The 144179-nt window shown below is 38.4% G+C and overlaps 2 protein-coding genes across 3 annotated transcripts; one reads left to right on the top strand and one right to left on the bottom strand.

The window, feature by feature from the left end:
- Positions 1 to 47454: 47454 nt before the first annotated feature.
- LOC148673799 (ras GTPase-activating protein 1-like) lies at positions 47455 to 97427 on the top strand. The gene is made up of 25 exons (XM_088630645.1): positions 47455 to 48877; positions 78363 to 78515; positions 80118 to 80253; positions 80838 to 80908; positions 82242 to 82359; positions 82859 to 82890; positions 83723 to 83775; positions 85730 to 85880; positions 86737 to 86815; positions 87419 to 87542; positions 87728 to 87884; positions 88630 to 88717; positions 88912 to 88992; positions 89614 to 89771; positions 90095 to 90171; positions 91090 to 91262; positions 91511 to 91670; positions 92222 to 92364; positions 92723 to 92838; positions 93505 to 93591; positions 93887 to 93954; positions 94833 to 94921; positions 95057 to 95134; positions 95469 to 95603; positions 96545 to 97427. Exons 1-25 carry the CDS (start codon positions 48381 to 48383, stop codon positions 96626 to 96628), a joined length of 3108 nt encoding a protein of 1035 aa, XP_088486771.1. The 5' UTR covers positions 47455 to 48380; the 3' UTR covers positions 96629 to 97427.
- A 549-nt stretch (positions 97428 to 97976) lies between these two features.
- On the bottom strand, positions 97977 to 111450 carry ccnh (cyclin H). 2 transcript variants are annotated; one of them, XM_088630647.1, is made up of 11 exons: positions 111278 to 111450; positions 110451 to 110570; positions 109179 to 109301; positions 108761 to 108834; positions 106730 to 106940; positions 106124 to 106287; positions 104688 to 104758; positions 103510 to 103618; positions 102884 to 102944; positions 101372 to 101444; positions 97977 to 99381 (listed from the first exon to the last, which is right to left on the bottom strand). In XM_088630647.1, the coding sequence occupies exons 2-10, from the start codon at positions 110565 to 110567 to the stop codon at positions 101406 to 101408; spliced, it is 969 nt and encodes a 322-aa protein (XP_088486773.1). In that variant the 5' UTR covers positions 110568 to 110570; positions 111278 to 111450; the 3' UTR covers positions 97977 to 99381; positions 101372 to 101405. The 2 variants fall into 2 exon arrangements, with proteins under 2 accessions (XP_088486773.1, XP_088486772.1); XM_088630646.1 differs by lacking the exon at positions 97977 to 99381 and having other exon boundaries at positions 101139 to 101444; positions 111278 to 111449.
- Between the last annotated feature and the right edge of the window lie 32729 nt (positions 111451 to 144179).

The following is a 144179-nucleotide window of genomic DNA, read 5'->3' on the forward strand; positions in this document are numbered from 1 at the left end:
ATCTAGCACCTCCTCTTCCCCTGCCAGGCCACTTCTCTGGTGACTGCTTTCACAGGTGGTATGTACAAAAAGATGAAATGAGTTTTCAGTTTAACCATTTATTTAAAGGGGAACTGCAATGCTATTTTCATATTTTGGGGTTAGAAAGAATCAGCATTGAGGAGTGCATTTCAAATGGCAATGATGTCAAATGTACACAGTTACCTGTAAAACACCACTTTTACATCACAAAATAGACACCATTTCCAGGTATGTGCAGCACCACATCCTGTGATTCTGAACAAGGCAACAAACCTTCTGGTGATGTGATGCAGCCCTATGACATTGTAAACAAGCAGGCTTCTGAATACACCTCTTTTAATCCAATAGAAATATTGATTTTGATTTCGACACAGTTTTGCAGATCACATTGGAACATTTCTGAAGTGAAATGGGTGCTGCACAATGTGTATGTATTTGATCGTACATCTCATTACATTAGTCATTATGGTGACTATTGAGCAGGAAGGGCTGCCTCTTGTCTCAATTCGTGGGAACTCGAATGCCAGTTTGCAACCACATGGCGACTTACAGTACTTTCACAAAGTTCACGATTTTGTGCTTAATTCGAAATTCGTAAATTGTTTCTGTAAGGTCAATGAATTAATTTTTTTACCAAGCTTAAATAACCGGTCTGGGAACTGCAGTTCCCCTTTAAGACAAAGCATCCTATATCATTGCAAATCTTAGAAACATGTTGCCCCATAGACTGACTCAGGTTTTGGCAAATCTTATTTGACACGATGGCAAACTCCCTAAAATATACGGTATAATTAACACTTTGTCGTAAATAATATGGCAATTGCTGAAACCATAGAACACCAAGAATATAACGACTAGCTTCAAGAGAGTTTCCACCATAAAGAGCTGTGCTCTTTATGAGAGTTCAATAGGACATTAAAATAAGGATCACAGCTGCTACCCATTAAGGCAACAACTCATAGCAGCTGTGAACTCCCCAACGAGGACCAGCTGATGGCCTTTCTCACCCACATCCTACACTCCACAGCCCACTATCTTCCATAATCCCTTTGTGCAAAAAAGTGCTTCCTGTTCTCAGTTTTAAATTATGCATTATGTCAAAAAAGCTGATGGCAGGTGTCCACAAAGTACGAGCAAGAAGGGCCTACTTAAAAAAAAACACCATCATCATCGAATTTGTGATTGGTGGGTGAGTTCAATTTCTGATTTAATCTGGGCTTGGTGCAAAGAGGTCAAAAAAGAATTGGAACACATACTGTATAACAACCATGATATCCATGATCCTCAGCTCAGACCGTCAAATGCATTAATAATTCAAAGTTAACTTTGGTTCTCATTTAGAACACAACTTCGTACACTGTACAGCTGAAGGCAGCTTGTGTAAAGTCCATAATAAATACACAGCCTATTTTAAGGTTTATTAGGCATAAGGCAATGGCAGCAGTGATAGTCAGAGCTCTGTCAAGCCAACTGCATCACAGATGGCTTGCTGTCATAAGAGTTCAGCTTCAGCAGATCACTTTATCGTATCTTTACCTTCGAGACAGCATTCATATGCTTACCTGAGACTAGGCTGTCAGTACTAGTGAGGATTTCAAAACCTTTTTGTATGTGTGTGCGCCCCTTATAACACCACATCCAGTTTTAAAACTGTAAGGAGAAGATCGATGACTCCAGAGTTTTATTTTTACAATCCCTATTCTGTATTGGTATGATTTGCATAGTTGTAAAACATTTGGGTGTAACTTCATTAAGAACCAGCTTGAATAAATATTTTAAATTATAAAATCAAAGACAGCCCTTTAAATTAACTTTGGTTGAATTTAATTTCAACCAGATTTAATTCTTTTGTACTTTAATTACATCATATACCTATTTACAATTAACCGACATTTGATTCAAATTCTGTTTTATTAATTATTAATCACAACACGCTGTTTTAAAATAGTGTATTATATGTATAAAACACTGCAGGTTTGTTGTATAAAAAACATCTACAGCATCTTATCCACAGTTACTGTACTTATGGGGACCCCACAGGGAGACAGAGAATGCTGTCTCAGTAAAAGTTTGTAAAACATTTGAGTGGAGGCTCTGTTAGTAGTACATGTTTTATACATCTGTTATAAAATTATAATATTTTTCTGTCACATGAAATGCTTGTGTCTGAAAGACTTTTTGTTAGATTAAAGGCTCATTCCCCTTAACCCAGAGTGTAGGGGAGTGTTTTCATTCTTAGACCAAAACTGGAGAATTCACTGGGGCAATATGGAGGTATTTTCCTTCATATATTGTAATTTAGTAGTGCAAACCCTCGGTTTGACGGACAATTATACGAAAAGTGGTGTTAGTTATTTCCGGAATTTCCATTAAATCACGATTGACGGTTTTCAGCCTCAAAACACACTATTAGACTGTATAACAAGATGCATACTATAGATTGTATATTTCCTCTAGATCTTTTGACGTATTTTTAACAACTTTCAACACAGATAATTATTTTATTTTTTTCTGCCTTCTTTTATCATAAATATCCCAGGTCTTTTCTTCCTGTTTCGTAAATATACTGTATAAAATTTGCTGAAGCATTCGAAACACCAACGCCCATCGTAAGCAACGAACATACCCCTTAAGGGCATCGTTATTGTTACTGAATTTTAAACTTGTTATAGCGATGCGCTCTTTCCCTGTAATGGACTGCCCGGTTACTTTTCACTTTTCATAAAAAAGGTGGGGTAAATGCGCCCGGTTTCTCTTTCCGTATTTTGATTCCGGAAAGACAGCGCGTTTCTTTCTCTCTGTGCTCCTCCCCTGCCTTTGCTAAAACCTTTGTTTTAGAAAATAAGACAGTAAACCTCCCCTAGTATGAGCGAGGAAAACAGTCTCCTTGGCTCCTTGTTTCCACATACTGCTTGAAGAGACGTTACACTGTAGTATTTATTTTTACATTGTTTTATTATTTTTGAATTTGACACAGCCTTTTTTTACTTATGGTTAGCATTTTAAGTATATGTTTTAATATTAATAAATTATTGTTTTTTTAATCTGGTATTTTTGATTTTACAGACAAAATTCTTTATCAATGTATATCTGATAAAACGACTGTATTCAATTAATTGTATGTCACAACTGTATGTTTTCAATTTCACCACTGCTGTTCTATGATAACAAGTGATGCTGAGGAGTATCACTGAGCTCCAAACTTCAAAGGATTTCTGGCAGCTCTAATTGAAACCTTTGATATTAAACACTTTTTAAAACTGATTATTTGGAGATGAAAGTAAAAACTATGTCCTATTACTATAGAGAACAGCATTTCTTCATTAATGGATCATGAGCTTCAGTGTAACCTCTGATGGCAAATTCAACCCTTAGTCCATTCTCCCTCTTCCTGCTAGTGAGTCTACAAAGATGCACTTGTGGATGAACTAACAAAAATACACAGTAAGCTCTGTTTGAAAACTTTGTTACACCCCTGCAGGGCAGGTAATACAACATTGATAACATTGGTAACAGAATGACCAGCGAAATGGAGGTATGGAGAGCCAGCCTGAAGTCTGTGAAACTGCAAGTCCCAGGGAACTGTGGGATTTTGTGAAAGAGTAAGCAGTCAAGGGAAATGGACCCGTTTGGGAAACACCTGCTTTGGGTAGGAAACATACTTGTCCTGCATCTTTAGACCAGCTAGCAGGGGAGGGTGGAAGAGGTTGTAAAGAACATTGTGCGAGCGAAGAGTAAAAGCACACTGCCTGTTTTATTTCTGTGGGGGGATTTGTGATTGTTGTCACCGTTGTGTTCGTCGCCTGGAGTTCCCCCGCTCTATGTATTCCTCACTCGTTCACTCCTTTCTAAAGGCAAACCTCTCTCATGAACCTTTCGATGTCTCCTCTCTCCTCCATTTCTGTGGAAACCTTTCATACCCAGATGACTGAAACCCCTTCTAATAAAGCTTTAATTAATCCTGAAGATTAATGATAAATTCACCTAAAGAAAATGGCATTCTTAATCATTCTTAATCTGCTCCCTCTGTATATACAGTAATCTGCCTCTATTGCAGGTTAAATTGATAGCTGAACAAACGTTACTAATAGAATTACACTTAATAAATGTTTTAATTGATCCACAGATGCTCTACTTTGTGTCTCAAGGACACTTTACACGTAGTTTATCAAGATTCTGCAATTGTTCCACTGTGGTGCAAAAAAAGTAATGGTTTACTGGAAAATACATGAATTGTGGTTTTGAGATCTTTAAAAATGGTGTTTCGTGGTGTGCAGAATAATAAAAGTTTTACAGGCTTCACGTGTTATTTGTAATTTACCCATTAAGATTTTTAGGTATTTTTACAGAAAATTCACAATGTAAGAGTGAGAAAAAAATGAAAAAAACAGGTATCAAGGTCAGATGCTGAACCTCACAATCAAATATAACAACAGCCAAGCTCAATCAGCCTCAGCTGTCGTAAATCTAATCACTCTTGACGTCATTTCAGATAAGGTAAAATAAGATCACTTTATTGGCCATATACAATTTCTTGTAGTAGGAATTTGTCTTTTCACATACCCCAACTTGCACTCCATGAGACACACAGACAGGGAGAGAATCTTAGGGTCAGAGCGCAGGGTCAGCCATTTATACAGCACTCCTGGAGCAGTTGGGGTTAAGGGCCTGTCTCAGGGGCCCAACGGAGTAGGATTCTTCTGCCGGCTGCAGGATTTGTTCACTTAAAACATTATACTGTAAATACTATATGCAATCCCCTTCTTTCCCTCACATGCCTTTTTGAATCCCACGTCCACCCCATGTCCACCTCTGCAGCTGCCCCTTGGTCACACCTCAACTTGCAGGGGGTCTGCCTCTTCATCCTGTGGCCAGGAGGTTAGCCCTCATCAAAGGCCAGCAGCCATTTCACCCTGCAACTTACAACTGGCAGCCCCACTGAAGCTCAGCAGGTGTGAGCCTGGTCAGTACCTGGAGGAGAGACCTCCTGGAAAAAACTAAGGTTGCTGCTGGAAGAGGTGTTAGCGGGGCCAGCAGGGGGTGCTCACCCTACAGTCTATGTGGGTCCTAATGCCCCAGTATAGTGACGGGGACAGTATACTGTAAACAGGCGCCGTCCTTCAGATGAGACGCAAGACCAAGGTCATTAAAAATCCAAGAGTGTTCTTGAAAAGAGTAGGGATGTAACCCCTGCATCCTGGCCAAATTTCCCCCTGGCCTTTACCAATCATGGCCTCCTAATAATCCCCATCTATGAATCTCTGCTCTCCTCCCCACTGATAGCTGATGTGTGGGGAGTGTACTGGTGCACTGTAGTATATTATACTATAAAATATTCCTCTATTTTCAGCATGGAACAAAATGTGTTCCTTTGCTGCCTACGCACGCTGACAAAGCTACCTACTTGAACTACTTCAACCTTTCAATATACTCAATTCCTGGGTGTTGTAATTCCAAGTGAGATAAAGAATGTAGCCATCTTTCTTATACCTGTGATTTACTCAACTCAGCATTTTGTGTGATCACATCCAAAAGTCGCAGCAATGTTTTTTTTTCAAAAGACCATTTTCTCTTTCATTGACAGGAATGAAACATTTTAGTCAAAATAGCACTATAAATGTAATACATTAATGATAATATTCATAATAAATTAATACATTATATTTAAATTTGTGAACAGAATGATATTCAATATTCTTGATGTTTCAAAGCAGTGAATTGTGAAAACATAAGCACAGCAGGCTAGGAGCAGCTACAACACAATAATACAGATGTGGGCATCACTGTGCTGGAGTATCCAGATGTTGGCTTACTTTAGTAAACCTTGCAATTATTTACATTTTTGTATTTTTCCTGCTTTATCTACTTCAATGATAGAAGCTCTAGAGTATATTAAAGCAGATGGTATGATAAAGAACAATAAAGATTTGATGCAGGTGTGCACACCTGAAGAAGGCTCCACGGCCGAAATGTTGTGTTTTCTTTCTTCTCTTTTCAGCATGGAATAAACCTATTACTTGTTCCTTTGCAGCCTATGCATGCTGACACAGCTCCTCACCTGAACTAATAAAGATTTGATTGTTACTAGTGATTTTATTGTATGCAACATAATCAGTCATAACACTGTCACCTCCAAGAGCCCTGTCAGTTCAGCCAAAGTGAACTCTCCCAAATGAGGGCAAATATCTAGAAATTATTTATTGTTTGCTAGAATGACAGTACGTCACTTCTGTATTTCCTAAAGCATAAAACACCAAAAATTAATTTCAGGAAGCCAAACTAAACATAACACATGAAAAAATTCCTTTATGGACAATATACATTGATTAAGGTGTATTGACACAACCAAGACTGAGCTTTGTGTCGTCATGGGTGTTTTCTGCAGTTGGACCAGACTCAGCTTATATGTAATAGATGCTCACCGTGGTATGAAGATAACATATGCATTTTAATTAGGATCTGTGATTCTCTGTTACAATTTTACAATGTAAAACCATCAAGTAATAATCTACAAAATAAACATTTTAGGCTTCACCTCAATATAATGCATGACCTTTGACTCTTTAAAATAGGGTGGGGGAGAGTGACAGCAATCCCATCAATCACTCTAGGGAGTCACAGCACATGTCATGCCATATGCCCATTTCTTTCTTTAGGTCTCTTTCTGAAAATGTTCTGTATATCTGACCGTCCAAGTTTATTTCTGAAAACGTCTCATTGATGTATGTACGCAGTGTATAACGTATTCATATATCAAACACCAGCCTGTCATCTCCCATTTTTGTTCCGTGCGTTTGAGGAGCTGGGTGTGGAAAAGCTACGGTGTCACCGATGCGCTTTCGTGCTGTGGATGCTGTTCAGAATTAACTTCTACGTGAAAGTGGGCATCTGGGAACAGTTAAAGACAGAGATGAAGAGCAGCATGCTTGATGTTGATGACAAGCAACATCCCCCAAAATCTGGAGAAAATATGTAGTTTAACTACATCTACACTCTCTATAGTTAGATAATACATAGTATTATAACTCTTATAACAGTGAATTGAAGCTGCCTCACACTGTGTTTCATGCATTAAAAGGGGAAACTAAGATGAAAGTACCCCATGAATGGGAAAGGTTTTAACTTTTCTTTGAGGTCATTATTATCCTCACTAATATATAATTTAAATTCAAGGGCATTTATAATTTTAACAAGGGCACTCAAAAATAGTACACCACCTAAAATATTGTCTGTCCCTACAAATACATTCCAGCAAGAGCTTGGAACCAATTTGATCATTTATAATGACCTAATTGCGGTCCATTCTTATGAAACAATTACAGCCTTACACGTGTGAAGAGGTAATAAATGCACTGATATGTGTGAGCAGGTCCAAGTGTAATGCCAAATACCAGAGTCACAGAGATCCGTTCGTTGTTGTTGGCAGAGGGGGAGGTAACAGACAGTAAAAAGTGCATCTAGTATTTATCGAGAGCAACATAACCTAGCAGATCAGCTGCCAGATAAAGCTGCAACAGGTGAAGATTCCCTCCTTCGTCTGTTTGGTGGGGTTGAATTTGTCATTAACACATACTGTAACATCTTGGAGCTGCCCTGACATCGGGAATGTGAAGAGAAGGAAAAGGCCCAAGTGAATTCCTCATACCAGGGGCTTTGAAGACCTTGCTCCTGCAGCAGCTACAGTTGCAGAAGGATGAGTGACCGTAAGTGAGCAGAAAGCCCCTGACCTGGAGGACAAGAGTGAAAAAAGAGCACGAGTGAAGTTGGAGAGGTCTGTACCATCGTTGGTTGTTTTCATTTTAAAGACATCCAACGAAAGTCTGACACAGTAGCATGTACCTCTGCTTAACCAATGAATATCCTTGAGGAGGAATATCACTACTATGACAGCATATTTGAAAAGGTCAGTTTGTAATGGAATTGCATAAGGGTATGTTTTAAAATAAAATCCAGCTAGATTTAGTTGCAAATTGTGTGCAAACTAGATTTTATTGCAACATGTACATTTCTTAAGAAATAGTTTTTAAAAAAATCCTCGGTGCTCTGAATTCTGTTACAGAGTTCGGACCACATGTCATCTGTTTCTGGCACTGCCAGCTGGGTTGTGTTTTGCACTGAAGACATTTCAGGACCCGTGACAGTGAAGAGCTGTGGACTACCATGTGGACACCAAAAGTCCCCCGGGCAAGAGAATGAGGAACTGAAGAGCGCCTTGAACTTGCCTTGAAGATGGGCACTCGGATATGTTAGAAATATGGTATAACATGCCAGGAGAAAGCTCAGCTGAAACGGGCAAACAGATTTCAGAGTGACCCTAATGCATAATTATTGATGGGCAGCCCAGAATGGCAACTGTACAAGAGAGCTTCTGTTAGGCTTATTGTTGGAGTGTCTCACGAACAGATTGTATATACAGTATACCTATACTGTGTATACCTGAGTTAATATATACACTATACTGTAGACACTATACTGTAAACAGGCGCTAACTCTCTTTGGACATTAAAAATCCCAGGGCGTTTCTCAAAAAGAATAGGGGTGTAACCCCGGTGTCCTGGCCAAATTTCCCATTGGCCCTTACCAATCATGGCCTCCTAATAATCCCCATGTATGAATTGGCTTCATTACTCTCCTCTCCTCCCCACTGAGAGCTGATGTGTGGTGAGCGTTCTGGCGCACTATGGTTGCCGTCGCATCATCCAGGTGGGGTTATACACTGGTGGTGGTGGAGGGGATCCCCATTACCTGTAAAGCGCTTTGAGTGGAGTGTCCAGAAAAGCACTATATAAGTGTAAGCAATTATTATTATTATTATTATTATTATTATTATTATTATTATTATTATTATTATTATTATTATTATTAAGAAGAAGAAGAGGAAGAAGAAGAAGAAGAAGAAGAAGAAGAAGAAGACCCATTTAAAGGCAATTTTTTGGCTGTTTTATTCTGCCGGGTAAAGGAGAAGTTGACAATGTATTTAATTTTTGACATGTTTGGTGCTGAAAATCATACGATGGTTATAATGAGGATGTTGTCTCTATCACTTACGATATTAAATTCCATATGTTTGCACATGATGGGCAGAACAGTGGTGCAGTGGTTACAGTGCTGAGGCCCCTGCATTCAATTCCTGTCCTGGGGTCTGTCTGCATCTGTGTGCAACTGTGTGCAAGAAAGAAAAAGGCAAAAGAAGGCATTTGATATGCTTGAGACAGAATACATATGTCCTATTCTGGATTAATCAGTGAAGATCCTACCCTCAAGCTGCGTGGTCCCAAAGTTCTTTATACACACAAACTCATGACGGCTTTATTGCAGGCCTTTTCAGGTTGTACAGCAAAGAAAAGCAATCAAAACCCTAAACACCACTTGCACTTAGCACACTCTTTATATAACAAATAAATACGTATCGTAAAAATCCACACAAGCATCCATTACCACTGTGCCTATATAATAATAATAATAAAAATTCATTACACTTATATAGTGCTTTTTCTGGACACTCCACTCAAAGTGTTTTACAGGTAATGTGGACTTCCCTCCACCACCAATGTACTGTATAGGACCCAAAATGTTAATTTTGTGCACTAACCCTACAGGAGATGGTGTAAGAGATGTTAGACATGGTTTTCTACATCCAAATGAACTAAAAAAAGGGATGCAGTTATGCATTATTTAGAAATGTATTTATAAAAGTAAATAATCACATGATAGTAAACCCAAGGACTTACTATAATACATTTGGCATGGCAGAGAGAAATACTTTTCTAATGCTAATCCTATTTCAATGTGCAGTGTTGTTAAAAATTCCTTTAAATTTATGCTTTAACTTAGTTCTACAAATAGCCTCTAGCTCAACTTTCATGCTGATATTACCACGGTGTCTCTCACATGGCCAACAGAGACTGGAATGGACTTTTTAATGTTCTGTAACCTCAAGTTTGTCAAGGCAGCAATCGTCCAAGAGCTGAGCTTCTACTGTAATTGTTCAATCTCCTTCCTCTCAGTCTTCCTTAAATGGTCTTCGAGTTTCCAGCAGGGTCCAAAGCATGCAATTCTGTAAGTGGTGGTGGACCAGTAGGTGGTGCTCTTCACTTTCAAACAGAATTCGTTAACCAATGATTAAGTATGGTGCTAGGGGACACTGAGACACTGGACATAGGAAGTGCTGTGCTTTTAAATATTAAATTGAGTGCTTGCTCATTCATGATTCTATGGATCTTTTCTTCAATTCATAACTTCTGTTCTGACTCTACAAATGTGTTAAACCTAGTGTCCTGGTTAATTTAAAGTTTGAATTTGGACAATCAGGACAATCCCACTACCATAATTAGTAAAGTAATTTCTCATTGCTCCTCCTGAAGGGGCAGCTGCTGTGCATCCTCCAAGTGGCTGTTGTAGTTCAAAGGTGGATGAATGTACTGTATTTAAAGGTTTTAGGATTATTCAGAATAAAAAGTCCAATATACATTCAAGGAATAGTTGTTATTATCATCAACATCTTTGGAGATGATGACCCCTGTTTGATTCCCCTTACATTGTGCTGGTCACATCCTAAACTGCTAAGTTCTTGCATTGGGTATCTGAAACACAAGGATAAACTCAACAACAGGTTCCCACTCTGCAAGCGTTTAATGTGAGTAAAGTCGACTGCAGTCCTTCAGCTGTATATCATACTATTTCCACACCAGTAAACCACCATTAGTTGTCATGAGACCCAGGATAAGAAGCTTTAAGTTTCCTTTAAGATGTCCTCTTTTCCCAATTTAGAGTTGAGCATGATATATTAATCATGATATCCCAAATGAAAGGTTGTAGGGTTTGCCTTTAAAATGGAAACAGAACAGTTAGTGTTCAGGCAGTAATACATTAGCTTTACCCACCACATGCCCTAAAGTAGTGTTTCCTACAGAAGGATGTATATTTTCAGTACATTATAATTAAAAGCTGTATCCATACTAACTGAAGAATAGATTTATTAAAATATGTCCTACAAATTGGAATTATGCCTGTTTTACAAAGTCAAGTTTTCAATAATTTGACATTAATTAACATACATAAACCCTTAAATATATTTTAAGCCATTTTCTGTTTCAGAATTATGAGCAATATACAGTATACAGCAGCTGTAAGCTGAAAATAGTTTAGTCAAATACGGTATGTAGTGCTGATTGGATTGCAGGCTTTTACCAGAGGGATAAACAGATGAAGAAAGGCCCAAGCTGGGTAAGTCTTTAGGGATTTTTTATTATTTACACTGTGCCTTCCTGAGGATTGAATGCAAGTTGACAGGAACCATTGGAAGCTCATGAATTAAACAAGAGTGCTTAAAAGCAGGAGACACACAGACTTTGTGGTACATGTCACCACAATCTCAAAGCAACATGAACTGCCAGTGTGGGAGCATTTCCGCCTCTAAAGAAGGGAGATGAAACTCGTGCCAATATTAGGAGAGATCACCTCATTCCCTTATTGCAGTGGGTGATGACTTAATCAACATACTGTGTCTCTACAGTGTTCACTTTCCTAATTGGTGCAGTGATGAGCAACCATTGTTAACCAGAGCTGCTGAATTGTATCCCACACTTTTTCATGCAGGGATCGTTGTGATGGCAGCTGTCTGATTTGTAATTGATCCCCTTTGGAAAGCCACGTAATGCAATTAAAAGGTCAAAATGTGTTTGAGATGTTTCAGCATTTGTTTCAGAGTTCCCTTGTTTGCTTTCAGGGATTTGGTTTCCTGACAAAATTGACTTTATCACTGGGCTTTAGAGAGTAATTAGCAGATGCTTTACAATTAATAGCTCCAGATTAAACTCAGAACTATTTATGTATAGTAGCAACTAAGTCTGAGTAAACAGAAAATTAAAGATGCTTAATAAATATACATCATAGCAATGTAAAAACACATTTTTGCCACACAATCACATACTGTATATAGTGCTAACAAACAGTCCTGAGAAAATGGCACTTTGTGAATCCCCAAGTATTTTCTGACATACTTCAGACACAATTAGATCTTCATGAAAGTTTTAATAAAAGAAGTTAATCTCATTAAATGTATATCACAAAGACAGATGATAATTTAGGATTATTTAATTAAAAAAATATGTTAAAATATTAGTGGCTTATTATAGTGTTAATGTTAATATTAGCCACAGCATGTTCTCTGTTAATGTATATGCATGTGGTCATTCCAGATAATCAAAAATGATTTGTATTTAAAAAACAAATTACCGCACTGCCCCAATAATAAGAACAATCTCATGCAATTAATGGACAACATACTTCACAAATCTTGTTTTAAATTGAACAGTCATCAATAAAAATATAGTAAAAATTAAAAATAAAAGTAAGCCAATAAAAAGTAAAAAACTACTTTTAATTTAATTTTCCAGCAGTTCTGTTCAGATTTGAAACAAAGTTAATACTAATTTGTTAGTTCCATCTCTGCCATTCAAACTGATTGTTCCTTAAAGCTTACCTTCTCTTTTACTATTAATGTCACATGTGACTTCTGACTTGATAGGAACATTTTGTATTTAAGTCATACTAGAGATAGGACAAAGATTGTTGTTCAATTTTAATCTCTATTTTCATGCGAGAGCTCACACGAAAATGTGTCGCATGTGAAATTTAGTAAGATTTTCTGGGATAAATGGTCGTGTCCTCACTGACGAATGAAACTCTGTCATCAAGCAAACACATGCCTTGGTGCCTAATTAACAAGAGTGTGTTGTTTTAGTATCAACCCAGATCACTATGCTGTACCCCACAGGGGTTACTTAATTGAGACAAACATGCACAGATTGCCTAACAAAGCAGACAGCACAGTTTAGTAGATTAGTAAGCACTATACAGTTGAGATGTTATTTGGCCTGGGTGTAATTATGGCCTCCCTAGCTTCCTGTCTGGCAATAATGAGGAACTTGCAGGTTATGAAAGGGAAATAATGTAAATGAATGTATTAAATGAACATTTCATCAGTCGTTCACCAAGGAAGAAGACAACAACACACCCCGGGCAGAGGGAGGACAAATATTATTATTAATAAATCTCCGGGGCCAGTACTTCAGGGCAAAAAATCTCTACCAGCAGAAGTTAAGGAAATGAGATGTTGTTCTTCAGACAGTGATACAACTCTTCCAACATTCGCTCAAGACAGGGGTGGTACCATGGGGCTGGGGAATGGCTAATCTAGTGCCCATTCACAAGAAGGGTGAGAGAACTGAACCAAGGCCAATGAGTCTAACTTCTATTACATGTAAGGTTATGCAAAAAATATTTGACTGTATTAATATATTACTGTACATCTACTGTAAATCCTAAGGGACAGTCAACATGTATTTAGAAAATATGCAGTAGGTTTTGCTTGTAAGTGTTTTTGCAACAACAGTAATGGATGCACAGAGAGCACACACTATACTACTATGTATTTAGATTTTCAGAAGGCTCTTGATAAAGTTCCTCAAGAACACTGATTCTCAAATTACAGGCGGTAGGCAGTTGGGGAAATGTGAGTGTTTTGTAATTGAGAGCCGGTTAATGGATGGAAAACAAAGGTTCAGATAAGGGGTGAAATACAAAGAACCCGAGGGCACTAATGGAAACTTCGTGAAAGTGAATTTAAAAACAAGAACAGGAAGCACTTCTTTACCCAAAGGGTTGCAGGCGACTGGAACAATCTGCTCAGTCATGTTGTTGAAGCCGATGCCCTGCCTTGGATCAATCAACTACTAACTACTAAGAGGAGTAGACAGGCCAAATGGCCACCTCTCATTTGTAACTGTTGTTATTACTCTGTGTCGACCTACGCAAGGCTGTAAGAGACCTGCAGGGAGGGCTGAACAATGTTCTGGGCACAGGAACCACAGAGCTCCGAAAAACACACACCTCAGAGAAGGCGTCAAGGGATCCTGGGAGAAGCAGCGAGCTGATGCTAATTCACTAGTGGGAAAAAGCCAAGCAGTGTGACAGGAAATAAGAGCATGCCGCTCATGCTGTTGATATGTTAGACTGTTCTCCCCTGTATGACGTCTGTACAAAACTCCCCGACCCTCCCCCCTTTTATTTGTAGGTACAACCAATAGCGATATTTATGTAATTGAAAAAAAGAGTGATTTAAGACAAGGAATCCATTTAATTGCTTATAAACTGTTCAGAATTCTTCATAAGGAAAAGTGATGTATAACCTTCATACTGACACCTGCAACACAGTCACGCACATACTGCAATTTTGCTTTGGAGTAATATTTTCCCTCATGCTGCAGTCTTTCTCTGAAGATGACTTCAGAATTTAAAAACACTAACTCACATCACTCTGGGTGATATCATCTCATAATGTGATCAGTGTCGGGGTGCGGAGCCATTCGATGAATTTTTAGACACTGACCAAGCTGCATATTCTTATTGATTCTCCTGCTGAAATGAAGTTGGCATGACATGGGATATCAGCAAGGGGAAGTAATGATAATGCCATTTAACTCTGTAGAAACTGCTCGGTTTAAATGGATTCGCTTCTGAGTCACCTTCACAATAGCGGGCGGTTGTGAACTGAACATAAAAACATGACAAAGGTTACAAAAGAGAGGAAGCCATTCTGTCCATCTAGAATGTTTGGCGGCTCGTAATGTATATGGTACATTCTGTACTAAAGATACATCCCATTTTATAACAGGCCAAAAAGGAGGAAGAGCATAAAGAATTCGCAAGAATCAGGATGTGATTAACAATTCAGTTTACGGCTACTTTAAGCTAACATACAGTATTGTGGCCTCAAACTAAATTGTTACTGTAAATTGAATTTAGTATATATTTAGTACCAAGCCTTAAACTGAATTGTTAAAGAGTTACTATAGTTAATTATTTATTCACAATAAATGTATTTCTTAATTACTTATATTCAAGATTTATTTTCCACATTTCATCACCAATGAAACAAAGAATGGGAGGACCGGAATACAGCTCTACATGTTGCTCTAATGTGATTACTGTAATTAAGACTATCATTAAGCTATTACCATGCTAGTACTGTACATTGCCTTTTCAATTCTCATATTGTTTCATTGCATCCCCTTGCTGGAGCAAGAAAATGTTGCACTACAAGACAGTGTCAAATACAGACATATTGCATACTTTGAAAATAATACCGCTGCCAAAGACGACTTTGCCTAACACTGGCTAAGGGTCTCAAAGGGCCAGAAAGAGACATACATTAGCTAGTGTTTTCCCATGAGTCCAATTACAGAGTATCATCAGTGTCACACTAACCATCTTTCTGCCAGCCGATAAAGCCTCTGAGGTCTGTGCACATGCCCGGTTTATTTATATCAACTCCTCACATTATGATTTTGTATTTTGCTTCACAGAAAGCCTGTTTGTAAATTAACAGAAAATTCACAGTTTTTAGGCATGGTACATCTGGACACTTGTAAAAGAGCACAGCCTTGAAGTCCACCTGACAAAGATATTCAGTGTCCCCATGGTGTGTGAGAAGTGGCTATAAGTGATGTCTACATGCAGAAGTGGCAGAGTGCCTTCGTTTGAAATGTATTTAAATTGAGAGTAGATAGAAATTTGGTTTTGGTCTCGTCCTGTGTCAGTCCTTCTGTATTTTAACATTGTTGTACAGTATGTTGTATGAAAGAAATTGGTAGGAACAATGAACTCTGATTTGGTAAAATAGTTCCTTCTGTATATTCTTATGTATGTCATAGCTTTGAGGAGAACTGAACTGACAAAAATGTGACAGCCATTTGAAGTAAATCTGCAGAAAAGGAGTGAAATAAAGATAATGCAAATGAACAAATAATATCTAAACCTCTTCCATACAGAGGTATTACTATACTACAGATATGAGTATTGCGGACACATGTCAGTTTCAAGGATATGGTTTACCAAAAGAACAATGTTCACAGAGGTTTGCCAACACAAGGTTTACCAAGGTGAGTGAATGTGGAAATATATATTAGTTTCTAGCAGTGGTTTCCTGGATGGACACAGTATCTGCTGGTTTTCATTCCAGCACAGCTCTTAATCTCCAGTGCCGATTGCTGACTGATTTGATCTGTTTGCAACGCAGCAACCAGGAAGAGCTAGTTTTTGCTCCACCAACTTATCTCTCAGTGCCGGTTGCCATGGACCCCAACAGGCAGGAGACCTGGATCACCTGCATCTCGCTGCTCCAGGTGATTCAGGGAAACCTAAGTGTTGCTCAGATTCTGCTCTGTGCACTGATGTGTTTGGACTATGAAGCATTGAGTTCTCATGCTTGTTCCCTCCATGCTTTGAAGATGCCCGTGTTTTGTCCTTTTCCTGGTTCGACTTTGGCTTGTTCCCTCGACCACAATTCCTGGATCTCCCTCTTGCTTCGTTCGTTTTCCTGTGCACTAACCGGATCACCCGAACTACCCAAATCCTGTCCAATACCTCAACCTCTCATCTGTTTGACCACCCCACTTAAGTTTTCCCCCGGTGCCTCTGCCTGTTTCCTACACTCCAGCAGCATGACTGCAGCTCTGCGACTGCTGCCTGACTGCATGGCTTCACAGCTGCATCCCAGCCTGTCTGCCTGACTGCACAGCTGCATCCCAGCCTGTCTGCCTGACTGCACAGCTGCATCCCAGCCTGTCTGCCTGACTGCACAGCTGCCTGCCTATGACTTCAGTATGGAAACCCTGCCTGAGCGTACTGTAGCATTGCACTGTAGCACTGTACTCACTGCCCACAGTTTCCCTGGATCTCATCTGCCTCTCCCACAGCAAATGGGTTCTTCCTACATCTCCCGACCACTGCTAATTCCATCAAGCAGGGGAATCGTTGCATTTGCTCGTTTAGACTTTTATTTCATTTGTTTCTTCGGCCAGTCCTTAGTATAAAAAAAACCCAACACGATACAGTACATATACAGTATATCATATGGCTAATTCTGACCTGCAGGAAGCTGCACACTAAAGGGATCTGGTTGTCAGTGTATCCTTTTGCAGCAATTGCAACTGTGAGTCACTTAATATTAGTTACTGTATGAGTGAGGTTCCAAAAGAAATGTACTCAATATCCAGCCAGTCATTCTCTGACTGCTCCCATTTGGGGTAGCGGGGGAGGCCGGAGCCTATCACAGCAAGCAACTGGCGCCAGGCAAGATACGCCTTTGATGGGACACCAGTCCATCACAGGGCATGTGCTCAATCTGTACTAAAATATTCCAGTCTTTTATACCATTCAGTGTGGGAAGTGGATCGAATGGGTTTTATATTCTGGCCATATAATGCTTTGGATACAGGTCCAAAATATGTCAAAGTATTTTCAGCTTTAAACTAAGATGACGGTTTTGCAACAAAAATAAAACCTTATTGCTGGAAATGTTCAAGGTTGTTGATATGTTTAGATACATTTATCCATGTACAGCTTAATGAACTTCAAGAAATTGTTACAACACAACAGTGTTATAATTTCAGTTGCCTTAATGTTTGTACTTTAATTTATTAAACAAAAATATCTGGTGTTCAAGTGGGTTTACTGTGCAGTTACTACTGAGGATGGAAAGACTTTGATCATTTGTGCCTGTGTAAACTTCTTTTCTATTGCTTTAAACAGGACAGACAACCCTCAGGTATAACACATTAGAAGGCCAATGAAAATTATTGAGATGTCTGACAAAGCCATGATCAGCTGGTACTGTATATACAGTTCCCAAAGCTAGATTTCTGTACTCCAAGAAAGATTTTCAATAAGGTTTTAAAATCCTGTTTCAGGCTATTTTTTCACTAATGATTGAGTGATTTTACAGGTTCAATAAGCAATGTTTTAATAAAAGAGAAGAACATGGAAACTACAATTGAAGCCACAATATTAGATTATTTTTAAAAAGGCAGTCAAAGGGGTTGAAATATATTTAGACTAAACAGAGGAGTACCATACAGATTTTTCCTTGCTTGATTGTGGTGATCGTGTACTGTATACTGTGTATTCTCTCATTAGGTATTCTCTACTGTCTGTTCCAATTTTGACTTAAGGCAAGGGGTGTTACCCATTGACTAAAATATTGTTAATGTAGTACGCATTGATAAAAAGAATGATCCAGCTAAGCCAATTATAAAATTATATATAGGGATATACAAACAATAATTGCAAATAAAGCAAAGGATCCTCTAGTTAACACGGAGTTAAATTGTATGAACAAACAACAGCGCTAATGGATACTGACTGAGCACTGTACATCTCTGTTATTCTTTTTTCATTAAAGATGATCAAAATACATGTGGCATGTATTCAATGAAAAGCATGTACTGTACTTGAACATAGAACTGGTTATTGGATAGGAAACAGTGAAGATAAGGAATGAATAAAAACAGAGGTGATGTACAATAGTTAGTGAAGTACCATAGAAATTTGAGTATCAGTTTTTTCAACACTACCTGTACATATTAAGCATTTATTAAAGTGTAACTGGAATGGATATAGGGACTTCTGTTTTTATTTATATTAATGATCTAGATTCTGGTAAAAGGAGTAATCAAGTCCAATGTACAGATGATATCAAATTCATCTGGCACATACAGTAACAGTGCTGCATGCAGGTGTCAAATCATGAACTACAAAAACGAAATAAGAAGCACTGAGCTTCAAGACCCAACTTCAGAGAAAAACCAGGTGTTTGTGTTGACACACCATTCACATCTTCTAGACAATATGGAAAAGCAATAAAAAGGCAAGCAAACTGTTAGGAAAAATAGTTAAAAGCATAGCATTAAAATCAAGGGATGTTATGTTAAAACTGTACAATGCACTAGGAAGACCTGAGAATATTGCATAAAATTGTGGCCACAGTACAGAAACAACATTCCTGCTCTGGAACCTATCCGAAGAAGAACGTCTACATATATTCTTGCGCTCCAAGGAATGTTATTCATTTTGGTCTTGAACAGACTACAGAAGGACCAGGTCTATGGATTAAAAATCTTCAAAATCATTAAAGAATCAACAGTGAAACATGAACCAGAAGAACACAGATCTAATTTATGTGGCAATTCACATCATTAAAATTGAGGGCAGGAAGCTGAATCAGGGAACAGGGAATATAGAACAGATTGCCCAGCAATGTTCCCGATAATGTACCTCTTTGAAGAAAAGTTTGGAAGAGATCTTTGGATAAATTAGCGGATAGCAGAAAGACAACTTTGTTGGGGTGATGGGCATCTTGTCATTGCAGATGTTTCATCCTTATTCTGTCTGGGGAGGGGGAATATGTAGCTCTAACGTTAGAGGTGTCAGGTTTGAATCCCATTTTAATAGAAGAAAGGCTTCCTTGCAAAAAGGGCTCAGCTGTGAATAATATAGGATTGAATGTTTTTCTTGTCCAAGATATTACCTGACAAGCCATCAGTTTTGGCATTTAAACAACATTAAAAATATGTTATCCTGTATTGCTACAGTATTCTTTATTGATAGCAAATGAATAACGCTTGGCCTTTTTCAACAGTGATGAGTCAGAAAGTTCATGTCAAGCTTGTTTTACATAATATCAAAATAGAACAAAAAGGTATTTTCAGAGAAACCAGCATTTTCCATGAAAAATGAACTCAACTGAACTAACTGGTAAGTCGTCAGATCAACCCAAGCAGTAATTCTTTCTCAGAAAACAGAGTGTGAGTCAGGATTCTGTAATGTACTGTTGCTGAAATCACATCCTTATAAATATCTGTAAAATAAGTCTAAAAATGCAGATACCAATTGCTTCTGGAAACCTTAATATTTAGTTAGCTCCACTATAGATTTATAACAATATGGTTTGCCTTTATTTTAGAATTTCATGTATCATTATTTCAATAGACTCAAATGAATACTTAATTAGGGGTGAAAAGTTGGGTGATACAATTTGTGAAGAACTGTTGGAATGGCTGCTATTCTTATTCTATATTCTAGTACAGTTAGTAAACTAGTAGGTTTGCAGTAACCTATACCGATTTAGGAGGATTTACAATCACTACAGAAACAGCTAATTAATTTCCAAAAGATTCAGATAAAATTCCAGACTGGACAAACGCCTAAAAGACAACGTTTAATGCAGACAAGTGCAGGGCTTTGCGTACAGGTTTTAAAAACAGAAGCCGACCTATGAAAAAGACTTTGTTGTTTATGTTGGTGCATCATTGACATCTTCTAAAAATGGTCTGGAAGCAATTATACAGGCAAAAACCGGCTAGAGGATACACTGTCGCTAATTAATTAAAGTAATTAAGTCAAGGGATGTTATGTTAACACATATAAATCACTAGTAAGGGCTTATTGAGAATATTATAATGTAATGAACTGGGGAAGGGGGGTGTGGTTTGCAGTTCACATTTTGATTTCACTATTCAAGCCCTCAGTCTGAAACAGTAACAAACTGGGTATCCTTTTTGTGTGTTGCAGGTGAGCTGAAACACAAACTTTCAGGTTAAAGGACTATAACACCTTTTTTCCTGTTCTGTAAAACAAAGGCCTGTGGAGCACATACTGTACAGTAGATTTGTACATAACTGTTACGTTACTGTATGCATTACTGATGTATGTCACGTAAAAGTATGTTGTATAGATCGTGCAGCTGAGCTATTGTTTTGTAAATAAATATTTTTTTCCTGTCCGAGTTTGATTTTATTTAACATTCACCAAGGCTGTGACAGAGAATATTTTTTAACTTGGATGCCTTTTTTCTCACATGCCTTCCACACTTATATCTCACTCTTAATTTCTAAAATGTCTTTCTAAATCTTATGTTCTTATAATATGAAAATGTCTCACTGTGGAGTTGCAAGCCACAAGGGAACAAGGAGAGGTAAGTTCCTCTCTGCCTAGTTTTTCCAGAAGGAAAAAACATACCATACGATTAGGTGTTTAGGTTGAGCCTTTTAATAATAATTGTGTGCAATTATCTACGGATGCCTTCAGCTGTCCTATTCTGCAACACCATTTCCATCAGTGCCATTAGATAAATACTATCATAATTAATTATTTTCAGAAGTTTAGGGAATGTTAAATATTATTAGTATAATAATGATACATATGGTATTAGAAAGATTATATTGACATTTACGGATCTAGAATTTCCATTTTTGTTGTTGAGGAAAAACGAATTGCCTCACTGGGGCTTACCGTCTGTTAGACTGCATGCAGTGAAAATCCCCATTTGTAAACGAGACACACATGTGACTGTCTGATGTGGCATCAGCAGGAAATTACCTCCTAAGAAAAATACCACCTCTGTCAAACACACTCTTGAAATTATGCATCAGGCACAGGATGATCACAAGAACAGAATAACATGAAGCCTGGAAACAAAAGGGTGGTAGAACCTCATTTGTTCAGCGTTCTGTTTGACAGCTGTAGTCATAATGAAACAAAGCTGAAAATGTATGTATCGACACCTCCAGTAACTACTGAAATCAAGATATAAGCACAATACCAGTATTCTTTGGGGAAAAGAGCAAACAGGTAAATTCCTGGTATGAGAACAGGCTAAAATAACTCTATCTTTTTAGTCTTGAACAGAAAGGATTATAGCAGGGAAGTGTGAAGAATTGGACTTTGGACTCCAAAGTGGACTTATTGGTTGTTTAGCTGAATTCACTTTTCAGTTTCTTTTTGGGTTTGACCCTTGTTTCACTAATTGCAGAGATGGGTTTAGATCCCCTGATTTTGTCCCAGTATTTCAATAATGTTGTATTATATTGTTGATATACATGTTTAAATATTTCTAACCAAAGTATTCTCATTTTTACCAATATGCATTATATATTTTTGCAGCTCTTTTATTGTTTAGGATGTAATCCACCTTGGATAAATCACATTATTGCGGGAAAATTTGTAAAAAAATAATTGTAAAAAATTAAATGAATTCAGGATCCCATTAAACCTTTTCTAAAAGGACTCCATATTATTTCTATGGGCATCTCCAAAACACCTCCAGTGCAGTCGTGATTTATAAAGACAAAGGCTGTTCAGGAAGAGTCATGTTTTGTTTGAACTTTACTGTAGATTTTTGTAAATCAAACTTTTATTTGTCTTTGAAAAGGGCGATTTGGCTTCTCCATGAACATTTGCTCACTAGCGTCTTAATCCAAGATTCTCCTAATTTCAGCTGTAAATCTGCTTTGTTAGGATGCTACCTCTTTGCTCTAGATAGGAAACTATGGGGCCTCTTTTTGTCTTGTGGTTTCCAAAGTTTAAAGAAATAAGTGTGCCATACTTTTCTGAGAAGCTACACATCTGAGAACCAAGAACACAATCGAGTCCTACATGCAGAGCAATATTATTGTGCATTATAATAATTGTTCTTACAACATTTTGTTGTGTGTTTTTGTTTTCTGATATTTAAGATCATATTAACTAACAACCTCATTGTGTCACTTTTTGTGCTTTAGTTTCACTTGCAGAATCCAGAAGCATGTTCTTATATTGACACATTTTTTACTCAATCTGAAGGAGGATTCTGGTAAAAAAGTATTGCTATTGCAAATCCAAGTGTACTCATTTACTGGCAATGTCCTCACAAAACGTTGTCAGATAATGTTATTTTAAAAAGCTGAAACAGTGCGTTGCTTTCCAATCCGCTTTCATTTTCTAATGTTAACATGGTCTTCATTTTCAAATGATGATTAAAATACTTATAAATCTTAAATTTACTGTAACAAGTTTCTATTTAGTGGAACAATCCTCGGAGCAGTATGTAAATGTAACGGCGTCGGGAACTTTATCCATACAAGTCTAACAGCTGGAATAAATTACATTATCACAGAGATCTCAACCATCAGTATATATTCCCATGTCAGTCTTGGTACAATGCCACTAAAAAGAAACAGAGCTGATTCCATTTATGTGATGTTAAGCTGAAGGTTTAAGATTGAATTAAAATGATGCAAAATTAATAAGAAAATCATAACAATAATGAACCCACCCTGTGATTGCTGAACATTTTTTACTTCTTTTTCATGAAACTATTGAATATACTATATATAGACACTAGAACACAATCAAATACAGTATACACAGTACATATATACAGTACAGGAACCAAGCGATGCATTGTTAGAGAAATATAGAAAAAAATAATAATAATTGTAAGACTTCCAGTGTGCTTTGAAGAACCTATCCCTGAATTGTGGAAAAATGCCAAAGTTATTTTTTTTGTAAGAAAGGTAATTGGAGAATTTGGAGAAAATGAGAGAAAATGTAGTGCAGACTTCAGGTATTAAAAGCCATTAGACTTCTGTTCATCTTTTACAAGTTTGTCACAAAAGGATTTCCCCTGGACCTCGATCAGCTGAGAGAACAAACCAGCTTCAAGAGTGGATTGATTTGGTTGTAGTTCCATGGCAGCAGGGCACAGGAAGCATAGGTTGCCTTGCAGCACTGGTGCTCTGGGTCCAGCTGTGGACCTGCTTTCTGTCTGCGCCGAGACTGGATGTTCTGCTCGTGTTCACATGGGTTCCCTCCCATGTGTGACTGTGTGCGTGTATGTGTACTGTGCGTGTATGTGTACTGTGCGTGTATGTGTACTGTGTGTGTATGTGTACTGTGCGTGTATGTATACTGTGTGTGTATGTGTACTGTGCGTGTATGTGTACTGTGCGTGTATGTGTACTGTGTGTGTATGTGTACTGTGCGTGTATGTGTACTGTGTGTGTATGCTCTGTGGTGGACCTGGGTCCAGTCCAAGATGTATCCAGCCTTGCACCCGTTATTGCCGTGATAGGCTCTAGCACCCCTGTGACCCTGTATTGGATAAGAACAGAAATGTACAGGGTTTGAAACTGGATGGATGGAGGTGTATGTTTGGAACGTGGAACTTGTATGAATGAATTGACTACAAGAAGCCTCCAGGACATCAATGCTTAAAGCACAGAAAATGCTTTACTGTACATCAAAGACACCTTCTTCAAGATCAATGGAAGGGGTCTCCAACCCTTGTTGAGGAGAGCCCCTGAATATCAGGCTATAATGGTAGCCTTTAAATAGGCAATTTCTAGACGCCAATTAAAAGGTAATGTGTTCATTTAAGTCATGTAGAGATCATCTGGAACAAAAATCAGCACTTTTTCAACCCTCACTGACCAGTTCCCTACATTACTAGTTTAACTGATCAATTGCTTAAACAGGTGCTCCTTGAATTATTGATTTCTCCAGGACCAGGGTTATGTTGATGTATACAATATACTGTATTTTAATGTTCACATGAAACCTGACATTTATTTAGTACTCCTCACATTGTCATACTGCTTAGATTAGGCTTAAAAAATTAATGTAACACAACTTCTGAACTAGACTATAACAAGACAAATGTTATGTTGATTGGCTCTCCTTATCAATTTGACAAATGGGTCAATCCTAAATTGGCTACTGATGCTATTAAAGCTCATGTTTACGAACAAATTTGTAATTATAGATTTATACACATAAAATAAACTGATAAAAGCCACAAAATACATCATTATAGAACCATCATCTTGGAACATTTTTTTTTTAATATGTCTGCTGATTCTCCACTCTGTTGCACTTCTTCCAACAGAAAATTTAATTTTTTTTGTATCAGCTATGGTTAATTCCTTAGAGTCTGTATATAAAAAAAATTAATAATTTCCGACCAACAGTGACGTGCCAGAATCAGATGCTTTGAGAATGTGTGTTGAGTTTTTAACTTATCCTGACTGGTCAACCAAGGGGAACCTGCAAAGGAGAAGGTCATGTGGTGGAAGGTGGCACAAGACAAAATGAAAAAAAAAGGAGTTTGCGTGAGACATATAAAGATAACATCAGTAATGACTGATCTAAAACAGCTGGGTGTAATTGGCTTGTTTGTCATCATTCCTCCTGAACTTCGGTTAAGAACCTCCATTTAAAGTAAAGAGCACTGCTGTTATTAAAGGCTTCAGAATCTCTTCTAAAATATGGAAATTGTCTTCTGTGCTGTCTTAAGAAGTGCTATGGCTGATGTATTCAATTGCATTCATTTCAAGCCACTGGCTTGTCAACAGCTGGAGACCCACCCTGTAATCCTCTTTCTGCTGGGTGACTGGACATCAAATACTGTATATGCCCGGGTACCCCCATCCCCAAGGTTAGAGAAGGCAGCCGTTCCTTTTAAATGCAAACAAAAGCAGTTTGACGGGACGGTGCACCGATCCGTGTGTTTTCACAGGACAAAAATAAAATAATTACCTGATAGATGGCTCAAAATCAAGATCATTCAGAGGATATTTTAGCTACAAAGTTTTTCTAAAAAACTACAAGCAGCAATTTTCAATTTTGTTTTATTGCTCATAAATTTAAATCATGAAAGACCAGTTTTTTTCCCAGTTAACTTCTCACTTGTTCATTGCAAATGGTTCTTCAAAGAGGTTCATCATGAGGAAACTCAGTTCAGCAATACCATATACTGTACATGTATTTTGCCAGCACATTGTTTAGATGCAATAAGGATTGATGCATGAAAGAACAAGAAAGAATTATTTTCTATATGCCTAAGTCAAGACTGTTTTGTTCTGTTAAACAAACCAATATTACATCTGACATGTTCAGGTACTCATTCATTATCTTTTACATGTGATATCAATTGTGATTGTGATGTGATGTTTCATGAATTGAAATGCAATTGCACTGCTTTAGACATTTTCTGCCCCACAGTGAATTTCTGGAGCTCTGTGAAGTTGGCCCCCAACTTTTTCCATGCACACTGCTGTCCTGGTCCTGTGCAGCTAGTGCCGTAGAACCCCATTCGTGTTTATTGCAATGAGCTGCTTAAACTTTCATCAGATGCTCTCATCTTCAAAATGTAAAATTCCCGCATCATACATTTTTCAGTGGCGACCACATGAATGTGGTGAATTTTAAGGTTCCTCAGGGGACAGCAATAATGTTTTTCCAAAACCCATGCCAAGGCTAATCAGTCAGTCCGCTCAGTTAAATTTTAATGCTAATGCAATGAATGATTTACTGTCTTGACAAGAACATAATTATACATTTTGAGAACTAAGACATCATGGAAAAGAAGGGCTGCTCCTCTCTTGCTGGTGTCCCGGGTCTGTGTTCCTGCCTACACTTCACTTCACAGCAGTCTGTGAATTGGATTTCACTGTAAGTGGGTCAGAACAGTGCAGATTGCACATGTTGGGAAAAAAAAGTAGTACTAATGTGATGCTAAGAATGGTGCACTAACCATGTGACATGTCACAAAGCATTCATCTGTAAACACCGAGGAGATGGAGAAAATAAAAAAGAAGCAAGTACTTAAAAAAATCTTAAAGTAAATGGTGATTATCAGGAATTGCAGTGGCAGTGGAAGAAATAATAATATTGCAGTAAACTCTTGGTTTAATGGACTAATAGGGGGACGGGGTGTCAATTATTTCCAAATGTCCTTTAAATTACAAATGATGTTTTTCATCCAAAAAACACACTTTTACATGAGATATATATACTGTATATATGCTTTTTGGATCTTTTGACGTATCAACAAAGTCAATGATAACCTTTCCTGTTCCTTTCCTATGAAAAATATACAAGCTATTTATTTCATGTGTTGTACTGTAAATGTGTTGTATATAATTCACTGAAGCATCCAAAACACAAACAACACCATCTCAAGTAATGGACCTACCCCTTCAGGGCACCACTGATATCCCTGAATGTTAAACCTGTGTAGTATTTTGTTTTTGCCTTGTTTTATTATTTCTACATTCCATCACTGTTGGGGGCAAGCTGGGCATTTCTGATTTTACAGACAAAATTCCCCTTTAGCAGATTCTGTCAATTAAATCCCAATTCTCCTCTCCCTCACAGCAGCAGGTTTCTCCTCTCTCTGCCCTCCTGTCTCAGCCCCAGCCCCATGACTAACACGCCCATGTAACTGAACAAGAGTCATAAAGTCAATGAGCTGCAGTCACCATCTCCTGCCTCTCTTTCCACACCACTGACATTGCAAGGAGAAGCAAGGGGGAATTTCTGCAATACACGTTTGATAAAAAGACTATGTGAAATTGAAACTGTAATGTAATCGATGAAACATTTATATGTCAGCAAAAACTGCACCAAAAAAAATCTAAACCTAAAATATGTTGATAGGCTAAGTCTTCTCCTCCCCGAGAAATACCTGGTGGAAGTACCTTTGGCAGAAATTACAGCTGCAAGATGTTGTTTTAAGTGTTTATGTCTCTATAAACTTTGCACACCAGGACAGTCCAATTTACAGACGTGGGTGTACTCATTCTGAACAATTATGTTTTGCTAACATTTTAGCAAAGGAGGTGAGTACCCCAGAGTTTTAGTTATGGATTTTTCAACTGACTCTTGACTCTCGTGAGGCTCTTGAGCCCTGAGCAACTTGTATTTACATATTTCATAGTTTGAGAACCCATTAATGCTAGATAACAAAAAAAATAAATCTAAGCAGCTGCTGTCAAAGGCACGTGCTTTGCAGTCGTGAAGCGATATAGCATTTCATATGGATGAGAACACGACTCAGTCAAGGTCTTCTGATTTTCAAACCACTGTTCTTCTCTAATCATGACAGGTGCGTTGCAGTAGACCATAAGAATGGTTTCTCCTCTCCTACTCCCTCTACTCATCAGCCTGTCCGGCAGCTGAGTACGCCAGGACCTCTTGGGTGTCTGACCTGCAGTGAGAAAGGAGGCTCTGTTCAGTTTTAACTGGTATTGTTTCCCAGCTGGAAAGCGGCCACCTTACCGTCTGGCCTGATTAGTCATTTCTTCACTGGCCTCATTACTTCCTGCTTGAAAGCAAGTACAAAGTGAATGTGACCAAAGGTGTGCGGAGCGGTGGTACTGTGTCTGGGCACCTGCACCTGTGGCTGGGAGGTTGCCAGTTCAAATATTGTGGCCGGCAGAGGATTCCTACTCCGTTGGGCCCCTGAGCAAGGCCCTTAACTCCAGCTGCTCCAGGGGCGCCGTATAAATGACAGCCCCTGCGCTCTGACCCCAAGCTTCTCTCCCTGTCTGTGTGTCTCATGGAGAGCAACTTGGGGTATGGAAAAAGAGAAATTTCTAATGCAAGAAATTGTATATGGCCAATAAAGTGATCTCTCTTATGATTCTGTTTGAGAGGGAGCAGTCTGCAAAATCTAGCCTGCTCTCCCCCATTGTGCAGCAATATGCTCAATACCAGTTCTACCGAGAACAAGCATAAAACTTGAAACACTTGCAAGATCAGTGCTTTTGATTTTTTTTTTGCTTTAACTCTTTTGTAAGAATAAAAGCCCCACATTTACAATGACACTCTTTCTTCCAATACGCAAACATCAGTGCAGCTGCCCCATTTATTTCTGAGAAACAGTATTAATAATAGATAGATAGATAGATAGATAGATAGATAGATAGATAGATAGATAGATAGATAGATAGATAGATAGATAGATACTTTATTGATCCCGTGAGGGAAATTGCAGGGAAATTACTCTGTGATGTTATCTGCCAGAGTTTCCAAAGCACACGTTATGTTAAACAATTTTATATTTGTAGAAAACAGTTCTCTAATATTGTGTTTCTGGAGTCATTTCATATAACATTCATTAAGTCCTAATATAACAATAAATGTTTTTTTTTATAACAGTTCTTGCTTTTCAGTTTTATAAAGTAAAAAAATTGAAAGTTGTCTACATGTATCCTTCCACAATTGCACAACTGAATCGCAGCACATAATACTGCTTTACAAAATTAAGCTAGCAGGAAACTATATGCTATGCAGGGATACACATTTTATTAAATATCTTGAAAATTCAGTACAGTGAATTCAGACAAAAAAACAAATGTAGAACACTTCTTTCTCTTTCTTTATAAACTTATAACCAGTAGATCAGCAATTCCTTTTTCATTTTACATGATGGCACTGGGGATTCCAGACACATCTGATGAATGGCATGAGCCAGACAGCGATTGGCTAACTTATTACAATAATAAAATTATTTTGTTCCACCAGATAATTCAGTTGAAACAATATTCTCCATTTCAACGTGGCAACCAGACAGAGAGGTCTACACCATTGCAGCACAGAAAACAAAGTGGAAGGAAATAAAAGAAATATCAAAGCAACAAAAATAATATAACTTCACATGGCAGTGTTTTTTTTTTTAATAACAGTAGTAACAATATTCAGCCACAAATAAACACAGAAGTAAACCTTTCTTCACCTCCAGGCCTATCACCCTTCTTTACGAGAGTTATATGATCATCAATAATTTATAAAAGAATATAAATGCATCCAGGATTCTAAACATAATGTAGAACCGAATGGAATGCCCTAATGTCCTGTACTCCTCCAAGGTTGAAACAATTAACAAAGGAACTACAGATTAAATTAAACTCTTTTCTTTTGTCCTTGCACTCGAAAGTGTGCATTTTAAGCATTTTAAACGGTCCACTGTAAGAGAAAGCCATTGCACAACAGATAAACTATTCTTATTCTTCCTATTTAAGATTAAGGATTACCTTCTTGGCCGTTGCCAAGGAAAGCAGTAATAATTTTTTTTAAATCCTGTTTGGAGATGTTGAACACAAAAAGGTCCCCAATGAGACTACAGGATCTGCTGGAATACTCCAATCCTTTGTATTAGATAAGATTAATAATTTTATTCCAAATGTTTTTAACAGTTCTGCAGTTCCAAAATGCATGTAAATACTGTAAGTACTGTACCAGTTATTTGCCAAATAAGTAAACATTTCAGTTTATGCGAAGTGTAATTAAGAAGACAATCAGGTGCACATAAACCTCCCTGTTGCTTCCCAAAGAGCAGTCATTTTCATACATGGTGCTTTACTTTTCCAATCAAATTTTAACAGGGCACTATCCAACTTGGGAAGCCATTTAGGACTTTGATTAAAATAATTAATCTGAAGACTAATTTTATCCTAACAGCAGCAAAAGAAGCCATAAAAGAAATGGGAAGACTATTCCAAATGCATTATTTCTGAATTTAGAAATGGGCCCATATTGAAAATAATTCTTCAAAATTAGGAGAAATGAAAAGACCCAAATAACCAAGACCTGTAGTCTTCCATCTCAATGGTAAACCTAGGCAAAAGTACTCCACTTAAAGTTGTAAGTGGCATTACTCTGGGCTTAGACCAACTTACTTTGTAACCAGATATAGAACTGAATGTATTAATCAGATTAAGTATTAATTGAAGAGAGGTTGTAGATAAAGGCATATAACCTAGTTCTATAATGTAAAGGACCTGTCTGAATACCTGGAATGGTTTCATCTCGTTGGATTGCAAGGGCCAAGGGTTCAATGAAGACTGCAAAAAGAAGAGGTGATAAGGGGTAGCCTTGCCTGCTCCCACGATATAACAAAAATGGTCATGAAGTCAATAACCATTTTGTCACCATCAATACCCAGCCCTGACTTCCTGTGACACGAGGAATATAAGGACATAAGGATTTGTTATATAAGATATAACACAAATGGTTTGCAAATATTAGCATTTGTGAGAACAGATGCTTTAGGTACAGTACATAAAATTTGAGGCCAACTAATACATTTTTGACCAAAACCCATACAAGACTCTACCTGAAACAAAAAAGACCAACTCTATCAAAAGCCTTTAATGCATCTAATTAGAACACGACAGCAGAGGTAGAGAACTGTTTTGAATGATACGTTACATGAAAGAGTTGTCTGATCTGATATGTATCTTCCTTTTAGGAAGCCAGTCTGGTCTGGGTGGAAAACATAATTAATATCTGAGTTTAACTGATTTGCTAAAGCTTTAGGAAAAATTTTCAAGTCTGTGTTCAATAAACTAAGAAGGCAGTAATTATTATCAACGACCACACAAATACTGTAATTAGATATAAAAGAAAGAAGAGTCTTTATCCATTTTTAATAAAAGTTTAATATTGTGTAAGTAAAAGTGTAGTGCAGTATTCATATGTTCGGTCACACATTTAGACGTCGATATTTCATTAATCATCCTAAAAATGGTGGTGCAAAAAGATGGCAAAATATGTCTAAACTCTGCAGGAGGCTGTCTAATCCTTCTGTAAAGAAGTGCCCCTGCTAGCGACAGCATTGCAAACAAACATTACAACTCAGAAAATGTTAGATGAACATTATTCTATTCTAAAACAGACAAGTTGCTAAACATGTGGGTCCTTAGTCCACCCAATGAATGGTCTGTATTCTTTTGAATTAAATGCTTTATGGTCTAATTATATTACAAATATGTGTACAATTCTAACAATAATATACAAGTCATCCTAAAACTGGGCGGGGGGGGAATGATTTGTCGATAAGAATCATTTGGTTAAAACTCAGAAAGCTTTTTCAGCCTACAAAGGCTCAATGAGCTGGTGACCTTTACCCCCAGATATGATAAAGCACATCTTAAAATGTGTCACGTAGTCAATGACAGTTTTTCACAAGCAATAACCAGCCCTCACTTCCTGTCTCCCGTCTGGAGCAAAAGGTGCAGAAAATAAAGGTGTCATGATCTTTCGAAAGACGAGTCCAGTGTCCTTCACATCCAAGAGGCACTTTCTAGTTTCCCATTTGCTGTGGTGAAACGGGGGCTCTGCACTAAGGTTTCTCCAATCAATATAGGCACTTTGATTTAGTGCTCATCAGACTTATTTTTATGACAGATATGATCTGTGGTGTCAATGCAGCACCAAATTTCATAGCATGCCTTCCTAGACGAAAGAAAGCGACCCATGTCTTTCAGGTGCTGTCATTGATTTTAGTAAATGCATATTCCTTTGACCAGTCGCACGTCTCAAACGATTTATTGTGATCACCCCTTTTCAGTACAACTACAGACATGCAAGCCAAAGATAGCACCTGACAGCAGCATTCCACTGTCCTGCTTTACAACGGGCTCTCTTTAAGTGCTCTGAAATGAATCCCAGAAAGACAAGGCAAAGTTACATCAGAGAAGTAACACCCTATTAGCACGTTGGGTGGTGTGAGGAGCTGAAGGGCAACAATGTGGAAGTAATGCAGGCTGTGCAAAAGTGTTATCCAGACGGGGAAGTAGCTGTCAAAGTGACACTACTGCAGGACAAATGATGGGAGGTCAAAAGGAGCTGAATGTAGCTGCTAACCTGAACGTTAAAGAGCACCACTGGTTCAGTGACATAGAAAAGCTGTCTGCTGCCCCACCTACTGCCTTCTCCTCTTTCCATACCTGATTATTCTACAACGTGAAACAATGCAATTTTTTTTGTACCAATACAAAGAAAATAAGAGCGTATGCAGTGACAAATTCATTTCTTGTCAGATTTGGAAGGGGCATTTTGTTCGGTTTCATACCTACTAATTCTAATACATTTGGAGTTATCCATCGTTCATTGATTTCAATGCTACAGCCCCACATTCCTCCGCTTCTCCCACATGTCACAGCTATTCGGCATTTGTCTCGCTGTGAGCTCTGAAAAGGCCTTACAGGAGAGTTAGCACCAATTCCAGGGGCAGCATGTGCCAGCAAGCTTACAGGCAGCTGTGGGGCAAGCTGAGGAAACCTGGGCTGGCAGCACTTGGTCGTGAAACACTAATGATTTAAAGTCTTATTGTTATTCTGAAGCGACGAGCTTTACAATTAGCTCCACACTTGTGAATTTTGATCATATCAGAAGTTCAGCCCAGGGTTGGTCAATCAAATGAATCACCACTCAAATAAAACATTGAACCCTTCATATACAGTACTTACGTTTAATAATAAGTTTATTTGAACTCATTAATTGTTTTCAGTTCCAAATTGTGTAGGTGGCTGCCTTTTTGAATATTGTGTATATATAAGTAAATTAAAATATCCAATTTTTGAAAACAAAAAACTTGAAAAGGTCCCAGGCAAGCAACTTGATGGCTCACCATTTTCATAACCCACTATTAGTAACGATTGATGTTAGAGTGGAATTCTTTGGTTTAAACAGTTTTGACAAAAAGAGTAATAATTCAGGCACACTGGGTTACACAAATATTTATTAACAGTGACAATACACACAACAGAAATATGTAACACACAAGTTATACAAGGCAAGGCAGACAAGGCATCCAAGAGGCCTATGTCCTGACAAACAGGAAAGCCCCATACTCCTACCAAGTATTCAGGCTCTTATATAATACCTGCAAAGCCCAACAGACCAGACAAAACTAAACAGAATGTGACCTACACTTAAGTCTCTCTCGGTAAACAGGGATGCTATTGAATGAATGGTAACCTGTCTCCCTATGCTAAAACGCATTCACCAACCAGGAAAAGACATTTTTAACTGAGGGATTCTTTATGCAGGAAATCAGATTTCGTAAAACACAACAGAATAGCAAGCTTTCGTAACCAGGTTGAAGTATTTAACTCCAATCGGGTCTTTATGGGTGGTCAGGATAAGGAGCTCTCCCCTTCTTCTTTTCTTCTCCTGTTCTCCCCTGTGGCTTCCTCTGTCTTTCTGTCACTTCTTGCTCCTCTCGCCTTCTCTCTACCTGCCTGCTTTATGCTTTCTTCCTGGACAGTCGATTGACACTTAAATCATTTACCCAGAATTTAATTAACCAAGGTGAACTTTACGATTGCTTTGATCACTGAATCTCGGACCCCTGCACCTCCTTGCTTTGAAGCTCCCGAGAACTGGAAATGTTGACACGAAGCCAGGTGTTACCCATTGTATCACGATTGTTAAAGAAACTTCACAACTATACATACATATATTTACTTAGAAATATTTTGAGCTATGATGATGTGTACTAGAAATTCTCTCACATCTCAAAAACCCTATTATTTCAACCAGTATTGAGACAAATAACTTCTCTCTGTATGTACACTGCATGCTTATTAGAAATTATGGAAATTGTTGCTATGTGATTGTTTCACGATAAATTATTAAGTACTCTAACATTTGGATGTTCAAGGGTTCACTGGAAGCACTATAATTTCTTTGTTCAGATGAGGCTGTTGAAAAGATGTCAACATGTGTTATTAAATGGTTGCACACCAGTGCGAAGTTTATAGGTCATGAATCACTCCAGTCTGTTATCGTCCCACCAAGGTTTTAAGCTACTGTAGGAACAAGCACATGTCTTCCAGTAATTCGCATTACTGTGTCAGACATTTTACGTCATATGTAGAAATGGACAATGTAAAATAAAACGATATGCTGTGGTAGGTATTTCCAATTAGGCTATATACTGAAAATACCAGGTTTAATTTTTTTCCTATATTGGGATGACCTTTTGTGCGAATATGCCTGTACACTGACTCCTTCTCCTATTTTATGCTAGAGTTCTCAGCATGTGTTTATCTTCCAAGTGAATTTTCTGAGTGACACCAGAAAAGTCGACAAGAGAAATAATTAGAAAACCAATTTGCCGAAAAGAGTGTGCGGTACTGTGTAAGGTCTTGCAGAATTCAGAGGTAAATCAGAACAATATGAAAATGTCCAAAACCTCAAATGCATAGTCAAGTCACTTTAAGTCAATAGATAATACAAATTCAAAACACACATAATCTACAAACTAATTATACTACATCCTGCATTAAAGTGAACCAGTTGTGACTATTTATAACTATATTTTTAAATATACTGTATTGAAAAGCATAAGAATTCTAACGAGAAGAGACTATTGAGTCCATCTAGTTCATTTGACTGCAAGTAGCTAATTGATCTGATGGTCTCCTTGAGTGGTTTCTTGAACGAAGCCAGTGTATCATCTTAAGCTTAGTCTTAAATGCACTTCATCATAGTTTGTATGTGTTTCGTCTGCTTTGTTTTACTACTGCTTGGAAAGAAAATCATAGCATTTCTTAATGTCTTTGAGAATTTTGAATATTGGTATCGGGTCCCCTTATTGTCTTCTCTGTTGATCTAAAACATTCAGTTGTTTTATCCTGTCAATGTTTGACATCCCTTTGCAACCATGAATTTATCTGCTCACTCTTCTCTGGACTAAATCCAGAGCAGCAATATTTTTTCTTGTAACATGGTGACCAAAAGTGACACAATATTCTAAAAATAGTCTCGCTAGAGCATTGTGTAATGCTACCATATACTCTCCTAATTCCAGTTCTACACTTTGAATTATATATTCTAACATTCTATTTACTTTTTATTGCTTCCTCACATTGTCCAGAAGATGTAAATGATAAACACTCAGGTCTTTTTAATTGTTGGCTTCTTTAACTCAGTGTTTGCTGTCGTATATGTGTAGTTAATGTTACTAATTACTTACAACAAACTGCACATGTCTACAATAAGTGTCATTGACCATATGTTTGTCTTGTTCCAAATATGGTCTAAAAGCATAAGAAAGCTTACAAATGAGAGGAGGCCATTTGGTCTAACTAGCCTGTTTGATAGATTAATTGATCAAAGAATCTCTTCCAATCATTTCTTGTAAGAAAACAGGGTATAAACATTAACATCTTGAACAGCTTGTTCCATATTCCCAAAAGACTGTCTCTGGGAATTTCCTTTACAGCCTCTCTATTTGGTATCATCTGCAAACTGATCATTTTACTAACTGTGCCAAAATCTAGATCATTGATATAAACGAGGTAGAACACTGATCCCAGTACAGATCTTGAGGATCTTATTACATGTGATCATTTACCACTTATCTTTAGTTTTCATTTCCTATCCATTTACCAATTAACATGCATGACCTTGAATGTCTACTGCCTGCAAATTAAGAATTCATCTTTTATATTAGGAATTTTATCAAAATCTAAAATATGCTTGTCTGAAAATCTATATATGCTAAAATGCTCTGTATCTCTTACTGCTGTTGCTTTCAAAAGACTGCAACAATTTTTTCTTAAATTAAATTATGCTTACCTCATGTAAATTGATGTTGTCATACAGGCGATTATTTCCATAAATGTGCATATTGTAACGACTACGGGTTTGTTCAGGTTAAAGGACAAGAGAAGGCGGTGTAGGCACACAAGCACCTGCTTTTATTCTCTTTTACAAAACAAAAACCAACACCAGGATTGACACACGCGTTAGGAGAGAGACGGAACATGTACACAGGTTTAGGGTGGTAACTCTTTACACTTAACTTAGGGGACGCTAAGCTTCAGAGAACACTTTAGCTAACACAGGTCTGTTCACATGAGCAGGGTCAGTTGCTGGTCATCTTACGGACCCCCGGAATCCCCCCGGCTACAACTCCCAGCCTGCGCTGCGATACCCTCAGCTGTTGGGTGCATTTCCTCCTCACCACGGGCGAGGGCACTACAATATGATAGGCTTATAATTGCATGCTCATTGGAGTGTGAATAATATTTGTTATTTCCTTAAGTAAAGCTGTTAGAATACCTGTTAGAATGGAATGTTATTTTGTCTGCTTGCTCTTTTCTCTGCTACATTAAACTGAAAGAAGGGAGAAAACACAATGTTTTGGCTGCGAAGCCTTCTTCAGGTGTGAGTGAAGATACAGGCACAGAAACGGACACAGGGGAGCAGTTGGTGTGGATTGTGGTCTGTTTGGGAGCTGGAGGGTCAGTTAGGTGGCTTTATATGTATATGTACATACATATACACCATACATACACACTTGCACATATAAATACATATACACACATACTCATACACATACACACGTATACACAGATATGCACACACATATATACTGTATATACTGTACATACACGTGTACACGTGCACAAAATGTCAAGAGTTTTAGATTGTGACAGTTTTCAATTTATTTCACTGTTAAATTAAAATTGTACACACTTGACTGATTCTCTTTTCAGACCTGAACACCGCATCACTGCGTAAAGACTGTGTAAACAATTTATTGAATGAGAATTGTTTTGAAAGTAGCTGAATTTTTAAAAGAAACATGAAACATCCCGATAATTAATATCAAATGTCATCCAGTAGATAGATTGTTATCAGTGGATTAGAAATGCAGGTGTGATTTTTGTTTCACTCATTCTGAATCACTGGCTTACCAGTCAAAATAGTACATGTTTGAGCACAGGGAGGGTATTCAGCTGCAAAGAAGGCAGAGAAGCTATGAACACTCACAAAAACCTGCAAAATGCTCAGTAAATAACATGTATGAGTAGTTTATGTATAAGTGGTTTGAAGAAGGACAAAAAAGTCCTAATGTTTCTGAAGGATCACCTTTAACATGTATTGGCCAAACACCCAAGATACAGTATATATACTATAGTAGTACTGCACAGGGTTAAATGGTCATAGCAACTACTTTCTTGTAACTGACAGAATTGTAATACACAATATTGTTTTTTGAGTTTTTAGTTGTTTAAATACTTTATATTCTTGAAAGGAGGCTATTCTGTCATTTTTTATTGAATTTTTCCAAACTGTAGCAATGCAAACAAAAATCAATAGGAAATTCTATCAAAGGGGCAGATTGTTTTCAGTGAAGGGAATGGCTTGACTCTAAAACTAACTAAACTTTAAGTGATAAAACAATTCTGTAGTGGACATCATCTGACATGCTCTTTGCATATACTATCTATAGTCAATTAAACCTGTGGTACTGCAAAACAGGCCCAGTATGTTGGTGTCTGAGATTTCTTTAAGAATAACACATTTTAAAACAGTCTATTATCTGGTATGTGGAATTAAACTTGTCTTCTTGAGTTTTAGTATTTATTTTCCTGATATAAATCATCAATGTATGTTTAAAGGTTTTAGTGAATGAACAGTGGAAGTTTCATACAGCAGAAGTGTACGTTGACTATAAATACAGTAGGTGAATATTTTTGCCACACAGCTTGTTTGTGGTTGCCATGACATGCTTGTGCTTTGACAACCCTGTCAAAGACAGTAACACCAGTGAGACCTGCGACATCCTTATTAGCCTGCAGTAGGTAAGACAAATACTGTTTCACATCACAAATGCTCATACACTCTAGTGGAAAGTTTACAGGAAATACTGAAGAAGAACTTCAGCTCTTAAGTGCTGAAAAGGAATCTTTCGATATTCAACATGCAAGCTTTTGTTGTATTTTCAAAATAGTTTGTTATTGGACTTTTGTGCTCCCCTTATTGTTTATTCTCTTAGTTTTTAAGTTTGTATGCAGGGAGTGCATTTGAACAGACCACATTACAAAACAGCAGCTCTACTCTTGTTAGCTCAAGCATGGTCAGCCACCTAGCCCCACCGCAGCAGGTCTGTGCTGGACAGAAGACCTACATTTCAGACAGGAAATGAATCTGCAATATTTATACTACGTCTGTTCAGATAAGATAATGGCACGAAGGTCCTTCAACATGGGTGTGTTTATTCTGCTATGCAAAATATCCAAAATCATCTGAAGAGTCAGAGTCAGCACATTACTCATCAACCTATTCAACTTTACTCCATAATTTGAATGTAACACTTTCAGACAATAAATTTAATAATTTACTCCAGATGTAAAGGACGACTAGTATCTTTAGGAATGCACACAACTATCAGATACTGTCTAACAGTTGTCTTTCTGCTGTAATGTAATGTTTCTGCTGTAATGGCTCTTGGCAAACTGGGCAACCAATAATCTCACCTGTTAAAACTAAGCATCCCTCAATCAGTTGTAGTCTTAAAAATTACCAACACAGTGTCACATGCTGCACATTTAGCACCTGCCATGGTTCAAAGACTGCTAGGTCAAATGGCCTCAAACATTTCCTACTAAATATTTTCCCATGCGGACAGAAAATGCAGTATACTCAAATGACTTTTGAAATCCACTTTACTGACTCTGCAATGAATTTGATCTTCCCTCAGTTCTTCTTATAAATCTCCTCAAGGTCTGTTATTGTTTTATGTTAAAAACATTGCTTTTGTAATGTTTACTCAGAGATTGCTGAAATATGTTGGCCAAATTAACATTGCATTGGAGTTAGGAAGCATTTGTATATGAATATTCCTTTCCCAAAAAGGCAGACATATCATATACAGTAACACACTGTGCCCTACAGCTTTTTTTTGCATTGGGAGCAAAAACATTGTATAGCAGAATGAATTATGGTATTATTATGTAATTATGTAAAATCTTGAATTAGATGTGGGGTCTCAAGGCCAGGACAGCACTATTGTCCTGTAGTGGGGCGGAGCGGTGGCTATGAGGCTGGAAGGTTGTTAGTTTAAATCCCACGGCCGGCAGAGGACTCCTACTCCATTGAGCCCCTGAGCAAGGCCCTTAACCCCAACTGCTCCAGGGGCGCTGTACAATTGCTGACCCTGTGCTCTGACCCCAAGCGTCTCTTCCTGTCTGTGTGCCTGTGTGTCTCATAGAGAGCGCAAGCTGGGGTATGCGAAAAGGTGAAATCCTAATGCAAGAAATTGTATAGGGCTAATAAAGTGATGTTATGTTATGTTATGTTATGTTATTGCTGACCCTAAATCTACATGTAAGAATCCAAATGGAAAATATTGGAGATTTCATTCTCCAAAACACCACAACAGAGACATAAGCATTTCATTGCTGGGCAAAAATAACCAATGTAATTATTAATCCATCAACACAACAAAAGGTTGAAGACCTTTCTATAGGAATGGCCATCTGTATGCATGTAATAGATCATGTTATGTAATGTGTTCTGCATCTGAATGAGACAGACACCAGTCGTCTTGGCCAAAACATCTAGAAACATTTCAACTATGGAGCAAAGATCAAAGAAAAACAAAGGGACAAACAAAACAAATGATCAGGTAACTAAGCCTTAGCATAAATTCCATCAGATAGAAGCTATGACATTAGAAGGTATTTATCTTATTGAAATCACAGAAACATGGCTAAGTGAAAGAAATGAAGAGAGATGGGAAAGGTAGAAAAGGGGTGTGTGTATCTTCAGTATATCTACATCAAAAAGAGAGTTCGGGCTCAGGAACTAAAGCTAGAGAAATGAAGAGTGATAGACAATCATATATTGAAGGGACTGTGGACTGTGCCCAGCCATATCCTGGCTTCAACAATATCAGGAAAACCAGGATACACACTGTACCATAGGCATATGTATCCATAGTTTACTCATACAAGCAGAAAGGAAACTTGTTTGTGGTATCTCACTTCTCTCCATTGCCAGTAAACTTTTTGTGATGCAAATGCGCAATAAGTGTATCTTTCACCTTCTGCCTTACTGACCCAGTGTGCCCAGAATCACAGTGCAGCTTTTGAACTGTTGAAATAATAACACTTGATATGGGCTTTGCCATGTTTCAGAATTTTCAAATAAAGGCCCATGAAAAGGACAAAGAACAAGGTCTTCAGTACTGTAAACTACGGAGGCTTGTGGAATGAGATCTCCAGAAAAGGTGATCAGGACCACCTGCTCTTTCCACAATGCACAGTGGCATGATGACTGTTGTGATGGAGGGTGGTGAGACATCAGGTATATAGTTCTAATAAGAACAACAAGAATAATAAAAAAGATTATTTATATAGTGCCTTGAAAAGCAACATCTCAAAGCACTTTACAGAAAAGCAAAAAAAAGTTCAAATGAAAACAGCAACAAAGACAGGAAATAAATTAGCACAGAGAAACAAAAGGGTTTATAATGTAATATAAGATGCAAAGGGGCAGACAGACATCAATTAAATAAAAGTGTTTCTGAAAAAGAAGGATATGACTGTGGATTTGAGTCAGGGAAGGTGACTCTGATATCCTTGGGGATAAAATTCCAGAGCTCTGGGGAAAAGCAGGAGAAAGCCCTGTCAGGCCATGTCTAGGATTTAAATAAAATTGTCCTGCCTGGAATGTCATCTTCAGTTGCTATGTTTGATTTCTTCATTGGCAGGTTCTTTTTGAGCTCTTGTCCAGATTCAAATATTTTACCAGGTTTTGTTGTCACACAGTTTCCAGAGATACTACAGTATGTACTGTACATACTGTAATGCCTTCTTCTGAGGGAAGTAGTCTTGAAAATCCCTTATGACAAGAATAAGTCATATAGTATTTATATTGAGAGAAATTAAAAATGTGCTTCTTATTACAGTTATTAGAGCCGCCCACTTCCCCTCTTGTGAAGTCAGGTGATCATTAATTGTCATTTTCATCTCTCTTTTCTGATGAGTCATTCATGTTCCATTAACCCGCCAGCAGACGAAAAGAAGAAAAAATCACCCACCTTGATCTCTGTCAGGAGAAAGGAAACTGCATTCATTTCTATAAATATAAATGTAAAAGTATTTTCGGTTAGAATGATGTTTCACACAGAATTGCTGCCAGGAAATGTGTTGAGTGTGATTTGTGTCAGGGCAAATTATCAATAGATCTCATATTAGAGCGAAGCACTGAGTGCAACTTCTGGCAAGGCAAAGCTTTAACCAAAATTACTTTAAGAACAAAGTGAAATGAATTTCAAACCACAAATCAGAAGTAAATTATTGTCTGTTGCAATTACATGTTGCAATTTGTTTCTTGTGCAACATGTGCGGAGCCTTCTAAAAACCTCCCAGCAGAAAAAAAATACCTTTGTGAAGGTTGTAAGAAAATCCAGTTTCCAGGAACTGAAAAATTGAAGTGAGACAAAGTAATTAGCAAACTACACATGCATGGAGGTATGCCCCCCAATTAATCAGGGTATCAATACAGAGAAACACAAAGACAGAAGAAGGTCCCAGGTTGTCAAAGGCGAAAAATAGATACGCCTATTCAGACAATCTTTTGTAACAGCACAGCACAGGCTTTCTTTACTCCAGGACCTGGTAACAGATACTCAAGACTTACTGGCCAGGCTAATCACTTCTTTCTTTCTCTGAGCGTCTACAAGAGGGACTGTCTGTATTGATTTAACCATTCCAAGCACTCGAGACAGAATGAAGAAAACAAGTGAGAGAACCATTAGGGAACTGGGATCATAATGTAGTGAGTTTTGAAGTATTTTCTGAAACTGTGCAGGCAGACTACGGAGAAACGGGACAGAGCAGAGGACAGTACAATGAGATCAAATAAGTATCAAATTAATATTAAACGGATAGTAACAGCTTAAAGATGTTCTGCTTAAAGCATAAAACAGATTTATCCGATTAGCAGTTAAACGTAACTGAAACTAACTAATTTGATCTGGAATTTAAATAAATAAAGCAGCACGGTGGATCAGTTGTTGACATTGGTGCCTCGCCGTGCTTGGGCTCCTAGGTTCAATTCTGCTTCTGGGTGCTATCTCCATGGAGCTTGAATGTTCTCCTTGTGTTCATGTGGGTTTCCTCTCACAGTCCAAAGCCATGCTGGTAGGTTAATTGGCTTCTGTGAAAACTGGTCCTGGTGTGAGTGTGTGTGTTTGTGTGTGCCCTCCTTCTTGACTGGCAGCCCAGCCAGGGTGTATTCTGCCTTGTGCCTGCTGTTTGCTGTTTGCTGTTTCCGAATTGGAAGACCTGGATGTACAGTAAATAACTCAACAAAGAACAAAATAAGGAGAAAGAAAGAACCTTTTAATTAGAACAGGTTAAAAAGATATTAGAAAGGAAGAGAGGGAATACTGCAACTGAAACTAAACACATAATAAAATGTTTTCTTTAGTATTATAATAGCAAAAGAATACTGAGTGTCTCAATGATTACAGAACAGAAAACTCACAAAGAAAGGGAGTAGCAAAATATTTCACTGTTCATCAAGGAAGGAACAGATAACATGTTTCAGGCAGTGTAAGCACAAGTATTGTACAGTATTAACAAATATTAGTATTGAGGAAGGAAAGATGGCAGTGTTTTTGATACAGAGGTAATACCTACTGGAAATTGCTGAAGTAGTGTCAATGCAGAAAAGGGTGAAAAAATGGAATCAAGTAATTACAGACCATTAGGTTTTAATTCTATTACATTAGGTTAATGAAACAATAATTTTAACTCATATAGAGAATCATACTTATGCTAATTATATATTAAAGGATCAATATGGATTTAGAAAAAGGTGGGTCTAGGTAAACTAATTGGTTTGAGTTCTTTGAACAATTCTCTAATTACACGCTGGTGGTATTCAACATACTTGGATTTAGAATTGGATCATGAAACAAGAAACAAAAAGTACAGAGAATGGGTGAATGCTCAGTCTGGGATCCTGTACTTCAAGGATCTGTATTAGGACCTTAACAAATTCTGATCCTTTATTATATCATTCGGCTAGATTTTGGTATAGCAAGCAGAATAACCAAAACTGCTCCACTAAATTTGTAGAGTTAGAAAACATTTATGTCTGTCATAATGTCTGACATAAATAAGAGCAGCGTGTCAAAAGCATGTAGAAAAAAACAAACAGAAACTATAACTATAAAGTGGGAAACATTAATCTTCAAAAGGATGTTTACTAGAAAGGGTGAGATGTGAATGATGACACATCATCATCTTCTAAGTGCTGTGCAGAAGTAAGAACATGGATAACCAGAATGTATAATTTAAATCAGGGGATGTGAAATGAAAACTGTAGAAAGCACTAGGAAGACCATATTTAGAATATTAGTCACCATAATCCAAATAGACATTGCTTCTCTGAACATATATAGGAATATCCTACACACTGAAATAAAAGAACTATTAAAGAACAGTCTATGAAGTAATTCGATTGTAACGAACAGTTCTTTCCGGACCCTATGCGGACGACACAATCCGACGGAGTGGGGAAACACTAGGGAAACGTCATGCAGGAATACGGGGCTGAAGACAAGGGGGCGTGTCCAAGGTGCGCTGGTGCACGGGGGGGGTGTGGCCGAGGCGAACAATCCGAGAGAGTAGTCCTTTGGGAATATCCAAAAACACACGAGAAAGTCCAAAACCAGGAGATCCATCAAACACGAAGTTAAAACCACGAAGACCGGGTCGGAACCGGCGGACAGGGAACAGAGGTTAAAACCTTAACGGGACCAGGCGCTTCCAGGTCCCGGACTCGCAAGATACGGAAATCAGATGCAGAGCCCGGATGAGCGTCAGCGCCTGGCTTTTAAGGTGGGCTGGGAATGGGGAGCAGGTGCATAGAATACAGTCTCACGTGAAAGGGCTGGAGCACCCTTAAGGAGGGGGAACTAATATCGTGACATCGATTCAGGAACTCAGTTTTATCACAGGTACACATTTAACCCAGTGGACCCAGAATCAACACTGGACACTGGAGAAATAAAAGTGAATGGAGAAGTAAAAAAACATATAGAAGGAAGGAATGGATTTGGGGTTAAACATTGTAATTGAATTATTGTTTTAAGCAATGGGTTATTTGCTTGGAATTCAGAAAGAGGGATTTAAGTGGAAGAAATATCTTTTAAACAACTTTGTCTTTATCTGTCAGCTATCCTCAATTGAAATATTAGTGTCCTTTTTTGACGCCCTACTTAGCTGAAGTGCCTGTGAAACAAAGGGGAACAAGTCAAATTTCCTTACTGGGATTTTTACTGGGACTATAACCATAAACTGGAGGCTGCTATCTGTTCAGGCATCCCAGACTATAAAAGCATTAGAGAAAGCTGAGAAAACAATGTATTATCTTATTACCCTCCACTTATTTTCCAAATAATCTGTTGAACTGAGCAAATCAGCATCCCGGCTGAGGCTTTGAAGATTGTGGAAAGACAGGGATAAGAGTGAAAACCTTTCACATTGGTTCATAGTGGTTCATATTCAGGAGACTAAGCAGACCAAAGAGTACCCTTTTATGGGGTCCCAGATGGCACAAGTGCATTATCCCCTAACCTAATAACAGACAGTCTGAAAAGAAGACACCCCAAACCAATCCAAAACAAAGCTGTGAAACATGAACCAATAGAAACTGAGAACACAGAGGCCAATCACAACCAATCACAACCTAAAACGATGAGTCAGCAACTCAGCCCATGGAACAGGATATTCACAGCAGCCAAGTTCTCAGTCCTAGTGTGGGCTTCCTCTCCACTGCTCCTTTTCTCTACCAGTGCCTGTTAGCAATCACAGCTGCCGATATTCTAGCCAGTTTGTCAAAACCCTCAGCAGAATAGTATCACCTCTTTCCATTCTGTTTAAGATAAGATCACTTTATTAGCCATGTACAATTTCTTGCATTAGGAATTTGTCTTTTTGCTTGCTCTCCATGAGACACACAGATAGGAAAAGAGCTTGGGGTCAGAGCGCAGGGTCTGTCATTTATACAGCGCCCCTGGAGCGGCTGGGGTTAAGGGCCTTGCTCAGGGGCCCAACGGAGAAGGATTCCTCTGGCAACCTTCCAGCCACAGACGCAGATCCTTAGCCACAGTGCCACGGCTCCACCCCATTAAGATGGCTGAAATCTTCACTCTGTTGTCAAACTCACCCTCATTCAGCGGTTATAAGGTCTGGCAGCCTGTGTGTATGTAATAATTATAATAGTAATTACTTACGCTTATGTGGTGCTTTTCTGGACACTCCACTCAAAGCGCTTTACAGGTAATGGGGACTCCCTTCTACCAGTCCAAAAGTGCAGCCCCCACCTGGATCATGCGACGGCAGCTATAGTGCGCCAGTACACTTACCACACATCAGCTATTAGTAGGGAGGAGAACAGAGTAATGAAGCCAATTCATAGATGAGGATTATTAGGAGGCCTGGGATTGTTAATGACCACAGAGAGTCAGGACTTTGGTTTTATGTCTCATCCGGAGGATGGCACCTTTTTACAGTATTGTGTCCCCATCACTATACTGGGGCATGAGGACCCACATGGACCGCAGGGTGAGTGTCACCTGCTGGCCCCACTAACACCTCTTCCAGCAGCAACCTTAGTTTTTCCCAGGAGGTCTCCCATCCAGGTACTGACCAGGCTCACACCTGCTGAGCTCCAGTGGGCTGCCAGCTGTGAGTTGTAGGATGATATGTATGCTGGCGTGGTGGTTGTATTAGGGTGACTGTCACATCAGGGAACACCTGCAAAAGGCAAATGTTCTGAGTAACTCCCTGAGCAACTGAAACAATCAGAACATAGATTTTTCTTCCTTATATTGAGATTAAATTAACAATTGTATTAAAGTATTAGATTCAGAACTACAGAACTGTTGCAAGGGCAGCACAGTGGCACAGTGGTTAGCATCACTGCCTCACAGAACTGGGGCCCTGTTTTCAGTTCCTGGGATGCTATCTGCGTGGAGCTTCTATGTTCTCCTACTGTTTGCATGGCTTTCCTCCCATGTTTAAAAAGACCTACTGGTAGGTTAATTGGCTTCTGGGAAAATAAGCCCTGGTGTGAGTGTGTGTCCCATCCCATCCAGGGGGTACCTCACCTCATGCCTGTAGCTTGCCAATGTCGGCTCTGACACCCCAGGCTCCCTGTGACCCTGTTTTGGATAAAGCAGTTTGACAAGTAGTGGTGATTCCACACTAGAAGGAAAATGGGAAGAAACCCGGTAATTTGCCTGTGTTTCTAGTTGTGCAGGGAGTTGAGGGAGAGGGTAGGAATATGAGTGTAAGGAGTACAAATGAAAGTCATTGTAAGAATGAGTAAAGAGGCAAGTATAAACGCCGCAGTATATTAACGTACATACTGCGGTGCTTTTAAACAGATGCAAGTTTCTAGCGCCAGGAAGGGACTCCCAGGGGCAGAACCGGGCTCATTATTGAGCCGTGCCCCTCATTTAAGCCTGAAATACTCAGAATCACTAACACAGGGAGCACTCAGACTCACACATGGGAGGTTGGACCGCATGGATATTGAAGCAGCCAAGGCAGGCAGGGTGACAGGGTGACAGAAGGGAGCAACAAAGGAACAGCTCAGACAAAGAAATGCTACACAGCCGTGTACTGTCGATGGAGGCTTCCCATCATTCCCACAGAGCCAGTCCCAATATCCTGAGCTCCCTTTCCTAGCTCCTTGGACACTGTCCTGGCAGATGGCTCTACAATGTGTTGTGTACTTACTGTATACACTGGTGAATAAAACACAAGAACGCTTAGAAATTATCAGGTCATTAGACCAGCTAATGTGCATTATCAGTAGCTAATTGATCCTAGCTGTTTTCATTGATTCAGCTGTTCCTTGAAAGAAGCCAGGACTCTAGCTTCAACAACACGTACTGTTCCATACTCCTGCAATCCTCTGTGTAGAGAAGAGCCTCCTGTTCTAAGCTTTAAATGCACTCATCCATAGATCCCACTTGTGCCTGCTGGTTTATTTTTCACTTTCAGGCCTGAAGAAGTCAGGTTTATCTCTCTGTCAGTGCTTCGGGGGATTTTGAACACCTCTCCTAGTCTGTTCAGCGTTGAAAAGATTCAGTTATTTTATTCTGGCAGTAGTAGTAGGTTGTCCACAGAGATTGAAGGGGGTTGTCCAAAATGTTACTGTACAGGGAAAAAAATAAGTTAAACGTTCCTCATCTGCCCCAGTTTACGTTGTTGTTTTTCTGTATAATGGTAAAAAAAAAAGTTAGTTGTTGTTGTTGTTTGTTTTTTTTTTAAATAAGAGAAATCCACTCCATTGCCACACTTCTCAGGCAGTGATTTTCTCAGAAGCCGGGCGAATCGAAGGCGCGGTCGAGCCGCTCGGCGCTCGCTTGGCCGGGTCTGAGCCTGAGCGTCAACACGCTTCCAGTACGGGAGAGAGAGGTAAGAGCTATAGCTCTCTCGGCAGCGCAGGGGAGGGAAAAAAAAACAACAACCCACAGCTCTCGGCAGCGAAACGAAAAAAAAAAACACCAACTTGCGCAAGAAACAATCTAACAATTTTTTCACATCCGGCCGGGCTACGGCGAGGGGCCAATCTAAAACAGAAGCGAGCGGAGGAAACGGGCATTGCAACGGCCAGGGGGCGAGAGAGAGAGAGAGAGAGGGAGGGAGTGTGGTGTTCACAACTGCAGGCTGGAAATCGCCGCTGAAACAAGCAAAGCAGAAGAAGGGAGAGGGAGAGAGACAAAAAAAAAGAAAGAAAGACAGAAGCCTGGGAGGCAGAGACTGACAATAAGCCACACGCTCCCGACAAGTGGACCTGCTGCCCCGGAGAGGGGGAGACGCCGTGTCTCTGCCTCGCACCCTGCTCGCTCGGTGCCACACTTTCTTCAACTTTTCCCCAGCCCGGCGACGAGGATGGAGACTTAAAAACTCGTTTTGGAGCCCAGCCGTCCGCGGTTGTTTTGTTTTTGTTTTGGTGGGTGGGGGGGAGGTTTGTCGAGCGTGTGCATTCAGCAGGACTGTGGCGGCGGAGCACCAGCGAGGTGGTGTAGTTCTTCCAAGTTGAAAGTTTGGGAGCTGAGCTTTTTGTTGTTTTGTTTTTTTTTTGTTTGTTCAGAGAGCAAGAGAGAGAGACAAAAAACCAAGAGTCCCAAGACAGACTGGGGGGAAGGATCCCTTTTCCACCCCTTTTATTCCCCCTCTCCCTCCCTTCCTTCCTTTCTCTCTTCTCTTTTGCATGCTCATTTTTTATATATATATACACACACACACAACGAGAAACAACAAACGAAGGACCCGAAGAAAAAAAAAATCTATAAGAAAATCATGATGGCGGCGGAGGTCGGAAGCGAAGAGGCAGGTTCGGTTTCGGCCGGGACCGGGGTTTCTGCCGCCGGAGGCCCGGAGGCCCACTTTGCTTTCTTTGCCCAGCCGAGATTGCGGGTGAGTGAGTCGGCCCCAGGAGCAGCCCCGGCCCTCCTCCACCACCGCCCGCCCGACGGCCCCTCGGAGGTCGTCCTGTGCCCGGTGGCCGGCGCTGGGAGTGGCACCGGTGCCGGGCAGCCCTCGCCGTCTGGGGGCAGCTCGTCCGCGGGGGCCGGGGCGGCGTGTCCCCCCACCCCCGAGGCGCAGGGCATCCGGATGTCGCCGACGTCGGGGGGTCCGGACGGGCCCGCCGCCGCCTTCCCCCCTCTGCCGCCCCCTCCTCCGCCGCCCCCCGTCTGCGGGGGTCTGGGGACGGTGGACGAAAACGACATGCTGGACGGCGCGGAGTACGAGGAAGAGGAGGTCGCCTTCCCGCTGACCGCGCCGCCTACGAACCAGTAAGTTGGGGGGATTTATTGAAAAAGTAAGATGATTTGAACAACCACCACCACAACAAACGGGGGGGGTTGAAAAGAAGTCGGTTGTGTGTTAACGAGAGGGCTCTCGGGAGAGATCCGAGCCGCGCTTAGCTGTGAAGTTTGATGGTACAACTTGTTGACAGCCAGCGGTTTGATGTGCGCTTCAAACTGCAGGGAGTAGCGCTGCAGCGCCGGATGCAAACAAGCTCTCCATCAAAACTTTCTAAGCCTTGCTGCTGAATCAGCGCCGTATCGCAGACAGCCGATACAAATCCTTTCACCTCGGTAGAACAGGGCCTTTTTACTGTGTGAAACATTGGAGTTTGAAGAATCGGCCTGTCTTCAGACGCAACACTGAGACACCTGCAGAGCGACGCTTTCCTGTTGTACTGTCCATTTACAGTGCAGTTACCTCAGACTAAAGAAAACTTCATCGCCAGGACGAGAGTTTCTTGCCTTAACACAGTATGCTCGCTCTGCAAGGGTCTGGTCCATTCCGAGCAGGAAATGTCGTGAGCTGGTTAATTGAGCAGAGAGAGAGAGAGAGATTGTGCTTTAAAAAAAGTAACTCGAATCATTAGGACTAAATTAAACGCTCTTGTAGTTTTCATTTGCTGTGCAGTTAATCCTGAGCCAATTTTGGTGAACACCCACAACGCCTGCAGCTCTGTATAGTGCCACAGAACGGTTTATCTGGTTCCTTAGGTTTTGGTGATGGATATGTATGTGTGCATACAGATGGGTATATACCTTGATCGCATATTAAAATGAACGAGAAGTTGTAGGTAAGGAGAGAAAGAAAGTGGTTCAAAAGTGAAAAGTGAATTTACAGTCGTGTGGGTTTTGAGAGCTGCAAACCATGAGACTCACGATTGGAAGGCGAGAAAAAAAATGCTTTCAGGTTTTCACGTGCGGGCACTAACCACCTGTTAACAGCAGTGAGCTTCGGCTCTGTCAAGTTACACACGAGTAAAGGCTGCTGTTCCCTCTCACTGAACTACTGCAAAGGAAGTGTTGTCAACTGCAAGGTGTGATATCGTTTAGATCTAGTGCCACGTTTAAAAATGAATTTACTTTAGTGCCATATACACAAGCGATAGGGGAATGAAAATATTTAGACGTGCTCAGACACGAGGATGAGGCCTTGTTAATGAAAAGGTTCTGGAGCACAGATTCGCACCCTTACTAATGTGTCTTGCTCAGGGGTGCATGGAAGCCACACAACAGCCAGGATGCAAAAATCCCCACGTTCAGGTATTGTACTTTTATAAAATGGCCAGCATTAGTTAAATCAGTATTTTCCAGTAGGTTTATATAAAACAAGCATTAACATGATCCTGGAAATGCACAACTTCAAGAAATTTTAATGTTGTTTGTGGCATAGAATTCTTTGGAAAAATGTCAGCCCTTGTCCTGGTGTTGCAGTGCACAGACTTTACTGGTAGCCAAAAAACGTCCTTCCTTGGCTTTACCTTACTAACCTAAATGCCTCCGGTCTGAAACTGAATTAATACGAGTCTGGTTTGTATGTTTAAATTGATCCTTTTTCCTGTATAATTCCTTGGCCTTCACACAGATTCAGCAAGATATCAACAGTGTGGAGTTAAAAATGGTTTCTATTTAACATACTTTATCTGCTATTTTTAATAGGTAAAAAGCTCCTGAAAGAAAAACTATATAGCTCACTAAAATACATACCTGTAAGTCAGTTGTACTCTGCATGAAGTCCTTAGATACTGTCAATAGGATGATACTACTCCTGTAGTTGTGTGTAACATTCCTATTCTCTGATAACACTGTGATCTTATCTGGACTTGTTTCAGTTTGATTTTATATATAAATTGGGGGGATTATGTGGTTTCCCTCTTCTAGAGCAGGTTAAGAGCCCTGCCGAAGCTGGAACTTGTGGAGCTACTTGTAAGATCTAATCGTTTCTCCCATTAATCATTTCTTCCACATCCGAAAGCAGCTGGCTTAATAGCAACCACAGCCTTGCTATTGCCAGTGGGGATCACTAAGGTTTCCACAAAGTCTCTACTTGTTCAGTGTATTGAAGCAAAATGTTTGCTCCAGTGTGTGTATGCACACCTTTTTCCTGGTGTTTACCGGAATGTGCATTGGGCACCTTGGGAGAAAAAGGTATTTGGCTTGAATATCTGTGAAATGACTGGAGAACACCCAAAAACAGGTCATTAATAAATGCAGCATAGAGGACATTCTTTTTCTCGTGTTTTGCTTTTTGTATGATTAACTTAGTTGTTTTTCTTCCAAAGGACATAAGGTTTGCCAAAGTTAGTTGACATGTTAGTAGATGCAATTTCTCTTAAAACGCCCTAGTGCCGTCATATACTTAATAGTTGCTCTGGAAAAATGGAGCTTGTAGCATATCAAGGAGAGCAGTGATGCTCACCGGATGCCGTCCAAAACCTTCTTTGCAGCCGGCACCCATATCATCCTGCAACTCAAAACTGACAACCTACTGAAGCTCAGCAGATGTGAGCCTGGTCAGTACCTTGATGGGAGACCTCCTGGGAGAAACTAAGGATGCTGCTGGAAGAGGTGTTAGTGGGGCCAGCAGGGGGCGCTCACCCTGTGGTCTTTGTGGGTCCTAATGCCCCAGTATAGTGACAGGGACACTATACTGTAAACAGGCGCTGTCCTTCAGATGTGACGTAAAACCGAGGTCCTGACTCTGTGGTCATTAAAAATCCCAGGGCGTTTCTCGAAAAGAGTAGGGGTGTTTCCCCAGCGTCCTGGCAAAATTTCCAGCTGGCTTTTACCAATCATGGCCTCCTAATAATCCCCCTCTATGAACTGGCCTCATCACTGTGCTCTCCTCCCCACTGAGAGCTGGTGCACTATGGCTGCTGTTCTTCCAGGAGAGGCTGCAAACTGGTAGTGCTGGAGGGGACCCCCATTACCTGTAAAGCTCTTTGAGTGGGGTGTCCAGAAAAGCACTGTATAAGTGTAAGGAATTGTTATTATCTTTGTCCTAAAAGTATGTGTAGTTCATGTCGACACCCTAATCTTACAGGACGTTTCTTATGCAACCAAAAAATCACTTCATAGCTTTACCTCACCCTAACCAGGGATGATCTTGATCAACCACTGCTGTGTTTAATACCCACTTCCTTGCTCCAGTGGAGCTCACCATGTTAGCCATTGCATCTTTCTTCATCTGTTTTAAGCAATAGTATTGTGCTCTAAACTGCAGTAATACTGTTTATTACTTCCCCTCTATGTTATATTTGGTGGCTTTTTGACCAAGGTAGCCATTTATAGGCTCACTGGAACATGAGAAGCTGTAAAGGGAAGCAGGCCAGTTGGGCCCTCTGCCTTTTTTGGTCCACGGTAGTCCTCCTTTCCTGCAGCTGGCCATCAGAATTTAATAGGAATTCCAGCCATCTTCTGCTAGGCTGGTTTGCATTCATTCAGTATCCTTGTAACTCTTTCAGGCAGCTAACTCCGTTCCTGTTTGATATTGGTTCTTGTTATATCACCTTTTCGGGAGAGTCTCCTAAAAGAATCATAACATAACATCATCACTTTATTAACCCTTTACAATCTCTTGCATTAGGAATTATCTTTTCGCATACCCCAGTTTGTTCTCCATGAGACACACAGACAGGGAGAGGGCTTGGGGTCAGAGCGCAGGGTCTGCCATTGTACGGCGCCCCTGGAGCAGTTGGGGTTAAGGGCCTTGCTCAGGAGCTCAACGGAGTAGGATGAGGGATTTGAACCGGCAACCTTCCAGCCATAGGCACAGATCCTTAGCCACAGAGTCACCACTCTGCCCCGATTCCGCCCCTTGCAGAATCAGGGACTGCAAGGTTACAGTTATGCCTAGTACTGCAGAGGAAGGTTTTCAGCCACTTTGCATGCCTGGCCTTCTGGGATGAGTTCATCATGACATGCCATTGTCTTTCAAGAAGGGCTGATGCAGGAGATCAAGGACAATCTTGGCTGCATTTTAAAATGCCCTTTTAGTTTGCACTCCTCCATCATAGTAGTTGCTTCTTGTGAGTTATTCTCCTCTCTCAACAAGCACAGCACTTGGTGTTCCAGTCTTATGCAAAATAAGTGCCTAATTCCATATTTATAGCAATTGTAAAAGTCATGGATTATGACGATAAGAAAATGTTATGGATCCTAGAAATGTCAGCTTATTTAGTCAGTACTCCATTTTTGTTTTGTAAGATGTGCTTAAAGTGTGGTTTGTTTTCATGGATCTTGTTTACCAATTTAGAGTGAGTAAATGGAAATAACTACACAGAGTGATAGCGTGTTAACCTTGATTGCATGGGTGAGGAAGATGCACTTGACAGTTGGCGGGCTGTCTTTCAGGAAGAAGGTTGAAGAAGAGAGAATTCACTGTCTAGTCTCTTGACTGCAGGGGAATAGCTGTTATTTTTGCAAGATTCATTCTTCAGGAAACGGGTAATTTATTTTGCATCTATCAGCTCAGTTGCATATACTCTAAACACCTTGCAAAGCATCGTCTCTCCTGTAACTTTGCAAAAAAAAGTAACTACAATTGTAAGACAAAATGCACTCCAAAGACAAAAGTACAGGAGGCAAGCCAAACTTGAAATGAGGTTTTGAAAAGGATATTTGCAATGTTTTCAACATGGAGAGCATGCTTGTTGTGGTCTGCAGCAGTGACTGACAAAAAGTTGTGCTATAGTTAAGATTTCAAAACATGGTTTGGAATTACCTTGATTCCAGTTCTGAGGCTTGTCTGTCTGTCAGTGCAACCATATTCCTGCATTAACTCCAGCAAAACCCCTACTTTGGAGCTGGAATATCCCAGTAAGGGTTCCAAATGTACTGATATACTGGAATCCAGTAAAACTGTATATTCCATCAGAGAGCTGTCACACTTCGGTTGTCAGTTCTGATGCTAAGTTCATTTTGTTCTAATAACTGCAATAGGTGATTCTGCACACCATCAGGTACTGGATCTGTGCATGGTTACTTCATTAACCCACTGCAGCTTCACAGTCCCTCCCGTTACTGTTGAGCCAAATTTGTATATAACTTTAGACTTTTTTCCAGATCTATAATAAAAGGAGACCCGGCTTCCCTAAGTATTTTGGCTTTATACGATGAGTTATTTATAGCTCTTATCATATGTACAGAAACTCATCCTGTGAGTTGAAGCGTCTGAGTGTGGGTGATGTTGTTCAGTAAAATGTTTGGTTTTACTTGGCCATGCAGGCGTTTGTTAGAAAGATGCAGACAAATGTATGAATATCAGAGCGCCATCAGTGTTAAAAACAGCAAATGGTCTCGGTTAAGTCAGAGAGCCATAATAAATTTAGAATTGCCAGATTGCCTTTGCTAGGTAAAGTCAATAGTAACAGCACTTGTTTGGGTACATCCTGGAACAGCGGTGGGGCTGTAATGTAATGTCTGACACTCACACCTCATGTATTGGCTTTACTTTATTAATACCCATTCTCTGGATCTCTGGCACACCGAATACTGCATTCTGTATGCTGACAACTGCATAGCATTTCAAAACGCCCCTCTGCTTAGTTTCACATTTCAAGATCGTAAAATTATTTCTCAATTTGATGACTGTTATTGAAAATAAGTAAATTGCAATGGCATCTTTTGTGCAACTTTTAAGAATTAATGGGAAACCAATCCCATCGGCTAGGTTCCTTTATTCTTCTCATTAGTTTGAGCTGTTGCTTGTGAAGTGCACCATTATACATAGTGTAAATTATTGTTTTTCAGAGCACCATCTTCTGGTATGTAGTTTGGCTGAATAAAAAATATTTAAAAATAGGAAAGAGGAAAAAAATATTAATTGGAATTACAGAGTATATTTTTAGCTATAAAATTAAGTTTTTACACTTAATTTTAGCACTGAATATGATATAGGAAAGAAGTACATTCAGGTCGATGTTGGTTCACTTCAACTCAAGCTCCATCACATGACCACAGGCTATAAAAAAGATTTGCAGAGTAAAATTTGTCAAGTATGAGTACTTCTACATGTGGTTTCTCTCGTGAAAAAACAAACTCAATATACATGTTTCTATAGCTTAGATGTTGAAGAAAAAAAAAGGTTGCCTTTAAGTTTTAAGCTAAAATCAACACTGAAGCCACTTTTAACGCTTTCTGGTACATACACATTCTTCTTGTTAACAGCAGTTTGAAACAATCAGGATCCCTTTTCTCTGTTTTCTTTACAGTAAATATGTGATTGACATTCCAGAGGTGGACACAGTGCAATGGAGGGAGCCTTGCTTGCTCAGGGCTGTTATTTTGAGAGCTTTTGATTAATGGAAGGGTGCTTTCAGTAGCAACAGAACTGAGCTGACATGTTGCGGATGCATTTGAAAACAAATGTCTAGTGTCATGCTGGCTGTGTTGGATGTCACTGCTCTGTCTAGGTATTACAGCTGAAGTCATTCAAAATTAAATGTGCTTTCACTTTAAATAGCGTGTGTCTACTGCTTCATAGGTTTGCCACATTCTAGGTGTGTAGAAGATTCTAAGCAGGATTATTAGAGAAAGTTTGGTTCTAGTCTTTTGTTTTGCTGTAACAATAACACCAGAACATGAATAAAGAAGAATGTACTGGTGAGAACTGTAGTACTACTACAAATAATCACTTTTATTAATAAAGTGCCTCTCCAGCCCCAAGGACACTGTACATCGTGAATAAAGAAAAAAAAAAGTATGGTGGAAGTTTTTACAGATGTAGTCAATCAAACATAGCCCTTGGTAAACGGGCAAGTTTTAAGTTTAGGTCTGAAGAGAGTTAATGAAGTTGTCTCTCGTAGAGTCTGAAGAAGGTCATTCTACAACACTGATGGAGCAACACAGGGCATGGTCACCAAAAGTCAGAGATTTTGTCCTGGGAACAGTGAGTAGAGGGCTGGCTTCACCTGAGCAGGGCCTGTGGGAGGGGCTGTAACATGGAGTTTTGCACTTAATGCTGTCATTATAAGGCTTTCAAGAAATGGAACACAGGAGGTCATATAGGGTAGCCTTATTCTAGTGTTTTGGTTGAAATTGCATGTACAGTAATATGCAGAAACAATCTGCACTAATAAACTAAAATATTTGACACATTGTAGTTTTTGTTTTTGATAGTTTTCATAGATTGTTCTTGCCAGTAATGTTTATGCATTTTATCAGTGATTTTTAATTAAAGTTCCCAAATGTAACTTTGATTAAAAATAACTTTTTTTTTTTACTCTTGCGGTTTATGAACTCTTTCTGTAGCCTTCTGACTTAGGTGATGTGAACAATCAGTAATAATTCCTTACACTTATATAGCACTTGTGGGAACACTCCCCTCAAAGCGCTTTACAGGTACTGGGGACTCCCCTCCATGATGTGATGGCAGCCCACGTGCACCAGTTCGCTCACCACACACCAGCTGTCAGTGTAGAGGAGAACAGAGTAATGAAGCCAATTAATACATGGGGGTTATTAGTAAGCCATCATTGGGGAAGGCAGAGGGGGAGATTTGGCCAGGGCACCAGGGGTAACACCCCTACTCTTTGAGAGACACCCTGGGATTTAGGACTTCGGTTTTACGTTTCATTTGAAGGACGGCACATTTTTACAGTATAGCATCTCCGTCACTATACTGGGGCATTAGGACCCACACAGACCACAGGGTGAGCGCCCCCTACTGGCCTCACTAACACCTCTCCCAGCAGCAACCTTAGTTTTTCCCAGGAGTCTACCCTCCAGGTACTGACCAGGCTCACACCTGCTGAGCTTCAGTGGGCTGCCAGTTGAGTTGCAGGGTGATATAACTGCTGGCTATATATATATAGCAAGCTGATATAGGCAGCTGAATATACTGTATCTAAAAATCAAGAAAAATGACTGTACTGAGAAATTCGGTAGTTGCATTTAATACAAATTGTGCTACATTACAGAACTAGTATGACTTTTCCATAGTCCTATTTTTATATTTACAGAACATGATGGTCTAAATTAATTTGGAAACCATGTAGAATGATGAAAACATAAGATCTATCAAACATGAAGACCTCTTGCGCAGTAGTGACCCTGTCATATGATGCACTATAAGAGATAAATCCTTACCTGTCTGTGATCTTTGTTCCAATTTTTTACATTTAAACCAAAGCAAAATTTATTTGTACTAGAATAAGCTACAAATACAATTTGTTTGTTTGAAATGATTTGATTCTGTATTTGCACATTACTCACAGAGTAACTTCTTGTAACTTGTAACTTCTTAAACCTCTTCATTTGGTTTCCTCTAATTAGTGTGCCACTGCCAGTGAAGAGGGTATTCTTTCCCAGGAGTCTTTCAGGAAGTCAAGACACCAGTGTGGATCTGGGATCTGTCATAGGCAGTGGTTGTTTTTCTGCATTTACCACGATAAGTGATTGTAGAAATAATTAGCTTATTGTCTGCTGAGGCTCTTATGACTATAAACGGTGAAGAATTTTCTTACGTATAAAACTAGGATATAATTTTGCAGAGAATGGTTCGGTGTGCATTTTAAAGGAGCATTTACAAGAATAGAATATAAAAGTATTTTCATCAGCCCCGTATCTGAGTGAACATACTTTATAGCATATAAAGGTAGAAATCATTCATGTTGCTGTACTGTGCAGCAGTATTTTGGTTTTAACAATACTGTAGGTAGCAGGAAAAAGTACATTTCACAGTGCCATAATGAACAGAAATTGTATTTTGGTAAATATTCTTTTCTGATTACTTGAACTAAAACAAAGAAAAGACTTAAAATAAGCGATGTATTCTGAGTTTCCACGAAGATTAGAGAGGATTAAAAGCTGTAAACTGTTACAGTGGAGAAGCTGGAACAGCATTACAAATGTATTTGTAAGATAAGCAACTTTTAATGAAATAACGAAGCTGAGCTTTGATGGTATTGCTTTTCCATTGTATAATTTACATGTATGACTTAAGTTATTAGAGATTCCATTGCTAACAGTTGAGAAACACTTTTCTTTGTAGCAGTACTTTAAGAATATCACTATTTTCTTATATATCTGGAATATATACTTCCAGTTGTGTATAAAAACATTAGAAAATTTTGAATTAATCTGTTGACTCTATGTTAACCCCAAAATTCCTTTGAATTCTATGGCGTGAGCTAATGGAAATAAATTCCATATCTGATAAGCCTGGTTACTTTTCTTTTATGAGAAAGTGTGAATCCTAGTTTTACTTTGGAATGAGCGAAGATGTAGAGAAACATGTATTTACATAAATTAGACTTTAGGTTGGAGCTTCCTACAAAAGCCGTGGTGGGGGGGGGGACTAAATTAATTGATGAAATTTCGATTCAATTAAATTGAGTTGTTTCAGTAAATGAAAAAGTAATAACCGTAAACTTCAGTTCTTCATTAAAAAAATGTCAGGTTTGGGGACTCCTGAATGGCTCGGCTGAAGAGATGTTTGCTCTGAGCCACTATGAGCGAGATTCCCAGTGCCAGAGTGCAGCTGGCTCAGTGCCCCCTGGAGTTAGGGGAGGGATGGGTTGGCTAGAGCTCTCTCTGCCCAGTGAAATGATTTGAGCTACTGAGGGATGTGCCTCTTCCCCCGATGCTCTTGTGCGTCGCTGTGTCCTCTGAATCTGAGGTCAAGGGGTAGCGGGTCAGAGGAGTCCCAACCTCTGTGTGGGTAAAGGGGTTGTCTCTGTGAGCAGGCCTGTAACAACTGGTGATTCCAAACTGTGCAGGTCTAGAATTAAAAATAACTTGTGATTATTTTTTTTTAAATAACTGGGTTAGGGCAGCGTTGTGGCGCAGTGGTAAGTTGCCTCACGATGCTGGGGCCCTGGTTATGTTCTTGAGGGTGCTGTCTGTGTGGAGTTTGTATGTTCTCCCTGTGTTCAAGCAGGTTGCCTTCCACAGTCCAAAGACATACGGGTAGATTAGTTAGAAAATAGATAGATGGATAACTGCTTTGGATGTTAAATTTGTGGAGGAGTTGTCTCAGCTTTTGTATGACTTGAGCAGTGGTCAGTCTTAGCTAGAGTGCAGCAAAGTTTTATAAATTGGCTTTAAATAATCCAGTCAATTAGAGTAAACTAGATGGTAACAATGATGAGTGAGAAAACGTAAGTGTCCTGTAACCTCCCAGGGCCATAATTGTCCACCCTTGAGTTAATTACAAATGACACTTGCTACACGTCGATACACGCATGATTGACGCTGACCTGCAAAACCTAGACTGTGAGTGTGGAGACTGGGTGAAAACATCAATACACACACAGTCGCCTTATGAGTGAAATAAAGAGTAGAGCATATTCCCCAGCGGGGATCTCCAGCCCTGGCCCTGTAGAAGCTATGTAGCAAATCGCATAGGTCACTCTAATTCACCCTTTTCTATCGATGGAAGAAAACATGTAAACTAGTGATCAATAAAGAAGGTAAATCGAGAAAACAAGTATTTCTTTCCGAATTCCTAATTTAATAACCACAGAGCAATTGGTTATTTGTTCCAAACACTGGAAATACAGAGAACAAGAACTGCTGTTCTTAACTCTGTGGGAGAATATTATGGTTAAACTATACAGTATCTAAGAGTGATTAAATTCAACAGAACCTGAACAGGTCAGTAGCTGCCATTTGATCATTTTTCCTTGACCGAGTAGAAGAATTACCATTTTCAACAACAGTTAGGTTGTTCCTTGTTTTTAGAAATCAGTTGTTATCTTTAAACAATCCCCTTCTAGGTTTGGAAAAGCTTTGTAACATTGTATTGGGATTAATTGAAATAAGAACATTTAGGGTGAGGTCAAAGAAAAAAATGAGGGAATGCCATTCAGACCATTTAGCTAGGTTATTTTGTAGTTGGTGATTGATCCAGGGACTGTTTATTAAAAGTAGCCAGAGTTTAGTTTCAATATCGTGACTGGACAGCTTGTTCTGTTCCATACTCCTACAAACCTCGGTATAAAGACATGCTTTGTATTCATGGATTTAACATTTTAAAATTCATTTTTTACTTACCACTGCCCATGGTGACTCATAAATGTATAAAAATACATAAAGTAAACAAAAAAGATCAAATCTTGTGTGTTTCACTGTTGCTGCAGATGTCCATTGGGTTGCCTTAGTCAATACTGTTGAGATATTTGCTCACTTTTGAGCAATACCTGGTCCTGTTGTCCTGAATTCTGATCAATTCTAAAACGATTATTTCAGCATGTCTGCATAGGGCATTTCTTTAAGCCTGGGAATATGTAGCGCCTGGCCACTGTTATGTGGATGGATTGCAGAGCAGCCATTTATTTTTTTGAATTGACGATACAAAGTGTACACGGCATTCTGAGTGAGGTTTTGCTCATGTTTCAAAACATCATTTTAAAATAGTTTAAAATGGAAATAGATTATACCCGTCATGCGAGCTATTTTTTTCCCCAATAATGGATATGATTAAAAACGAATTATAAAATGTAGTATATTTTTAAATTGTTTAGGTCTGAACAGGTTTGATTATTAAACTGTGATGGAAACCAGAGTTAAAAAGAGCAACATTGTATTTCGCAAGGGAAAAGCAAATCAATATACACTGCACAGTGTGTGATGTCACGTATAAATAGCACTTCGGTATAAGTCTAGACTGATCTATTTTTAGACAAGTATTAGACGTTTCTTGGACATTGCTTTAGCCATGATGATACTGCCTGAAACACAATAGGGTTCAACTGAAACTAGCCATCATCCCGAACTTGATAGGGTAAAGAAAGCATTTTCTGACTGTGAAGAGGATGTGTTATAGGCTTCTTTCATTCCCAGTGCTCTTTAAAGGTCCCTAGAGGATAATTCCACTAGTCCCCGTTTGCATTTACCGTGTGCTGGGGATAGTGTTGACAGTGTCTGTTCAGTTCTTCTAACCTTTAAAATGGCCTTTCTTTCTAAGAGCTTGATATACAGTCATGTGAAAAAGAAGGTACACCCTCTTTCAACTCTATGGTTTTATATATCGGGACATTACAAAAAATGATCTGGTCCTTATCAGGTCCTAAAATTAGCTAATTCTAACCTCAGGTGACAAACAACACATGACGGATTCCCCTCTGTCATTATTTATTTAACAAAAAATAAGCCAACATGCAGAAGCCATGTGTGAAAAAACTACATACACCCCATGATTCATAGCTTGTAGAACCACATTTAGCAGCAATAACTTAGTACTTGTTTTCTGTATGAGTTTTATCAGTCTCTCACATCGTTTTGGAGGAATTTTGGCCCACTCTTCTTTACAACATTGCTTCATTTCATTGATTCAGTTGTAGATTTGCTGGTGTGCTTGGGATTGTCCTGTGGGGTGACCCAATTTCGGCCTAGCTTTAGCAGTCGGACAGATGGCCTCACATTTGTGTCGAGAATACTTTGGTATAAAGAGAAGTTCATGGTCAACTCAATGACTGCAAGGTGCCCAGGTCCTGTGGCTGCAAAACAAGCCCAAATCATCACCCCACCACCACTGTGCTTGACGGTTGGTATGAGGTGTTTGTGGTGATACGCTGTGTTTGGTTTTAGCCGAACCTTTCGTTGTGCATAATGACCGAACATCTCCACTTTGGTCTCGTCTGTCCAAAGGACATTGTTCCAGAAATCTTGTGGTTTGTTCAGATTCACCTTTGCAAAGCTAAGCCATGCTGGCATGTTCTTTTTGGAGAGAAGGGCTACCCTTCCATGAAAGCCATACTTGTTCAGTCTTTTTCTGATCGCACTGTCATGAACTTCAACATTTAACATGTTAACTGAGGCCTGTGGATCCCTAGATGTAGCTCCTGGGTTCTTTGCGATTTCTTTGAGCCTTATACAGTCTGACCTTGGGGTGAATTTGCTGGGACGCCCACTCCTGGGAAGATTGGCAACTGTCTTGAATGTTCTCTATTTGTAAGCCTTCTCACTGAAGAATGATTGATTTTAAATTGTTTGGAAATGGCTTCATACCCCTTCCCAGATTGATGAGCAGCAACAATTGCTTCTCTGAGTTCATTGCTGATGTCTTTTCTCCTTGGCATGGTGTTAACACACCTGAATGCTCCAGACCACCAAACTGCCGGAAGTTCTGCTTTTGTAGAGGTGGTCACACTTCCTTATGATCAACTATTCAAGTGCTTTTGATTAGCAGCACCTGGCTGCTAATTATCTTCTTAATTCCCATGGAAGCAGTAAGGGTGTACTTAATTTTTCCCACATGGTTTCTGCATTTTGGCTTACTTTTTGTTGAATAAGTAAGGACATAGCGAAATCTGTTGTGTTGTCTGTTATCTGAGGCTAGATTTGTCTATAGAAGTTGGTGAGGACCAGATGATTGTTATTCATGCCCTGATCTGTAAAACCTTTGAATTGAAAGAGGGTGTACTTTCTTTTTCACATGACTATCTGTTTTTTCAGTTTTCATGTTAATAGGGTTCAATTAAAATAATGTTTAGTTATATAAAGTGTTTTAGTGTTTTGGTACTTATGAGAACCCAAAATTATTTTTTCAGCGAGTCATAAGCCATCCTGTGCCATTTTCACTTGACAGCAGGTCTCTGCAGTAGACATTTTTAAGGAATAACTTGAATTTATTCATGGCTCTGGTAAGAGCAAAACATGCTGTAATGTTTGTTTTCTTGCTTGCAGTTTCTAATCAAGGATTCATTGTATTGTATCCTTACTAGTGTAGATCCCAAAGGAAAGTAAAGGTACACAATCTTTCTGTGCAAGCTATATTGCATTTAGTTTATAGTACACACGTCTCTAAGTGAAGGTGTTCATCTAGTGAGGATGAAGATCATGCACCACTCAGCTGTTAAATATTTCTGTTCTTCAAATCTGTTAATTCAGGACATTAATCAAAACAAAGCTTGTATGCAGTTTACATGCATTCACTCAATGACTGTGAGAGGGCTGCTTTATTGTCTGTGAATTTCACACATTCTCAGCAATATTTTGGCTCAAGCATTAAAGACAACATTTTGTTCTGTAGCTTTTTTTGAAATGGGTAAATGACAGTTAAGAGGTAAAGTGAATAGACCCTGTAGAGTGTTCTTTTAACGAACAGTGTTGCTTAGGCAACACCAAAATATAATAATTCACAATATTTGTTTGGTAGCTAAAGGTCTGTTGGGACCTGTTGGGAAAAGTAATGTAAAACTAAAAGAATTATTCTGAAATTGAAGCCACTTTCCATATTTTTTTAAACCTGTAGTATTACTTGTATTGCATACCATTAAAAATAAATATGTAGAAATACAATGTACGTATTAAACTGTTTTATCATGTTTTCAAGATGGTAGGTGCTTTACTTTCTAGCTGTGCTGCATGTTGCAAGATGAGAAATACACCCCCAAAAGTGTGCAGCAGTCTTACAGGGGAAAAAAAATCCTCTCATTGTAATGCAGACAGACTGCCAGAAGCAGAAAAGAGAGCATTCCCACGTGTCTCTGCAGAGTCAAACTAGTAACACCACACAGGATGACTCAGTTTTTCTGTTAACAGACTTAACAAGTCTCCGTTTTGTTTGATGTTTCCAAAAAGAAACAAGAACGAGAAAAATACCTCGGTAAAGAAATCTGTCCACCCAGATGTCGTTAGAAAGCAGTGTGTTCCCGGTTAAGACTTGGGCTGCCCCAGAGCCCCATGTGGATGGATAATGTGGCTGCACAGTGGAGTTGTGCTCTGGGTGCAAAGGCTGCACACAACCATTGAAGCACTCGGGGACACGTTAGAGACATCGGTTAACCCAGCCAGCATGTTTCTGGAAGGTGGGTGGAAACAGGAGCACCCATCGATGGGAGACATGCAGACTCCACTCAGAAGGCACACGGTGGCCAGGACTGAGACCAGCATCCATGAATGCTGAGGGAGCAATGCTAGGTACTACACGGCTCTACTGCCCCTTCCTGTACTTTGAAGGGGAACTGGAACGCTTTTTTCATACTTAAGGGTTAGAAAGAATCAGTACTGGTGAGTGCATTTCAAACCACAATGAAAGAAGAATGTGCACAGTGATGTGTAAAACCTCCAAATTTACATCACAAAGTGGACGGAATTTCCAGGTCTGGGTAGCGCCGTGCTCTGCGATTCAGAACGAGACGACAAAACTTGCGGTGGGGCGCTGCGACTGTATGACACTGTAAACAAGCAGGCTTGCGTATACACCTCTTTTAGTCCAATAGAAATATTGTTTTCAACTTTGAGCCGGTTTTATTGACACATACTACTTGCTTGTTCATTCTGCATACAGATCATATGGGAACATTTCCTCGGTGAAATATCTGCTGCACAGCCTGTGCTTATTTACTCATACGTCAGTCATCATGGTGACTAGTGAGCAGAAAGGGCCGCTTCACATCGCAATTCGTGGGATCTCTCGCTCTTGCGACAACACGGCGACTTGCTGCGCTTTCGCGATTTTGTGCTTAATTTGAAACTTGTTAATTTTTTCTATGCCATCAACGGATTTTGTTACTGAGACCTAATAACTGGTCTGAGAAATTGGGACTATGGTTCCCCTTTAAATAAAATAAATCTAAAAACATTATGCTGATATAGCACATATGAATGTAAGAAAGGTTACAAAGAGAGGAGGTCATTCAGCTCATGTGGCCCATTTAATAGTTTGAAGTTTATTGATCCAGGAATCTCTTCCAGCCATTTCTTTAAAAGAAACAACAGAACACTAACTTCAACATGGCTGGTAGCTCGTTCCACACTCCCACAACAGTTTGGATGAATAAGTGCCTCCTGCACTTTAACATAGTTTCACCTGCGAATGAACACTGAACAAACCAGGGGGCACAAGTGGAAGTTATCCCTGAAACAATCCCTGAATGCCTACAGCATGCTGTTTGAGAATGGTTAATGAGTACCTTATTGTCAAGGCAGTATTACTCTGTATTCATTTTGTGTTGGAGTTTACATGGTGCTGTGTATCTGCTTGCAAGAACTTAATATTTTATGTGAATAAGTGATGACATTTTTATTTGTTTTTTCCTGTTAAAAAGTAAAAATGCTAAACAAACGCAGGAAGCTTTTGTGATGTACTTGGAGTCAGTAAATTGTCGTGTCATGTTGAACTGTACTTAATGGAATATCCCAAAGAAAAGGCTTTCATCTTGTCTTTAATCCGAGAATTCCCAGTCAATCCTTCTGAGCCCAGTATAGAGGACATAGTGATAAGATGTTCTGCTGTAGATTAATGCAAATTTGCAGCCGTTCTTCCAAGAGAGGTCACTTGTGAGCTGTCTCTCTGCTGAGGCATTCAACAAGACGAGTTAACAAGCTGTCCCACAGCTGCTATTTCCCAAGATTTTCCCCTCATTTATATTTTTTCTAAAGTGAATATGAGGGCAAATTAAAAGCCACCTTGATAATGCTGCTACAATATATTCTACGCAGTATAGAATAGTTTTAGAATAATACTGTAACATATTAATCCTTAGAGCATGTGTTATTGAATGTAAAAATCTGTCCCTTAACTTCCATAAAAACATTTTTACAATGTACTGTAGTTACTGTTATAACTGCAGCTGTTATACACAGTTATAACACGGTTGTTAACTACAACGTGTAATGACAGCAACAGCAATGACATCACAAAAAGACTTCAAAACCATAGTGAAAAGGGCAAGGACCAGTCTTAAGTTTTATTGAGAACCTGTATGAATGAATTCTGCTGTGTTGGTGCCCACGGTCGCATTCAACAGTACTTGAGGGGGTTAAAGGCTCGGCTGCTGTTACTTTTTTTGCAGGTGACTTAACACGGTTTCCTAAATTTCCTCTTTATGTTATTGTAGCAAATGCAAAAGTCAGGATATCCCAAAACATAAACAGTAATGCTTCAAAAGAAGCTTATACAGCTTCAATACAATTCAATAAATGTTGAAATATAATTTAATACTATAATTTCACTGAAATAGCACTTAGTATTTTGGAATCCAGTTCAGAATGAGTTAGGCCGCTATAAGCTTGTGCGTTAAGTAGTATTTCATTAAGAAAAACATAGGCTGTCAATTATTACAGAAAACTTGAAGTATACTTAAATTCATTATTATGAATTTGTTCTTATCCAACATAGTCCCAGATCTTTATGCTAAGCAGTATAAAGTACAGTATAGAACCCTAGTTTGCCCAAAGAAAACCAAAGCTTCTCCTTTTTTCACTTTCATTCAAGACCCTTTAATTAAAAAAGGATTCGATTTGTATGTATACAACCTCTAAGCTGGTTTAATTTATGATCACAGTTGTGCCACTTAGAACTGAATACTTTGGATGTACAGTACTATAGCCTTATTGATGCCTTTCCAGGAGTTCTTCCCAGACACTCTTGTGACAGTCAGGTTTAGGTTTTCTGGGTAGATATAAAAACCTCCTTATTCCTGATGTGGAGAGGATGGGACTCCCACTGCTAACTGAATTCGCTGTCTGGGGGCAGTTAAAATATCTTAAAATACCTGGTGTTAAGGAATTATGGGGAATTTATGGAATAAGAAACTTCTGAGACAAGAATGGTGCAGGCAGTGAAGGAATTGATTTCGGCAGCAAGCATATATATATTCATGATGTTGAGCTCATCCCTTTCGGGAAGCACTTTGCGGTGCAGTACTTGTTTTTGGAAGAGGAGCCACACACTCTGGTATCGGAGATCCGATTAATATTAATTTACAGTAGGGGATTAATGGCCCTGCGTGATCTTGAGAACGACGGGTTAGATTGAACTAATACAGTACATGCGTTGGCACGATGATGCAGTAGTCGTCCTCTTACATTCCTCATCAACACAGATGTCTTTCTAGTGGTAAAACAGTCAAATGCTAAAGATAGAGTATTAAATGTTAGTCTACTGATTTTGTTTACTTTGCATATCATTTTCTTGTTAAAGGTTATGTTGACATCCAGTTCTTTTCTATATACTGTACTTATAGAACGTGTCTATAAAAACACTAATTTGTCTTAAACGAGCAACAGCTCTGATCCTGCTGGGACTCGATCACTGTACACAGCGACAGCAGAGAATTCCACTTTCTCAGACCCCACCTAGATAAAGCTCCAAGAGGGTGACGTTCCCCCCCTGTAGCAGGCACAATAGCCCTGTACTGCTAATGTGGTCACAACACAAACACAATTCTGACTCCCGTTTACATAGTATTTTTAAGCTGCTTAAAAGCATAAGGAACCCGATCAGCCCTACCTTTTGAGCCACGCTGTTTAAATGGTGTGTGTGCTCTTTGGGCAGCGGAATGCACATAATATGTGGGCACACCGTGTACCAGAGTCCTGCCCATAGAGGTGCCTTTTCACGTGTATATACACTGCACCTTTGTTGCCAGGTTGAAATGAATGAAGTTGGGTTCTGGTGAACAGAAAGACCTGAGAGTAAAGAAATGTGTGACTCGGTAATGTGTTGCAATGTTCTGCTCTGGGCACTTAGTGTCCTAACACCTCAACATCCTTCTTTAAATGGTGAAATTGGTTCTCCAGCCAAACACCTTTTACACTGCTCAGGTGATAGCTCTGTGAAAACCTAGTTTTCTTATTCTTGCTGCTGGTAACCTGGATTGATTATCTGAAGATGATCAGACTTACAGTACAGAGAAACCTCATAATGATACAATGCAATTGGAAATAAGAAGCATACATTTTTGGGACAAAACCTAAACCGCAGTTTATTTAGAATATTTATTATTACATTTGAATTGTTAGATTAATACAGATCTGCATTCCTTAATTTATCAGTAATTTATCTTAGATGGTGCCTGACCCCATTCAGTCTCCAAAAAAACGCACCCCTTTTATGTGGCTGGAACCTATTAAATAGTCTAATGCACGTTGGAGCTCTTGTATTTTTAATGTCAGCAGATGACTGCAGAGAAACGTAACAATCCAACTCTATAAGCTCTACCGTCTGCTTCTTTTCTTGTTACTTATCATTCTCTCTTAGTTGTGGTGGTTGTGTGCAGTACATCACCTGCATATATTTTATTTCTTTTTTAAAGTTTATTTTAATTCTGTGTCAGTTTATCACTTGTTGGTACTGAAAAAGTGCAGAGTACAAATAATTGCAAAGATGGGAAAGGTTTCTTCTACCTGATTTATTTTTTAGCACGTTAATGTCTTGCTTGACATTTGTAAGCTTCACCCTTTTTAGTGGAGGAGTTTGGGGAAGAGGCTGCTGGAGGAAATTGTGATTTTTTTTTATTGCAGAAATCGGTCTTGGCACAGATGATGGTAAAATTGCTGTACTTTTCACAGGAGGATGAAAGGATAATCAGCTTTCAACAATAATACGATGTAAAACAATATTGTGAAACTATTTCTTTAATTACTTAGTTGATGCTAATCCAAACACTCATTTTAGGTCTGTGAACTAGATGACAACCTTGAGGTTTATATTCGGTAGTTTCCAGATAGCATTGTTTTCTGTTTGCTGGGAGTGAATGATGAAGTGAGTTAAGAGCTGTAGCCAAGTTGGGAATTTACATTTTTCCTTGTAACCTGAAAACCTAAGAACTGAGCTCATGTTAGATGTGACTGGATGCTGCGTGTTCTGCCGTACTTCTGGAATTAAAATGAATGCTCAAAGGCGGGAGGTCACAGTTCTGGGTCCAGGGCACCAGTAACAAAAGCAAGAGTTCGAGTCATGTGAAACGCCAGTCTCCTTTCATAATGCCACGTCCATGCTGCTTTGACCTTTCGCGCTGCCCAGCAGCTGGCACCGCGGTGGCCAGAGAACAGAACCACTCTGGTGAGGTCTCACGCAGTCTTGTTTCATGTCCGCTAGAACTGGCAGTTCACGCTGCAGACACGGCAGGCCAGCGGCCATTATTGTTGCTGTTATTTACGTTCTGTGAGAAAGGCGGTTTCAAGCAAAACACTTGCATATTTAGAATTTAAATCGGGGGATGTTGTGTTGAAATTGTATAATGCACTAGCATGGCCTCATTTAGGTTATTGTGTACAATTTCGCTCAAGTCATAGAAAATATATTGCTGCTCTGGAATCGGTCCAGAGATGAGCAACCAGATACAGTCTGGGGCTCAAGGGAATAATGTCCTACACTGAGCCTTTTTTACTCCTGAACAAAGAAGGCTGTGAGGGCACCTGACACAAGTATTGGAAAAACCTCAAAGGTGTTGTCAAAGTCAACCCAGCAGATTCCTTCAGAATGAATGCTGAGAAAATCAATGTTGCACAGTCGAGAAATAAACCTTCTCTTGGAATATCGATTCGTAAAAAGCAGGATTATTATTTTGTAAATGAATGAATTGCACTCCTTTGATTGTTGCATTTTATTGAGCTGCTTAAAAAAAACCCAAACAAATCAGCTCAGTGACCTAGAGCACAATGTGGTGTCTATTGAAGCAGCAGGTTCTTCTGAACATGGCGAAGACTAAATTAGAACTATGTCAGTTGTGCTTTGTGAGACGGAGAAATCGTACTCCAGTAACTCGTGATCTTTGTCGGGGAAGAAGCAGGCTTACCTTAGGAGAGCTTAGGATATAAGAAGACATGCAGCAAAGGGTGAATTCATCGTAAGTGAGACAAGGAACCATTATTGGCGTTTTAACTTGCCTTGAGTGAATTTCTGACCAGTGCTATTTTTTATACTGTGTATCTGATGGGGGGGGATATGGTTTCATGTTCTTATTTTAACGTTTGTTTGACTTCTCTGTTGAAGTTACTGCACAGCGTACACGACTGAATATGCTTATTTATGGCATACCTTTTAAAGATGGGGGTGCACAATGCTATGGCTTTGGCATTATATTTATAGATGTGTGAATAACAGGTAATGTTTTTAATATTTTGGTTCTGAGGCATGATACTGTGTAGTGTGCTTTTTAAAGTGGATAAATACAGCTATGAAGATATTTACTGCCAGAATAATTAACATCAGGGTTTAGAAAAACTGCTTGGATGTTTAGCTTGAATGGTGTGCATTGTGTTTTTAAGTAATTCGTGAGAATGCTTTGACTGGTATGTGGGGAAAATTGACTGTTCCTCTAGCAGTTCGTGTGTCTTAGCTTCAAAATGTAAGATTTTTGAGGTGTCAGGTTATTTTATAGGTACGGTAAAACATTACTTTAACTTACAATGTTTCTGCTTGATGGATTATGAGCTTCCAGTGATTTAATTTGGCTCTCAGAAATGATGAGATTCGAATGTATGTTGTGAACAGCTATAATTATAGTTAGCTCAATTTTAAAGATAAAATTGCCTTTTGTTTTCAGAATTTTGGGAAGAGTTTTTAAGGAAGTAGTATTTGTTGCAGGCTAACCAAAAGCTTTGTTTTTTTCAAGTGGTAGAAATATTTTTCCTTTTGCTTTTGTTGTGGCAGAGTACGTTTTTGCCTTGCTAATGCAGATAGTGAATTTTCATTATTCATTGATGTTGATGAATTGTGACTGGATGCCTTCTGAGAGGCTTTAACAGGGCTGTTTCCATCAGCAGCTAGAAAGCATCTTGAATTTCACCTAACCCTCCTTGTCTGGGGTGTCAGTTACTGAAATTTAGCCTCACAAATGGAGAAGTTTGCAGCTCTGTAATTGGTAATATCTCTGTTAAAGGTAAGCCACGAAGGTCACAGTCTCATTTTTAATGAAACGTAATGTTACAAAAGTAATTTAAGAAAAGTAGACTATATGCTACTCAATGTCCAGCTTCTGACATTGCAGAGCTTCATGAGAGTATAAATCATGAACGGTACTGAATATCTGCAGAGAGCTTTAATGTAAATAATTTAGAGAACTGAATGAGTGGATAATCTTGTCTAAAATTAAAACATTGCATAAATGTTCATAGAGGCATAAAAAGAACCATTTTATTTAAATTAACCTGGTTTAATAAAATACTATGAAGTTGATTATTTTAAGTTTTTAAATGTCTTAGGTTTTACGTTTTTTGTTTCCGTGACGTAACGTAGTGCTTTTAGCTCTGATGAAACTACAGTATCACTTCTAAATCCTAGTCTCATTCATGCAGCACTGGACTGGTTATTCAATGCCCACTCCAATGGCAATAGAGAAATGTCAATGTTTATTTTTTAATGTTGTTCTGGCATGCACCAGTAAAGGCTGGTTCTGTGGTTCATATTGATAGAACCTGATCTGATACCAAGATTTAATCATCAAGAAAAAAAGAACCATTCACTTGCATGGATACGATGTATCAATTGATGTTGTTGCTGTTTTAAACACTACATAAAAAATAAATTCAAATGTATATATAAAAAAAAGAAATAATGTTGCAATGCCTTCTTTTCTACTGCTAATACAACTATGAATTGTGATCACAGACCCATGCGGTTTAGGTTGAAGCAAAACATTGGAACATATTGCTTATAGCTCCTAGTTAGACTTTTTCATGTCCCTTTTTCATTTTGTGTGACAAAAAGCAATATTTCAATTTTCTTAATCTTGTTAACCAATTAAAAAGTCCTCAAAAAGGAGCAACAATCAAGACCAGCCTTTCTGGCTGAATGACTCATGCAGTTCTCTTCCCATTTTTGTGTCCAGGTGCTGCATTTAATGCACTTCAAATATCTTTGTACTGTGTTTTTGATTTGTCGGGATATCCTTTGTGCTGGTAATGCAAGTGTGAATTATTCGCTAAAACTACAGGAATTCAAAGAAAAAATACTCATTGTGTGCCTCTGAATCAATTGTCTGAAAGATGGTTGGCAAGTGTAGTTTAAAATATGTGCTGCATTCTACTGTTAAATGTTAAAACAGACTCCCTGGAAACTATAGTGTGACATATTAACTGCATTATTGTTTATGTGCATGTTATAAGTCATTACATTCTATTTTATAAATACATCCGTGTGATTTATAAATAATTATATCCAAAATAGGAAAATACTATTTAACCCACACTTAGGTACAGCTCTCGTGTTAAAACTGACGTGTAACTCTGTGTAAGACCCGGTAGTGGTGTCTTTTTTCACTTTACTAACTTGAGCAACAGTAACACACCTTTGAGGAGGGTGAACTTCATAGTTAATTCGTGGAGGGCCCTTTGAGAACTGGACTGCCTAGTGAAGAGACTGCTCTGGTTGCTAAACCTGAGACAACCCTCACAATAGATATTGGCATAAGTTATAGTAGGAGTGCTGGAAAGGTGATTGGTTTTAGATTTTTTTTTTGCTTAGTGAATCCTCAAATGGTTACTCAATGAAAACCAAAGCAGGTCTGTGGAAACGCCGAGTTTAGAAGACTGTGACACTTGTATGGTGTGCTTGGAGCAGCAGCTGCCAACATTGTGATGCATCTCCACATGACTTTGTTTTTTGTGTTATTTGTAAGTTACAGGACCACACAGACTTTCTTAACCATGACACACGTGTGTAGCTGAACTTGTGTCCTGATTCTTCTATCTGTTTTTAGTGATTGTGGTGTCAGTGTGACATAACCGAGAGCGCACATAGGAAACATGGGTACTTCCCCAGCATTGCAGCGTGGGGGCCTGTCTCCACAGGTTTCTTTGTTTGAGGTGAATGAGTTTCTTACGATGAGCAGTGCCCAAAATAAGGGCAAATGACAGTGGAGGGCCATAGTACAATTTAGCACACACCTCAGAATGTGTCAAAAGAAAAGAATAATGTCTAAAGCATTTTTCACCCAGTCAGTCTTTCTACATTTCTGTTGATGTAAGCCCAGCTGTCATCTGTGGGATGATGACTGAACGCCTCTGTCAGAATCCCCCCTAAAAGGGCAAATGCTTTAGAAATTTAAAGATGCATTGCAGATGCATTACATTCTAAGAAGTACATTTACATGTTTTCCTTATTTTTTTTTTCCAGTCCTGATACAGAAGTCTCGTCTGGTTTTCATTCCAGCTGAGGGCTTTCTTAAATAAGGCTATTGCGCCTTTTTTGTTTTTTGACTGTTTAACACGGTACTATGCGGAATTGTTTCTGTACATCGGTGATTACTATTCGTTGTGGGGTGGTAGAGAAAACGTATGAGAGAGCAAGAATTTTAAATCGCGTTCGAGGTGCAGAATGTCGTTAGCTGGTTAAAGTGCGGGTTTCAGTTAAGTAATTAAGAACCCAGCTGGAACCCAGCTGAACTGCCCCTGCTCCACAGGGCCAAGATGTGCAACAAAAGCCATTCTCGAAAAATCGTCATGCTTAGATCATTCCTTGTTTTCACTTATGTAGGCACATGGTGTTTCTTTCGTGTCAGGGACTCAATCGGTCTCGTTGATGACTGCTTTCTTGTGGTGTGTGTGCCCTGTGATAGACGACTTGGAATCCTGTTGCACATTTTCATACATGGTTTGGAACCTGCAGTTTTCTTCTTCTGACCTTAAACACTGCAGATCTTAGAAAGCTACTTACTCGAGCCCTGCATAACAGTAAAGAGCAAGCTTGATGGAGGTAATAGAACAAAAATACATCCTGTATTCTAGAGCTCATACTGCAGCTTGACATGTTAATAGATGGTTTCATCACAGGACCCTGCACCAGCTCTTTGTGTGTCGATCTAGGTCATTACAAAGTTGGTCTGTGTCTTTACAGATTGAAAGTAAGCACACTTTCAGGTTCCTTTCACAATTATTTCATTAAGCAAAAGGGAGCTTGAATAGTGGCTGCACAGGGTAGTGCTGATTGTTGACGTGTCCTGAATTTAGTGACACAAAAATCTCTTGAATTTCAGACGACTTGAACAAGGCTCATATCGGGTATTGAAATATGCTGGAATTGAAATTCTGAAACTTTCCTGATCCAAATCCACGGGTCAGTCCTGCCTTGTTAGGCAGACGTGGTCGTTGTCTTATTCAAATAGCTGATGCAAGTGTCCCAGCAAACTACTACTACTGTCGGGTAGTTTTGAGTTTTATCTTTCTGAAAGTGCAAAAGCTGTGTAGCCAATGCACAACTGAGAACGTAGTTGTGTTGTGGTTGAATGTCGTCGTATTTTGATGTGAATGATTGTTAGGTAGTGGAAAGGGAATGTCTGACGCCCTTCTGAAATACGAAACAGGAAGCCCTGAAGTTCCTGTCTTCACTTCTAAATACGGAAATTTGTGGTTGATGTATCAAATCTAATAAAGGCCTTTTAAGCACATTTATATCTCAAGGAAATTCTTGAAATGTGTATTTTTTTCTATACATGATGCGTTGCAACTGAACAGGAACGATTTTCAGCTTCTGCTAGCACTGTGGGTTTAGAAAAAAAATATCCCACGCAAGTGAGAGAGCTGTTATTTTAGGAAGTTCCTTGGAGAGTAGAGGAACACGCACAAGAAGCTACCATGTTGACTGTTACTTCATTTTTAATGGGTTTCTTTCCTGCTGGAATGCCTTTTTGAAAGTGTGATCTAACCTGCTGCGTGTGTGAAGGGTGCAGCTCTGCACGGCACTGGTCCGGGTTCGATCAGGGCACACAGTGCTCCTCCCTCGTCTGCAGTGACCTCCAGGCCTTCTGCCTCTGCACAGTTCTCCACTGTCTGGGTTTCAGGGGGTCACGTCACTTCTGTAACATGCTCAGTGCCTCTGCGCCCTCTTGCACTAGTCAGTGTGAAGATGTCCTGACTGAAAGGTGCACATGAAGAAAGCACAGTTTGTGGCCAAAAAAAGACTCTGTAAGTGTATGGACAGTAGGAGAAATCCTGATATAGGATTATTATTTAAGATCTTTATGACTGCCCTCAGCTTTAAAACGTCATCGTTGGGAATTCTTAGTGCCTGAGAGTAGCTTGTGGTGTAATCTGGACCTCCAGTCTACAGAACCTTTGCTGTTGACAGGGTGGGAGGCCTGTGCTGGACTAGTGTCTCGGGAAACTACTGCATGTGTGGTTTTTAAGACTGATACTGTACAGTCTTGTACTGCAGGATTATTTTAGATATAGCTGGTTAGGCCTTCTGTAGCATCCATAGAAAATGTGTGTACATATACACCACAATACAATATTGTCCCACAGTACACTATATGTCCCACATACTTAATATTGTGTGTTACTGAGGACCATAGAATTGCAACATTGTAAATACCCGAGTGATTTTTTTAAAGTGTCTCTTCCTTTTAAAGCAGATGAGATCGCTTTCAAATTGTTTAGGTATGGTCATAATTCAAGTGACTTTGTTGCTCTGCAGTCTGCTTTATTACATGGATGAAACACATTCTGGGGCATACATTAACAGACTGACCCTTGGTGGTTTTATCTTTTGGTGAAATGATCCAATTGTAAATCTGCCTCCTTCACAGTTTATAAATGTACAAAGGTGAAAGACACGTCCATTTTGGATGTTGTGCTGATTATATTGTACAACATGAGAAAATACTTCTGAATTCAAACTAAAATAAACTATATAGCTATAAAATATATATAAACAGATCAATTAAATATTCTCTAAGCCTAGATAGGTACTGTTATATTGTAGATGCCTTCAGTGTGGATTCTTACAAAGCTCAGAAACAAGTAGTCATCCTCTGCTATGTTTATCAATCCAGTTTGCAGCATTTATTAATTTATTTTTGAAATATCTTTTTTTATTTTAAATTATCTGTTTACAGGAAGTGTCTCTCTTCCCAGCATCTATTGTAGTTATTAATTCAGTGCTTGAGCCAAATACATGGACATAAAAAATACATTTTCCAATGTTCCCACGTTTTAAAGAATTCCATGAATATCCACAGATATATGTACTGTACAGCAACTACAGTTTTAGCAGACTGCCTTCATCTATCTGCAATTAATTCCTGTTTTGCAAATGATCATTCAAATTAAAATGACAATTTAATGGCAGATTGCAATAAAACTGTTTAGATAAGTCACTCCATTCCTTGTTGGCTGAGAATTTCAGTGAAACCAGGCACATTAAAAAACCGAGGTCTGATCTGAGCTCTATTCATCTCATGCAATTGTTTTTTCAGACACATAAAACAACACACAGCTACGTTACTGAGCCTAGCTGCAGTTTTAAAATGTATTTTATATAATTATGTGCACAGTAAAAAAGATAAAAAAAACTGACTTTCTGTGCTTAACGGAAACCTGGACAAAACAGTGATCTCCTGTTTAACAAATTAGTCCCTTCAGAGTACGGTTTGTTTGATCTCCCTCATCTCATGGGCAGAGTTATTTATAATCACATTTACTGTTTAAGTCCTGTTAACATATGAAATGTTATAAAATATAACCGATTAAATGACACTACTGTTTCAGTCATCTAATCTAATGCAACGCAAGTGCCACCCAGTGATCTGTTTTAGCAGTGAAGGGCTGATAGGAGACCATGCCAGCGGTGTGGTGTAGGTACTGGTGGTACTCTACTAACTAGTCCAAAGTGAACCAACCACCCACTATTAACAGTCAAGTAATATGAATGATACTTACGAGCATAAGAAAATATACACAATGAATGCTGGAATTCCTAAGGATTTACAGCCACTTGAAGAATGCCAGTTACTACTGGAAAGTTGTTCATTTTATTCTGTTAAATTGTTTGTATATGGTTTTTACTGTAACTGCATGCATGTTTTGTACTTGGATCAGTACTTGTTATACATGTATTAGAAGTCACCCTGGATAAAGGTATCTGCATGGAAAATAAATTACTTCCTTCTACAAAAGGTGTGCTTTGAGTCTTCATGCAAACATTTCTGAGAGAAAGTCTCTGTGGATTATTGATATTCAAACTGCTGACCAAATTAGAAGCATCACTTGGCACAAAGCTCATGCAGGACAGAAGCTTTTCCAACACCTAAAATGCATAGCAAGCTTCAGGGCGTTTTTGTATGCGTTGTTGTTATACGTTGGAGCAAAACCTTTCCAAAGTGAGTTGTGCATTGTGAGAGAACAGCATTACAAAGGACAGGAAATGTAGTGTATAGTATTTGCTTTTACCTGTTTCAGCATTGTGGCTTCCAGACCTTTTATTTTAGAAAAGCTGTTCTCATGGTTAGGATAAAGTACAACAGATTTGAAATCCTGGTGGTAATAAACAATAAAATAATCTTTTAAAAAAATATCAATAAACAATAATAATCACTTTTGTGAACAAATTGATTTCATAACAATACCAATGATGCAATTATGCATTTTAGAAGGCTGCAAATTTCAAAAGTCTTGAAAACTGAAATCATTTTTATTCACACAGAAGAATATATCCATGAGGAACAATATCTATTCTAAAATATATGAATTAATGTCACAACTGTGTCAAAATACTGCTTTCTCCACTATACTGATATAGGGAAATATGTCATAGTGATTGTATCATCTGACACAGCATCAGTTTTTTTTGCCCTGCAAATGCATCCGATTTGGAACATGTGGTCTGTCTGATATGATCTGGACTGAATGCGAATGTATACTAAGAACCCACCTTAGCTTGTGTTGTTGTTGATTGTCATGCTTGTGCAAAAAAAACAAACAAACCTCAACACCTCAAATCCAAAGGGCTGGGGGAATATGATGAAGTATTTTTTTAATAAAGTTGATACAAGCATTAACTGCTAAGACTGTTAGCAAATCGTCCAAGCTGAATACTGAACGGACAAAAAGGACCATGTTTAGTACTCCGTCTACTTTTTTTTTCAGCTGCTGGTGTTTCCATAGCTAGAAGTTATTCAGTATTGATTGTTTCCATGATTATGTAAATGAAATGATTTTTTTCTTCAGTGATCTTTGTGCAAAATAATTACAAATGCATGATAATTATAATTCTTCATTTTATGCTGTAGTAACTCACTTATATAGTAACTCCCCTTTTATACTTTAACAAAAAATATTTTACCAAGGCATTTTAAGTTTCTGTCCCCGATTTCCAAATGTCTGTCTTGACAGTGCTCTCTTTGAACAGGGGTAATTGCTTAATGTTTATAAGGATTGTAAATGTTTGATACAATCTGACCATAGTTATAGTTCTTAATGTGGCTAACTGTTTTATACATTACTGAGTGGTTCAAATGTATTCTTCTCTTTTTAAACGCATTTGGTAAGATTTCCTGGTGCATTCATAATTATAATAATTATGACCAGTTGTATAAGCAGTAAGAACAAAATTCAGGTCTTTAAAAGCCCACTCTTCTGAATAATAGGCACCTAAAACTGTTTTTAATAGAAGTGAGGAAAAGCGTGAATTTAGGATTATTCAAGGGTGCTGAAATATTTTCAAAGTGAAATGGTGAGAAATAAGAATATTTCATGGAGTATATGTGCATCTTATATGAAAAACAACACCGAGCTGTTTCCATGTTTTATATTTTTGCAGTGTTTTACAGCCTTTCTTTTGCAGTGTTTCCTCCTTAATGTATACCACACAGGAGCATTTTCACTGAACCATCAGAATGCTCTCTTCCAGGACCAGCATGAACCAGATTTTATAATGTCACTTGGCTAATGTTAAGATAGCATTTTGGTTTATTGATTGTAGATGGTTGCAAAGAAATCAAATGTAATTTATTTTTTATGGAGGTTGGGATTTTTCAGAAATGAGTTGTCCTAATTCATTACGTCCTGACTTGTCTTCCAGATGGTATCATGGAAAGCTTGATCGGACAATTGCGGAAGAACGCCTCAGGCAGGCCAGGACGCCAGGCAGTTACCTCATCAGGGAGAGCGACAGGAGACCTGGGTCCTTCGTGCTGTCCTTCCTGAGCAAAACCAGCGTCGTCAATCATTTCAGGTAAAAACTCCCAGGTGGTTCAGTATGAATTAGTTGTGAAATTTAGCTCATAAAGTTCAAGTTCAAGAATTATCATATAAATCATGTTTGGTCTGAGTAAGAAAAGATCAAGTAGAGTTGAAAGCTAAGACAGTTTTAAGGTTTAATCCATCTCATTGTTAATACCCGTCTTCATTTTAATACCTTAGTTGCTCGGTATTTGATATGTTTTAACTCTTCCATACGCAATATGTACAAATGTGAATGTGACTTAATGAATATTTCTGTGTGGCGTCTGATTAGATTTCCCCTCATATCTTTGTTCCATAGACTGAATAAAGAAAAGTCGCAAACATCCACAACTCCACATTGGAGATTATTTAATCTAATCTGTAATGGGTGCTTTCTTTTTAAATGCATGTGCCTGAATTCTGTTAGTAGAGAAGTGGAGATAACGACGACCATAAAGTTAAATTCACAGCCCAACTTCAGAGACCTTAATTAACACTTTCTTCTTTTTGCCTTTCTTTCTCTCTCCACCCCAACCACCCTCACTCCGCTTTACAGGAGTAACATGATCATCCATAATTTATAACTGAATTAGCACTTAATGTATTTTTTCCCAATGGCTGAACTTGGGTGGTTCAGTTCCAAAGTGTGAGTGAGACCAAAAAATGGTGAACATAAGAACTAAACTGAAATAATGAATGTTAAGATACTGCCAAAAATAAGACTTAAGGAAGATTGTTTTCAAGATGGTGTTGGTATTGGCCCCAATACAAGATGAAGGTGTGGGAGGACAAATCGCATAAATAAAAAAGACAGTGAAGCTATTGTTAGAAATTGAAAGTATGAACAAAAAGCTGGCATAAGAAAAAGTGTGTAACCCATTAAAATGCAGAAGATTTGGAGGTATGCTTTAACATATGCCGACCTTAACAAAAGGTGTGTTTACTATAATAAGCTGCAAGGAAGGAAGAAGCTGTTTGTTTTATTTAGCTTTAAAGCTCCCGGAGTCACTCTGTTTAATTTTATAACGCCAGGAGCTTTGTACTTAGAAATGTGAAAATTAGAGGAAGGGACAGTGTTTGAGCCCTGCAATTTACCATCTCCAAATATAGGGATAAATGGATTTAGCTTATTTTTGGTATATTGCATATTACCTTAAAGTGATCTTTAAAAATAAATCTCTGATTGTATAATGCTACCCAGTGGCTCAAGGCCTAATTTAATCCTGGCTTCTTTCTCTGCAAAAATAGTGCAGACTTCTTTCATAAACCAAACTGAAGAAGAGTTGCACTTAGTCATGTAAAATGTAATTTGAACAGCATTGGAGTTACCACTACATTTTTAATTGTTTGTTTTTTTCAAATCCTTGCATAATTTAAGTCCAGATTCATGTGGGTTTAAGAAATGTATCAGAAGAAGGCTGCCAGGATGATGTTCTCAGATAAGACACATCTTAAAATAAATTATTACTCCCCTGTTTGTAAGAAATGTAAAATGGCCCAGTAGAAGGGTTTGTCCAGCTTTTAATTTGGAGTTTGATTGTCATTTATTCAGAATTATTTCTGTTTATGTGCTGGCAGATAGTGTGATGTGAACCTGTATGTTTGTCTTCAGGATAATAGCTATGTGTGGAGATTACTACATTGGTGGACGTCGCTTTTCCTCGCTGTCAGACCTGATTGGATATTACAGCTATGTATCCTGTTTACTTAAAGGAGAAAAGTTACAGTCTCCAGTGGCTCCTCCAGAGGTGAGAATCAGATTAATTAAATGTCAGTCATAATATTTTTATAAAGTCAGTGTGCCAGAAATGTTTTTCTTGCTTATTGCAACCATGATAGTAGCAGACTGTAAATAAATCTTTTAAAAAGTCTTAAAATGATCTATTAATTTTATTTCTATATTAACAAAGTAAGCAGCAATTAAATCAAAACCAATATTTATCAGTGAGATCGTCCCTCCCTTAAATTTATTTACAACAGCATTGCATTTACCCCAAATTACCGTAATTGAATTCCACACTAGGCATAATTTGTCAGGATTTTGACTCAGGTTTAATTAGCATTATTTGTTGTGGAAGAAAAAGAGGCTTGTAATCAGGAAAAAAAAATCCAAGATCAGATCATTTGAAGTCTTCCAGTGTGAATCAGCCTGTAGATTTTTTTCTTTCCTATGTCAGGATCGCATAGGTTAAAAAGTGCCGGAGACCGACAGTTCTCACACTTAAATCACTTTATTGGACATGTGGTTTTACACACAGCAAAAAGAGCCTTCATTCTGACACATTCATAGGTGTATCAGTTAAAATTATACATGATCAATGTCGCATTACAGCCTGTGGAAGACCGAAGGAGAGTGCGAGCCAAACTTCCATACACCAAAGTGCCAGATACTGACGAAATCAGGTGAGAAATGGCCCATACAATCAGCTGTCTATAGGCAATACCGAGCCTTCAGGAAGCAAAAGGCTTTTCTGTGCTCTGTGCATAAAAAGTGTTATATTTGTGAATGATCTGAAGTAAGAGCGAAGCATGATCATTAAAAATAGATTAGCTATAATTTTCTTGTTGTGTTTGGACCATAAGGTTTGCTGAATTTTATTAACCGGCATAACTAACTGCATTTTCTAATTATAATACAAAGGGAAGCTCTTCATACTATATATGGTTTACATGGCTACTGCTAGATTGATCATCTCAATCCTGCAAAATACCCTGTTACCAAAGCAATGTGTTAAATGATGGTAAAATAATTCCATGTTATGAAAGAAATAATAGCAAAGAGAAATGTATATATTGTAAAATTTAAAAACAAAAGAGAAGTGAAAATCTGACTTTAGTTTTTTGACTCTTCTGTTCTTGCAATATTTCAATGCTGTATGAATCTAAGTGGTTTGAAGAGTTCAAGTTTGTGAGATTCTGTGTAGTATTATATAGCATAAAATGGTATAACATTTTTATGAGATTCTAATTCGAATGCAAAGCACAATTTAAAAAGTTTCTATAAAAGATATAACTTGCCTAAATAATGAGCCTGTGATCTTTAATGCTCTATTCCATTTTGTGTATTTGAAAATCTGACTTGCACTAAATACTTCCCCTTAGTTGTTGAAAGGAACTTAATCTATTTTTAGTTGGTTTGCAGGAGACACCTTCAGTCAGAAATATGGTATTGCAGGACAGAATAAAACTACTCCTCAAAGCATTGCTTTTCATTCCATTTGATTCCATTTGTGCTTTTTGAAAACTCTTTTGGGGTTAGAAAAATATTTCAAAAATAGAAAAAGTTAGAAAAAACACACTGGGTGAGAACAAGTCACCAGTCATAGAGTTGCCCTTTTAGTAAATCACCTGGCTTAAAACATGCATCTTTGAATCTCATTCTGCTCTTATTAGCTTTGAAATATTTGTTTCCTATAGATCTTTCAGTCCATGTGTTCTGAATAGAACACTTACTGTTGTGTAACAACATTGTACATGTGTGTTTGTGAATTGCAACATATATCTTTTTCTATACTTTCAAATTCACACACATTTAGATTTGCATTTAAATACTATGTTCTTTAACATGTAAATGGAAGGAGGTATTCTTATTGCAGATCCAAGGTAAATTTGTGATGAAGTACGACTTTCTGACATCTTCACAACAATTATTTATTATATCTCTGGCAGGGAGAAGTGTTTCTGTAGTGTGTTGTCTATAGGTATTGATGGCCATCCTGTCTTGTTTTGTTGTCAGTTTCCTAAAAGGGGACATGTTTATTGTTCACAATGAACTCGATGACGGGTGGATGTGGGTTACAAACGTGCGGACTGATGAGCAGGGCCTGATCGTTAATGACCTGGTAGAAGAAGTAGTAAGTAGATCTGCGTTTGCCTGGATCAGTCATCCCATTTGTTACATACTGTATTGCTGATTTTAGTGTTGTTGAATGTATTTTATCCACAAAATATCTTGATACTACAAGGGTGAAAGCTTATACAATTATGCATTGCTGTGCTGTTGCATATGTCAGTTCATATGATGGTTTTTGCATGGACATAAGCTTAAGCATATTTATGATTTAGAAATTAAAATACAAATCTGAAAATTACGTTCAAATCTGGTGACTTGCCTTGGTCAAAAAGCGTCTCTTGCAGAGCTCTAGAAAAGGAGCTGCTACCAGCTGTTTACTAGCAGCATAAAAAGGTTATAACTGTTAAAGTCTGTCAAGAACAGAATATAGATTTTATGTACATTAATTCAAATTAACATCAGAATTCATGTTAAGACGTTTTATGATGCCGATATCTACCTGATAACTTACCTAATATTTTTTTTTGGTATGAGGGATGAAACACTTTTCTTAATTTCAGGGACGAGAAGAAGATCCCCACGAAGGCAAAGTGTAAGTAGATCATTTTTATTGGTACTCAAGCATTTGACAGGATGTATAAATCTAGTGACCAGTTACTCAAGAAGTATAGTAAAATAAAGAAATGCTGGGCCAGATAATCAGTGGGTCAATTTCTTCTTTCATTCGAATACAGTTTTAGGATGCTTAATCCTCACGCTCATCATGAACAAATTATCCTGACACTTGGGAATTTTTCGAGCTCTTGAATTTGGTTGAGCCTGCGATTGTGTGATTGTGCTAAATCAGTTGTTGCGCTGTTCAGCGCTTCTTCAGTAGGTGCCATGTGAGAAGTTATAATTCAGTTGTTAATCATTTGCATTGCAGAAATAGGTATTGTTAGGAGGGGTACGTATATTATTTTCTTGTCGTATTGAATGTTATCTCAGTTTTGATCTGATTGTAATATTTTCTGAAAAATACGGTTTAAGTCATATCAGTGAGGTTAAAATCTGCATCAGAATACAGGTGAAATGATATTAGTTTAGCATGGAGACCTTCTGTTTTGTATTCCCGATCGTTCAACCAAATACAGCCTGCTGCTAATTTACACAAGACAGTGAAAGAAATATACTTAAGGTTATCCAAGAATTTAATTTCTATTTTTAAGGGAGCACATGTGACTTAATCTTTGAAGAGTGATCAGAGGTATCAATGCCATTGGCTGAAACGTGGCTGGAGAGACATGACTAAGCATGCAGACCTGAGTCAGCGCTGACTCATAGCTACGGCTGCTCGCTGATGATGTTACTACAGAGAAGAAACAGGGATGCAGCTCTTTCCATTGTTTTTGTTTTATAATGGGCTATTTTCATCCTTTTTCTAGCTGGTATCATGGAAAGATCAACAAACAGGAAGCATACAACCTGCTGATGACAGGTACCTGATCAGTATCCACACCAGTTTGAAATTAAAACCTTAATAAATACAGTACGTGCCTATAGAAGGGGGTGGGGGGGAACAAAAAGAAACATGAGTACCAGCCAATATGAAATATTATTGTTTCAAATGAAATATAAATTAAAGGTCAGTAGATATGATATAATGGCAATTACGTGAGCATCTGAAAGCGAAACAATGTAAAATCAGCTGTATGAAGTAATTATATAGTATGTGGTATGGATGTATTCCTGAATTAAGAACAAGCTGAAAACCCCTTATCATTTTTAGAGACAGACTCTGCAAAATTTATCATGTGATTGACATAATGTTTTATCATAGAGTAACTTATTGGAAATATTCTCTTGGATGGTTCTAGAAATGTCTGCCAAAAGCATAATAACTATAAATGGTATGCTGCATCAGGATTCCTAAACAGAATACATGTCGGGAAATTGTATATAATTGCTTTCATATCGAATATGTGTACAATTTCTGTTAACAGTTTGCATGCGGATCTTGGGTGTTATTTGTTAATTTTTTTATTGTGTCATAAATGAACTGCTACTGCGAATAGGAATGTTTTAAATGTTTTTACAGGCTAAAGTGCTGTCCTTTTGAACCTTTTAAAATGAAAAGGTTCCAAGTTTGCAGTAGAGTGTAGATGTTTCTTTAAAGGTCAGAGTTTTAAAGGGTAAGATGTAATGTTGTTGGTGTTTCGGCAGACGGAAGGCTCAGTGCACCTCAGTGGGTTAACGCAGCAATATGCATCACAGTGCAGTGACGCACTTGAACATTACTGCCGCACCAGGCCAATAGCAAGGAAGCCCCTGCTCACTTAGGAGTGGCCACCTGACGTTCACTCCCAGAGGATTAAGCAATTAAAAATAGTGGCAAAAAAGCACGGATGATATATTAATGAAACCACGTGTCTCAGACCACCATGTCACGATTGACCAGACTTCCAAGTTGCTTTACCCTTTATAGGAAAAAAAGATAGAATGTGAGAAGTCCATATGAGAGAGAGAGTTGTTCTGTGAATTCACTTCCTTATGAAATGTAAGCAATATGTTCTACAGGTTCAGTATGTGATTTAGACACCAAAAGGGTGGCCTTTGTACGTCTCAGGTAGTGAATGTGAATATAAGGCTGTCAGGCAGTTGCTAGAAAAAGTGCAAAACTCCAGCGTATACAGAACTCGACATCTCTGTGATAAACTGCATACTGTTACTGAAGTGAAGAGTAAGGAGCTTTGTTGCTTATCTGCTTTGTTGGGTTTTTTAGGTGAACAGATTGATCATTATTAATTTATCAGAATCATTATCAAATTATCAGAATGATCAAATATTTGAGGTTTAAGTACAATGTGTAATTTATATCTTAGTAATTATTTTTCTATGTACATTTTCATAAATCAGCGAGGCCGTGCTACACATTGTATATGACACTTCTTCGTATCACTTTAAACAGTCAGATATTCATTTATTTTCTTCCCCTAAAGAGAGCTTACATTGAAAAAGAGTTATATCACCACTTCAATCAGGGAGCTGCGTCAGCATGCGTAGGCTGCAAAGGAACAAGTAAAGGTTTATTCCCCGCTGAAAAGGGAAGAAAGAAAACACAACGTTGTTTCCTTTCTTCTCTTTTCAGCATGGAATTAACCTTTACTTGTTCCTTAATATCACTACTTGTTGAATTTATCATTTATTGCAGGCTTAAAGTTGATTGCAGATTCCCTGCATATCTGAATATATTTTCTGCAGCTTTTATTATTATAGGTATTTTTAATGCTGTGAGAGAAAAAAATACTTCTTAAAAATTTAAAACAAAAATCAAACAAATGAAAGGTATTTTTGTGTTGTGTTTACAAATGAGATAACATGTATGTGCATATGCTGATGTTATGTTCACCTTAAGTGTGACTTAGTTTTCAAATCTTTTTTTTTTGCCCTAGTTGGACAAGTATGCAGTTTTCTGGTTAGACCTTCAGACAACACACCTGGTGACTATTCACTGTTCTTTCGGACCACTGAGAACATCCAGCGATTTAAAATATGTCCTACTCCAAACAATCAATTTATGATGGGAGGGAGGTACTATAACAGGTTAGTAGTATACCTACCTCAGATGTTCCTCTAATTGCTTGCCCTAATGCATGAAATACTTTCCTGTGTGAACGTACATATTGGGAAAGCACTGAGAACTATGTCTACAAACATCACAGAACTGTTGATGAAGTCATATGGCAAGTGATTCTGTAGCCGAAGTTAAATAGTTTGTTTTTTAACAAAAAGGATAAAAGCTAACTGCCCTTTCCACTAGGTGGGCAAATTCTAAAATATACCTATACACATGCACTGCATTACATTTTCAAGAATATCATCTCATTTTTACATAGGTTTAAAGACGATTTCTGTGTTTACGCTATGATTGATCAGATTAATTGAACCACATCTCACACACCAAAATAAAAAGGAGTGTTAATATTTTGCAGCTAATGACACAGTACAGTGATCCTACCTGTTGTGTTCAAAGATTGTGTTGCCTGACATAAAAGAAAATGCTGAGTATGCAAAGTAGTAGTAAGTAAAATATAATCTTTTTTGAAGCATGTATGTTGTTGGATTGCTTATATTTTCTGTTTACTTTTTCAATGGGTTCTCACATTAGGTAAGCAAAGACAAGTTTAATCTTTTAAAGACTGGCTATTAGTGGTAAATTTTGTGTATTTGTGTACTGCTTATAGCTTGTGGAATCAAAAATATATGTGGAATATTAAAATTCACTATACAGTAACACAAGCGGTTGTTTTGTTGGGCACCCCTGCACATTGGGAAAAACTTGCCACCATAAATTTTGAAGTTGCCAAACTAAGAATTTCACATCATAGAAAAGTGTCAATTAGAAGCAGGGCTGATCTGAATAATTGATGGGTTGTTGTGATCTTATTCTTCCCCGTAGCATTGATGACATCATTGACCATTACAGAAAAGAGCAGATTGTTGAGGGTTACTACCTAAAGGATCCGGTTTCTGTGCAGGTAGGTGTTACATCCCAAGGCAACAGGTGCGCATTGTCCACCCTCCTAGATCTTTAAACAGAAGATATGCATGTCAGTGGCCGTACGTTTTGGAGAATGGGAGAATATTTTTTTCTTGGCACTATGAATTTCCGGGATTCCAGGTACTCTCTAGCATTCCTTGGGTTATCATTACTTCTGTGCTTCCTCACTATCTTTTGTGTGGAATTCCTACCTCAAGAGTTCCATAGATAAAGAGATTGAAGAATGGAGTAGCCAGGTTGTTTTCTGGAGGACTACCTGGTTGTCTTTGTCTTATGTAAAGGTAATTTGGATGACGGAGACCCTTTTCTTCTCTAGTGTTGTTCTTCATTTATTTTTCTTTAACAAAGCTAATTATGTTAATACTTAAGTGCCATTGTCTGTCTTCTAGATTGTAGCGGTCTTGTGGTATTGGTTAGAAATACAGAAGGTTCCACGCATTAAATCTGATGTTGGCAGATTGGCATATTACACTGGATTATGATGTTAATATTAAATTATATATTTTTATTAAAGTATATTGAGAAAGCAAGGAGGTTAAAACTGTGTTTATCATTAAACAACACATTCTATCTCTCTTAGCATCAGGAACAAGTACTTTCTGACTTGGTGGATCGTGAAGAGATATACAACACTATTCGACGAAAGACAAAGGACGCATTTTATAAAAACATTGTCAAGAAAGGCTACCTCCTAATTCATAAAGGTACGTTATATTTCTTAATGATGTGTCATTATTTAACTGTTCCAAATTAAAAAGAAATATAAAGTAATTAAGCTGTTTGTGTTGTAAAGTACTTTTGAGTTGATTGCTTTTAAGGTGAAATGTATAATAGATGATTATTAGTATCATTAAGTAACATTTTTTGGATCTTGGTTCTTTTTTGACAGGCAAAGGTAAAAGGTGGAAAAATCTGTACTTCATTCTGGAGGGGAATGATGCACAACTGATCTACTTTGAAAGTGAAAAACGAGCCACCAAACCTAAAGGTTTGATTGATCTGAGTGTGTGCTCTGTGTACGGAGTCCATGACAGTCTGTTTGGCAGGTGAGGAGCTGTTCCTGCATGTTGCCATGAACTGACAAGTAAAGACTTACCTTTACTTATTTTAAGCTTCATTGGTCCTATCAAAACGTTCCTACATTGCCTCTTAATATGTACAACATATATGGATACAGCCGTCTGAGTGGGGAGCTGCATCAGCATGTGTTCAAGAAAGAAGAAACAATATTTTGGGCAGATGAGCCCTCTTCAGATCTGAGGGAGAGAGATGAAGGCAGCAGGAATACCTTGCCTGGGAACACTAACTGTAAATGTAAAGTTCTCCTGGACAGTTTTATTTTTATATTTTATTTAAACTGACATTGATCAAAAGTCAGAAATCGATTCATCCTGTTATAGATTGTTTATTGTTCCAGTGCTACATTTAATCCCGGCGTGGAATTAAAATGGGTGACATGCACATTTAACATTTAGGTGAAAATATAGCTGAAATATTTGTTTTCCTGTTGCAGATACACGTATATAAGATGTGTTGTCTTTTTTTCTTTTATGTTAATATTGTAAGTCATTGGAAGTTTTAGTTTCCAGTTCTGTTCTAAAACGTATTTTGTTTTCAATATAATGCTTAGATCTTTCACTTCTTGTGTTGTTTTGGAATTAAAAAAGAAAGGCTGTACATATTTTCTTTTGAAACTTCAGCGCTCTAAAAATCTTGCTTTTGCATCATTAATATTAACCTGTTTTTTATTCCAGTTTCTAATTATGCACCTTGACTTCCCTCCTGTTTCAGGCCAAACTGTTTTCAGATTGTAGTTCAGCACTTTAGTGAGGAGCATTACATTTTCTACTTTGCGGGAGAGACTCCTGAACAAGCGCAGGTACACGTGTTTGCCTTTCCTTCTAAAGCTGGTACGTTCCCGCCAGCAGCACTGCAGTTCTTCTTGCAGCCTGAAAAAAAAAAAACACCCTAATTCACAATTTTACAATTGCAAGTACAGTATATGTGCAAGTATATTTATGAAAGCAGAGGATCCTGCATTTCATTTCCGAAATTCCTCCCTTTTTTTGGTAGGACTGGATGAAATGTTTGCAGACGTTTTGCAGTAATCTAAGGAAACCAACACAGCCATCATCTCATAAACGTCTTCGTCAGGTACAGAATGCACAGCTAAAGATGCTAACTTGTTTGTTTACAGTATTTAATAAAGGAACTTGCAGGTATTTAGAAGCTAAAGGCTTTTCTAGTCTTCCTTTTCAACAAGAAATAAAAAGTTATTTTTCTGAAATGACTGCCTAGGTAATTTTTGTTTTTTTTGTCTGCATATTTCATCTAAATGCATCCATTAAGGAAGTATTCCATTCTGAATGCAGATTCAAGCTGAGAAACGGATTTGATCATCACTCCTTTTTCCATTATCTGATACAAGTGAATCACAGCAAACAATTATTATTGAATTAAGAACTCAGTGATTGCACCACAGTTCTGTTTGGGGGGAGGGAGGGATACTCTAATTTCAGCTTGTTTTCCTGGTGGGATAAATGTATCTTCTATTTGTATTAATGAAGAAGATATCTTTATCCAATTATCAAGGAAAGCACCATCATGTTTATAGGGGCTGTATGCTTTTCAGGAAAGGGTAAGTTCAGCTCTTAGAGGGAAATTAGATTTGTTCTTCTTTGGCAGTAATAGTTCAGACATTGGCTTCCTCTGTCGAGTTCAGGTGGAACATGGAGATTTGTGTTGTGAAAAGGTTTCTTTCTTTTACCTCTCCAGGTCAGCAGTTTAGTTCTTTATGTGGAAGAGGCCCACAAACTTCCCATAAAACACTTCACAAATCCCTACTGCAATATTTATTTGAACAGCGTGCAGGTGGCAAAAACGCATCCCAGAGAAGGGCAAAATCCTGTGTGGACAGAAGAATTCATCTTTGAGTATGCTTTTTTTTGTTGAAAACTGAAAAGTACCAGGTGCTACGTTAAATGCTGAGACACTGCTAAAGAATTAAAATAATGCAGTGAGATGTTAAAGTTTAATAGTGCTATAATAGTGTAATAGATTGTCTGAAAATGAACAATATTATATCTAAGAAGCTTAGTCAGTCATTCTGTTTTATTAAAATGCTATAAAACATTTACCATCCTTGCATTTTAACCATAAATTTGATCATTCTTAACCTTAAACTAGTTTTAAGTGTTCGGTAGGCATTAGCTTTGTCCTTTTTCTATCTTTTCTATATCTATTTTTGTTTCTTCAGTGACCTGTCCAGTGAAATCAACAGGTTTGAAATCAGCCTGAGCAACAAGACAAAAAAGAGCAAAGACCCTGATATCTGTGAGTACATACAGTTTCAAAACAGACGCACATTGGAACTGACTGTTAAGTTCATTTCCCTTTATTCTAATGGGAATTAAATACTCTTGTTTCTTTCTTGTCCTCTGCATCTGTGACCTGGTGACAGCTGGATTTCTGGCCCAGCTGAGGATGAGGACTGTTTTTCTCTGCTTGAAAAATGCATCAAATGCATAAAAATCTTTACATTTTTTCAGTACTGCTTTTCTGGATGCAGAAGGCCTTCCTAATCACTCCAGATGCTAACAGTCCTCTAAGATCTAATCAGATTCTCTGTATTGCTCCTTAAACTGCCTCATCAGACTGGAGTCACAATATGATGTGGATTTAAGGATGCAACATAACGAAAAAATTTAAAATTCAAAAGAAGAAAATAATTTTGATATAATGTGGTATAGTGTGATTCTCATAGTGTCTTAAAGTGTCCAGACCCTTGTAGTTTTCACATTTTGTTGCTTTAAAGCTTGTAGTCATAATACAGTGCAAATGAATGTTATATACATAACTAACTCCACACGAGTATTAAAAAAATAATTAAGTAAATAGATAATATGAAAGTAATGTAGAAGTCACTACTGCATTATTAGACAAAACATTGCCAACATATACAGGAAAATATATAAGGAAAAGGCGAATGTGGCAAACTTGTAACCAGTGAAACATCAAGCTGATTCTGCTTGGGTTTTCAGAATCCTGTTCCTTTAATTTGTTCTTCTTTGAAGACTGTACACGATACATGAGCCTTAAAAGAAAACAATGGGCCTGGATTGTCAATTAAAAACAATTTAGAAGAATCCTATATAAACAAAAGGGAGCTGTATAAATTACATCTTGAAAGTTTAGGTATTTTATTAGACAGGCAGAGTGTGGGGAATTGAAAATTTGGCTTTGTTTTTCCAGTGTTCATGCGCTGCCAGCTAAGCAAGTTGCAGAAGGGCCAAATGATAGATGAGTGGTTTCCTCTGAGCTCAAACGTTCCTCTCAAGGGCATTGAGCCCGGCTCGCTCCGTGTCAGAGCAAGGTATTCGGTGGAGAAAATCATGCCAGAGGAGGAGTATGAAGATTTCAAGCAGGTAAGACGAAGTCCATGCTTGTCTTTAGACCTCTTTATCTCTGGAAAACGCATGACCAAATATGCGTCACAGTATTCTCGATGTCGAAGTTATAGGTGGAATTGGAGACGAGTAGCAGTCTGTAGGGTTAGTAACAGCACAGTAGTGGGAAGCGCAAGGTCTTTAGTATAAAAATAGTCATAAACAAAGGATCAAATGTTTGAAATAAAAGCATGATTTATCTCTCTCCTCATCTGAATCTCGTTTAGCTCGTACTGCAGAAGGAGTTCCATGCGATCTATGCTCTGGCTCACGTCTGTGGACAGGACCGGACTTTGCTGGCTAGTATTTTACTGAGGATATTTCGGCACGAGAAGGCCGAAGCGCCACTTCTGAGAACACTAAACGACAGGGAAATAAGCATGGAGGGTACGTTTCACGTTGTTCAACTGAATTATACCTTCTGAGCAATGACTAAAATAGAGGTCATTTTTACAGTGTACATCGCATCATTCTTTTTATATATGCCAATGGCTGGATTTTCTAACTTGTCAATATTGACATCTTTGCACCTTTGCCGTCTGGAACAAACTACCCAGCCATGTTGTTGAAGCCGATACCCCTTTTTTCAAAACACAGCTGGATGATTTCCTGGGGTCGGTTAGCTATTAACTACCAAACAGCTGGATGAGCCCAGTGGCCTTCTCTTGTTTGCACCCTGTCTTGTGTTCTTTTAACTTTCTGGAAGACAGAGCATGCTGGGAAGAGCACGTGGTGTTTTTGCAGGCAGGATTAGAGTTCAGAGTGACCCAAGTCCATCTCCACTGGCTGACTATCAGTTGTCAGGCATGGCTTCAGCTGTCAAGTAGGTTGTTTCATTTCACCGGCAGTATGGTTGTACAGAGTTTCCAGGTTCACGACCTTGAATTTGATGACACGGAAAAGGGCTGTGTTAATTTTCCCCCTTGTTCTTGCTCTAGATGAAGCCACAACGCTCTTCCGTGCCACCACCCTCGCAAGCACACTTATGGAGCAGTACATGAAAGCTACAGCCACGCCTTTTGTCCACCACGCACTCAAGGACACCATACTGAAAATAATGGAGAGCAAGCAGTCATGTGAGGTACAGCCACATCAGCTTTTCATTGACAAAGTTACTTTTCACTGTACATGCAACCAGCAGTAGGAAAAAAATATGTAATCAGTATTTTATGCCATGCATTTTTTCAGTTTTCTGCCCTGAAGATTTGAAGGCAGCATTGTCTTTTCACCACAGGACCTGAGAGGCTTGATCTCATATTCTGTGGTTAATCGTGCCACTCTGCAAAACGCCACCTGATGGGGGCGCTCTGTTGGGATTTGTTAGCCCTTTTTAAAACGTTCTTATTTGAAACCATTTTTTTTCCCCATTTTCCGGAAGTGGGTGTTGGTCATGCAGGGTTAGGAAAGTTAATGTTAAGGTACACCTTTTCACTCTTCAGCTGAATCCTTCCAAACTGGAGAAGAATGAAGATGTGAGCATTAACTTGATACACCTCTTGAACATCCTTTCAGAGCTTGTTGAAAAGATATTCATGGCTGCAGAGATTCTTCCACCGTAAGTAGATGGTTTACTTTGGAACAAATTGAGAAAAGCTTTAGTTTCTGATTTTTTTTTTCTTTCTTTAGTCTTTATAAAATCATATCTTTCAAGCCTGAGAGGAGAACCAGCATGTCAGTATTTTTTATTTCTGCTATTTTTGTTGTGGTATTTGCCTCAGGCAAGTAAAATACAGTATATCAAGACCTAAATACCCTCGAATTAATGTTGACATTCTGCACTTCATAGTCATTGTTTCATTTCAAATCCAATGTGCTGGAGTACAGAGCCAAAACAACAGAAATTGTCACTGTCCAAATATTTACAAACGGCACTGTACATGATTGTAACTTTTTAAGAACAATTTTAATAAACTTTTGTTTGTTGTTTTCCCTGTTCTTCATCTCCACATTTCATGGTTTTAGCCTCAGTTTTAAAATGCATCATCAAAGTATCTCTTGTGCAGCAAACACTTAGAACATGTTTTTTAGAAGAGTTTAACAGATCAGGATGGCATGTAGCTTTCACAAGGTAAGTGGTTAGCTTCTCTGGTCTCTCCGGTTTAGGTTCTGTGTTTGCTGAATATTGACAGAACCAATAAGCGATACTGTTTCAATCTTAAGATTAATTAGACGTGTGGATACAGTTTCTATAAGAATAATGGCATTTTTTGTTTTTTTGTAGGACCTTAAGATTCATTTACGGATGTTTACAAAAATCTGTGCAACAGAAATGGCCAAAAAATACAACAATGAGGACCAGAGTTGTAAGGTAAGCAATATTTTTCTGATTGTGTACTTGAGAAGCTTATTCATAAAAACGACTTCATGAATTTACTGCTGCTTTCTTTTGAATTATACTTGTCCTTTCCAAGTAAAACATTATAGTGTTAAGATGCACAGAATAGGGTATAACTGGGGGGGGGATATTTTTTGTGGAAAATTGCTATTGTTTCTACTAAAATGCTTTAGCTTGTTATATTACCTCATTACTATGAAAAGTAATAATACCACAGTAGTGTGTTAATGCATTGTTGACATTTCTGGTTTCTCTCTGTATTTTAAAGTGGGTTTGTCTTCCTGCGGCTGATTTGTCCTGCAATCCTTAACCCAAGGATGTTTAATATCATTACAGGTATGTTAATTGACGTTTTAATATCACAGTACAGTTATAAGATGACTAAATAGAATGTATTAAAAAATCTTTGTTTTCTGACTAAATTGTACACCGGACATTTGCCCAAGTTTCAAATAATGCCAGTCTTGCATTTTGAATTACAATGAAATGTCATTTTCTTACATAGTTCTGCATTAATGCTATGTGGGCCTGTCTCATATAAAAGCAAAGGAAGAATTAAGACTAAGAAATAAGGTTGTGTGTATGAAGTTGACATTCTCACCTGTGCAACAATTTTACAGCATGATTAGGCATCAAAGGTGATCTTTTCATTAAATAGGTTCCACTGACATGTTAACTCTGGACTCAGATTGTAGTGATCCGAGTTCAAATCGTGGCGGAACCTATCAGTGTTGTGGGAGTGTGGAACAAGCTACCCAGCCACATCATTAAAGCCAATACTCGGCTGTTTAAGATCCTTGGATCAATTAGCTGCTAACTACCAAACGGGCTGAAGGGCTTCCTCGCATTTGGAGCCATGCTTGTTTTCAGAGATCAGACCGCGCCCCCTGGCAGCTCCGAGTTTGGAAGGCAGGCTCAAATGAAAGGCTTGATTGATGCTTACCGGCTCGAGTCATTCAGGAATCACCCAGCTGTGTTTGGTCTTTCCGTTTTCCCTTTACTGCAGCCCCCACCCCAAACTCTATAGAGATTATTGATTTTATACACGTTTTTTTTCCTGGCTTTTTGAAGAGCTTAGCAATGAAATTCATATACGTCAGTATAATGAAAATGTCAGTTTTTCATCACTTTCATAGTGCTCCATTGATGGTTGATAAACCCACAAATTAAAAGCTCAAGGCAGGCGTCCTGACTTGCTGTTTCTGTTTTTGCAGATCCTCCTTCCTCCACGGCAGGCAGAACTCTCACTCTCATCGCCAAGTCTGTGCAGAACCTGGCAAACCTGGTGGAGTTTGGTGCCAAGGTAAAGGGTTACATTGCTACAGATGGTGTTTTCATGCGCTGGTTGCCAGATTGTTATTGCATATATATGTATTCAAATAGTGTTGCATTTTCTAAACACTGGGGTATTTTGAATATGAAATGCTTGTTTTTTCAGGAGCCTTACATGGAAGGAGTGAATCCATTCATTAAGCACAACAAGCATCGAATGATTATGTTCTTGGATGAACTTGGGGTTAGTAGTGTTTCAGAGGATTTCTGGTTGTTGTTTTTATTTTTACTCTTCAGATGCCAACATTTGATAAGAGTTGCAGACATTCTCCCAAACTCTTAAAAAAACTGATCTAAGACGGAAACAAATTTAAGTTTTACAAGGTTGATTTCAGTTTGCAAGTACTATAAAGCTAGACTAATTTGTTTCTTGCACTTACGTAGTAAAAGGAGATCTGATTATGTGTTTTTTTTTGTAAGTCATGACATGGTTTATCATAAATGTGTCATAAGAGATTAACAACAGACATTGAATTGATCAGGAAGACTTAATAAAACTGAATGATCTTGCTTTGCAGAATGTTCCTGATCTTCCAGACACTACAGAGCACTTTAGAACTGACATGTCTCGGGATCTGGCTGCCTTGCATGAGATCTGCGTGACTCATTCAGATGAGCTTCGCACCCTTAGCAATGAGCGTGGTGCACAACAGGTAAGACCCTCTGAATCGTAAGGACATTGTAATGACCCTGTGTCACTTTAAAGTAAATATCAGGAAAGGTACAATACCTTCTACGGAGATGTTAAAATCTCAAAAAGGTTATTTTTCTGACAGCCAGGTCTTCATGCATTGGACTGTTTTTTCTGGGTCTACCTCAAAACAGTTCTTTTTCTTGCCCAAAGTATCTTGGAAGGCTATGAATTGGAGCGGAGTTCAGCATCTCATCTTTATAATATACAGTGCCCTCCAAAAGTATTGGGACAGCAAAGTCAAAACTTATTTTTGCTTCAGTCGAGCAGTTTGCATTTGTGATCAGCAGATTAATATGAATGATAAGTGCAATATAACAGTAAGATGTTCACCAATGCACGGGGGCTTTCTCCAACATGACGTGATGGAGGAATTTAAGAGCTTATGGAAAATTAGGGATAGGGAAACATAGCCGTGCAAAGTCCCGTATTGACACTGTAAGTCTGACACATTAGTGATATTTTAACTATTCAAGATTTCAATTCTGAATATTGCTGGGGTGTCTTGTCACATGGCTGACAACAATATATGCAAAACAACCTACATGGAGCAGTTAGTAAAGAGCAAGTTTGAAGTTAAAACGGCTCTGGGATTAGTGATCAGGGTGAGTTTTAAACTGCTTGTAAGACTGTTCAAAACTCAATGGCTCAGAAGTTAATTTCCACTTGTTTCATAATTAGCACCCAGTTTTATTGTTATTAACTGGGAATTCCAGTCTTCCAAAAGGTACTGTAAAGGTACAATATATCAAATGAAAAACACCAAAAACAGATTGCTTAAGTATATTAAGGATAACTGACAATTAAATGCATCAATTTAAAATGAAACTTAGAAAGTTGAGTGCAGCATTGAATATTTGCAGGTGAAAAGGTGACATTTCTCAATTCATACTTGTTTTTCAGCATGTCCTGAAAAAGCTCTTGGCAATCGCAGAACTCCTTCTTCAGAAGCAGAAGCAGTATTCGATGTCCAATAGTAACAGGTAGTAGCCTTTCCAGGGAGTTAGACATGGGACCCAGCATGCTCCACCTCCACCCAGCTCTTCCTGTAGTGCACCTCTGCCATACTTCCAGTGCCATGTGAACTATGCAACCAACCCAGACGCAACCTGGCTGACTGCACCAGTGACTTTTAAACTGTATGCATGGGAAGTTTTTCCTTGCAATTTTCTCACTTTTCATCGAAGTCCCTTGGCGGGTACATAATTCTCCCTTGAAAAGGAGGAAAAGAGTTGTTTGAAACTAAGAAGACTTGAGCGTTTCTTAACACAAGTTTGCCAAAGTGTATCCCTATGTCTGCTGGACTTGAAGAATGTCAACTGACATGAAGAAACAACAGTGACCATTTTCTTATAACTGGATTACAGGCTAAAATACTTTTTTATACTGTAATTTGTGACCGATTTCTATCGTTAATACATTATATACAAAAGCGCTGAAACCAGATCATTCCTGTCTAATTGGATTGTGTAGTTTGTTAAAACTTTATGGTTTAGATAGGAAAGGTTTCTAGCTGTGATGTTTTTTTTTATATCTGAAAATAAATTCTCTTGCTGGAATCATGAGTATAAAGAATTACGTTGAATATGCTTCTTTTTTGAAATTGTACTAATTTTGTTTTTGATTGTTTGGTTCAGTCTTCCTTGAAGTTCCTAAATACCAGACAACACATAATCAAAAAACATAAAAAAAGACTTTGTACGTAAAATGTTTACAGCATTAAGATTTTTGGATAGTACAGATTGTATCAGAAATGCATGCACTTATTAAACTCTTTTGTAAAGTAGTCACTGAGTCGGTTTTTCTTAATACTGAAAGAATGAAGAATACGTGCACACTCAAGATGCCCCATGTGGGTGACATTTTGATGATATTCTTAATCAGATCCAGTGAAAAATGTGAATATAACCTTTAAAAATGTTCTGCTGATCTTAACCTACGGGAAACACCCGAGGTCACCCAACAGATTAATTGCATTCAGATAATGGATTGGAGTTGATATCTATATAAATATGATCAATTATATATGAATAATTTGTCAAGGTATTTAAGATTGGGGGTGTTGGTAAATTCTCTGCCTTTTTCCTCATGTACTGGAACCGACTGTTTTACTCAGTGGGTCGGATGTACAGTACATGCAGTGCTGGGTGTTGACCTTGAGCTGGTATGTTTTTAGTAGGGTGGCTCTAACTGAATTCGTATTGTGTAATTTTGTTATGGTAGCTTACGTGACTTATACTTTGAAGGTGTACAAGGATTTCATGGATGAATTCAGAATCAAGTCTCTCCCTGTGTATGTACACAGTTGCAAGGAAATAAGTCAAAGATGGAATGAACAAGCAGAAGGAATTTAATAATTGCAGGAATGCAGCACATAAACAGCAGTAGATTAATTGCATACAGCAATTAACAGTGGTACAAGGAGATACATTTAGTAATTCTCCAATATGCTTTCTCTCAGCACTTCTTAAATACTATCCTGTCCAAGGACTTGTGAAAAGATTAATTGATTCAAAGATTAATCAGTGTTGCTGTGAAGATCAGACCAACAGGACAAATTAATCTCTTTCCCTTGTAACAAAGTGCATCTCTTTACATTGCATTTACATTTACTATACATAAACAGATAACCTAAGAGTATCTTTCTGAGAGTCAAAGCAAAGTTGATATCTTTATAAATCCCCCTACATATCGTTTTGAAAAGCTACCCATATCAACAATGTTTTTCTTGCACCTCTTTGGGTTTGGGCTAATGATTTAGGGATGTATTTTAATGTTTATGGAAGATGGTAGCTCCATTATGTGGAATTGATACTGACTTCAGCTGTTTCCACATGGTGAAGATTTTCTGAATTTTGTTAAAGGTCTTTGTGACAATAAATGAGGAAAAGAAATGGGAGGGCTAGGCAGGTCATCTGACTAACCAAGACAATCTTGGTATTTTCATGAGGCTGGTAAGGAAACCACCAGGGGTACTTAAAATCACCAATGAATGTTAAATACACATGCCTGAAAAGAAGGGAGAGAGAAACCAATGCAGAGATGTAAAGTTGGGAAAGGTAAACAGAGGAAAAGAGAAAGCCCTGAGGAAAAAGCCCTGAGACAGTGCCTAGCCAGCCCGCTTCCCAGAGAAAAACTGTGCTGTAACACTTAGTCTTTTTCCCAGTACGTTTTGCCTCTGATGAAAACCTTTGTGGTTGAACGGTATCTGACTCCTAATTGAATTACCTAAAGGCTTGCCTGAGACCGTTCCTTTCTTGGTCTATTAAACATCTATAAAAACACTGAGTGCACCCACTTTGAATAATGTGTAAAAGTTTGGCTTTTTTTAAAAAACTCAGACAGTTTTGAGAATAAACTCTGCTCCAAGCAGGATATAAAGTTAATGTGCTATGGCGAGTGGTTACGTAGAAGTAGTACACAGTAGTAGACAACTGCTGTTGTCATAGCTGTAAAACATGCTAGCAGTTGGCCTGTTGATCATGTTAAGTGGGAATTCACTACACAATGAGTGATATGGGCCATCTAAGGTCACTGATGCATTACGTTTTTGAGAACCCAACTGAGAGCTGTTCAAAGCCATATAAAATGCAATTCAGATTTAAGCTGGACAGTGTCGGCCATTACTGGAAGATGTGGAATATCTTTTCTGCAGGGTCAGCGACAGCCCTTCCTATTATCCTCTCACTGTGCAAAGGACTTCTGATGCATATGAACTTCTAAAGCAGGTTGGAGGTACTCTGGCAAGTGATAAAGCAGAAGCCATTTGAAAATAGGAAGCCTGCTTGTAGCAGTTGCAGGATATGGTTCACAACTCTGTAAAAAGATTAAAACTGTTCTGCCTTACAAGGCAACTGCAAAGCATGGCTCTTGTACTGAAGTGTTAGTGCTTGCTGAAACAATACAATTAGATAATATTAATTAACATCACTGTGCAGCTGAAGTAAAGCCTTTCCAAGACGCAAGAACATGACAGTATCAAACTGCATGCACAATGCAGAACAGGTACAAACACGTCTGCCACAGCAACAATGTCCTTCCTGACAGCACCATGGAGAGGAACATTTCCAGTAAGTTTCAATTGCCAATCAATACACATCACTCATCAGCAAAGAGGAATGCAATGGCATCACTACCAGATATTGTTAGAGATTTGTGATGAATATAGTAGAAGTCAGAAAGACCCAAGAGTAATCAAAGTATTAAAATAATGCAGAATATTTTCATCATGCTGTTACTGCTGTGCTAGACTGGTGATCTATTTTTTCAGACTCTTAGCAGCTGTGATCCATGTACTTGTTTCCTGTAGTCTTTTTCTTTTTGGGCAAGTTATATGTATCCTTGCTGCTTAGTGTACTGTATATGCTTTAAGAATATGAATATTTTGCTTTTTCCTGAATATTGTGCCATACACAGTTGAAACAGAGAAACTGTGTACAGATTACTTGTGTATTATCTTCTTCTCAAAAGGTTCCAAGGTTGTTCTTGGCAGCTAAAACTGATTAACTCATGTCATATAACAAAGATACTTGTGAATGTATTAATATTTCCTTAGTATGCAGAGAAAAGTTATTGAAACCAAACTGAAACCAGCTCTTGAACAAAAGAGCTGATTGTTGACTTCAGGGGACAGGAAAAGTCCACTCCCCCATCTACATTGAAGGGTCTGCGGTGGAGATGGTGACTAATTTAAAATTCCTAGGTGTTCACATCTCTAAGGACATCACAGGGGCACTCAACACCTCCAGTCTCATCAAGAAGGCACAACAGCGGTTGTACTTCCTGAGAAGGCTGGAGAAAATACACCTGCATCCACAGATCCTCACCAACTTCTACAGATGTACGGTGGAGAGTATACTGACCAGCTGCATCACAGTCTGGTACAGCAACTGCACCGCATCCGACCATAAGGCACTGCAGCGGGTGCTCAAAACTGCCCAACACATCATCGGCAGTGCCTTACCATCCATCCAGGAAATCTACAACACCAGAAGTCTGAAAAAAGCCACCACAATGATGTCTGACCCCACTCACCCCAGTCATAACTTGCTTGTCCCCCTACCATCTAGTAGAAGGTTCCGGACGCTCCAGTTGAATACAACTAGACTCCAAAATATCTTCTTCCCCGGAGCCGTCAAGCTGGTGACACCCCCACTCCCTCCCATCATACTATGATCTTTCCTCACGTCTTCCTGTACCCACAATGACTGTAGTCCTACACCTCTACACACAACAAACGAATGTAAGCCGAAATTGTACTTTAAACTGTACTAGTTGTAATATTTATTAATCACCGTATTATTTTTGCACTGTTCCCCGAATTACTTTTGCACTGTTTTTGTATTCTTTTCTCTGTTTGCGTATTTGCACAGTTTTGATTACACTGTTATGTTATTGTGTTACTGTCTATTGTCTTATAGCACTGCAAAAAGAAAAGCTATAAACAAGTGTGCTTCAAGTAAGCACCACTAAAGAACTCATACAGGTCTTCCAGGACTGTAAAGAAAAATGTATAAAAATTTATTAATAATATTGAAAAAAACATGAAAAAAGTTACATCCTTTCTCGGCAGAAGTAAAATTTTAAACACCAAAAATAAAACTGCCGTTTTGGTGACTACTTCTGCCAGTGCTTTACAAAAGCATTTCTTATTCCCACAGATGCAGGTTATTTACCACTGTACATTAATGTCAAGTCCTCAAGATGTTGAACTCTCCAGTCCATATATACCTGGAAGGAAAATGTTTAAAAGGAGACCCATCTCTTAAAGAGAATCCATAAATTCCTCATCTGTCCACTCCTCCTGGAAACAACAGACAGATTGTATTATTTGTAGGTTAATTTACAAAAACACAGAAGACAAAATACTGTAGTAATTATCAACAATCAAACATTCAATTAGTGCTGGAGTACTGCACAATTAGCATGCTTCAGAACAGTGTCCAACCTTATTGGATAAGAAGGCATTACTCTATCATAACGTTGAGCTGAAAAAGGATCATTCTCTAGGGATACTGCACTGTCTCAGTAACACCACCAATATTCTGGACACTAGAGAAACTAAGTCCCACATTCAAGAGTGGTCTGAACATATAACCCTCCACTGGATGGACGATAGCCAATACTGCATAGATGTAATGCAAGATTCTGGAATTGTGCTGCTTATTTTGGCTTTCCCGTTTTGGAATAACCCAAAAGACAAGCTAATTTCAATGAAAAATCAAATAGATAGTAATCTATCTAGAAACACAAATTCAAAAGCGGATTTATATGATAAAGACAGTGCTACACACATCAATACGAGCCAATGGGAAATATTTTTCAATCGTCCATGAATTTTCTAACATTATACAACACATCTATGAAGTGGTTAACACTACGAGCCTTTTAAAAAAAAAATATTTTGAAATGGAGAACAAAGCTGTCTTCTGAGCCAAGCAGATGCCTAGAAATAACTTTTTAAATTGGTCCACGTTCGCATTCCCCCTGCGTTCGCTTCAAATCTTTCCGGATTTATGAATTTCCAAATGACTGATTTTGGAATCATTATTTGTACCGCCTACTCGAGAGCGTGAAGACCTGTAGGCAGGCTCCTCCAAACCACTCACATTCAAGCCACTGGTCTTTTAACACATCACAGGCACCCGAGCCCTGTACCAGCGGTTCAGCACCACCTGGAGGACGGGTGTGTCCCTCACCTCTCCTGCAAACACGGCAAGCCTGCAGTTTGTTTGTGAGGAGTCAAGACAGAGTCCTCACTGCCTATACACACCCAGGCATCTGGATCACAGAGCATAGCCTGCACTGTGGCAAAAAAACCTTCACTGGCTGGGAGACCAGTGTGTGAAATAATACCCTCGATATTGCGATGTGTGTCATATACTGCACACAACACTCATTGCTACCTGATACAGATTGAATCTACAAAAGACTATTGTCACATGTTTTATTGAGAACATTTGGGAACAGAACTGCAAGGATTTTAAAATTCATGTACACAGCACTGTGGTTTACAGACCGCAGTCACCACAGCTCATTAAGCAATAAGGAAATCTTGCTTAATGGGGAAATCAGGGTTTTCAGACATCTGCTTTTACAAAATGCAGCAACCAACATTGTCTTTTAATATTTTTTTAAATATCGATAAAAGGGCACGTGCTCTAGATATTTATGAAGGAGCAGGTAACTGCGGTGTACGCAGTAACAGCAATTTGGGTGCTGTTTAAGTAATTCAGCACTTACCTCTTCAACATGTTTTTCTTTTGCCACATGGCCATCCTCTTCATATCCTTTTCTTTTTTTTCTGAGAATCAAAAAAGCAACAGATGCTTATTGTTCTGCAACCGGTTTCTGGTTTCTTTGAATGGAATGACAGCAACTTCATTTTAACACCTTTTGCAAGAAGCCACATCCAAGGGCAAACTGCAAATCGACAGGACACAAGTGTATCTGAATCACACTTGTAACCAGAACAGTTGTCTGGAGGAATGGTGACAAATCCTCCTGTAGAAATATCAGAAATTCACAGCACACTACAGCAGGCATCTTGTCAATATGATCAGAGCCATCGTCAGAACGTTACGCAATACTAATGACTGTGGTGCAAATAAGCCTTCATAAAACACTATGAAAAATGACTTTGCTCTGTGCAAAGATATTGAGAAAACATCTTGATTTGTTTTCAACAGGACACATTATCCAATATGTAGATCTATCAGGTTTCAAATTGCAACAGGGGTTTGAGTAAATCTGAGATGTGTCAAATCACTTTGCATGTGTGTAAAAGGAACACAGGCCTACATATCAGCTACTGAGATATGCCCCCTCATGACCAGAAAAAGAAGAAACACATAAATCAATATACTTACGCGTTTGTGCTCATTACAAATTCAGCATGGATCTTCTCTAGCTTCTGCTTAAGAACGTTGACCTCTTCTGTTTTGGGGGGTTCATATTTCTTTACCAGGTTTTTAATACCTTTCAACAGAGAAAAACAACTTGCAAATTTAAAGATTCTAAGTTGTCAACAAAGCCTGACTATTCATTTATCACAAACAGGTTTGTCACAAGGGGGGCTGGGTTATTTGATATAAGTAAAAAAAAAAGTAAAAAAAAAAAATCAAACCACATTAATTACACAGAACATAAATTGAAAAAAGCTGTAGCTGAAGATTTAAATATCAATAGAATTTCCATTTATAAGGCTATTTTAACAAAATTGATATGACACAGAGTTAAACTTCCATAATATAGTTCCAATTTTACTGATGGGGGCTGAACTGTCCATGCTTAAGGAGATTATGCCTTATTTCAACAACTATCACTTTTAATAGTTTTTTAGTAAACGTTTTAACTTTTAATAGGGCAGAGCGGTGGCTCTGTGGCTCAGAATCTGCGCCTGTGGCTGGAAGGTTGCCGGTTCAAATCCCACGGCTGGCAAAGGGATCCTACTCCGTTGGGCTCTGAGCAAGGCCCTTAACCCCAACTGCTCCAGGGGCGCTGTACAATGTCTGACCCTGCGCTCTGACCCAGGCTCTCTCCCTGTCTGTGTGTCTCATGGAGAGCAAGCTGGGATATGTGAAAAGATAATTCCTAATGCAAGAAATTGTAAAGGGTTAATAAAGTGATGTTGTTAATAATAATAATAATAATAATAATAATAATAATAATATTTAAAACCTCTTAATGTGAAAGTCAAAGTCTTGACTGGATTAAATGTTGCCCTCTAGTGGTAAAAGTGACATAGGAGCTAAATGTTTTGAAATCACTGAGAAACCACAATGAGTTTAATTTCCACAGAGGAAACCCTGTATATTCCAGCAGTCTTTTCACGCGAAACTAAAAAATAAGGTGATGGGCTGCCAAAGAACAACAGATCTCTGCCAGATATCTGGTAGAGACAAAGACAGATATCAGAGTTGTATCTTACATTTAACAATACCATAAAAAAACAAACATAAGAGGGAAAAGACGATAAAGTTCCTTTAAATCCTAGGGTTTATGACCTATCATAATTCTTGCGTTATTACTCTTTAGGCTTACTTACGTCTCATTGAATCTATCAGCTGCAAACGTTTTTCCTTGTCATCCTTTAATCCCATACATTCAGAAAGATAACTGAAATGAGAAGGGTTAAATATGAATGATCTATACCTGCAGAAGTATTAAATCATACCCATCGACATTTCCTGCAAGATTAAATTGTATGAATGAACATTTCATGAGCATGGCATGAATGTCAAAGGCCTCTGTCATACCAACTCTTGCCACACACTATACCACAAAGTACAGTAACTATCTGACTGGATAATTTCTAGCGGATGTCTCTACTTGTAAGATTTGCTCCATGTGCAGGATTTTCTTGTGTGAAAGAGATGCTGTACAGACACCTGTTGTTGCCACTGAGAAGCTGACAGCCAGGCTGAACAAGCAGACTGTTGTCTCATATATAGGGAAGTCTGCAGGAAGGATCAGAGGTTAACTGTAGATCTATTGATACTAAAACATGTGCTTCTCCAATACCATGTAGGCTACAGAGAGAGGATTTTTATTTAATCTAAAAGGATGTTTGTGGACAATCATATGAAGGTCTCATAGGGAGAAAATCCCTCTGCCAGTCTGATCTCCGGGAGCTCTCTGTGTGACGAGATAAACCTCTGTCAAATCTTCACTGAACTGCACTGTGACTCCTTACATTACAATGGTTTGTCCAATTTCACAGAAAACGTGGCTGAAACGAAAATTTCTTTCAGAATGTGTCTTGCCACAGAGAATTTACAGATGCCGCCCTTTAAATTGACCCCAGCTGATTTTCTGTTTTTACAGCCTGCCTACACTCACACAGAACTTCAGCATCAGCACTTACATTTAACTTCACTTAGCAGAGACATGCCACAACTGCATGTATCACATTTTCCCATTTATCCCTTGAGTTGTTTTGTGTTCTGCTGTTTTTAAATTTGCTGCTGTGCCCAGTGTCTATGAAGAAAATGCGAATCTGAGGTGAAGCTGAAGACTCATGTGACTCCAGGAGCACAGCTGTATAGAAGAGAGCTTACCTACCTGTGAGAGAGAGGCTAAAACTGAACACTTCCGTATTTTAAATACATCTAAAAATATAAATTCAAACGCTACTAAATTTGTTACCAGGAACTTGTTTATCCTGCCCATTTCTGATTCCAACTGGAGTTGAAGTGAGATCATAAAAATTAGGGAGAGGAAGAAGAAAATGCTACTCTTCATGACGTAAAAAATCTCCCACAGATTTTCCCACTAAGTGCTAGACAACCGCAGCTGTAAAACCTATATCCCACATGCCTGTAACTTTTTAAAAATTATTTTAAAAGATTTTAGAAAGAAACTTAGCGCCGTTTCTGTTTGACCCCAGGCAACAGGCCTTGTCAGCGACCACTCATAAAGTAAGTAACTGCATGACGTGCAGTGCCCTCGGCCAATAGTCAGAGCTCAGACTAATGGAACAACCTCTCCATATTCAGGTCAGCCCGGGAAGCGCTATTCATAACAGCTGTCAGGGCCATCTGTGATGGAGGAAACAGCAGGCCAGCGTCTGTCAAAGTGGCTCGGTTCAGAAAGTCATCGGCTGCCTTCCTGAAAACTTCTGGGTTTTCTATGGCTGGGTATCTTGTCTGGAAAAACCAAAACGACAAAACATTACACCCTTCAAACCACCTGCCCTGCACGCATGGGGAATGTTTTAAGCATCATTAATTACAGGTTGTATGCAGACTTGCTTTCCTTGCTCCAAGAGGCATTTTGATTAAAGGTTTAGGTAGCTGGTGCAGGCAGGTTGTTTTCCTTTGACCGACACACTGTACATTGTGTACCTCTGGGTAAAGCTTGTGTATGGATCCAATTTGTTCTGAATTCACATCTGCGTTTACTCCCCCATGGGGTAAGGGCTGAAAGTGTGGCTGAAAAGAATTATGAATTTGTCCTCTAACCCACTGTTAAAAGTGTTGATTATTGCTTAAGTGAATACAATAGAATTAATACAATTTAACACAATTAATACAATTTGCTGAACAATATCAATATGATTGATATAATTTCGTTAGGTTTTTGCCTTACCTTTATATCAATCAGAAAACCTTCCAAGGGTCTGTAAGGATTGTGGACAACAAGATGAAAATTCAGCTGCCGAATGAGCAGCAGCTCATATTCCAGGATCTGTTCCAGTGCCTTCTCCTGGCCTGCAGCGTTTTCCCGGAGATTGCCAACGAACTGGGAACTTGAGACGTTGAACTCATCCACTTTGCAAGCCAGGTACACACAGGTTAGCCTGGGCGTACAAAATGCAAAAGATCACTGAGACACGCACTGCACACATAGGAATAAAGAATGGTGTTGAGACCTTATCATCTTTCCCACTATTTTAAGCTAAAACCTGTGTTACCCAAGTCCAAAATGTTTATTTTAAGCACAGATTAGGACACTCTAGATGTACACATATACAGTCACTTTCCCAGCAGACCAGGAAAGACTTACAGGAATGTCAGTGGCAGGAACTGAAATGATAGACATGGATAATGGCTCCTTTCTTATCCCGTTTGTTGGAGCACCTACTGTACAGATCTGGTCTTTTCAAACAACCAAGAGTGCAGCAAAACAGAGATGAGAGAACCATCAGGGACCCGAGATCATAATATGGTGTGCTTTGAACTGTATGAAACTGTACCGATTGCATCCACGGTAAAAGTTTACAATTTTTTATAAAGCAGACTTTGAAATAACAAAAGTTTAAGAGAAGTAAAATGGGATCAGACAGATATGAAACCCGCAGAAAAAGGATGGGAACATTTTAAACAGATTCTGCATGACGCCCCAAAATGAGGTTACAACACTATCACAAATAATTTAACAAACCCATTAAGATAAATACAAGGAAAAGAAAAGTGTTTTATTAAATTAAGAAACAGCAGGATCCAGTTAAAGAAAAGGACTACAATGAATTGCAAGCAAAGTTAAAAAAGGATATTATATATAATATACTCTGTGTTTTTCCTTTACTGTTGTTGGAATGGTGGGAGGCAATTCTTTACTCAAAGTATTAAGTGAGTATGGAACATGCTACCCATTCATGTTGTGAAGCCCAAATCCTAGCTTCTTTCAAGAAACGGCTGTGTGAGATCATCCGATTAATTAGCAACTAACTACCAAACAAGCTAGATTAAAGGGAACTGCAGTCCCAATTTCTTGGACCGGTTATCAAAACTCAGTAACAAAATAAATTCATTGATGTTACGGAAAACATTTACAAATTTTGAATTAAGCACAAAATATGAACTCTCTTTGCTGTGGAAGAGTCCTGCCTCTCTTTTTCACAGCTCAACATCCAAAATCCGAATCCCTTGAAACTCCGCTTGACTTAAACAGCGCTTTTCTGGACACTCCACTCAAAGTGCTTTACAGGTAATGGGAAAAATACTTTGGAAAAATACTGTAAGTCACCATGCAGTCACAAACTCGCATTCGAGTTCCCATGAATTGCGACGAGATGCAGCCCTTCCTGCTCACTAGTCACCGTAACGATTAATGCAATGTGATGTACGAGTGAATAAATACAGGTTGTGCAGCTGATATTTCACTGCAGATATGTTCCAACGTGCCGAGTTAACAAGTAGTATTTGTTGGCAAAACCATCCCAAAATTGAAATAAATATTTCTACTGGATTAAAAGAGATGCATTCACAAGCCTGCTTGTAAACAATGTCACAGGGCCGCACACATCACAGGGCGTTTTGCTGCCTCGTTCTGAATGGCAGGACATGGCGCTGTGCAGACCTGGACATGTTGTCTACTTAATTAAGTAAATTGGAAGTTTTACAAGTTACTGTGCACATTTGACTTTATTCTGCTTTGAAATGCACTCATCAGTGCTGATCGTTTCTAACCCTGAAATATGAAAACAGCATTGCAGTTACCCTTAATGATTTTTCTTTATTTTTTTTCTTGTGAAAAAGTTTTTCAGCATTATCTTTAAGCCTGAGACTTTCATATCTAATTTAAATATACGAAACAATGTAGTTTACAGTTGATGTGATATCTACTTATTACAAATTGTTGAACAATACTATAGAAGGACAAATCCAAAGTACTCACATGATTATCCGTGGATGGTACTCCATTACTGAATTATTCAAGTAAAATCTCCTGAAATACATACTTGCTGTGCCCTAAGTACAAAAAACAAAAGCAATCATCATCTCTTAATATACAGAAATGGTTTTATTAAAAAACTTTCCCGACAGACACTGTTATTAAGATGTTATAGATGAAAATCTTTAGTCACCTGCTGCATTGCTAATTTATATCACACCTTAAATATTCATTTTGTAAAGGTAATAAACAAAATCTGCTGCAACACTATTTTAATATAACATTCTAACCCTATATGTTTTTTTTTTAATAACTTCACTGCAGCTGTACTTCAATACAATAATTCAGCCCTGTACTGTGGCTACTTTTAGCTGAAGTACTACAGTATATTACATGGGAGTTTGGAATATGTAGGAATTACCACAACAGATTTTGGCATTGCTGGCTTAAAAAATGCACAGAAGTCCAGAAGCCTCTTCTCATAATGCTTAAATATCACATCTTCCTCCCTGGGATCCAGAAATAAGGATTCATGTATTCCAGCCTACAGACAAAACAGAACACAGATTTAGAAAGACACTGGGTAATGCAAATCAATTTGCCATTACATAGAACCTAAATCCGCACATGCTGTGCCTTCAGCATCAATGAAGTACATTCTTCAAGCAAACCACAATGACATTGTTCTGCAGATACCTGCAGCTTCATCTTCACCCAAGACAGCAACAGGCCTTTATTTAACCAGCTAATGCAGCTGAGAACAAATTCTAATTCATAATAACCTAAAAAACAAGCTTATCGCATCGCAGAAAAAGAAAATACTCAATGATTACTGACAGGTCAAATCTGTGTTAAGAAGTGCAAATATCGGGCAGAAAACATTCAATCATACAACCTACACGGTTGTGGTTTGTAGTTTCAGCTTGCTCTGCAGGTTGTTCCACTTATGCAGAGGAAAACTGAATCAACCTGCGAGGATCTATTCTGACCTGAACACAGGCACACATTGGCTATCTTGTGCAGGCTTAACTGACGTCTTTAAGATGAATTAATTAAAAAGAAAAGCTTTACTGAGCACAGCAGGCACGTTCTTTATATTTTCATCATATTGTGGTATCATATTGAGTCTTAAACACCCAATGTAGGACTCATGGTACTGAGACTTTGGGACACGACAGGACTCAAGTTGTACCATGTGGAGAGAGGGGCATTTCTCTGAGGACATAAAGATCAATGTCAGCGACCACCTGCAGCTGGTCATAACTAGAGCAAACATGAGGAAAGTACTTTGCTCTTGGACGAAGATAATTACAAGTCATTGTAATGACAAGTATTGAAAACCCTCAAAGACATTGACAAGTTCAACTTAGCAGATTTCTTCAGAATGAATGGTGAACCACAAAGCAGAGAGAAAATGTGGAAGCGCATTTACACCAAAAACAGTAGGAACTTCTTTACCTTCGTTAGTTCCATAGACTGTGGGAGTATAGAACAAGCTACGGTTAATAAAGACAATACTTTGAATTAACCTGTTTGTTCCTTACAAGCTCTTTAAACAGCTGGGACTTAATGGTGCCATACAATGCTCTACAAAGATACTAAATTAAGAGCTGCCACAGGTGTTGGTGAGTTTATTTCAACAATATAATCAGATTCATTTAATACACATTTGTCATTCATAATGCATTTTTACCTTTCCACTCGCTGTGACCTTTGATACGAATTTCTTATTGGATTGATATCTCAGCTTGTCCATCGTTTCTTCATTCTGGAAAGTCCAGTACTTTTTCTGAGAGCTGTTGTGATACATTTCCTATAAGGTATATAAACACAGTAGGCAACGGGTACGAGGGAGATCGAGAAACAAAACGGCAGAACAATTTTTGACTCCAGCTTTGTAAAGGAGTAGCTAAAGGCAGACAATCACGGATTTAAACTTGAGAAGGTGTGTTGTTCATCACCACAGTACGTCGTTAAGGAAATAATGGCGTATCGTATTCCTTTTAATTTACTTAAACTGAGAACTATAAGTAAAGTCCGTTAACATTTTAACTGATGTGTTCTTCCTCGTAGCCCTTGCAGACCAATAAAAACATGAAGCTTATTGACCGCTTCTCACCAAATAGCAAGAGTACAGAACTCTAAAATTATTTCAATGCCTAGATTGAAGGCATGTCAAAAAAGACCTTTCAAAACAAAAAGCCCCAACAAGGCCAACTATTCAATGTTATCAGTTCTGCTGTACAAATTAATACATATCATTGCATTATATATAAATATTAATTCAACAAAGTATCATGTCCTACGTACTGGATCACTGCGACGTTAGTACTACATTTTCATATGCATCGCTTAAAACCTTAAATTTTAATAACAATAAGCCTTATTAAAACTATGCAATTATAGGTCATGTGTGGAGTTCATTTTAGGAAAAACACTACAGTGCATTAATTTCCGAAGACGAGAATCTTTTATCTACTTTGCTTTCGCAGCTATAGTTAAAAATCCAAAAGCATTTACCTTTTATAATTGTATCAATGGCGACGTGAACTTTGATTTGCGCTTCCTTTTTTAACTAACAAAAATATCAGTATAATGTTTCTAGTATAAAAAACTCAGCAACTAAACTACATCAAACCTAAGAAAAACTCCCACTAACTCGTCAGGCACAACTACAGGCAACGTTGGGTCCTTCCACTTATGATGACGTAGTTCAGTAGTACCGTAGAAATCCGAGTACAGCCGCACACCCAGATGCGCTACAAAATATCTTACGTTGTTTATACTGAAGAATGGGTTCTAATGTGTTGTTTAAGCATGTTACAGATTTTATATTAACATATCCGGAGAGTTAACATTATTGTAATGTTACTTATCTGCTACTTTGCTTAGTTTTACCTAGATATGGAGATTTCCTGGATATGGAGATAGTGGCTGGGTGGAATGTTTAGTGTTGAACAACGAATAGGTGGCGATTCCTACACAAAGGGTTGTAGGGATCTGGAACAAGCTGTCCAGCCCCGTTATCAAAGCTGATACCCTGGCTTCTGTAAAGAAACGGGTGAACTTTTCAGTCGGTTAGCTGAAAAAGAGAAGATGCATGTCCCACTCTGTTATAGCCTTATGAAATGTGAAATGGAGATTACAACAGCATGTGATGAAGAGTGAAATATACAGTTAAAACTCAGTATATTATTAGACATAATTTCCATTTCATGCATTTTATCTAGACTGTAGTATTAGTGCAAAACCATATATTTTAAGGTTGTTGACACTACACTGCAGGGTATCATAGTTCCAAATACCAATTCAGTTATTCTTAATATACAGAGCATACTCCTGACCTGTACTGTGCTGTCCCATTTTGTGAAATTACAAAATGATGCAACAAAATGTTTTAAACTTAATAGGGGGTGGCATGGTAGTGCAGGGGTCAGTATTGCTGCCTCTCTGCACTGGGGCCCTGGGGTGCTGTCTGTTTGGAGTTTGTATGTTCTCTGCTTGTTCGCGTGGGTTTCCTCTGGGTCCAAAAGCATACTGGTAGGTTAATATGCATCTGGGAAAACAGGCCCTGGTGTGAGTATGTGTCTTTGTGCCAGTGGGCCCACTGAGGGACTGATGTCCCGACCAAAGTGCATCCTGCCTTGTGTTTATTGATTTGTTTTGTGCAATCTGAATGCTCAAAAGAGTCATTTGAAATGTTTTTTTTTACCCCTCTCCTAATCTGTACCTTTGTACATGTTGGTGTTTATGAGCTGTTCTGAAAGCTCTTTGCTCTTCATGCTCAGAGAGGAATAACCCTGTGAAGCACTATTTTTGAACCCAGACAGAGGCCACTCAACAAATTGTGTAACTCACTAAGCTAATTTTGTATACCTGAAATAATTTGGGTTTACCACAATAAAGGGTTTGAGTACTTCTATGATTGATACTATGCGATAGTGTCATTTTTCTTTCATATTAATTATGTAGTTAATGTTTTAATGTTGGATGTTTGGAATTTGTTGGAATTTAACAAATATTAACTGTTACTTCAAAGTGTCACGTGTGCCACTTTAATTAACCAGAATGCGAACAAAACTTCACCTAGTCCAAAGGCCCAGGCGATTACTTGAACTTGGTTGGTCATTTAGGGTGATCACAAACTTCAGGTCACACATATAAGATCATAAAATTAGTTCAGGTTAATGCTGTAATAACTGATTAAAATAGGACATTTCCAAAATAAACAGCAACAATTCCTCTGATCACCGCAGCAGTTTTCCATGTAACTTCATGAACTTATTCACAAACCAGTTTTTCGTGAACTGCTTCCTTTTGTTCTGATCAACTTTGTACACAAAGCAAATGGACATACTGTACCAGCGAGCCCTTCTAGCTAAATTGTGGCTGTATTTGGAGCACTAAATACTCAGTTACACTCAGCCACTTTTTTAGAATAGGACAAAATCATTTGTATGAATTATTTGTATTTCATACTTTTTCTAATTGCATTGTGCAAATGGTCCCCCAATCAGTTTCATAAGTAAGATATACACATATATTGACATTTCATTGATTTAGGCTGCAAGTATATGGCATCATATAATTTATGTTTCATAATTTATATACAGACTCTACAGAAACAGCGTAATCAAAGAGTCCAAAATTCATGATTTAAGTACATTAGAACTTATGATTTGAAAATATTTTGTGAATAAAGCACTTCTTTTTTTAAGCTATTAAAGCTTCTACTGACTTCTAACAAGGGGAAGAAATTATTTGCAATTCACAGGGTTTTTTTTTATCCATGCCAATTACGTTTTTTTTTTCCTCAGCTTGTCCACACGTATATTTCAAGATTCACATTCTTTCATTTTTAAGCTGGATACATTTTGGAGCTGTACATTTTTAATGTGATCTAAATATCTCTGTATTTTCTCCAAAGGGTCCCCAGTGCGTCTTTTTGGACTTTGAAGTATTATCTGGTTTGAAGCACTGTAGTCTCTTGCTTTCTGGCAGAGGGGTTGATTCATGGCAGATTGTGGCAAAGGCAGGGACTGTCATCGCCGCCCGGGAGAGGTGTGGAAAGCACACGTCTGCGAGGTGTGTGAATGTTCCAGGCGTCTGCTTTTGTTGTCAGTTTACTCTCCAGCATAAAAGCCACAATGAGCAGCAGCAGGGATAAGAAATCCCATTTTAATGATGATGTGGTCCTACTGTAATTACTGCCAAGCCAGAAAAACAGTCCCTCTGCATCCAATGGGTCTTTGATTGGGAGGCTGACAGGCAGATGTAATGAGTGCCGTCTCAGCCTGAGCAGGAGGAGGCTGGCAGTGCTGGGAGTCTATCCCTCATTGGCTGCCTCAGAAACAGAGAGACAGGGAGATGGGGAGGACGCGGGGTCAAATAAAACAATGTGTTCTGGTTTCGCTTAGAAACAAAGAGGAAAGTGCTGTTTGTGGACAAGCTGGCTCCTCGACAATTTGCAGGACTTTAGTCATGAGACTCAACAAGGACATTCTGCCAGCTCCTCTCGGGGCCAACGCAGAAGCTGCTGTTTGGTAAAGAAGTGTAAATTGGGAGGACGCCTACTGACACTCATAACCTTTGGCAGTGCAGGGAAAGGAGCAACTCATTTGAAGTTATTTATTTTCTCAAGCAGCACACAGTCACACAGCAGCGGAAGACATAGTCTGCCAACTTTCCGTCTAAAAAACACAAATCCAGACATGTTTTTTTATCATTTTGAGCCATTACTCCAACCTATATGAACAATAATATTGATATACTGCATTGAACAAATCTAAATTATAGTAAATCAAGTATGTTCTACGTTTTACTATTTTAATAACTCGAAACGCGTACATCATATTAAATTTCGTGTGTATGTACAGTATTATTACATTTGCTTCACTATGTTTTGAAGGTATTACAGTATTTCAGAAACTTCCTAATGATAGATAAAAAAGGCAAAAAATGAAGCCAAATAAAAAAAAATAACTGTGCACTGCATGGAAGGATTTCATTTCTGTCCATGAGGAAAATGCACATTTTCATTGAGCCTTTAAAGCCTGCAGTTTAAAGCAATTGCTTGCAACACCAGTGACCATTTTGTAAGTGGCCTGATTCCTCTAAGGCTTTCTCTTTTAAGAACATGGTGGCCTCATCTTTTAGCGTTTGCTATGAAACATAACTATCTGCCACCATTGCAAGCAATCTGTATTTTTATAATTTATGTACGGGAAACAGCAATAGCAGAAGTCAATTTCTGCCTCACACAGCCAGCTCTGTACAGGCCAACACAATCAGGCATGTATAGACCTGCTATCTGTCTCTTTTGTTTGGTAGAGAATTATGATTTGGTTAAATATTTGATACATTTTGTCATGTATCCCTCTCTCGAAGATGACTGTGGTCATATATTTTATCATGCTGGTTTAAAAAATAACGCAACTCCTTTGAAATGGCGTTGTAGCCTTGAAATCGCATCATCTGCTAGATTCTCCTTTAATGATCTTTTTTTCCACCCGGTACTGCACTGAATTCTGTTTGACACCCTGTTTTATGGTAAAAATCAAATTGTGATTAAAAATTGATTCTGACCTCATATGTCCTGAAAAAACATCAGCTTATATTCATAGAATTTTCAGAACAGTTTTATATAAAAGCAAGATGGCAAATATTAATCATGGAGTCGAAATTCTGAGAAAAAGAAGGTAAAAAGGCAATGAAATGTTTACTGTACCACCGAGAGACATGCTCAGCCTGGCTGCCCCCCCCCCCCCCGCCCCCCTCAGGTCCTTATATCCCAATTTGCATAAACATGAGTAATTTATGAATAATAAATGGTCCTTGCATTCAGCGGGAGTCATTAATTTGCATATCACCATGGCACTACAGTTTTATTTCCTGTGTGTCGTGTTATCATCTCCTCTATAAACCTGCATAAACCAGAATCAAAGAAAACATTAAAACAGGTAAGTATTTCTTTTTTCTCTCCACAATGAATATTTCAGCAGCAACATTGTTTGGGTTTTTTTTTCCTTTCTGTGCCGAGATTCAGGGCTGTTGTTGAGATTTGGCGGTATTCTGCTTGGATGGGATTGCCAGTATTAAAAAATAAGGAATAACCCTTTGCATACATGCCCCGTTTTTCTGCAATTTGCATAAACATGAAGTGGCACTGAATAATTGATGAGCGCTGTATGTATTTATCTATTTATGTTTTGATATATACAGGGTGTTTGGAATGGGTGACATGCTTTGGGATTGGTTACCACGCTTCCCTTTAAATCTGCCTGCTCTGAATTAACCCAGGCATCTTGACAAAAGTGATTCCATCTCAGGCTGAGGAAATGGGCAACAGCTGCACCACTTACAGTTAGAGGGTTTTCGTGCAACACTTTGGCTTCATACTAGATATTGATTGTTATGCAAAAGAAAAAATCAGGCTCAAGCAATTTCAAAATAATGTCAACAGAGCTTATACCAGGAGGCACCATCGTTATAACAAAAGTTACTTTGTCATTTTTAATTTGCTTCAAATGCAATTTGCTTCATCTCCTCCTGTTTATTGGGGTTTTTTTTGGGAGCTGGATTTAAAGCAGAAGAAGGATGGCTGAATCTCTTGCACTCCTAATGACTATCTGTTGTTATTTAAGATGGCCACTGTGCAAGATTAATGGTGGATATTTTTCTGTTTTTTTTCTGTGTTGGGCTCTTTGATGACTCAGATGTCCGCTTATTGTGTGGAATTCATGACCACAGTCTGAGCAGATCATTCTGCAGCAGTGTATGTAGGAGAAGCACTTCCGTTCATTCTTATTTTTTAAATTTCGTAGGTTGACCTGATGCTCACTTGTTATCCATTCTGATGGACTCCTCTGAAGCTTTCCTGTATAAATGTTAAAAAGAAAAGAAGTGAAAGATCTTTCCCCAAATAATTGTCTTTCATGGGAAATAATTCACTGCACCACTGCCTGCTCTTGCTATGCAATGTGATGTAACAGTACTGAACTGCACACAGACACCTTGATCTTTTTCCCATAGCTGGCTGGCCGTCTAGCAAACTCATCGTTTGGGCAGAATTTAAAGTGCAGTATTTATTGAAGAAAGGTTAACAATCCATCTGGCTGTGCCATGTAGAAATTCTGGTTATACCTCTTGAATATTTTACTGGCCTGTTTGCACACCTGCTCTTTTTGGAAAAATAGCTTAGCTGTAGGGCTCTTTTTTGTTTGATTTTGTCCTTGTGCACACTTCCGCAAGCATCCGGTTCTTGGTTACGGTACTTACCTTGTCTGCAGTTAATGGTTTGACTTTGAATCAGCGAAGCGATTTTGGTGAGCTTGCAAATGAATTAAAAATAGAACAATCAATGGCTTTGCTCGGTAATTGTTCTTAGAGCATACCCTTTTGATATGACTACCTCCCCAGAAACAAAATTAAAATTCTCCCTTTTTTAAGACAGACTGCTTGATAAATGGGGTTGACTGCTGGCTGTGCAGCCTGATGCATAGCTGAGACAATAAATATTAAAACAGAGCCGGAGAGTGAAGGAGAAGGTGTTAGAGGCACGTTCTGATCTCGGTGATTAAGAGCAGTGCCAATGTATCTTGACAGTCTGCATGTGATGGGAGATCCAGTACTTCAAGGAGTGATACTATCAGGTTGGCAAGATAAACACAGATCTTATTAGTGACTCCCCGATCAGGTTACTTTTATTTACTTGGGGTTTTTCCCCCGCAGTCAATAAAAGCGCAACTGCAAATTACAGAAGCTGCGTCGGGGAGGGAGATAGCTAGCTGCAGGGCCATACAGAGGGGACTGGCGGTGCTTGTCGTCTGATGGCTAATAAACAGCTATTAGAAAAGCTTCAGGCTCTACAGAGGGGACTGGCTCCAGAGGATCAGATAGTCTAGCGCTATTTTAACAAAGCAATTTTCCCTTCTCTTTCATCTCCTGCCTGTATCGGAAGGTGGTGGTGGGGGGAGGGGGGTATACTATATAACTGTTGTGCCTTTTTATTTTTTTGTTTCCTTACAAAGCCTCTGTGATTTCAATAAAAAATCAGACAGATACAAAATAAGCAGCTCGACCTGAGAAAAGGGGCTCCCTTCGTAGAAAGTGATCCTCTGTCGTTTTTTTTCCCCCTGAGGCAGGGGGCACTGGGATTGTGTGTTAGATCATTAAGACGGCGAAGTTCTTTTTCAGTCTGGTTCTTATCCACTATTTCAAAGTGAGGCGCTTTTCTGTATAGCGTAGGCCTTGGACAAGAGCTTGTGAAGCCTGGTTAAATTTAAGAGTTAAATGAAGGTGGGACCTCCATCTTCTTTCTCCTTCATTTTTCAACCACTAATCACAACCTTGTGGCTTTTGTTCTCATGAACGGTCTCTTTTAGTTGTGGACAACGTTAAGATATTCTAATGAAGTCTTTATTCTTCATAACGCAGTAGGGGCAGTGATACTGAGCAAATGGCATCCGTGTCCCTCTGCTCTTGATGGGCATTCCACTGAAGTGATGATAAATTGGCTGCTTGTCACCTACTTTTAGAAGGCATTACATAGCAGGATAATATATTCTTTTCAATATCTCTAGATTAGGCAAAAAGTAATAAAAAGTAATCATGTACTACCATATGCATGAAGCAGTGCAGACAAAAGAGTCTTTCATAACTCTTTCGTAAGGGAAATTTCACTTGCGCTTGAGTTTTTTTTCAATATCTTAAAAGAAAATCTCATGCTTATCTCGTAGGTCTCCATGATCCATGGAAAGAATGAAAATAGTAAGGTGTTCCGGGTGCACAGAGTACACTTTTATGGGCTATTTATATGAAAAAGTGACACACGTATGATGGATGTCTAATGCAAATTGCCCGTTGATGCAAGTATACCAAAGTAAAATACATTTTCACATTAATATACAGAGTATCAAAAGCGACTTATAACTACAAACAATTCAGAAAGTGATCAGGAAATGACCAAATCAGTCTTGTGCAATTTTATTGAACAGATATGATGTAGGTAAATTATTTTTGCTGATTGACATTTGACAGCAATAGGGCTCATCAACAGAGGGACTACTGTGAAGGTCACAGGCTAGTCGTGTGTGAGTGTGGTCATTGCTGGCAGCAATAAGCTGTGCATCTGGGACACATGCTTCACGTGCTGTCTTGTGGGAATCTGTCCCAGTCTCAGGTTCTCTTGTTGAGCCCTGACAAGTATACAGTAGGCCTGTTCCCTGGTCTCTGATCCCTGATTGTCACATACTGTCCCAGCTCATCCTGCAAGCCTGGTACACTGGGCAACCATACCATAGCTTTCACATTCTCATCACTCAGGAAAACCGGTGTAACACAAGCAGAATGGGGGCTTGACTTGTGCTGCTGGAATGTTGCCCCGGAAGAGCAGCAAGATTAGGTCCCAGGTCTTCATCAATGTAGCGCCTTGCAGTCACATCGTCATCAAGCACTACAAGTGAGGCTCAGTAGTGAGTAGACACTCCTGCCCAGACCATCACGCTTGGGCCTCCCCATTAATGGGTTTGTTTCACCCAGCAATTAGCTCAACGTTCACACTCACTGACGTCCATCAGGGTGGTGTCCACAAAATCTTGACTCATGACTGAAGAGGACTGGCCTCCCCTGCTGCAGATTGTGCTCCAAATTACTGGAAGAAAAGCAAGGAGCATGGTTCCTTTCTTTTATTTGCTTGATTCGCACCAGGCTTGACATTTAACAGGTTAAATCAGATCATCACCTGTGCCCGGTCAGCTTATGCAGCAGTCCTAGTCACTCAGTCAGTCATAAAATTAATCACAATAACTTCAAAAACATGCATCCCAACCCACAGACCTTATACCTTTTCTCCTAAATATGGCGATCTGATTGTTCTGATGCTCAGTATATAAATGGCAATAAAATTGTCCTGCTCCTGAATATAACATACACATTATATAGGTTATATCTTACACCATATGACCATAATTTCTCTTATTTATTTGTTCCATCATTATCGGGCCAACATGCGCATAAGTATTTAAGGGCAGTCCACACGTTTGTCTCAAAGCTTCAAGGCCCCAGGCTTGACTGTGGCCTCTGGTGTCTGACTGCGAGCATGAGAACAAATGAAAGGGGCCCATGTGACTCGTCTTGCCCATTAGGTCTCTAGGGGTATTGGATGGAGCAGCTCAGCTTTCTCGAGCGGGGGGCCAAGAAAATATGATGTCATCTCTTCAAAGAGCCTTTAGCCCTGTGAAGGGAATATGCCTGGGCCATCTCCTCCTCCTCACACTCCCCAGATCACAAGGACATGAGAAATGTTGCAAGAAAAATGACTCTAACATTTCTTTCTGATTTTCATCAGGTAATCAAATCAACGGCCCTGTCTTAAAAGAAGTAGTGACTTGTCATCTTCAACAATCAAAATGTCTGTCGGATGTAGTAATAAATGATCCCAGGACACTACAATATATAATTAACTTAGTTTCTGGACTAGACAACCCATCTCACTTGTACTTGACTAGTTTGTATTAGTTATATGACCTGCAGAATGGCAGATTTTCAGTCTTTGGCAACTTTTCCATGAGCTCAAAGAATCAGGATGCAGTTCCCTGGTGTGCAGGAGTGACAGAAATAAAAAGATGAGAAACGATGTCTGCAAAGTCCTATTGAAGTTGGATCAAGAATCTTCCCTCCTCTACAATGAGGCCCTGTAGTCTGAAGTCAAGCCACCTTGGATGAGCTTAGCATCAGATCCGGCAAGCTGGGGAGGGATGAGACTGGTGGATACTGGTGTAAGTATTCTGCCATGGCCAATCCAAAATCAAACAGAAACATATTCCTTTAGCATGAGAGATTAGTCATTCAAAGTCAGAGAGAGGCTCATTGTCAAATTAGCAACTAAAGCTATTAAAATCTCTTACTGGTCTTCCTGGTCTGGAAATTTATGAAAAGAAACTGACATAAAGATTAGGTTTTAGGAAAACCTAATGTATTAATTGTGTCTGTCACTCAGGAAATCACAATCTGAAAGATAACAAAGGCATTATATAACAAATGCTAAATTGCAACAATTTTCTTTTTCTTCAGTGTATCAACCAACACAAGATTACTCTATTACTCTATTTTGCTCAGTTTTTGTAGTTTGTTCTTTATTTCATAATAACAAATTACTTTTTTTTTTTGCTTTTGACATTCTATTCATTATCTTACCATAATTTAGAGAACAAAAGCTTTCTGTCATTCATTAGACTGATGCTCTTATCCAAAGCATCTTACTGGTTTCAGGCAATTACAATACCCTTTTTCCTTTTTATTCCGATACTGATTCGTACCCCCATTTACACAGTAGATTGCGTCGAATACTATATTGAGGGTACAGCGTGAGTTTGAAACCTTGATCCAAGGATTCCAGTCATCAGGATCATAAGCCTTAACCTATCGCTCCACACTGGCACTCCAACAACATGATTTGGACCTGGTTAGGAGAGGAGTCAGGCACCTCTAAGGAAAATCAGGTTGCTGCTATATATCATCAGTTCAGAATTTCCAGTGCAATAGTGCAGTACAGAATGGGGACACTGTGATGTAGGAGGTGCCTTGCTTCAGATACGTTTTCCGAGTTTTAAGCCCCCTCCCCTTGATTTGATTGGTGAAGCCGTGTCTCACTTCTCTGTCCTGCTCTGTCGTGTAACAGCTGTCACACGTCAGCCAGCTGCTGCTGCGCCCCATTGCTGGATGACGCAGTTTACCTCCCATCTGCAAATCACCCGGCATTTTGTCCAGTGCATCCGTGTGCATCTCATACACCATTTTTGTGAATCGGCTTCAATCCTGAAGAACCCGCAAGGCGGGCAAAACTGGCGTTATTTTTCCAAACGGGGGGGAAAACAAACAGCTGGAGTCATTCTACACCTGCCATTTCTGAGCAGGCGTCTGCTGAGCACATCTTCGTACCACCTCAAATTAAGCGCGGAGCCTGAGGGCTGCACAGTTTCTCGGTATCTAGAAAGGGACCGGTTGTTTTAGTGCAGCATTAGGGCTCACAGACAAGGGGTCCTGCTGCTGTGAAGATGCTGCACCCCTGGGATTTAAACTAGGGGGAATGGGAGACAGCTTTGCTGTATAGGCATCAGCTGCATTTAATTCAAAATTAGTGACATTGTTTGTGTAATGCTGTAAACGATCTGCTGTACCTGTTAGTCTGTAGAGTTTAGGAGACTATGAAATGGTGCCTTTATTCAAAATTGAGCTTTTATACCAATACATATATAGTGGATATGGAAAAGTAGTATAATATAAAAGTGTTTCAAGTACCAAATTGGTATAAATTACTTTATGGTAAAATAAATACATTAAAACAATTGCATTAACACCTGTATTAAAACTCATATGTTTTTTGGTACGAAAAACATGGTTGTTCAGTGTGCAGATTTTACCCAATGTATTATGTAGTCACTGAAGACAAAGGTTTCTCACTTCCCAAGTTTCTTATGTTCCCAAACACACAGTCTAAAAGTGACCAGCCACAGGGATTAGAGATCAGCACTAATGTTATGGGCTAAACTAGGCTGTTGAGGCAAACATTATTGCCATGAACAGGAGACCAAGACAGACTGGCTCATCAAAGTGTCATGTGGAATCAAGTTACAACCGCGGCTCATGGGTCTGCAGGGTTTTGCAGCCTTCATGTCCAGACACGGGTGACAATGCTCGCTCACAGCCTACCACATCACCTACATCAGCATTGTCCCACTATGTTTTTGAAGTGTTTTGTCTGCTGACACTACTACAGTATATCATTGCAGGCTGATCCCCGTGGGGATTATAGATCCCACACTGGTTCCTTTTCAGCAAAGACTGAGCTGACTGCTTCCTTCTTCAGATCTTCCCATATTCTCTTGCAACTCTTGTCCTTTTACTTTGTTTCTTACCCTCTCCTCCATGGTATGGATGTTCTCTATGGTCACTCAGGGCTATACTTCTCTCTCGGTCTCTGAGTTGAGGCACAGAGTCTTCCTTACAATTCACTCCATGAAGCCTACACTTGAGCACTGTCTCCATGAAGCATATACGTCTTCATTCCAATTTATTCTGTGACAGATAGAAACTGTCTTTCTCTTCACTAATATTTTAGTGGCCTACCTCTGCCTATCTCAGGCCACCCCTTCATCTGCAGTTGTCTGTCTAGACACTGTCTAGCCTGCAGTGACAAGACGTGCTACTATCATGCTAGGCACTGCCTCCCTCCTCCATCTGCTCACAACTCCCTGTCAGCCCTGAGCCAGCTACGAGCTCCTGTTCCTTGTCGTTATACTTCTTCATCACCGGGCCTGGTGAACAATGGTAGGTGCCACCTACCTGCCCAACTCCTGATCCTCCTCACTATATAGCATCCTATGCAATGTTGTCTCAAAGTGTTGTACAGTCCCACAGGCCTGTGAGATACCCAGGTTTAAAAGAGATCTTAATTACAGTAACTTCAATATTTGTGTGCCACATTTTGGTGCGTGCATTTCCTATGGTGTAAGTAAACAATGTGCATGACTTTTGGGTGTTACAGTGGCCAGCTGAATCAAGGATTTTTTTAATTGTACATAAGCCAAGGCAAGGTTATATGAAACTGCAATCAATGTGTTTATTGGAAAAGCAACAACTCATCGATGTTTTCTTTACATTTATTAACATTTTTTTTACTGGTATTGTTACCCCAAAAATTAACACAAAATGACAACAAAAATGAAGTTTATTTTTTAAGAAAACCTCAGTAATGAAGGTGTGTAGAAGTTGGTCAGTCACTCTTGTGTTGACACAGATCAGTGCTCTCTGGCTGTGGAGTTTTCAGAAATGCTGTTCCTAACATCCACTTTTGTCCACAGTATTACTCTCCTGTATACAGTACAATGCCTTGCAAAACATTGCAAAAGTAAGGCTCAGTGAAATGACAGAGACTATTAAAACCCCTTAAGCTCTATGAGGTTTATCTTTTATTTCCAAGACAACACACCTGCTGCGAGAGGACAAAAACTGCAACAAGAACGTTCAAGGAAAACATCAAGGAAGGACATGGTTTAATTAAAAGGAATTTTAGTTATGTTGGATCTTGATTTTGCTAACATGTTATCAAAATGAAACTTAGTCTGAATAAGAAAACAAAAATTTCAAGTTATTTCCAAATATAAAAGAGAACCATTAAATAACAAAATCTTATTTTTACTTAAAAAATATAGTGAATGTTTCACTGAAAACAGTACAATGAATAACAGCCTTGCTAAGAAAAAGTATCTACAAAACACAAAAGGCCAGCATGAAAAAAACTGAAAGATCAATCTGTTCAACACAATACTACACAAAGTTTAAAGTATTTTACAATTAAATAAAACATGCATTAAGCAAATGACATTGTATTAAAAGGGCGCTGCAGAATAATAAATTCATTGCAGCCGTGCTAACATGTATACCATTTAAAAATCATTTAAAACACCCTCCTTACCTCATTCCCTGCTCATTTGTACTTGTCAGCTAGATCCGGTTTATTACATGAAAGGATATGCATATTTCTTGCTGTAACTATGCGCTTCAATTTATCCATTACTTTACCTGTTACTGGTTGTTATGGTTACGCAGCACAGCCTGATGTGAGACAGATGCACTTGTAAGGACAGAAGCTTCCAGTGTAGATCTGTGTGCACAGCCCCACTGCCTGCTATACTGCTGTTGCCTCAGCATTATTGTGTTTATAGACTGGCACTGTACATTTAAACTTTAATTTTATTATCATTTATGGCAGCAGCGTGCTGGGGGCCTGAAGAATGAGAATCGGGCAACTTGTGGTTTTCTTCCACTAGTGCACCAAATTAGAAATATTATACCGCTTGAAGAACGACTGTACTCGCATTTTCCAAAGGAAATAACCTTTGAAGCAGTCAAACCTCTTGCAAACCTTACCACTTATTCTGAAAACATGTGAACTGCTCTGAATGAAACGGGGAAGTAATATTCCAACATAAAGAAATCAAATTTAACAAGAACAATTTGAAATCATGTTTTTGTTCACAATAGGTAAGGTTCACTTCTCATCTGAATCTGGCACACCATGTGATGAGAACCTTCTATTAAAGATAATGACCAAGCCCTGTATAATTAAATGTTTTGTATTCCAATATAGGAGCCTGGTGGTATTAAGATTGGCATTTATCTCTCTATAGCCCCACTGCCCTTCATAAAGAACCGTTGTCATGGTTTTCTTCCGTATTTCCTTTTTTAATTGATCTTTGTGTCAGCTTCGGCTTCATTTAAAAAAAGAATAACCCATTTGCATAAGTGTCATTAAAGGCTCCAGCTGTACAGAGCAGGGATGCTTTAAAACCACAGACCTATTTTGCGTGATCTGCATACCAAATGTGACAGTAATGACTGCCTTCTCCACTTGCATGTAGGGGCACAGAAGGAGAAAGAAATGGCTGGAACCGTGTTTTCATCTAAGAAGCACCTATGAGCACTACACCCCCTCCAGAATTGTGTGCTCCTTCTTTTAAAGTTCCATTGAATTAGATATCCACAAACTGTGCTTTATTGTTTTAATGCCATCACCATCGCTGCCATTCCATCAGCATTAAAAATTTGTGAGGCCTGTGAATTAAGAAATGTTCTACTATTTTAATTCCAGAATACCAGTGGGTGTGGTATTAAAATGGCCAAGATCATTTAAAAAGCAGAAGTTTAATGTATGGTTTCTAGCATTCACAGTAGCTGGTTCCTTTTTATATGCATCGCTTTGTTGAATTCTTTTTCAGACGAAGAAAAAATGTGATTATGCGGGGGAACAAATCCCATCCATCAGATAACGTGATGAAGTGCTCGAAGTAAAATGCTAAAGAAAGAACTTGTTTTGAGAGGAGGCTGTCGCGAGGCATGCTGACAGATTTCTGAGGGCAGTGCCTTGGGCATTCCAGGATGTGCTGACTGGCTTTGTGGGCGAACTTATTCTGGTCAGACAGCAGACCTGCAGGGGTTAGAGTCCATGGTTACTTGAAGGACATGGGACAGGGAGTAAATACACATATCATAGGTGGGACTGTTTGGTGGCGATAGGCTAAGGCATAAGAATTGGAGAATCTAATGCATATTAGATGCATATTTCAGAATTGTGGTCTGTCTCTGAGCATGTCTGAAGTGTGAACCTAGGAAGGCGAAGACAGAATTGTATTAAATGCATCCGTGCCTGGTTCACACTCTTTAGAAAATGTACTGACTTGAGTGATTGTACACTGTGAGTGTTGTGTGAGGAAACTCCAGGTCATGCAGGAGAAAATAAGGAATTACAGTAACCTAATTGTGTTGTTTTGAATAAATGAAGCAATTCATAGATTGATAAACAGAATCACCTCCTATATATTCTCAACACTTTAGTTATAAGTATTTATCAATGGTTCATATGTGTTCAAATCAATAAAATAAAACACACGAACACTTGTAATTATGAAAAATGTATGGTTGTTAGATTATATATTTGGCACAGGAATTCAATAATCAATTTAATAATGGAGGAAAATGGATGATAATGACTTCTGATGCACCTATATGTTGCAAGAGCCTGCTTCTATTCTTGTTCTTACTTAAATCCAGGTGATACAAAGGAGATGCGATGCATATGAAGATGAGCGATCACATACTGCAGAAAGAAGAAGTGTTGTTCAATTGATTGGAATGGCTTTGGTGGTTAAGAACACAATAAAGTTGTACGTGAGAGGAGGTCATTTGGAGCTTGTTTGGTTCTTAGCAGCTAATTGAGCTCGGAATGTCATGTAGATATTTATTGAAAGAAGTTGGGGTACTGGTTTTGACAAAATGGCTGGGTATACTATAAACTTTTAAGTTTGTTGCATTTTGTTTTGATGTTGAATAATCAAATCAGGTCTCATGATCTTCTGTGTTCACGTCTAAAAAAGTAACGTTTTGTACTTTGTTCAATCAGGACATTTCTTTGAGCCTGAAAATGCATCTGGACTCTCATATCTACACTTTCCAGAGCAACAATATATTATATGTAATATAGTGATTAAAATTGCACACGACAATCTGAATCAGAATGTTGTGTAGAAGGAATGTTGTGTCAAAATAGTGAAATGTTAATATAACATCCCTTGATTGAAACTCTACACTTTAAACCATTTATCCTTACATTCTGTTTGCATTTCTACATATCAGATGTAAAATGATGTGTCAGCATGAACATATATTTTTTTCATACGCAGCTTCTTCAAGATAAGTGTTTATCATCTTATATTTAAAATGTATTTTGCTCCCTGCATGCAACACTCTACAGTTGTACCTGACAGGGCAGCTGGCTCTGGTGTGAATACAGGCCCACAGTGAGATAATGTGTATCCAATTTATTTCACTAAATAAAACTTTCGAAACAGACCATGCTACAGCCAAAAAATAAGGATGTATTGTGGCACTTTCACCTGATTAGGTGGAAAAATTGGAAATAGATTATTGTTCTAATGAGAAACATTTGATTGATGCACTGTGGGAAATCAGAACTCTTAATACAGGACCCACATTATTTAGTTGCCACAGGACAGCAAAGAGTATAGAGACTATTGTCCATGTGTCAGTATATTTTGTGTGTTACTGCTATTCATATATATATTTATATATATGTGTATGTTTACATGTGGATTGCATTTTGGCACTCTCATAAAGGGCATCTCATTCTGTGGAAAGAGGTATGTGAACGTGCAGGCATTCAAGTGAAAATCCAATCCTTCACACTACACAGCCTCTGCAAAGTCTTTTAAATGACCCTTTATATCATGGTGCCATGTCGATCCTTTCTGAAGAGGGAGGCCTGTTAAAAAGAAGAGATGTATGTATACAAGTGGCTGAGTTATGTATTACTCCTGTATGCTTTGTTCTGGGTGCTGGCTGACCTTATCTAAGGGGAAGAAAAGCATACATTATGACAGGCAGAGCCTCACTATGGGGGAGATTCAGCACCTGATTAGTGTGTCTGAAGCCTTTACATGCCTGTTTGACCTCAGCAAGAAATGAGCACAGCCAGGTGTTTCTTTCAGAACCACACAAGCTGTCTGCTTGTCAAGACTCCTGCACGAAAACAGCTTGTCTCAAAATAATTAAACAAACAGAAAACTGCTCTGGCCTGAACGATAATTGACAAAATCTTGCTAAAAAGATCGGAGGTCGGAGGTTTTAATCCAAGGGTGTCCACACTTTAAAGCCCACATCACCAAATCAAAGCCTTTTCAAGACACTGCCTTCACACCCTCTTGAATTCTATCTGGTAATTTAAATTAAACCAAAACAATAATTCTCTCATCCCTCATGCAACAACAATCACACTTCCTTCACTAGAAAATTCTTTTATGTTGTCATAATTCTATGTTATTATGCTAATGCTACAATATAACCAATACTGTATCCTTAATCAACAAATTCTGCTTCGTACATCACCATGAAAAATGAATGAACCATGTCCTGAGAATATTTTGTTCATTAGAAATAAGAGGAAAAAAGTGAGGCTTTTTATACACCGCACTATTGCACTTTTGAAAAAGGTACAGGTGTATTAGTGAAACTCATCCCATTGAACCAGAAGCTCTGCACAAAATGCTGCAATGTGTTGACCAGGAACAATGGGCTTTTGGAAGTGCTGTCCTTTGGATGAGACATTAAACCAAAGTCCTAACAGCCTAGTCATTAAAGGATCCCACAGAAACTTTTGAAAGAGTAGTGCCCTGATTAAATTCCACTCTGGTGCATGTAGTAATCCACAATGAACCTACCACTCAGGTTGATCCATATATGTATTTAGGACTACACATACTGTAGACAGTAACCTGTGCTGGACAACTCATGTTGAGAGTGTTTACTCCAAAGTTCAGCAGCGCTTATATTTCTTGCGAAGACTAAGAGTGTTTGGGGTTCTACAGGAAAATAATACTACTCATTTACCACACTGTAATCGAGAGCATGATCAGATATGGTATAACAGTGTGGTTAGGTAATTTATCAGTTCAATTAAGATAGCAAATTACCCGTCTCATCCAAACAGCTTTGAAGGTAATAGAAGTGAAACAGCACCCCTCACTACAGACAATCGTTGAAAAAGCCATAATCAAACAGGCAGGAAAAATTCTATCAGATCCTTCCCACATCCTCAATTCTGAATACCAACTTCTTCCTTCTGGCAAACGTTTAAGGGTTCCCAAATGTAAGTCAAACAGATACAAACATTCCTTTGTTCCACTATCCATTAAAGCTGTCAATGCAAATGGCAAGGCTAAACACAATTTTTGACCTTTACAATCCACTTGTGTGCAATATGTTTTGTAAAGTGTTATAAATATTATATGTTGTTATGTGTTATGTGCAATAGAGTGATGTGCAATGTTTGTTTGTTTTTTCTGCATTATATTGAAATGTACATAAGTGCTGTATGTCCACAAAAAAATGGGACAATAAATCTTATCATATATTATTTAGGAATAGCTGTGCTACTGTATTACAGTTCCCACCTAATTTAACTGGTGAAGCAGTTGCTCACTCCTCAACCTGTTCTGTACAGCAGGGCTGCTAGTGTTGGAAAAGTGTGGCTGTGTTTCAGTGGGGGATGAATGTGTCACTTCCTGATCACCTTGGGGTCCTTTGTCAGATCCACATGCCGGGAATTATTGTTCTTAAGACATTTAACGTAGTCTTTATGGGTCAGATTTCATTATGCTTGTCAAATTAAAAACATCAAAAATGACAACATTGCATATCACTGTTTTCATCTCCGTGGAAGTGAGGATGTTCACATAATCTTTACTGGTTCATTTTCATTACGTTGTGTTTTAACTGAACAGACGTGAATCTAAGAGAATGACCTTTTGCACATCTGGCATTGTTATAGGCCAACAGTATTATTTATCACCTTTGCACATGTCTATCATACTCTTTCAGACAACTTTTTACCAGTCAAACACAAGAACATAAGAAAGGTTACAACTGAGAGGAGGTCATTCGACCCAACTAGCCTGTTTGGTAGTAAGCTGTTAATCGATCTCAATGATCAGTTATCGTTTCTTCAAAGCAATCACATTGCTACTCAATGTTTAGCCAAGATGTTTTTTATATTTCAATAACGGAAGTCTTAATGTGTTGCTGTCCACAATCAGCAATGAGATGGGACCTTTTTCAAGAAAAAAAAAAGAAATGGCCTGGCTGTGAAGCTGGATTACAAAATGGGATACAATTTATGTTACATATTGTCCTTGCTTCTTGTCTTAAGAAATAAACAGATTTAATTGCTTTCAGTGTTTTTTTTATTATTATTTTGAAAAACCTCAAGTAGAGGAAATGTTTGAAAATGTGATTTATTTCTTTATATGCTGTCTATCTATACACACATGTGTCTATCTAATACCTTTGACTGTATAATGTTAACAAGTATATATGTGTGCGTATTATTCACTTGGAAAAGGAATCAGAGCAATAACTTACCAATAGACCTTTCATCATGAAAACCCAAAAAGTATAACATACCAAAAAAATAAATCATACTGACAGGACCAGTTTACAATTTACTTCTGGTCTGTGGACGAGACAAACAGTGGCAGTCTCTTATTAACGCATGTCCTGTCTGTGAAATTACTAGAGAGATAGCTGTGTCTATTCTCCTGTGCCCAGTCTTTTATGATTCTGTATGTTGCATTTTCATCTTCATGGAATTGCTGAGTTTCTTTTCTTTAATCTTTGTCCAAAAGCAAGATTTCAGTTGCTTCCCTTTGTACTGTGCAAGATGTACAAGCTCTGACAGCATCTTCATAACACAGACTGTCATTATTTAAAAAAAAAGAGCTAGGACTGTTTCTCAGAATGCTGTTTGTTTTGGATTTTCTTCAGGTTGCTTAATGTTATCCAAAGAGATTTATATATTCAGATGTAGTATTACTGTCATGAGATAATCACAAAGGAGACATTGTAATGGGTTTCCCCAATTTACACACCTTTTTCAGTCTCGTAATTCAAGGAGAAATCCTTTTGCATTTCTTATTTGATTAATACAGCAGAGATTGTACTTCCCAGTTATTCATTCTAATTTCAGGGCATGTTTGATAGAAATGCTAGTAATAAGAAGGAACACAATCTAAACTAAAATTTTAGTGAACGGTCTTTAAACTTAAATGTATTAATGTAAAATATAAAACGATCCTCATTTGATAATATCAGTGTGTTATTTTGGGAAACAAATGTGAAAATTCAAATCAGGACTGAATTATTATTATGATATATATTTATAATTTTGTCATTGCCCAACTGTTACTTTTTGTATTAAACTCATTCCCCAACGTTTGTGAAAAAAGTGTTCTTATGAAACTGTGATAAAATGTCAACATTAAATAATAAAGAAGCCTTTTTTTCTACATGCCAGACTTTTAGCTATGTTTTTATATTACAAAATAAAATAGTATTCCATAACTTGTCAGAAAATAATATATAGTATCTTTATCCATAATATATTTTGATATACAGAAATGGATAGCTTTCACTCGATTATTACTATTGACCATTTTATTAAATTTTGTTTATATACTGCATGCTATTCATGAGGGAAAAAAACGCTGTACATTAATGTTGCTGAAAACTAAGTGGTAATTTCAGAAAACATTCTACATTTTCTCCAGAAACCTTCCAATCCAAAGTGTCAACACAACTGAATAAAAATATTCTAACATGGTGATAACGATATCTCATTATCTATTAATATTTGTGGGAAAAACAATGACAACAAAAGCAGGAGAACAGGCTTTGTTTCCAGCTGTTTGGCAATCCAATAAGAATGATCACAGCCCTCTGGAAACAGGCAGCCTGCAGAATTAATAAAATCACTCTTAATGGCCTTCCTCACATTTGCCTGATCATTAGTATTCATGTGAGAATTCCCTCTTGAAAGAATTAACCACCTTTTCTGGTTAAATATAGAAGTGCAGATCCCAATGTTTACAGTGTTCATAGTTTGTATTTAATCAAATCTCATAAATAAACTCTATCCATTTCCATTCCTTATTGGTCCCTAGTTGCAAATATAATGATATAAAATACCAAAAGTTGTCTTTTAGAGCTTTGTCTTCGTATGAAAAGACACTTGTGTTGTTATTTTTAAACCACATTCAAAGCAGAGCTCTGATTTTGGTTGAATTTCGGTGTGTGTTTATGATAGAAATGTTTCTATTTTAAAGGAATTTGTATCTTTTGCTAAACCAGAAGGCATTCTGTGACATTTTGCATCCCTACAACTGATGCTGATGCTAGAGGTTGTCTGTGTTAATTTACAGGGTGCTCCAGTTCATTCTACTAGTCAGTGATTTTTATTGTTTTATAAGTCATCAAGCACGAAAATAAAAAGTTGGATACAATTCAAAATACATTACTTACTATGAATTAACACTGCAATTACCCTGTAATTGTGTAGCATTCACACATTGAAATATATTTACATATAAATCATATGACCATTATTATAACTGCATGAGTCTAGATGTGTACATAGATTTGGAAATATTTCTGGTATTGCAGTCCAGCTAGATTTTTGAATATCTGTATTTCAAATATGAATCCTAAGACTGAACCATTAATCAAGCTGTAAACATACTTTTTTACAGCATGCCATTTTATATCTGTAACTCCTGTATCTTAAGTAGTAATTACATAATTCGTTTACCATATCTGTCATTAATATGTAATTTAACATGCATTTGTAAGTGTAGATTGTTACGTAATTACAAGGTGATTAAAGTATAAATACTTGTATTTAGAAATTGTCATAGGTTTTTGGAAGACAAAATGTGCGATAGGTCTGTTTAGATTTACAGGGCTCTGCTCTTAAAAATTAATCAACGACAAAACAGAAACAGCTCAATCAGTTTGAGTGATTTTTGTTAGAACAGGAATGTAGAATACAATCTTTGTTCACAACTAGATGTCAATTTAATCTGTTTAATAGTCTGATCTACTAAGCCCAATTATTCCAAATTCTATCTGAAAACAAATATCCTTAAATAGTATTTTATTTGCAGATCAAATTTAAGTTTTCTGTTGACTTTTCATAATGTCCTTCATTCAAAATTGTGTCTTAGGATTTAATCACACATGCAGTCTACTTTTCTTGGTTTTTAATTGCTTTCTAAGGCACTATTAAACATTTTAATTTGTTATCATTGAGAGTAATATTTCAATTTGTATTTTTATAATAAGAGAAAAAATCTGTTGGGTACCTGTTTTTGACCGTATTCAAATAGCATTATTTAACCTTAGATTTGCAACATGTAAGCAGTTACAAATGTTCATGAAGACAAAATTCTTGATAATTACTGAAATCCATTTTTATTCTATAAACAAAAGCAATGTGGAATTTGTTTAATGAAGAGACATACCCAGAAAGTGAATAAAGCTAAATAAATGTGGTTCAACTTAGTTTTAACATGCATACATGTGTGGTATAATATTTACCCTCTAAGAAATATATACCGTGAATTATTTTTTTCTTAAGTTCTGAAATATCAGCTTCAGATTGCAACCAGTAAGGAAATGTTATTTTAAATATTAAAGCAACAAATACAAATGTTAATATCTCTATATGACCTAACCCAAATTATTTTTGGATTTTCTTGTATTTTCATTTTTATACTTATATTCTTACAGTTGCCTATTTGAATATGTTCTATCCTGCTACACTATTTAATTAAGCTAAAACATCAAATATACTATGCATAAATAAAAAAAATGTGAGGGCATTTTAGGGTTTTCGTACAGACACATAATTTTGAAAATCAAATTAAAAAAGGTACACAATCTATCTGGGCCTGAGATCTTTTCCCTGTAGGAAACCTGAACAATATACAGTAACAAGGATAATTTGTTCTTAGAAGACAAAAAAAACATGACTTGGCTGGCATGGCTAGGTACTGTATACTGTTTCATTTTTAGAAAATACATTGAATTATTATTAAAAATAAGACATAATACTGTGGTAGCAATGTTTGGTAGAATACCTTAGGTAATGGAACAGGTTGTAGATAAAAGTTAATTGAAAGACTAGTTTCTTATTTAGTGGAAAACACCTACAGTAGAACAGGTTTTGGTACTGAAGCACCTACTGTATAAATAAAACTATAAGCCTGTTGTACCTTTCCTAATCATTTTAAATGGTATCTAATAAATCATTGCTAAGGCAGATCGTTGTTTATTAAGATTAAGTCATTGTGTTTCTCTCACTAGAAACTGGGAAAAAACACAAAACATGATGATCCACGTATTCAATAAAAGCTGGTTTAAGTAGGGAGCTGTGTCAGCAGGGGTAGGCTGCAAAGGAACAAATAGAGGTTTATTCCTGGCTGAAAAGAGAAGAAAAGAAAACACAACATTTCAGCTGTGGAGCCTTCTTCGGGTGTGATAAAATAAAAAGTTTTTACTTTATTTATGTTCAATAAAAGTGTCAACATTTGCAGTTCTTGGGAGCTTCAAAGCAAGAAAGGAACTGAGGTGTTTGCTGAGCTGTACTGGCGTGAGACACATTGATCAAAGGAGTTGTCTGCTTTACCTTGGTTAATCAAGTGCTGGATAAATCAGTAAGAGCTATCAATACTCCAGGAGCACAGGATAAAAGTGAAGAATGAGAGGGGAGAGGACAGACAGCATGACACAAGGAGAACAGAAATTGCCAGGCGAGAGGTCCTTGTACCGATCAGCCTTTAAGACCAGACTCAGTAAGTATCTGAACCTTGTTAATTCTGTTGATTTTAGGAAACTTTGATTTTCTATGTAGAGAATCCCAAGGTTAAAAATGACCTCTCCTGGTTAGTAGATGCATTTTTTTAGAATAGGGAGATAGGTGCCCCATTTGCTTTGTGGCATCCAGATTTATAGAGAGAAAGATTTAACTGTGGGTCATGTTCTTTTTAGTTTAGAGGACATGTTTATCTTCCTTGGCCTGTGATATAGGAGTTGATTACTTGGTAGCAGTGTGGGTTTTTTGGTTGGTCTGGATGTAGGCCGCTGGGACGCCTTGTTTGTAAATAAAGCAACTTGTATGTTGTACTTTGTGTTGTGTGTTCTTAGTGTGGGTTGTTATTATTATTGTGTATTGTTATTATTAATACAAATTTGTTTAAGCCACTGTTGGTGTTGTATTGCTCTTTTCATCAAAGAACAAATAACTCATTACAATATGGGAATATTAAAATTTAATTATTGATAATCCTGCTCGGTCTATTTTCTTTAATTCTTTATTTGTAACTAAATGTTCATATACCAATTTCAATTTTGTGGGTAGCAATTAGGATGAAGCTGTTTAAATATCAGATGCTGTGTTAAGTTTGTGATTGTTATTTTGGTTGCATTTGTAATTTTAATAATACCTTCAGTAAACATGTTTTTTTTTAGTTATTTGAAATATAGTTAAATACATTCCATTCATAGTGAATTGTCTGCATGATTTTGTTTGCATATTAAAATAATAGAATTTGACCGCGGACAATAAACCAAAGAGATGGCTATAACTGTTGTTTTTTTTTCATTTTGTCTTTTATCTTTACAGCTTCAGCAAGACTTGTTAAGTATGTTGGGAATATGTGGCTGCCTGGTAATGACATAGCTAGGAATAAGGGTACTGATTTTTGGCAATTAAAACAATGCTGTGTAGGAATTACATGTATATAAATTTCTACGACTTACATAGGTGCTTGATAACAGCTGTTATAGTCTTGATTCCTTCCCCATGTCAGTGAAGAACAGTCATGTTTCTTAAACGTCTAATTCAGATTGCACGTATGCAAGAGGAATAGTGCAGGAAGAGCTGGGCATCTCACACAACACCAGGCTGCCTGGTCTGTTGCAGGTCACCCCCAGCTAGTTTTTGTCACACATATCCCTGCAGGTGAAATTAATACAGAGCAGTTGTAATTTTTCCACAGCAAAGCTTTCTAAAAATCAGAATGAAATGTCCCATTCAAAGGCAATAACTGCATTTCCACCAACCTTCTGCAGACATGGGTTTTGCAGTATGAAATTTATGAGTAACAGTCTTGTAATGCAATATTCCATTTTTTAATGCAATATTCTATTTTGTCCACACTAAATTCAGACTGGGTCAACTACTGCATAACCCTCAAATGTTATCTCTACATATCTTTCCATTCTTAAACCTCACTTTATTTAGACATCTTTTAGTTGTCACATCAGGCATGTTTTTCACTTTCTGGATTTCTCTTGAAAGTGGTTATTGAGAAACATTTCAGATACCTGTTTTGAAAGGTGTTAGACAATATTACCTACTTTGTAATCAATTTTACTTTTATTTTTAAGTTTATCAATAAAGTGCTTCTAATTATTGAATATATAATCATTAATACCCTTTTTGAGTTAAATGTTTGCTCATAAATGACCATGTGTAGTTTAACATATTTATACTACCTTCTAATGAGTGTCTAATGCCTGATGTCAGACTTCCAATGTCTCTGTTCCACCGTGTATTAATGTCTTATAAGTCTGGGCTGTTAACGGCTGAATATCTTGGCTCACTGGTTTTGAATTTCTAACTTTAAATTTAGGACAATTCAAGGAGATTAGTCTAAACTGCTTTAGTTCCCATTGATTGGTATTCAACACTACAGCTAAGACTGGACTGACCCCTGAATCAAGTCTCCTATTTTGATTAATGTAAGAAGTCTTTTCTTTTAATTCAAATAACTTGTAATTCTTTGATCATTCTAATTCTATACTTCTGTAGCTGGCTCTCAGTTTTCAGCATATTATTGTGCTTCTTTTATGTAGTAAGAGTCCTGTTTTTAGCACTGTAGTACCCTTTTCAAGATACTGTGGATTTCTGTTCTTTTTTTTGTAAACCCTGTAATTGTTTCTTATCACACGAGCTAAAGAAATATATTTGTCGATACTTCTCAAGTGCTGCAGTACATCTAGCAGACAGAATGACAACATATCTGATGGTATTGCAAAAGGACTCAGAGAAAAAAAAAAATCATATGTGAATAATGTATTTCATATAAAGTTTATAAAATGTGTAAAACATCCATTTCTGTTATCAGTAGACATATAGGCAAAAAGGTTTAAATGTTTACACACTATTTCCAGCGGATTTTCAAAAATATCTCTTTCTTTTAGGAGTTCACTCTTACAAGTGTTTTTTGATGTCAGATTACAATTTGACTGAAGTACTGTACAATAACAACTGTCTGCACATCCGTCCTTGGCAAATGTATCTCATCAAATTAATGGTTTCCAAAACGGGACTGTCTCAGTCCTGTCTCCCCCTTCTCATAGACAGCAATGTACTTGTTGGCAACACAGAATTTGAGTAGAAATGTCTTATTTTTCAGAAATTTAACATGCCACAATGACCACATCCAGATTAAAGTGCCATTTAAACCGATGAAAGAGAAAACACAGTTTGCGTTATGTGTTAATTGAACACAGCAGACAAACCCAGGGTTTGGGTCAGTGTCACTAACACCCTGTTTCCTGTATATTAATATTTTAGCAACATGCTTTACTGTACATTCAACAATGAGAATGGTGAACACACCTCGTATGCAAGCTCTTGTGCATGAGTTGCCACGGAAACGAGATGGGAGCCGTCGGTGAGACAGGGCTAGAGGAAAGAGCCTCTTCATTTTATTTAAGAGTTAAAAGAATTTTTGAAGGCGTTGTTTGTGGTGTCTAGTCTTTCAGCTTACCTATTGCATCCCCTTTATTTTGTATTTCCTGGGTTTCCTTTAAGTACTCTGCTCACGTTTTTTACAGCTTTCTCAAGAAAACAGATTTACATTTATTAGGCCTCCTACTGCTTCCAGCGGCCTGTTAAGTATTTTTGTTTCAGTGCTCATTGTAAAATACCCGCTCTATCGTGTCCGATCTGTTGTGCCCAATTTAAATGTCACTACACTGCAACTGTAACCCATAATTCTGCTGCTGCTTCTTCTTTTGGAAACAATACTTGAATTAAAACAGACATGAATACCGACTTTAATGGAATTTCATGAGAAACAGTCCTGATGACTAAATGATGTGCTGCCACTATCTGCTGTCTCACTTTGGGGCAAGAGCAGGGAGGGGGCAGCTCCTGTCTCTGAAGGCGATAATTATCCAGGATTTGAAAATGTTTTACAGTTGAGACCTAAAAAGCACCGTGTTCATCTCTTACTTTACTAGTTAGTTGTTTGAGTAATAAAGATCAGCATCTGAATAAAAAAACAAAGATCTTCTGTTTATTCTAGAGTGGCCCATTCTGGCTCTAGAGTACAAAGGATGGGCTATATTATTTTTTTCTTTTTTTAATTTTGACTGGATAGTAATTTTGATGATACTCGATACTTTGGAATAGCAAATCGCGCGTCTTTTACGTCTCCGCTTGCTGCTACAAGCGCCATTCCCACACACCAGGGAGAATGAAGACATATAGGCAGACTCCTCCAACCCTTCACTTGTCAGGTCACTTGTCTTTTCACACATCACAGGCAGCGCAGCCCTGTCCTGGAGGTTCAGTGTCAGCCTGCAAGTACTGGGGAGGCCACAGGGGGCACTGTGTCACCGAGCATCAGTGCTTTCTCCAGCTGGGGGAAATTGGGTCACAGTCAGTGTGCCATGTGACAGTAACACGTGTCATGACCCAGGATGGACCCCATGATCACAGGGTTCAAACGGTGCTCAGGAGAGCACGTTTACCAGTTGAGCCACTCTGGAGGCCACCCAGATCTTTTTATTAGCTAACAGTATGTGCACCCAGGTTTGAGCTAAGAACCATAAAGATGTATATTTTTAGCATGTGAACTGCAGTGAGCATCACATTATTGGTAATATCGGTAATGAGCATAACTCCTAACGATGCATTACAGGACATCATGATGATTAGCTCTGCTGTCTCCCTGCCACCACATCCTGGGCTTGATTCCAGCACTAGGTGTCTGTCTGTTTGCACGTGTTCATCAGGGTTTTTTAGGATGCTCCAGTGTTTCCTCCTACTTACCAGTGACTGGCAAGACATCTTTACTTGACTAGATTATGTTGAAAAGTCCCTCACAGGACAATTTTGTCCATTCCTATAAGAAGAGAGGAAGAAGGCTGCCCATACCATTTTTCTCCCCTCTCAAAACTGGCTCTGGTGCTTATCTGCCCTAAGGTTGTAATCAAGAACAAGTTGTTAAATACACGCCAGTATAATAGAGGATAATACTGATCGTGGGTATGTTCCAGCAATCTGAGATTACAGTATTGCTTTTGAAGGGACGGCTCAGTGGGTGATACTTTCATTTTAGTCCCATGGGGTTTTGTATCCACTCTTATTGGAAAATGTTTTTTTCCATGGAATGGCAGCAGAAAATTAAATAGGTGAAGAAAGTGTTTGTGTACTGATTTTAATGTACTGATTTTGATCAGAAGGTGGTGGCAGTGCCAGTCCTGGACACGATATAGCAGGTGGGGAAGGCGTCTGTGGAGCTGAGCCACTGAGCTCCCTCTTCATGGCACCATTGCTAATGGAAGCCTGTACTGTGACTCGCTCGCACCCTGAAATCACAGCGAAAAGTTCCTCCTTCATTTTCTTTAAATGGAGCTCCTCCACCTTCAAGGCAAGATGTTTGATGATCATTATTCATTTTCCTCTGTGTCTTGAAATCCTCTTCAGTGGATCTTGAACATAATAATATATTATTAATAATAATAAAATAAAAATAATATGATTTTTTTCGTTTAAGAGATTTTTGTTTCAGATTTGTACTTCATTGAGGACGTGGTAATCCACTTGTACCAGGGGCTGCACCCAATTTCTTTCAGCTACAGGACATTGCCAAGCTTAATGAGCTGCATGGGAGCTATTTTCATTTATTTTTTACCGATTTCTCTCATCCTGAAATCAGCTGAATAACAAACCAGCACAAGGGGAGTCCTCGTGGATCGCTACTGTAAGCATGCTCTCTCCTTTAAGTTCTTCTGTAAAACAGTGAATAAAGTTCATCTTGCAAATGACATTTAGTCAAGCTTTCATCAGCAGTCTTTTTTTCTCAAAGGAAAAGACAAGTTAACTCAGCCTCTGCGTTTTGCTTGAATTCTCCACTTCCACTTTGCAGAAGGTTTTTTAACCTTTATATGAAAATGCGGTACTATAGAAGCAGAGTATAAAGAGTCTTATAATGTGGGCAGGGCACTGTTGTTGTAACCTTGGGCAAGGCACTTCACTTAGACTGCTTAAATAAAATACCCATCTATATAAACGGGTACAAACAATGTTGTTTTGGATAAATTAATTATCAATTCACCCACCCTTAAGTGTTATGGGGGTCTGAAACAAGCTACACTAGAATGTAGCCGGAGCTTTTTTCAAGAACTGGCTCTTTGATTCAGAACAGGCCAGATGGGCCAAAAGGCCTCATTTTTGTGTTCAGACTAATTAATAATAAACCTCCAATGATATTAAAAGCCTCCAAATGCTTATTGTGCATATGGAGTAAATGTAAATCAGGAAACCATTCTTTTTAAATGTATTTAATTGAACCAAAAATATGCAAAGAAAAAATGCATTGCATCTAGTCTAAACAGTAAACCTTTAATATTTGCATCGAACTAAGAATTATTATCAATATAGTAATTCACATCAGGGTTAAGATATATATACAGTCAATAATATATACAGTTTCCTTGATATGCCATATTATAATGAATAATCAGGATTTTGTTTGTTTCATGCATTCTTGAGAGTGTGAACTGATAACTGATTAAGTTTATCAGGTTCATATTCATGTCTGCTGCAACAAGGTACAGACAAGAAATAAAAACAGTGGGATTATTATTCATTTACGTGGGGGATTATTATCAATTTAATTGGCCTTCAATTCTATCCAATGTCATTTATATTTACACCTCTTTATACAGCTTGACATTTTACTTACTCCTTACTCTAGGGGATAATAGCAATGCCTTTCTAAACCCAGAATCTCCTAAATGCAAGTCCAGAGGCCAAACTCCTTCATAACATTGAGTAACACTGATAGTCTGTATCTGTATCTGCTTAGAATCGTATTCACAGTCTTTACTCCAGTAGTTTTGTCATTCTAAAAGCTTCCACTGCTACAGTATATTGCCATTTCTTTTATCAAGGCAGCATAATTTAGACCATATTTCCTATAGTATTAAGAACCACAATAATAGTAAATCATATTAAGACAACAGACTGTAGCAACGGGCTCCACGTTTGTTCAATTCAATTAGTTGACACATCTACAGTTCTGTCTGTATTCTATTCTTGTGTCTTACTGGCTGCAGAATTTCCTTGCTTTGATTCTGCAGTTCTCATCAGGATGTACTGTGACCTCTAGTGGCGTGTGCCTTGCATTGTTCTCCTACTGAAAGACAGATTTTCATTGTGTTTTTTTTTTCAAAAACAGCTGTCTATTTCTGCTGCTGTGCCAGCTATTCAGATTCTCTACCTTTTTTGTGCACAGAAACATGCTTATTCACTTTAAACATCAGCTTTGTGCTGTGTTCAATTTAAACAATGAACCAGAAAGCCAGTGAAATCCTGCATCTATCCATCATCTCAAAGCCAGGAAGGGCTTGTGACTGACCTGGAGCCCAACCCAGAAGCACAGGGTGAGAGCTCATGACTGCTCCAGTGTAACAGTCCACCACAGGGCAGAAATCCCACAGAAACATCGGGTGAACATCCACACATCACAGCTGTGAGCCAGAACTGAACCTGGGATCCAGTGGTTGAAGAAATGAGTCCCCTCCTATACAGTATGTGAAGCAGTTTGAGATCCTTTGGGATTAAAAGGCCTTGATCGATTAACTGCGTGGCCACCATCCTGCTTCTTAACTGAAATTGCGTTTCACAGAAACAGTATATACATCTTTATGGTTTGTGACTGTAATTGCTGTCTATAATGGAAGGTCGATCAAAATGAAAGCAGAAAGTGTGGAAATTGACTTCCATCCCCAAATCAGTCCCGGAGGTAATTATGCCATATGACAGGTCTCTACAGGGATGTGCTGGGCTTTTCCTGGTGTTGCCGGCAAGTTATTCTGCATAGCACATAATCTGTGACTATGAGAACTCTTAATGCTGTTGGAAATATATCATCTCAGATTTGGGCTTGTTGCTATCTGATTGTCTAATGGTGATTGCATAAAATTAAGCACATGCTAGGATGGACAATAGACCCGCTTATCTGTTGAAAACTTCTGCCCACCATCTCAAAAGTTAAACTGCAAAAGTGTGCTCTTCTCTCAACCTGAATGGCTGACAGTCAAACATTATCACCATTATCATTGTCCGACTGTGATCCAGACTGACAAAACCTAACCTGTTAAGACAGTCTCTGTGCTTCCACACTCAGGTAATGGTCTATGCATGGTGAAAAAGTAAAGCAATTTGTGAAACAGGCATGTTTAGAATTGTACCCATTTTCAATTCAACAATAGATGACCCCACTGCATAATAAAATGGCACTAATTTCAGACATTGAAAGCTTGTCAATGCATAACAAACTCCTCCCTCCATGATCAAAATTACCTCTCAATTTGCCCCATTTTCACACTTGAAACTGTCTCCCTGGCTCATTCATTCAATTAAGACTTGAAAAGGAATTTTTATGATGACTCTATTGGGGGTGAATAGACTACATATTTATTTTATAAAATAAGACAGCAATGGCATAAGATTGATATTATTGTTGATTAAATATATATGTATTGTTTGTCAGACAACATATTTGTGTGTGATTTTTGAGTAGTAAGTGATTCCTATCCATTTTTATTCCTTTTTCTGGTTGCGAAAAGGAAGTCATAAATGATTTTGAGATTTATTTTCTAAGAAGGGCACTCAACCTCTTGTTTGCTTAACTGACAGTGTATCTCTTATGCTCCTTTAAAAAATGTAATTCTGTGCACTCATCTCTTTAGTTTAGCAAAATCGAAAGAGAAAACGGCTCAACCCATTTTAATTCATAAAGCTCACAAACATAGAGAAGATAAGTTTCTTGTCTTTTTTTTTCTCTGAATTAAATGTCCCAAACAAATAATTTCCATGACTTCTATACTAAACGATAATCTGTTTAAAAGTACCTTGACCTTATTGTGATATGTTTTGACATCCAAAGACACAACACAACAAGGTTAATGAATAAACAGGACACAGATTTGTGGTGGGCAGCATGGTGGCACAGTGGGGCCCTGGGTTCAGTTCCTGAGCAGATATCTGTGAGGAGATTGCATGTTCTCCTCGTGTTCGTGTGGGCTTCCCCTGGGTATTTCAGTTTCCTCCCGCCGTCCGAAAACATACTTGTCGGGTAACAGGGTTCTGTAAAATTGCCCCTGACGTGCGTGCGTGTGTGTGTGTTTCTGTGTGCCCCATGATGGCATCCTACTTTGCACCCGCTGCTTGCTGGGACAGGCCCTAGCTCCTCCTGTGACACTGTACTGGATAAAGTGGTTTAGAAAATGGGCGGATAGATCTGTGGTTGTGGGTGGCAGAGAAGTGTAGTAGAGTCTCCAGACTCCAATTGGTGGGTTCAAGTCCCCACTGCAGGCACTGCTGTTGTGTCTTGAGCGAGGTACGTCACCCTAGTTGCTCCAGTCCACCAGGTATTTAAGCAGTGACCAGTTCCAGTATTGCTGGGGGTAGGTGATTGGTGTCATATCTGGGGGGAGTATTGTGATCTCTGTCCAGGAATCCAGCTCTGGACAGATAAGATAAGATCCCTTTATTGGCCGTATACAATTTGTTGCGTTAGGAATTTGTCTTTTTTACACACCCCAGCTTGCTCTCCAAGAGACACACAGACAAGGAGAGAAGCTTGGGGTCAGAGCACAGGGTCGGCCATTTATACGGCGCCCCTGGAGCAGTTGGGGTTAAGGGCCTTGCTCAGGGGCCCAACGGAGTAGGATTCCTCTACCGGCCGCAGGATTTGAACCGGCAACCTTCCAGTCACAGGCGCTGATCCTCCCATTCTACACAGCCACCACTCTGCCCATTCTACCGGATGTGGCCGGTAGAAGGAACTACCTACAAAGTGCCGTGGTTGAGAATCTGGGGACAAATCCACATGATCTGCACCAAGTGTTCATTAGGAGCCGCCTTGGCGGGTGTTTCTGTGGAAGTGAGCCTAACCATTTTGGTTTTCTCTCTAAGCTTTGGCAACGTGGAGCTCAGGCTAACAACACCCTGAAACTGTGTTTTAAGCATCCCACCTGACGTGTCATCACAAGAGCAAGTTTGGGATGCCAACTGCTATTCTCCGAGGTGAAGTCCAAGGTGAAGATTTTATTTCCAGCTCTAGCTTATTTTCTCACATTTGTAAATAGTGTCAGTCTGTTGAACTGTCCTGATCAATTTGGCGCAAACCTATTTTAATGAAAAAAATGA

This window comes from Lepisosteus platostomus, chromosome 4, assembly GCF_059453375.1.
Source record: "Lepisosteus platostomus isolate fLepPlt1 chromosome 4, fLepPlt1.hap1, whole genome shotgun sequence".
NCBI classification, from domain to species: Eukaryota; Metazoa; Chordata; class Actinopteri; order Semionotiformes; family Lepisosteidae; genus Lepisosteus; species Lepisosteus platostomus.

What these genes read in the sequence shown, in the direction of transcription:
- ccnh (XM_088630647.1), bottom strand. Translation starts at nt 110,567, where the DNA reads ATGTATCACAACAGCTCTCAGAAAAAGTACTGGACTTTCCAGAATGAA. An exon ending in AGGTCACAGCGAGTGGAAAG is followed by an intron (nt 109,302 to 110,450) that starts GTAAAAATGCAT and finishes TTTTGTCTGTAG; the next exon opens with GCTGGAATACATGAATCCTT. An exon ending in GCTGATAGATTCAATGAGAC is followed by an intron (nt 103,619 to 104,687) that starts GTAAGTAAGCCT and finishes CTCTGTTGAAAG; the next exon opens with GTATTAAAAACCTGGTAAAG.
- LOC148673799 (XM_088630645.1), top strand. Translation starts at nt 48,381, where the DNA reads ATGATGGCGGCGGAGGTCGGAAGCGAAGAGGCAGGTTCGGTTTCGGCC. An exon ending in ACCGCGCCGCCTACGAACCA is followed by an intron (nt 48,878 to 78,362) that starts GTAAGTTGGGGG and finishes CTTGTCTTCCAG; the next exon opens with ATGGTATCATGGAAAGCTTG. An exon ending in CAGGGAAATAAGCATGGAGG is followed by an intron (nt 91,671 to 92,221) that starts GTACGTTTCACG and finishes TTCTTGCTCTAG; the next exon opens with ATGAAGCCACAACGCTCTTC.